This window comes from Mustela nigripes, chromosome 1 (assembly GCF_022355385.1).
Source record: "Mustela nigripes isolate SB6536 chromosome 1, MUSNIG.SB6536, whole genome shotgun sequence".
Taxonomy (NCBI): Eukaryota; Metazoa; Chordata; class Mammalia; order Carnivora; family Mustelidae; genus Mustela; species Mustela nigripes.
Window position 1 is genome coordinate 85,117,537 of NC_081557.1, and position 133,618 is coordinate 85,251,154.

Genomic DNA, 133,618 nt, shown 5'->3' on the forward strand with positions numbered 1-133,618 from the left:
CTTAGTCCCAAAACTTTTCTTCTCTAGAATCAGTATCATCTTTGTGTTCACTGCATGCCAAGGTAGGCGCTCATCATTTCTATTTACTGAGCACTGTTTCTCAACCTTGTTTTCCCCTTCCTAACAATGAACTTGGGACAGGTTCCTTAGTTTATAAATGAAGCAGCTTCAGCCAGAGAGAGGGGGATATTCGCAGGCTTCTTGGAAAAAACAAAAAAACAAAACCCCCCAGAAAATTCACTGGTTTCTTTCAAGTCTTTGTATTGCTTTATCAGGTTCTTCAAGTCTTATCAAGTCCTTGTCTATTTATTGCACCAAATTAAGCTTAAGATACATACTCACAAATCTCAAAATTAAAAAATCTAATCAGGTTGAAAACAGATTAACCAACAGTCCAGTTAATTAACAAGTATTTTATTTATTTATTTAAAAGATTTTATTTACTTGAGAGAGAGCGCATGAGAGAGAGAGAGCACGCACGAAGAGGGGAAGGGGTCAGAGAGAGAAGCAGGCTCCCCACCAGGGAGCCCGCCCGATGTGGGACTTGATCCTAGGACTCCAGGGTCATGACCTGAGCCGCAGGCAGTTGCTTAATTAACTGAGCCATCCAGGCACCCCAATTAACAAATATTTTAAAAGTCAAACTGAGATTCCTCTGAAAAACTTCCAGCAAAGCAAATTTAAGGAGACTGTATGGCAAACTAACACTCTTGCTGCATCTATATAAATAATCAGATCCAATATAACAAGACCAACCCTAGGTTTGTGATCAAGACTAGTCTTTGAGACTAGTAAATAGACCAGTGCCACACAGTAAAGACTGGAGATATTCCTGCTTTGAGACTAGTCTTGATCAAAACAAGGGAAGTGGTAGAAAACATATTATCCACGGTCTAGAAAACTGCCCTCCAGGGTATCTGGTTGTAGCCTCTAGTTGATCTAATTTATAATTCTACAAATCATAAATAACTATGAAAGAGACAAGTTCTGCCTCTATTTGAACTTTCAGTTCAACATTCCTTTATCCATAGGAGTATTTTTTTCTTTTACTTTTTCTTAGAACCAGTTAAAACATCTGCTTATTCCCTCATGGATTAAAGCCTTTAACACATGTTCATTTTAGTATCAACATATGCTCTTTTAATATCTGCCTGACAGTCATGATTAACCTTTTTTGAAAATGACCTTTTAACATATATAAATAATTATCATTTAAGGCAGAAAAAATATGTGCTACCCAGAGTTACAGGCAGTATACTGTGATTGGGCAGGAGGAATAATTGCTTTGGATTGAGAGAAATCAAAATATCTTTTCATAGAGCAGGTGGCACTAGTACTTTGCCTTAAGTGTAAATAGAATTTTAAGACAGAATAGGAAGGGCATTTCAAATGACCAATAAAGGACATAGGGTTAACTACGGTTAATCCTAAGGGACTCTCCTAACCCTAACATTGTTAGCCAGCATCCAGCATCCTGGACTCCCAAGGAGGGGCTAGACTCAACCTATGAGATTCATGTAGGGTCAACACCCAATTTGGAACCAATCCCCCTACGTACCGGATGAATACAGTGAATCTCTCTATGCATCATTCTACCTCACAAGACCTATTATCTCAACTGCTCAGCTGAGAAAGGGCTCCTAGCAAGCACAGGAACATGATGCCTGATGGTAACTAGGATAACTGACTCATTAATTGAAAGCAACGTGTCTTGAAATTAACATTACAGCCTACTTCCTGCATACCATATAGCAGAACTCTACGGTGGCCTAAACAAATTCTCTAACTCCTACCGCCTCAGTAGGTCAGATATGTAGTCATATGGATCTAGTTGCATTTTATTTCCGGAGTCAAACTAAGTTTCATTAATAGTTGTTACTATACATTTCCATATTGCCAATAGACAAGAGGAAAATGTAGGTAAGGAGTTCAGAAAATGTAATCGGTTGAAAGCTGTACATTTAGAGGAGTATTAACTAGGTCTCCAGGTATCATTGTTTACCTGGGTCAGATGACATTCCTTCACGAATGAATTTTCCAGCCTGAGCCACTGTATGGAAGTCCATACTTGCTCTACAGCCTTACTGTTCCTAATGACAGACACCACAGGGTAAGCCACTACATGTCACTCTTCTAGACTAACAAGAAGTACCGCCCCATTCTTCAGAGACCCATGTTGAGCTAACCGACTGATTTCTATCATGTTGCCTCATGCTCCAATCCTGCTCTGCTTCAAACACTTTGCCCTTGATCTTCCATTACTAATCTTAGTCTCAGTTCTGTTCTTTGCCTTATGTCTCTGTGGCACCCTCTCTCTGTCTCAGCTGTGCTTCTGGTTCCCCTTCATCTATGATCCCTGGCCCAAGTTACTGGTAAGGTAGGAACAACAAAGTTATCTTATGGGAAAGAAGACTTCGCGACTCTGAACCCTAAAAAGCTGTATATGACAGTCAGGTTTTACATGTTGAACATTAAGTACTAATGACTGATAGAAAAAAGATGGGTTGGTTGGCTCTATGGCAACTGCTTTAAGCTCCTTAGAAGAAAAACCACAGTGCCCACCTAGGAAAGCAGGTTAAGGCATGTCCCTCCTCCAGCTGAAGCATAACCCAATCTTGATAAGGTGGGTGGATCCTGTTGGATGAGGGTACCTACAGTTCTGAGCAGGAAGGATTTTAATGTAGGCATCATCTCACCTCTGGTTGAGCAATGAAGAAGGTGTGCTAATTTGCAATTTAAATGACACACCCATCCATTTGGCAATAAGGCAAACTCTTTTCTTGATTCTCCAACTTAAAAAAAAAATCTGGTTTTAGTGGTATAAAAGCTCAATGTAAGATGGAACAATGAATAAAATCAAATAATTTGATTTTGATCAAATTTGTATCAAATTTGATGAAAATCAAATATAAATGTCATAATAACCTAGGCATATAGGAACCTTTTTCTCTTAGGCATTAAAAGGTCAAATTGGACGTCCCTATGTTCCTATACCTACCTAGCTCACTCCCAGCTAAAGTATCTGAAGCATCAGGATTCCACAGAAAGCCAACGTGAGCAGAGCAGACCGTGCTTCTTAATGTTCTTCTTCTTCTTTTTTTTTTTTTTTTAAAGATTTTATTTATTTATTTGACAGACAGAGATCACATGTAGGCAGAGAGGAAGGCAGAGATAGAGGAAGAAGCAGGCTCCCGCTGAGCAGAGAGCCCAATACGGGGCTCGATCCCAGGACCCTGGGATCATGACCTGAGCCGAAGGCAGAGGGTTTAACCCACTGAGCCACCCAGGCGCCCCAATTGCCTCTTAATGTTCTTAACATGTGCCAAGCACTATGTTATTTATCTACACGCTACCTCACTGCATTCTCACGACAACTCTAGGAAGCAAGCACTATTATTATTCCCATTTTGTAGATGATGAAACTATGGCACAGAGAGTTTAAGTAAGTTGCTTAAGGCCACACAACTGGTATGTGGAAGAACCAGGATCTAAACTGTGACTTCGATCTCAACCACTGTATGAACAGTCCTATAGCAGCAGGGCCTCTAAAGACAGAGCAAGAAAGAGCTTTGACAACAATAAGCAATTTTTCAACCTCCAGAAGTCTCTATTCAGAGGGAAGATAAGAATTATAAGTGATTTTTCCCATCCATAAATTGAGTTCCGTAAATACTCTCTTACTCCCATCTCTCCCTAAGATTTCAAAGCTTCTTTCACAATTACCATTTCGTGATTCTTGTCATTTGTGCTCTCATGTTCTCCATGATCTTTCATCCTTCATATTCCAAAGTTTTATATGCCTGGGAATTCACCTGATTATAAAGCCAGGTGACTGGGAGCCTATCTGATTAGTTAAGATGTGAGCTATGTTAAGGGGACTACCATACAGACCTGGCTTGTGGGAATGGACTTAATTTCTACTTAATCACTCCTTCCTATAGAAAGGCCACAGAACGCTGCAGCCTCTAGGTTCTAATAGTAATGGATAATAACTACTATGTCACAAGTCCCACAGCTGAGGGGTACTACTTTCATACCTAAACTTTCTATTATTTAGGGGGGAAGGCAGTGAGGAGGACACTTACAATGCTAACAAGGTTATGTCAGGCCCGAGGTTTCTAAAATAAATTGTCGTTAAGAAAATTCAGATGTATTAAAAAATAGACCAAACAGCACAATGAGACCGGGACATGCCCATTATCTGGATTCACTAGTCATGAACTCTTGCTACACTTACTCCATCTCGCTCTCTTGTTGTCTCATTTTGTTGAATTATTTCAAAGTAAATCTCAAATATTTTATTTCATCCCTAGATTCTCCAGTATCTATACCTGTATAGATATTTTCTTATATAACTATAATACCATCATCCTACTTACCAAAATGAGTAACTTAGACTCTTCAAATTCTCTTGATTGGTACAAAGACATTTTTTTTTTTTTTTCACATCAGGATCCAAACAAGGTCCATACATTATATTTGGTGGTTATCTTTAGAAGTCTGTCTTATTTGGAAATCTAGAGCTACCTCTCCATTTTTAAAAATTTATTCCATTAACTCATTAAAGGAATTGTCAGTTTACTTCTGAACGACTCATCCTCCAGATTTCTGCTTCGTGATAGTATAATTTTTTCCCCCTCTATTTCCTATAAAGGAATCCTCACTCCTTTTCTCTTTACATATTGTCTTTACTTAAACCAGAAAACACAGAAAATGATTTGAGTGGCTATCTTCTCAGTTCTCCCCAGTATGGAACACAGTATCCTCCTAAGTGAACGGGATAAGTTTCTTATATACGGTGGGTTCCTTAGGGCAGATGAAAAAGGCTTCAAGTCTTCATTACATTCAGTTTCGAATTTTGGGGGGCAAAAACACTTTACAGAAGGCGATGTATGCTCCATACTACATCACACCAGGAGGCACAATATCTGCTTCTCGCACTTTCAGTGATGTGAGGGTGAATTAGTGGGTTCAGATGATGAAAATGTCTACTAGTTTCATCCATTAATGACTGCTGTAGATTTCTGGTGTGTGGGGATAGGAGGGTGGCAAAGAACCTGAGCCAAGAATTAAATGACAACTTCTACCAAGGGTGATCTCATCTTGGGGCCCCAAAGAGATGCCTCCTCATGTGGTATAGTATCAAACGGCCTTACTCAAAAGGAATCCATTAGACTTCGCCTTGGCATATCCCTCTAGTAGTGATCAGTAATACTGAGAGCAAGACCAGAAATGGACCATTTCTTTCTGCCTTAAGACTGGTTTAAAAATCTAAGTTAAAAAAAAAAATTAATTAAAATAAAAACCTAAGTCAACATATTCAAAGCCTTTTACCTAACAGAATGGGCCTAGCATGCCAGAAGAACATTTGTTTTCTCTTTTCTGTAATATTTCCAATGTCTTAAATCTTTTTTTCTGAGAAACATGGAAAAACGTCCAAGACAGGACACAAAGCACATTGTGCTCACTATGCCTAAAGGGAAATTAAAAGAAATATTTTGCCTCCAAAAACATAATCTAAGTAAGCATAGTAAAGTAATACCAGATACCTCCTTTATCGCACTTTAAAAGGTTACAAGATACAAGCAAGAGCAGCAGTTTCTAGCCTCTGAGCCCAGTGGGTAGTCAATAAAGTTGTGGACAATCTCCTTCCTGTCATCATAAAAGGGCTAAATAGATAGGGCGAGGCCTAGACAATTAAGTAGTATACTAGAGCAATATACCAGAACAATGCAAGGGGGAGGACACAGAGTTTACTAAACCAAAGCAACTGGAGCAAGCTATTTTGGTAAGACACCTAGGAAAATATATTACCCACCCACTTTCTTTTTGCAGGAAAACTAGTACATGAATATCCTCCGCTACTACCGTAATCCTGGAATGGCCTCTTAATCATACACGGGTTCCGGCTCTTGGCGTGGTATGGGTGTGTAACCGAGAAAAGTATCCTTCTGGGGAACAACACGGCTGAGCTTCCCTGGGATTGTGCCCCTCTTGCTGGACACACACCCATACTTTCTTACGTCCTCCTATTCTGCCCTCTCTTCCACTGGGACCTATTGAACCTGCATCTACTTTGACAAGATCAGTGATGCAGTGAGAGCAGAGCTGAGTGAACTCGTCCCACCCTGCCCTCACCATCCACAGGTAAAACCTACTACTAGTGCAAGCTCAGCAAATGAAATGGAAACCTTGAGGGAGGTCAAAAGTATAAAACATAATTAAAAAATTCATACACTGTTAGCGCTACAGGGAGATTAAAGGTTACTTACTATAACCCTCTTATTTTATAAAACAGAATACTGTAGCCCAGAGAAATTGTTTTTGCCAGATTACAGTAGCAATAAGAAAATAAAATACAAAGTAAAATGATGTCTAGAGACCTTTGGAGTAAAGATCAAAAACATTAGGTAAAACTATGAGTCATGTAGAAATACTTGGAATTTTTAAAGGACAAATCTGTTTGTTCATCTAACAAACATTTACTGAGAGCCTTTTATGTACCAGGGATAGTCTTGAGAACTAGGGATGCACCACTGAACAAAAACAGGCAAAAATCCCTGTCCTCATGGAGTCTACAATCCAGCAGGGAGCGAGAGAGAAAATAAACATTAAGTAAAATATACAGTAGGTCATACAGGTAGAAATATCATGAAGGGGCACGGAAAAGGGATATGGAGTACCTGGGAGTGGAGGAGGTCAGGAGGGTCACATTTTAAAATAAGATGATCCAGGAAGGCCCTTCAATAAGACACACTTGAATAAAGACTTAAAGGAGGTTAAGGAAGTTAGCCAAATATTATCTAAGGGAGAAATGTCCCCAGGCAGAGCAAAGAGCAAATTATCCCTAAAGCAAAAGTATCCCTAGATTGTCCCAAAGGGCTGAGCAGAATGAGCAAGAACAAAGAGCAGTAGGAGATAAAGCTTCAGAAGTGATTAGGACCTTATATGGGGCCCTGATTTTATGGGGCCTTCTATGACATTACAAGGACACTGGCTATTTCTGAGTAGCCAAAGGGGACTTTGAGCAGTGGAATGAAATGATCTTACTTTTCTGAAAGGACTGCTCTGGTTGCAGTACTATCAGGGGACAAATATAGAAACAAGAAGAAACTAGGAGATGGCCACAATAATTCAGGCATTATGTTGACTTAGATCAGGGATGCAGTGGGGCAGATACAACACTGAAGCACAACATTTCAAAGTGTTGTGTTTGGAATACATTTTTTAAGGTAGAGCCAACAAGAAATGGATGAGGGTTGCATAAGAAAGAAGAGAGTAAAGGTTGACGCTATCCTTTTTTGGCCTGTACTCCTACGAGGATGGAGTGGTCATTTGCTGAGATGGAGAAGACTGAAGGAACAGATTTTTGTTGTTTGAGAGTGTGTGTATGTGTGTGTAGAGTGGGGGGAGACTGAAGGTTGGTTTTTGGATGTGTTAAGTGTGGTTCATATATGGAGAAAGTTCATGAAACACAAGTAGACAAGCAGACAAGAGCCACCTGGGTGGCTCAGTTAGTTAAGCATCTGCCTTCAGCTCAAGTCATGACCCCAGGGTCCTGGGATCAGAGCCCTGAGTGGGGCTCCCTGCTCAGTGGGCAGTCTGCTTCTCCCTCTGCCTCACCACCCTGCGCCCCCCGCTTGTGCTTACTCTCTCTCAAATAAATAAATAAATTTAAAAATACATAAAAAAATTTTTTTTTAAGATTTTATTTATTTATTTGACAGAGAGAAATTACAAGTACACTGAGAGGCAGGCAGAGAGAGAGAGAGAGAAGGAAGCAGGCTCCCTGCTGAGCAGAAAGCCCGATGCGGGACTTGATCCCAGGACCCTGAGATCATGACCTGAGCCGAAGGCAGCAGCTTAACCCACTGAGCCACCCAGGCGCCCAAAAATACATAAAAATTAAAAAAAAAAATACAAAGACAAAGACAAAAAAAAATACAAAGACAAATTACTTAGGAAACTCTTATAATAACCCACGAGAGAGATGCTGGCATCTAGCAGTATAAGTCACGTGAACTGGAGATACATTTTGAAGGTCGAGTTGACACGACTTGCTGAGGAAGTGAAGAAGGATGAACGAGAGAGGAAGATAGAAGTCAGTGGTATTTCAAGTTTCTTGTCCTCAATAAATAGATAGGACTACAATTCATTGATATGGGAAAGTGTGGAGAAAGAGCAAATTTGACGGGAACCAAAAATGCAGAAATGTCAAGTAGGCAGTCAGGGTTATGATAATTTGGTTTCAGGGAGAGGTCTGGACCAGAGATATACATGTGGGAGTTTGTAGAGAACATTTAAAACCACCAGAAGAAAAGAGATCACCAAAAGAGCAAGTGTAGATGGAAAAAAGTCCAGAGACTGATCCTGGGACACCCTAATATTGCAAAATTGGAGATGAGAAAAACACAGCAAAGAAACCCGAAGCAGCAATGGCCAAGTGAGTTGGAAGAAAAACCGAAAGCTTTGGTGTTGTAGAAGCTAGGTGATAAAGTACTTAAAAAAAAAAAAATGGAGTGATCAATTGTGTTTAACTCTGCTGATAGGTGAAGAGGAAGTTTGAGAATGAATGACCATGGGATTCTGCAACGTGGAAGTCATTAGTGGCTAAAAAAGGTGCTTTCGTTGGAGAGGTAAAGGCAAATAGTCTTACTAGAAGGCACTCAAGAGAGAATGTGAGGGCAGCAGGAGAAGGGACAGACAACTCAAAGACTTTATTTTGCCATAAAGAGAAGCAGAGAAGGTTGGTGGTAGGTGAAGGAGAAGCAGGGTAAAGAGAGGTTGCTTTCTTTTCTTTTCTCTCTCTTTTAAAGTTGGTTGGTTTTAAAGGTGGAAGAAATTACAGCAAATTTATATATTGATAGGAAGACTAGTAGTCAGGAGGAAATTATGTTGCAGAAGACAAGGGGAAGAGATGCTGAGGCAATGTCTTTGAATAGGAGGAAGGGAACTGGATCTTGCCACACAAGTCAGAGCAGACCCAAGACGGAATAAATAGTTTATCCATATTAATAAGAATAAGAGACGCAGGTAGGTAGGTAGATATGATGGTAGGAGCTTGGGGAAGCTCTCTTTAAACTGCTTGTCTTTTCAGTGTGTATTTTGTCACCAACTGATGAGTATGAGGGAAAACCTAGAGGAAGTTTGAGAGGAATAAAGAAATAATGATCTAGGAAAGTATTCATTCTTATTCATTTGTTTTTTACTTGAAATGCCTGCCATCTATCCTATTTGAAATACTTGGTCCAAATTTAATTATATTTTTCCTCCCAGAAATCAAAATCTATTTCTTTTTTTTAAAGATTTTATTTATTTATTTGACAGACAGAGATCACCAGTAGGCAGAGAGGCAGGCAGAGAGAGAGAGAGAGGAGGAAGAAGCAGGCTCCCCGCCAAGCAGAGAGCCCGATGCACGGCTCGATCCCAGGACCCTAAGACCATGACCTGAGCTGAAGGTAGAAGCTTAACCCACTGAGCAACCCAGGCACCCTTCAAAATCTATTTCAATTAGGCTTACTTCTTACATTAAGTCCTCTTCATTTTAACAGGTCACTGCTCGTTTAGAAAACACAGAATTTGTCCTCCCAACTGTGATTTCACAAACCTGTAAATTCAGGCACACTCTTAGATTCCAGGTTTCTTTCCAAAGTGCATCCATCAATTCACACAGGATTCACCACACTCCCAATGAGGGTCATGAAACTCAGGCTTCCTCCTTGGTAGCTGCAAGCCATTCTAGCATTCTCTAACCCCACAAAAATAAATCATTAACACTGTTTAGATAGGACCAAATTACAATGCAAAACCATACTCCTACTCAGGTGAGACTTATATGTTCAGAGACTGAACTTAGAGGAAGAAGACTTGAAAGCTGCTTAAGTCTATGTAAGATTTAATCCCATCATCATTTACTATTAACTTGATATTAGATAAGTCAAATCACCTATCTCAGATAAACCAACTAAAAAAATAGAACAAGGAAAAACTTGTACAACACCAAATAAATAAGAACCAATACAACTTATCCTAGAAGTAAAAGATTGGTCTGATATCTGAAAACCAAGTAATATATCTTATTAAATAGGAAAAAAAGAAATTTAAAAAAATTTCACAAAACTAAACACATTTTCATGATAAAAACACTCAATAAACTAGAAACAGAGGGTAACTTCCCCAAACTAATAAAGGGCATTCAGGAGCCCTTTATTAAAAGCCTTTACTGGGGGGCGCCTGAATGGCTCAGTTGGTTGAGCGGCTGCCTTGGGCTCAGGTCGTGATCCTACAGTCCCAGGATCGAGTCCCACATCAGGCTCCCTGCTCAGGAAGGAGTCTGCTTCTCCCTCTGATCTCTCTCCTCTCATGCTTTCTGTCTCTCACCCAAATAAATAAAATCTTAAAAAAAAAAAAAAAAAAGCTTTATTGGGGGACGCCTCGGTGGTTCAGTCGGTTAAGTGTCTGCCTTCTGCTCAGGTCATGATCCCAGCATCCTGGGATCGAGCTCCACATCAGCTTCCCTGCTCAGGGGGGAGCCTGCTTCTCCCTCTGCCTGATGCTTCCCCAGCTTGCGCACTCTTCTCCCTCTCTCTGACAAATAAATAAATAAAATCTTGAAAAACAACAACAACAACAAAAACCCTTTATTGGAGCTCCTGGGTAGCTTAATGGGGAAAGCATCTGACTCTTGATTTCAGCTCAGGTCATGATCTCAGGGTTGTGAGATCAAGTCCCATGTTAGGCTCTGTGCTGGGTGTAGACCCTCCTTAAGATCCTCTCTCTCTTTCTCTCTCTCTCCCCGCCCCCTGACCCTATGACCCCCCCCCCCCCCCCCTCCCCCCCCCCCCCCCACAGCTCATGCACTTTAAATCTCTTAAAAAAAAATCCTTTATTAAAACCCACAGCTAACATACATAATGATGAAAGACTAAATACTTTTCCCCCAAGATCAGAAACAAGACAAGAGTGTCACTCATCATTCCTATTCAACATGGTACTGGATGTTCTACCCAGGGCAATTAGACAACAAAAAGGCATTCAGAAGGAGAGAAAAAACTATCTCTATTTGTAAATGAGAAGATCTTACATGTAAAAAAAAATCCCAAGAAATCCTCTAAGAAACTATTAAAATAAAAAAGAGTTCAGAAAGGTGGTAGAATATAAGATCCATATACAAAAATCAATTACATTTCTATACACTTGCAATGAACAACTTGAAGATAAAATTAACAAAACAATTCTATTTGAAACAGCACCAAAAAGAATAAAATACTTTGGAATAACTTTAACAAAATAAGTACAAATTTTATGCTCTGAAAATACAGAACATTGAAAGAAATTAAAGAAGACTTGAATATAAAGATATCCCATGTTCATGAATCACAAGGCAATAGCTTTCAAACTGATCTACAGATTCAATGCAATCCCTATGAAAAAAATCTCAGCTAGCTTTTTTGCAGGAGATAATCTTAAAATTCATATGAAAAATGAAAGGTCTCACAATAGCAAAACAATCTTGAAAAAAAAGAACAAAGTTGGAGGACTCATACTTCCCAACTTCATAACTCACTACAGCTATATTAAGATAGATTGGGGAGGCCGGGGTGGCTCAATCAGTTAAACATCTACTTCTGGCTCAGGTCATGATCCCAGGTTCCTGGGATAGAGTCCTACCTCAGACTCCTAGCTCAGGGGAGTCTGCTTCTCACCCTGCTTGTCGCTACCCCTGCTTGTGCACGCTCTTTCATGCAATCTCTTTCTGACAAATGAATATGTAAGATCTTAAAAAAAAAAAAGATTATACCAATATAATGATAAACAGAGATTAATAGAACAGAACTGAACATTCAGAAATAAACCCCTAGATCAATGGTCCACTAATTTTTGACAAGAGTGTCACATCAACTCAATAGGGCAAATAATAGTTTTTTTGAACAAATACTGTTGGGACAACAGGATATCTTCATGCAAAAGAATGAAGTTGGGCCCCTGTCTAACACCATGCACAAAAATTAACTCAAAATAATTCACAGACCTATATGTAAGAGCTAAAAATATAAAACTCTTAGAAGAACACATAGGAGTGTATTAGGGTTAGGTAGTGGATTAGGTAATGATTAAAGAAACAAGAACAAAAAAGTAGATGAACTGGAGTTCATCAAAATGAAAAACTTTAGTGCCGCAAAGGAAATAATTAAAAAAGTGAAAAAACAATCTCCAGAATGGGAGAAAGTCTTTGCAAATCATGTGTCTGATAAGAGGCCTGTTTGTAAATATACTAAGACTCATTAACTCAACAATCAAAAGACAAATAACCCAATTACAGATTAGGCAATGGATCTGAAAAGATAGTTCTCCAAAGAAGATATACAAATGGCTGATAAGCACATGAAAAGATGCTCAACATTATTAGCTATGGGGTGGTGGAATGCAAATTAAAACCACAGTGAGATATCACTTCACACGGGGGGGGGGGGCAGGGCACATAATGGAAGAGACAGATAAGGACACAGGTTGGTAAATGTGAAGAACTCTGAACCCTTATACACCATAGGTGGGAATACAAAATGGTGCAGCTACTTTGGAAAACAGTTTTCTGTTCCTCAGAAGGTTCAACATATAGCTACCATTTGACCTAGCATATTTACTTCTAGGTATATGCCCAAAAGAAATGAGAATATATGTCCACAAAAAAATTTGTCAATAAATGTTCATAGCAGCATTATTCATAAGAGCCAATTAGTAGAAATAGCCCAAATGTTCATCAGCTGATGAATGAGCAAATAAAACGTGGTATCCATAGGGTGAAATATTACTGGGCAACAAAAAGCAATAAAGTATTGATGCATGCTACAACATGGAAAAATCTTAAAATATCATACTAAACAAAAGATTCCAGTTACAAAAAAACTATATATTGTATGATTCCTTTTATACAAAATGTCCAGAATAGACAAATCTATAGTGACAGAAAGTAGGCTGGTGATTGCCTAAGGCTGAGCGAGGAAGGAATGAAAGTGTATGGTATGCAAGAATTATGGAATTTTTCTTCTTAAAAATTTTAATTGTGGGGGCGCCTGGGTGGCTCAGTGGGTTAAAGCCTCTGCTTTCGGCTCAGGTCATGATCCCAGAGTCCTGGGTTTGGGCCCCGCATCGGGCTCTCTGCTCGGTGGAGAGCCTGCTTCCCCTCCTCTCTCTCTGCCTGCCTCTCTGCTTACTTGTGATCTCTGTCAAATAAATGAACAAAAAAATCTTTAAAAAAAATTTTTTTAATTGTGGTTAAAAAAAAAGCCAAATCAACTAAAATTTACCATTGTAATTGTTTATAAGTGTACAGTTTGGTAATATTAAGTAGATTCACATTATTGTAAAATAGATCTCCAGAACTTTTTCATATTGCAAAACTGAAACTCTACCCTTTAAACAACTTCCCATTTCCTCCACCCTGCAGACCCTGGCAAGGACTATTCTACTTTCTGTGTCTGTGAATTTGACTACTCTAGGTTCTCATGTGAGTGGCATCATACTGTATTTGTCTTTTTGTGACTCGACTTCATGCAGCATAATGATCTTAGCACTCATCCATACTTAAGCATGTGATAGCATTTCTTTACTTTTTAAGGCTGAATAATATTCCATTTATATACATACCATGCTTTGTTTACACATTCATCTGTTGACAGACACTGGGTTGCTTCCACTTCTCGGCTATTGTGAATAATGTTGCCATGAACATGGTATACAAATATCCACTCGAGATCCTGCTTCCAATTATTTTAGATATATACCCAAAAGTGGAATTGCTGGATTATGGGGGTATCTCCTTAGAATGACAAAACTATTCTAAAATTTGACAGTGGTGATAGTTGCACAATCCTAGAATAGACTAAAACCCACTAAATTATACACTTCAAATGCGTTAATCATATGGTATATAAATTATATCTCAATAAAACTGTTAAAAAATACAACTCCTAAAGGCTGAATGGTGGATATAATTACTTAAAGCTTTTGACTGAACTAGATTATTAATCTGGTTAACTAACCTGTCAATCTTGTCATACAGGTAATTTTTGGCTCTAATTTTCAATGACCTGGCTAGATGTTTAGTAGGAGTTTTTTTGAGACGTAACCTAAGTGCTTCTTCAACACTGCTCCATTACAGAAACGTAAGAAAAAGAAATTCATAGTATCTTTAATTCAGTAATAAACTTTTCATATTTTGTGTCAGGAAATACTGTGAAGAAATAACACACTCATACTAACTACAGAAATTTTTATTTCATCTGTTTTGTAGCTATGCCATTCACCAGATTCTTAAAAGACAGGGATAAATAAGGCAGGACTTGATTACTCACTTTGACTTCAAGTTTACTTTTTGAAAAGTCACTCACAATGATTTCACCTACAAGATGCTCAAAAGACAGAGGTTTTATTCACCTTATTTTTGCAATACAAAATTATAAAATTATAAAGTCCTAAGTCCAATGTCACTGAATGGGGAAAGAGGTAATAAGTTAAAAAACCAGTAGAGAAAAATCTTGAGAAAAAAATATGCATCAAATTCAGATTCTTCTCACCTCTAATTGTTATACACAACTAGTAATGCTATCGGCAATACAGATGGCCACTGATACTTAGAAACTCATATCATCTTCTTTTCAGCTTTATCTAGACATTTTCAATCTTGTCAAGATTCAAAGATACACTTTAAGAAAGACAATAAATGAGATAATCTCAAAGATTTCTCATGATCTCTTCTGATCAGAGCAGAGCTAAGTAAAAAAAACCTTATTGGTCTGAGTGATCATTTTTAAAACAATAGACTCTCTACAGTTCACAGCAAAAATACCAGTTTGGAGGTCGACTTTCAATTTCAGTCCCAGGCAGAGGCTGAAACAATGTTTATGATCTAACTATAGAGATGGTTGTCTTGTTCAGACAGTCCTTCTTTCCAGATTACACATTTTATACATTTTAACAGCTTTTCCGAAATAATCTCTCAGGGTTGACTTTAAGTGAAGATTGAAATACTAACAATTGGATTCAGATTCTCATTACAGATTTTTCAAAGTCCGTCTGTGTGCAGAAGCCAAATTATGCATGGCGACTCGAACAGTTGAGGTCCCCTCAGGGATATCACAGGAATTGATGACCGAATGTAGTGCCCGGGTATACGCTGCAAATAAAGGTTTGCACTGTGAGGAATGAAGTTAGATTCTAAACTACTCACTCTGCCAATCTCCTTCCCATTACTACTGCTTCTCTACAAGTCTCATAGATATTAACTTCTCCTATTCATTGAATAAACTTACTATTTAGTACATGTCAAGCACTCTGTGAGGACAGAAAAGATAATGACGAGAATGGACACTAAAATAATTAAATTGCAGGGCGCCTGGGTAGCTCAGTGGGTTAAGCCACTGCCTTCGGCTCAGGTCATGATCTCAGGGTCTTGGGATTGAGTTCCGCACTGGGCTTTCTGTCAGCAGGGAGCCTGCTTCTCTCTCTCTCTGCCTGCCTGCTTATTTGTGATAAATAAATAAAATCTTTAAAAAAAAAAAAGAAAAAGAAAAAAATCATTAAATTGCAGTGTTAACACTTTCAAACCTGAGGTATATGTAAAATATCATCACTGAATGAAGTGCAAATGAATGAAAATACATCTAGGAAAAGATGGAAAAGATTTCCAGAAGTAGTAACATGTAAGATGGTCTTAAATAATTAATAAGAGTAAAGGAAAGGAGGTCTTCTAGGCAGAAAAATATGTGGAGCAAAAGGCACAAAAAAGGTGACATGTACTGGAAATAGCAAGTTTGATAAGGTTGGAGTGTCTCCTGGGGCCAGAGAGAAAATATGCCAAATATGGCATGCATTTTGTACTGTAATGTTGAACCCTCAAGGTTTTAGAACAGAAGAATGGCATGATAAGATTTGTGTTTTTAAAATTTAACTCACAGAATTGATGAGAAACTCATATCATGGGGAAGTAGGAATACAAATAGTGGTGGTATTTTGGTATTTTGGTGTGTGCATGAAGCCTACATAATCTCTACACTGTGTACATCAATATGTTTAAGGATGGCCAGGAAACAGAAACATCAGTGACAATAAGAAGGACTGTTTTCTCTAGCTGCGATTCCTGAAGATAGTGTTTATACTGGTCCTCATTTTCCTCTGTGTCACCTGGCAGATCTGGGCAGTCTAATGTGGATAGAGATGGTAATAAATCTGTAAGTAACAGTAAAGTATCTGAGTAACAGGGAATGCAACTGGACAGATGGCCATAAAACACAAGCCCTAATTTCTTCATTTATAGGAGAACCAGGAAGCCAAGTCTCCCTACAGTGGAGTAGAAATATTTCCCCAGCATTAATGGAGACAAGAAGATAGCCAATCTCAAAAGGATTATAACTCACTATAATTATTTTTATTGTCCCAGAGTTGTTTTGTAAAGGCGTTATAACAGTCTCTGATATCAATCTCAATAAATGCTAACTTACTGTGATCACTACATTTCTTGTTTGTTTTTTAATTGCCACCAGACCACAACCATTCCTTTAAGAAGCTCACCTCTATGGTTTTTATAGAAAATACAGTTGTTGGCGCAGGTATCAGGATGAGCATCCCAAAAATCAGGACCACAGCAGCACAGTGGAGGTAGAGTAATATTATACAGCCGCATTTTCTCCTGGATCTGGACTCGCAGAGCTTCCATATATCTATAAAGATACAATATGGTCAGGCAAAGTGGACCTTTGAGCATGAGAATGAGCATGAGTCCTTATCTGACGACCAGCTTTAATCATTAAAACTAGTTCACATCTCTGTGTCTCAACTCTTCCTCTTTGTACTGGGAAACAGCACTGGGGAAAATACAGTGCTATTCCTCTAGAGCCAGGACTTTACGCAGAACTTTTCAAAATACCTTTGGGATTCCTTTTCTCTCTGTTGTTGTTTTTCTCTGACTCCTTTTAGTTCCTCAAGTTTCATCTGGGCTAATATGTCACTCATCTTCTCCCCTGAATACAGCTCTTCGTGAAAGTTCATTCTTAGTATCCTCTGCTCTTCAGCATAACGTTGCTGTTCTTTCTTTTTTTTAATTCTGAGAATAAAATCATAGCAGGGTTAGGAATTTCATAAAATCATTATTTAAATTAGCTTCTAGACCCAAATAATTCAAGGAATTCCCAGAAACAAGAGAGTCAGGAAATCAGTTTAGCACCCTAGGGTAGCCTTAAAAACTCCTGCTGGCTGACTGAAGGTTATTCTACAGCTCATGTAAATATATAGCCTCTCAAATGACAATGACCACTGCTTACGTATAAAAAGGTTTCGCTGTAAGAACACAAGTACAAAAGCTTTCTTACCTTAAACAATCAAATAAATAGATAAATCAACCAACCAACCAACCAGACAAAATACAAAAACAATGGGTTTTATGACTCTGGACATCAGGTGATGAGAGGCAGTGATTCTTGACAGACAGTAAACAAATGAAGTGAGCCCTATTAACTACCAAAACCTACTGCCTTGTAAGTTTCCAGGCAGCAGCATGAGGTAGGAGTATTGAGGTAGAGCCTGGTAGACTTCCTGAGTCAAGAAGACCAAAGGCAACTAGAGTTCATAACAGAGAATACCAGAGAGTGGAGAGCTGTTCAAGAGTGAAAACTTGGAGATCTACTGTGTGTCCTTCTGATACAGACCAGAGTACTCTGTACCTATTTGAAAAAATAACCTGAGGCTAGGAACAGAATCATCAAAATGGGTAACAAGGAACAGTGACTAGGCTCACATAGAGCTGGGAATAGTGCCTTTTCCCACCAATCAAACTTGAAAAACTTGTAACACACAGGGCATTGGGCAGAGTTTTCAGAATGATCTTACCGCCACATTGGGGAATGTTGGTTAGTCCTAAACTGAGCACTGTTCCAGACACAAGGTCATAAATTATAAAAGCAAATCCCCAAAGTAATTTAACTGTACCCCAAAAGCTGAAAAAAATTTATAAGAATACAAAGATACCTAGCAACTAACAAGATAAAATTCACAATGTTTGACATCTAATCAAAGACCACCAAGGATGCAAAGAAGCAGGAAAACTTACTCATAATGAACAGAAAAACCCATCAAAACCAACCTAGAACTGAGTTATTATGATTAGCACAGGAAAACATTAGAATAGTTATGCCTACATTTTATACGTTCAAAAAGTTAAGATATAAAAAAGACAAATCAAACTTCTCAAGATGAAAACTATAACTTCTGAAATGAAAAACACACTGGAGAACAAGCCTATATTTAATGAAATCAATAACTAATAACCTTTCAAAACAGAAAGCACCAGGCCCACACGGGATCACCAAATAATCATGGAAGAAATTATACCAATTCTCTACAATCTTCCCTCAGAGGACAGAAACAGAATGGGTATTTCTTAGCTCATTCTATATAAGGCCAGCACTACCCTAATACCAAAACCAGACAAAGATATTACAGGGAAAGAAAACTAGAGGGGCCCTGGGAGGTTCAGTGAGTTAAGCATCCGCCTTTAGCTCAGGTCATAATCTCAGAGTCCTGGGATCAAGCCCCACATCGGGCTCCCAGCTTGGCAGGGAGTCTGCTTGTCCCTTTCTCTCTGCCCTCTTCCTGCTTGTATTCTCTCTGTCTCTCTCTCTCAAATAACTAAATGATGAATGAATAAATAAATAAATAAATAAGTAAACAAACTAGAGACCAGTATTTCTCATGAACACAGAGAAAGAAATCCTCAAAAATGTTAGCACATCAAAACCAACAATGTAGAAAAAGAATTATATGCCAAGACCAAGTGGGGTTTATCCCAGGAATGCAAGGCTAATTCAACATGGAAAAAAAAAAATCAATGTAATCTATCACATCAACAGGAGAAATAAGAAAAATCACATACCCTATAAATATACATAGAAAAAGCATCTGACAAAATCCAGCACCATTTATGATACTCTTGGTAAACTAGAAATAAAAGGAAATTTCTAAACTTGATAAAGGGTATCTACAAAAAACCTATAGCTAACATCATACTCAAAGGTGAGAAACTAGACACTTGCCCCTAGGATCAGGAATATGGCAAGATTTTCTCCTCACCACTTCTTTTCAACGTGATACTGAAAGTCTTAGTTAGTGCAATAAGACAAGAAAAGGAAATAAAAGATAAACAAATTGGAAAGGAAAATAAAGCTGTGTTTGTTTCCAGATGACATGACAGTCTATGTTCTTCCCAATCTGATCTATAGATTCAATGCAATCTCCCCCCACCCCAAATCCCAATAAGTTATTTTATAGATAGCGACAAAGTGATTCTAAAGTTTTTATGGTGAGGCAAAATTCCCAGAATAGCTAAGATAATACTGAGGGAAAAATACAAAGTTAGAAGATATATACTACTCAACTTTAAGACTTATTACAAAGCTGCAGTGATCAAGACAGTGTGGTATTGGTGAAAGAATAGACAAATAGAATAGTATGGAACAGGAAGCCCAGAAATAGACCCATCTTAATAGAGTCACTGGTTTTTGACAAAGAAGCAAAGGCAATGCAATGGCATGAAGACAGTCTCTTCAACAAATGGTGCAGGAACAACTGAATATCTATGTACAAAAAATGAATCTAGACAAAGACCTTACACTCCTCACAAAACGAAAAGGGTCACAGAATTAACTATAAAATGCAAAACTAAAAAACTCCTAGAAGATGATTTAGGTGAAAATCGACATGATCTTGGGTATGGTGATGACATTTTAGATACATACCAAAGGCATGATCCATAAAAGAAACAATTGATAAGCTAGACTCCATTAAAATTAGAAACTTCTGCTCTGCAAAAGGCACTGTGAGAAGACAAGCCATAGACTGGTAGAAAATATTTGCAAAAGATATTTCATAGAAGACTACTGACCAAATATACAAAGAACTCATAACTCAACAATAAGAAAACAAACCTAACTTTAAAATGAGCCAAAGACCTAACAGACATCTCAGCGAAGAATATATAGAGTTGGCCTTGAACAACACGAACTTGAGCTGCATGGATCCACTTACATGTGGATTTTTTTTTAATAATACAGTACTGTAAATGTATTTTTTTGTTTCTTATGATTTCCTTAATAACATTTTCTTTTTTCTAGCTTATTTTATTGCAAGAATATAGCATATAATACATATACCATATAAAACATGTGTTTATCAACTGTTTATGTTATTGTGAAGGCTTCTAGTCAACAACAGGCTATAAGTTGTTAAGTTTGGGGAGAGTCAAAAGTTACAGGTGGATTTCAACAGTGTGGAATATTACTGCCCCTAACTCCTACATTGTTCAAAGGTCATATGTTTATGGGATCATTCCTTCATGATGAGTGAGTAAGTGAATTATTGACTCACTGACTGAATGGTGAGGTTACCCTCTAGTGAGCATTAATATGGAAGACAAATATCTTCATATCTTTTGCCTAGAGAAGTCTGTACATCTAGCTCTTCCCCAGACTTCTTTGTCACCAACTTCCCAATAATGGTCAAGTCTCTGACCATCCAGCCAAACCATACCACAGCCCAAGGATCAACATGAACTCTCACCTATGGATAAGCATAAGAGTTTAGGTTGAGTGAACAGTAATATACCTTAGATCACAAAACAGAGTCATAATGGCCCTTCAATCAATTCCCAGACTTGAGCCAATTTACAGATCAAGAACCTCTTGGACGAAGTGAAATCCCTGTCCCTTTGAGGAAGGACCTTGCTATACTGTCAAAATTTTATATTGCTAATCTTTCTTCCCCAAAGGGACCATGATCTACTAGCCAGATGCCACAGTTCTGAGTCAGACAACTGTGATTATTGCTTTGGCTCAATTGTCCAATTATGGTAACCACATCCCTCTTGCCCTGCCACTCTGGAATCCCACCACCCCTACTACATCAGGGATCCCCATTTGGTGGTTTCAGTTCCAAAGGAGAAGAGTGACCACAAAACTCTTCAAGGATGTTGAATTTCTCACAGTGGTGATGAAAGGTGTGCCCTCTTGACCCTTCCAGAGTTGGTGAATAGGTCTTTCATGAGAAGTCCACTCTAACATACCAGTATCCCTAAGCTTTTGAATACCTTTCTCTACAACATACCACCTACAACAAAGCAGTTCTGGCATTTAACTTCATTTTGTGTAGGCGACGCTTGGGGCCATGGTTTAGTCAACCAACTTCTAACTCCCCCATTTCAAACACTGAATCTGGAGTCACTGCTGAGTGGGCCCATACCAATAGATTCTGTCTGATCCAACTTTATATTCTACCCACCATGATCCTATACTTCTATGACCCAGTCTATACATACTCCCCAGTCGTCTATTGCATTACAAATCACTCCTACAACTTAATGGCAGAAAACAATAATAAAGACTTATCTCAGTATTTTTGTGGGTCAGGAGGGCACACAAGTCACGGTGGAGACAGCTTATCTCTGTTCTATGATGTCCAAAGCCTCAGCTGAGACTCAAATGCTGAGGAGCAAGAATCATCTGAAGGCTTAACTGAGCCTGGAGGTTTCCGGACAGGGCGCATTCATGTGCCTAGCAAGTGCATGCTGGAAGTTGGTTCCTCCTGACATAATCTCCACAGTGTTGCTTGATCTCCTCACAGCAGGGTGTCTGGCTTCCCAGAGTGAGCAATTCAAGGGCCCAAGGTGGAAACTGCAATTTTTGTTAACGATCTAGCCTGGGAAGCCACACACCATCAGTTTGCAATATCCCTGATCCTGGATCAGCCCTCTTCATTGTGTGTGGGCACAATACAAAGGTGTGGATACCAAGAAATGCCAATCATTAGGGGTTACCTTGGAGGCTGGGTGCCACACCTGGCATGACAGATCAGGTAAAGCCAGATCAGAGCAGTGTGGTTCACTGTCCTGGCTATTCTAGCCATGGGGTCTACAGATGCTATTCTTGGTCTATCCGATTTTTCATCAGCCCAATCCAATAACCTTCCATAGGTGCAGAGATTATCACTTCTGCAAAGGGAAGCATCAGCTGGAATCTTCAGAGCAAAGCCCCACAAAGCTGTTTTGCCAGGCTGGACAAATTCTTTGCCTGACACGCGTCTCTGGGACGCCGTTTCTGGAGGCACATTTTCTGTGGCTGCTAATCAATTTCGAGCTGAGTGGGAAGGGGGAGCGAAACAATAGCAGAGTTTCAGAAATGATTCTCCACTGAGCAAAGCTAAAAGAAATCTACATTCACATAGTAGATTTGCATAAAAATAGTCTTTTCACTCTTTGTAAACTGCCATAAACATGATGTGCGGTGACACGCGACATGTTGCTGGAGCCAGCAGGAGTTTCCACTCCCGCATGCTATGGTTCCTGCTGGAGCACCTCTGCAGCTATTCTGCTGACCTCCAGGACCACGGGAAAGCCTACATGTTTCCTTCTCATCACCTCCTCCATCCTGTGGTGGGAGCCTTCCTGCCATTTTGCCTTTTCAGATGGAATGATGTGGCTCAGGATAGCCTAGACAGCTCATCCTGAACAGAGGGCCAGGGAAAAGCAGTGGACAGGCTGTGAAGGGCTTGGTAAACATGCGAGAGACACTGAGGCACCAAAAGCACGCCTGCCCCACTAGAGAAGCGTTGCCTATAATGCACTCTCTCCTCTTCCAGGGCAGGACAACCTCACACAGGCGTGCCTCTGTTCTCGATGGAGCTCACTACAGCCGAGACCTGCTGCTTCTGAATAGCTAAGTCAAGGTGGAGAGGAAGGGATTTTCCTCCAGGAAAACAAGGACTTTTGTTTCCATTACACAGCTTCTGTTATTATCGTGCTGTGTGACCAGGGAAAGTCTCAATCTTTCCACCTGTAGTTTCTTCATCTGTGGATAAGAATAACCCACTTCTCTGGAGCTTGGACATGAAGTTACTGAGTGTAGAAGGAATAAGTAAATATTCACTAAACTCCAAAACAGGTGAAAGGTGAAAGGTGAAAGGCTTACAAGGGAAACTGGGCAAAAGAGTTATTTTGCGCCCCTAGTAATTCCCCTGGCTTCCTTCAGAGCTGAAGGGAAAACTGGGCAACAGTGTGATTTTGCTCTCTAGTAATTCTCTTTGCTTCCTTCAGAACTGTGTGGCATTAAGACAGGGCCACAGGCTTGGGAGCCAAATGCCTGGACACCTGCTTGCTCTACCTTATTATGTGCCCGGAACACTGCTCCCCACAGAGCCTGCCACTTTAAAATAATGGACTTGGCCAGCGGCCTCTGTTTAGTGCTTTCAGCTCTGGATTTCAAGACCTTGAGTTTAAAGGCATTCTTAGAATGGTCACATGGTGCATTGAGGACTGTGGACCAGATGGACACCTGAGTTCTCCCCAGATCTTCAGGACAGCTCAGAGATTAACCCATCCCATTTCTTCACCTTGACTATACAACTGATCGCCCAGGGGATCCTGTAAAAAGTTATCAATCCCCTGCCTCACCCAGACCATTGAAAAGGATCTGAGGGTGGGACCCCTGCTTAGATGTAGTTTAGAATGCTCCCCAGGTGGATTCAAATAGGCATTCAAGGCTGAAATCATCTGATCCATCATTATTCACAGCTATCAGCAGAGAGGCTCCAGTCCAGGCACAGGCCCAAACACTCTGGTAGTCAGCTTCACAGTTGGAATTGAACTTCAAAGTTCATGAACCCCAATCCCTAGAAATGACTATCTCCCCATCTATGGAAGCTCCTGGATTTCCTCAGTAAAAATCATCCCAGATCCCAAAGTAGCAAGGGAAAGGCACTTCCACAGCAAGAAGGCAATTGGACACATACTGACTTTCTGACAGTCACCTTCCCCTTGGCAATCTCACTAATCACAGGTGCTATTATCAAGCTGTTATCAACTACAAGACCCCTAACTTAAACTTCAGCTTTGCTCAAAAGAACAACTGATGGGACATAGCCACAGAGAGTCACATATAACAGGAAAATCTGCTCCTGCTTCAGCTTACTTGTCTTCCAAGAGGTATGCCTGTTGGTTGCCTCTCTACCTAGGCCCTTGTGGTTGAGGCCATTTCCTTTTGCAGCAGACCAGGAAGTTCTGTGAGGCCCACTGCAGTCTGTGAGTTCAGAGACAAGGAGAATGGCCAGGAATCAGACTAAAGTTCATCTTCCACGTTCAAGTGTCCTCTCCTGCTGATGTGGAAGGGCCATCCTCCCTCCACAGCTGTTTCCCTCGCTGGTCCCCTCCCCCATTTCAGGAAATGAATTGAAAGCAAGTAGCAGCCGGGTGGTTTCGCCATCCTACTTCATCATTTCCTGGCTCAGAGACGCAATTCAATCACAAAAAGAACTGCTCGACCTATAGTTAGCAGATCTGGATTCAGGTCTGCCTCTCAGGGTTGTGACAAAGATCCTTCTCATTAATGTACATGAAGGATCTTTGTAAGCTGTAGAGACTTGGGTGGGGGGCCTTTATTATTAGGGAATTGAGGGAATTGAGGCTCGGATAGGAGTACAAATACTCAGAAGGACTGATTTTTCCGAGAAGTAGAATATTCTGCCCAAACCACTTTGGAGTTGAGAAATGGCTCCAAGGGATCCTTGCCTACATCTACAGAACATTCCTAGTATTTATGGGCTCCCTTAGGGCACACAATGGGGCTTACTGATGGAGGCCTCAGCGTCAACAGAAGCGTGGCAGAAGCTCAGAGCCAATGCCTCCATAAAGAAAGCTATACACTGTGCTGCTGCCGGGCAAATGTGATGATCCTCACTATGGTCATTCATTGTGCCCATGGAAAATGCCCATAAATAGTTGTTGAGTGAACTGATTTCAATACAAGGTAATGCTCATGTTAATCCAGACTCCTTTGAGATCTGCAATTCGTCAGGGCAGAAGTAATAGATATTACTGAGGATTACATTAGTTGGAGGAAAAAAATTACCAAACAAATCTCTCCAATTATATAATACATATATATTGACTGTAGTTAAGAAGTAGGTAGTACAGATATGTATAGTACTACACAACAAAAAGAAATAAGAACACAACTCAGTTTCCTATAACTTTTCTAGTGACAGTTATTGATATGTGCCCCAAACCGTGTTGGGCATTGTTGCAGAAAGAGTATACAAAAAAATCACCCACAGTGTTACAACTGAGGTGAAAGCCTGCATGGGCTTGAGGGGGTGAGGGAGTCAGGAAGGACTTGTGGAGGGGGCGACATGTGATGAGGCAGAGAAGGGGAACTAGGAGAACAAGCCAATCAGGGAATCGGGTGACAAATGGAAACTTAGAGCATATTATGATCAAGCCACAATAGCTACGGCTGATTGAGGAGTGACTATGTGGGCACTGTGCTAAATGCTTTACATAGAGTATGTCATTTGCTTCTCATGGTTAACTCCATGAGGTAGGTCTTTTTATTCCCATTCTGCATATGAAAAAACTAGACTTCAGAGATCACAAAGTAGGAAGTGGCGGGAACAGGATTCAGACACTAGTCTGACTCACACCCTCCCCACAGCCCCTCAATCCTTGCTTTCATGTAGTCCAGCATGAATGAAATTAACTACTCATGGTCTGAAAGGCACACTGGGGGAAAAGACAGGATGAAGACAAATCATGTAAAGGTTTTGTTTATGGATTCCGAGATGACTTTACTGACCACAGAGGCTGGGGAGAGGAGCCACAGGAAGGGAAGGAGGCGAAGAACAAGATTAGAATTGCAACTGAGATCATTCCAGTGGCCATAGGAAGAGTGGTCTAGAGATCACTTAAGAGACTGTGATCGAGATCCAGGCTTGGGGCGAGAAAATCACAGCTTGACCCTTTGAGAGAACAGCAGCCCATCACCTTGAGCTTGTTAGAAATGCAGATTCTTGGGGCACCTGGGTGGCTCAGTGGATTAAGTCTCTGCCTTCGGCTCAGCTCATGATCTCAGGGTCCTGCGATCAAGCCCCACATCGAGCCCCACATCAGGTTCTCTGCTCAGTAGGGAGCCTGCTTCCCCCTTTCTCTCTCTGCCTGCTGCTCTGCCTACTTGTGTTCTCTCTCTCTCTGTCAAATAAACAAATAAAATCTTAAAAAAAAATGCAGACCTACTGAATCAGAATCAATATTTCAAGAGGATGCCCAACTAACTCTACTGCACACTGAAATTTGACCAGCACTGACATTAAGGACAGAAGCTCTGCCTGGTGGGGACAGGAAGTGGGGAGACAGACACTCCTCATAGAGGTGCATAGCTCTGAATGGAGGATGCCTTTGAGGATCAGAGGAGAGCCAAGGACCTTATCCCAGAAAAAAATGCTGATGCATACCAACATCAGCCTACAATCTGAAGGGCTTCACAGAGCCCTGAGGAGCATGAACCATTACTGGGTCTGTAAGAAATCCCTGAAACTTAATTCCTTAATAATTTAGTTCAGGAGGAGTGGTATGGGGTTTGCAGTTAAAAAGAAGAAGAAGAAAGAAGAAGGAGGGAGGAAGAAGAAAGAGGAAGAAGGGAGGAAGAGGAGGAAGAAGGGAGGAAGGGGAGTAGGAGGGGGAAGAGGTGGTCCAGGCTTCAGAGCCTAGACCAGGCTTTGGTCACTGCAGCCAGGGCAAAACTCTGTTCCCTTTTCCCCCACCCCTGCCTCTGCCTGCATTGTTCTGCAAATCCCCTGGTGACTGGAGCAGACCCCCTGGCACTGCAATCCTCGGCCCACCCTGGCCTCCAGAGCTGGACCTGACCTGCCTGCCTGCTTTTCTTTTCTTTGGCCCCAGAAAAGTCAAAATTAGCCTCACTTTTGTTCCTTTTCTTCGATGCCTCTACAGTCTATCTCAGGAAAGGATTATTGTGCTCTGGGGACTGTCTCTTGTGGGATATGGGGAAGGTGATGAGTGAAAAGGAAAATGGTCTTCGACAAAGTGGTTCAACTCAGACAATCACATGGCTTTCCAGTAACTGCCCACCACTGCTTCAGGAAGGCTACTGTTTCAGCTCCCAAATATTAGCCCAATAGGAGGCCAAGGAAGGTTGGGGAGTGGTCAGAGGTTTGAAAGCATGACCACTCGAGCAAAGGACTTCTTTTGGTAGCCTTCTGACATGGTACTACAAATGGCGATACCCTAGAGGCTCTTGTCCCATGACTTGAGTTCAATATCACTGACTGAGTTCTTTGGGGATCAGGAGACACATTAGGGTCACTGCCAGGACAGAGAGAAGTGGGAGCAACTCCCAAGGTGTGGGCTCCGGAGGCAGTAGCATTTGACCTGGTTTGAATCCACAATTAACTACTTCCTGGCTGCACAGGTTTTCCTTGCTGACTGCTCTAGGACCAGATGGAAATATTCTTTCCTCTCACAATGAGCACTACTAGAAAAACAAAACCATGTTCAGTGAGCCAGGGGGGCAAATGTGATGTGAACTGTCAGAGCTAAAGATTTCACAAAAAGAACTCAAGGTGTGTCAGGCATTTGCCTTATACAACTTCTCAAAAATTCCAGAGAGAGCTCCCACTGACCTCATTCAGGCTTGCTTGGCCTGACATCCCCAGATATCTGGGAAATGAAACCAGTGGTGGCAGCAGCATGTGAGAATGCTTTCCTGATGGGGAGGACATTTTTCCTTGTGCTCATGTGGTCTTCTATCTGATATACCTGTGGGTGGAAGGCAGTCCAGTGACAGAAAAGAGCTATGAAGTGATCAGAGCCCCAGCCTTTCCCTGCTGACCACTGGTAGCAGCTGTCTCCCCAGCCTGAATTCCCAGGGGGTTCACTTCCCTCCCATAGAGAGTTCTGATATTGGGATTCCTATTTTGGACGTACATTTTCTCCCATCTGAAAGCATGCCCTGAGAGTCTCAAAGGGAATGTATTATTTGACAGGACACTTGAGATTTCATTTTGAGAGCCGTACTATGTTTCCGCCTTATGATGACAACTACTACCTCAGCTACCTCACCTGCCTCGCACAACTCCCTGCTTACACCGACCATATGGGCAGCCTTCCACCCACTTTGTCCGTGCCCTCCCCATGGGTCCCTTCCCCTGGCATCTCACTAGGATTTGGGATTCCTCCCCACTCCTCCGCTCCTAGACCTACTGAATCAGCGAGACTTGAGAATCTGTATGATAAGCAGACTGCCTGGGCAAGTCTGCTGCAGGCTGGGGAATCCGAGTCAGCTCACAGCCTCCCAACTTGTACAGGTGAGTCTTAATAACCATTACATCTCAGTCTTCTTTATTTCAGTGATTCTCTACCTTGGCCGAATATCAGAATCATGCATGGGGTTTAAAAAAAATAACATATAATATGGATTCCAATGGATGTGTAGGTTTAGCCTTCTTCTCTAAGAGGCAAAAAAGTGCCTTAAAATCCCCAGCAATGGTTCCACCAGAAGAGTAATGTTAGCACCTGATAATCTCTTAGAGAAGAGCCCTAATAAGAATCAGTCACTTGGCACCACTAAGGGCAGGCAGCCTTCTGAACAAAGAAAGTGTGGGGACCCCAGGACTTACCCTAGCAATTTCCTTTAAAAGACTAACCTCACTGGGGACAGGGAGATGCTCAGAACATTTAGGTTCCAAGATGGTCACAAAAAAGCTATGGACCCTAGATGGATCTCTATGGGTAAGACGGTAGGAGAATGGAGATTTTGGCTCCACTGCACTGGCTGGAGGAGCTAGAACTGGGTCTGACTCACCATTGCAGGGCCAGCTGGTATCTTGGCAGGATGCTGCGTAGGTGAACTGCTAAATCGGGAGATCAAGTCAGGGTACCCATGGCTACAGTTAGCAAAGGAGGAGGTGATGTCCCTTCTCAGAGGGCCACAGCTGGGCCTGAAAGGTCACTAGGAGCAGCTGGTAAGCACCAGCCGATGACAGGGAGGACCAGCATCCAACAGTAATACCGTAAGGCAATTGTGGAGATCACAGCAGAAGTATTGATAACTGCTAATATTTCCCTGATGTTATTTGCCCATCAATGATCTCAGTGTCTCATATCACAGTTATTCATTCATTTAGTAACATTTCATAACAGTTCTGTGAGGGAGTCACAATCAACCCTATTGTACAGAGAAGGAAACCGAGCCACGGATGTTACAGGGAGAGCAGCTGCCAGACTGTGTGGCAAGCAGCCCAGCTCTACAACCCACATGGCTAACCACTAGGCAGGCCTTGCTGTCCCTATAATGACAGCCATCATTTACTGAGCCCTTGCTGTGTGCTTTTATGTTCTCTGTGCTCTTTTGGTCTTCACCACTATCTTATGAGGTGGCTACTATTTTAATTCCCATTTCACAGATGAGAAAATTGAGACCCAGGGAAGCTGGGAAGGTAAATGGTGGACTGATCATTATCCATTCTCTTTCCTCTGGGAAAAAAGGCTGGACTAATCCCACCCACAGCAATTCCTTCACTTTTTAGAACTTCTAAGCCTTTAGGCTTCTTAGAAAACTGAAGCTAGGTGAGAATATTTACTAGATGATGCTGAGTTTCCTGCAATAAAACATGTGTAGTCTTTAGTGAGGAACTGGAAAAACAACGATAATGTGACAATATTTCTACTTCCAAATTTGTAAAAACAGATCTTATCAATTTCCATGGTCCTGCTTCAGACTTACTAAATCAGAATACATGAAAGGTGAGGCCAGGAAGCTTGAATTAAACAAAACAAAACAAAACAAAAACCCACAAGAGATGCTGGTACACAGCCAGGGTGGAGAATTACTGCCTTTATTTCCTAGTAATATTTCACAGCCCCCAATGAGTAAGCAGCAGTATTTTCCAAAACTGTCTATAGCTTTCAAACTTTTTGCTTAGAAAGCAGCTGCACGTGGGAGCCACCCAGCGGAGAGGAGCTGGTTAAGGCTGGGGCAGAGAAGCAAAGCCCACAGGGCTCAACACTCACAGCCTCGTGCTCTCTGTCTACGCCTTCCTCTAGCCTTTTCTACTTGGAAAATCATCATCTGTTCTTCAAAGACAGGCCCAAATGTCTTCTTCCTGGTGAACACTTACCCAGTCTAGCCTCCCCTCCTCCAGCCTTGTCCTGCCAAAGGACTGCCACCTTGTGAGCCCACCGCACAAACCTCCCTTAGAGCACGGCCCACCTCATCCCTTCTCTGTGTTCTCCCTGCACTAGGCGAGACACACTCGCAGGACTGGCAGTAATGTACATACTCCCTCTGGCCCAGCAGGTGTCTGGGATGTAGCAACCTATCAGAACATGCTAGTGGAGTGAATAGGAGGGAAAGAAAGAAGAAAAGAGCAAAGATATGGGGATAGGGAAGAAAAAAAGGGCCAAAGTGGTAACCATGGATGGAGGATGGCTAGTGAAATCTGATTTAGTGCTGACCCCTTGAGCACATGTGATCCTTGTTCTGAACTATGGGACAGCCAGTTCAGGGACTCACTTGGTCACCCTGGAACTGTGGGCAGAGTACTGAGAATGAGGTGAGGACATTTATGATTTCACCAGGAATCATTTCTCCTTCCTTCCTTCCTTCCTTTTTTTTTTTTTTAAAGATTTACTTATTTATTTCAGTGAGAGAGGGGGAGAGCACACGAGCAGTGGGGAAGGCAGTGGGAGATGGAGACAGAGACTCCCAAGCAGACTCCCCACTGAGCATGGAGCCCACAGCGGGGCTAGATCTCACGACCCTGAGATCATGACCTGAACTGAAATCAAGAATCAGATGCTTAAATCACTGAGCCACCGAGGCGCCCATCATTTCTAATTTCTGTTGATACTTATAACAGCCTTTTGAGAGACACTGGGGAGGTGGTAATAATCTCATTTTACAGCTGAGGAAACTAGGGCTCAGAAAGCTGATAAACATGTCTGAGGTCACAGGGCTAGGAAGCAGATGACAGGTTAATTCAAATTCATTGCTAGATAAAAGTGGCTCATACTGTTTAGGTCGGAAGAGCCCTAGCATATCATCTGATCCAACCGTCTGGTCACTGGTGCATGTTCTCCAAAACCTCTCCTAAGATGGGTGAGGGAGCTGCGTTAGAATAATTCTAGTACAGGGGAGCTCCTTGCAACCACTGCAGCTTGGATGGGGCCCCCCGAAAACTCTCCTTGCATTGCGGTAAACTGTGGCACATTCCCATTAACTCAATCCTCTCCTCCTGAAGACCAATCAAAGGCATGGCCCTCTTTCCATTCTGTCAGTTCTCCTCTACTGCCCCTGAGATGCCAAGGTGGACCTCCTGGACTGAGTGGAGGTCCCACTTCCCTTCCCTCGCAGCACTCTGGCAGACAGCTGCCAGTATCTGCTCAGCTAGGACAAGGACACTGCGGCCAGTGTGGGTGAGTCACCACTGGTCTATGGGGATTTAGTTCCCTGGGGAAAGGGAGATTCAAAGGGTGTCATCCTCTGCCACTCTGTTCAGGAGAAAAAGCATCTCCAAGCATCTCAATCCTGCTTCCTCAGAGGATCAAAGAGCTTTAGTCCTACAACTTATAATGGAAATATACTCAAGGCCTGAAACAACATCTAGTTGAGTTGGACCTAAAAAGGGGAAAAGACTGCAAAATGAACTGCTTCGTGCCTAGAAAGTAATAGTAAGGAATTAAAAAGACCCTTCATGGTTTGTTTTCAGTTTTTGCAGCCCATCAATAAGGCAGGGAAGGGAAGGGAAGTCAATGTTTTTTGTGTAAACAAGAATAATAGGAAATCAGCCTCACAGCTTGCAAGTGGTAGGATCAGGACTTACCCCAGGACCTCTGGGTGTGAGGTCAATGCCTTTGACCTGCACAGGAGACCAGAGAAAACCCTCCGCAGATCACCCAGATGCTGACAATGTCGGGCACTCGCCTACTTCAGCTCGGGCCTGAGTGCTGGCTGCTCCCACTACAACGGGCGCCAGCACCTCTGAGCCTGGTGCTTTCTTCTGTATTGGCTTATCTCGATAGAAGGCAAGTCAGAGAAGACTCTCCTTGTCACAGTGCTCCTGGTTTTCCAACTGTCCAGCTTTCTTAGCCCTGGTTCACCCCTCTGGGTCTGACCACTACTCATATTCACAGAGGCTATCTATCAGGGCTATCTAACATTTAGTACCTATTTTTTTTCTCAGTATCAGACCAAGGAATCTATCCACACTTCGTGGCCTGACATCCTACAATCCAGCTCAATCCAGCCACACTGTGAAGCTGCTTGAAAAGCAGTCGTGAATAATCCAGCTGCTTCCTTTACAAAACACCAGATTTTAGGGACCTCCTCTGGCAAGTGCGAGGGAGAGCCATCTCATGCTGAAGCTGACTCTGAGGGTCCTTAATCCTATACTTTCTCTCCTGAGTTTTTACTCTGGAAAACTTCAAACCTATAGAAAAGTGGAAAGAATAATACAATGAACATGTTATTCACCTAGATTCACCAGCTGTTGTCATTTCGTCACACTTGCTTTCTCTCTTTCTCTCCATACACGTATACTGTACATACATATATACAGTCAACCCTTGAACAAATGGGTCTGAACAATCCACCTATATATGGGTTTTTTTCGAGAAATACACTACAGTACTGTAAATATATTTTCTCTTCCTTGTGATTTCCTTAATAACATTTTCTTTCCTCTAGCTTACTTTATTGTAAGAATACCATATGTAATATATATAACATACAAAATATGTGCTTATCAATGCAAAATATGTGCTTATTTATGTCATCGGTAAGACTTCCAGTCAACAGTAGGCTATTTGTAGTTAAATTTGGGGAGAGTCAAAAGTTATAGGCAAATTATAACCCCTAACCCACGTGTTATTCAAGGATCAACTGTACACATGGCAACCAAGAAAATGAAAAAATGGCCCACATCATATCATCAAGAAAATGCAAAACAGGGGAGCCTGAGCGGCTCAGAAGGCGCCTTTGCCCTCAGCTTGGGTCATGATCCCAGGGTCTTGGGATCGAGCCCCACATCTGGCTCTCTGCTCAGCAGGGAGCCTGCTTCCCTCTCTCTCTCTCTGCCTGCCTCTGTCTGCCAAATAAATAAATAAAATCTTAAAAAAAAAAAAAAAACGCAAAACAAAACAATGAGATACCACTGCACAGCTATTAGGATGGCCAAAATCTGTAACACTGACAATACCAAATGCTGACAAAGATGTAGGGCAACAAGAACTCTCATTCACTGCTAGCAGGAATGCAAAATTGTACAGCCCATATAGTAAATGTACTCTTACCATATTAACCAGCAGTCCTGCTACTTGGCATTTACCCAAAGGACTTCAAAACTTATATCCAAACAAAGCCTGCACAGGGGTGTTTCTAGCAGCTTTATTCATAACTGCCAAATCTTGGAAGAAACCATGATGTCCTTCAGTAGATGAATGGATAAATAAACTGATCCATCCAGACAATGGAATATTGTTCAGCGCTAAAGAGAAATCAGCTACCAAGCCATGAAAAGGCACAGAGGAACTTAAATGCATATTACTCATTGAAAGAGGCCAGTCTGAAAAGGCTACATACTACATAATTCCAACTACAGATTCCTCAGCTTTTCAGAAGTTTGCATTATACCACTTTGCTTCTATGAACAAAGTGAAAACAGAGTCCAGCATTTGTTTTGCATGAGCCATTAGGGAGAAAGCATGAGTGGCACCACCAAGCTCCTTCCCTGGGAACTACACTCAGGAATCTCAGCATCAAGCCAGCATAGCTTTGAATGGTTAGATCTGTGCTTCATCTCGATTTATTTTGTTCATGCATTAGCAAGATGTCTTCCAGGGTGTCAGAAAAGCATAGGAGAGATGATTTTTTGGGTCTGGGAACACTCAAGATTTTTTCTATATCAATTAACAGTAATTGCTTCATAGCTTTACACCATTTCAGCTTATGAAAGTGTCACAGGCATGCACTGCTTTTGCATAGTGGGGGAAACCTGTAAATGGCATTCTGAAAACAGCTAAATGATGGAGACAGTGAAAAGATCGGCGGTTGCCAGAACTTAGTGGGGTAAGAGGGTGGTTAGAGGGATGAATGGGCAGAGCACACGGGACTTTTACGGCAGTAAAACAACTCTGTACAGTGTTATAAAAATAAATATATATCATTATACATTGGCCCAAACTCGTAAATATACAACACCAAGAGAGAACGCTAATGTAAACTGTGGACGTTAGGTGATAAAGATGTATCAATGTACGTTCATCATTTCTAACAAATGCACCACAGTGGTGGGATATGTTGGTAAATTAAGTAGCTCTGAATATTGGGGGACAGGGAGTATAAGAGAAATTGATGTACCTTCTCCTCTCAATTTTGCTTTGAATCTAAAACTGCTCTATAAAAATAATTAAAAAAAATACACTGGATGGGATTATCAGCAAATTAGCGGCTAAAAGAACCAAATCTAACAATAGAAATTATTTCAAATAAATAACAGGAAAAAATAATCCAAAAAGGATCAAACAATCCAATTAAAAATGGGTAAAGGTATTGAACAGACATTTCTCCAAAATGATCTATAAATGCCATCAGGCATATGAGATGCTCAGGGGAGGAGGGCCGGGTACCTGGGGGCCTCAGTCTATTAAGCTTACAACTCCTGGTTTTGGCTCTGGTCATGATTTCAGGGGTCCTGAGATCAAGTCCTACATCAGGCTCCCTGCTCAGTGGGGAGTTTGCTTTCCCTCTCTCCCTTCCTCTGCCCCTCCCCCTGCTCATTCTCTTTTTGTCTAGTAAATAAATAATTAAAAAAAAAAAAGATGCCTGGGGCACCTTGGTGGTTCAGTTGATTAAATGTTCAACTTTTGATTTCAGCTCAGGTCTTTATCTCAGAGTTGTGAGTTCAAGCCCCATACTGGGCTCCACAGCTAGTGGATCCTACTTAAAAATCAAAACAAAACAACAACAACAAAAAATATGGGGCGCCTGGGTGGCTCAGTGGGTTAAAGCCTCTGCCTTCGGCCCAGGTCATGATCCCAGGGTCCTGGGATCGAGCACCACATCAGGCTCTCTGCCCAGTGGAGAGCCTGCTTCCTCCTCTCTCTCTGCCTCCTTCTCTGCCTACTTGTGATCTCTGTCTGTCAAATGAATAAATAAAATCTTTAAAAAAAAAAAAGATGATCAACATCAGTAACAATTAAGAAAACGCAAACTAAAACCTCAATGAAATATAACCTCTTACCCAAAAAAAGTGTTGTCTAGGATGTGAGAAATTAGAACCCTTGTGCACTGTTGGTGGGTTTGTAAAAGGGTACAACTGCTATGGGAAACAGTACGGAGGTTCCTCAAAAAATTAAAAATAGAACTACCATATGATCTAGGAATCCCACTTCTGGGTATATTATCTAAAAGAACTGAAAGCAAGGTCTTGAAGAAATATTTGTACACCCATATTCACTGCAGCATTAATTCAGAGTAGCCAAGAGGTGGAAGGAACCCAAATCTACAGATAAATGGATAAATAAAATGTGGTATGTATATACAATGGAAGATTAACATTTTTCAGCCTTAAAAAGGGCAGAAATATGGTAACATGTTATAATATGGATGAACCTTAAGAACATTATGCTAAGTCAAATAAACTAGTCACAGAAAGACAAATATCATATGATTACACTAATATAAGGGATCTAAAGTAGTCAAATTCATAGAAAGAGAAATAGAACGGTCATTACCAAAGACTATAGGGTAAAGAGGAGTGGTTGTTTAACAGGTACAGAGTTTCATATTCGCAAGATGAAAAAGTTCTGGATATTTGATTCATGAAAATGTGAATATAACACATATTTATTAACATTACTAAACTGTACACTTTAAAAAGTTCATAAATAAATAAACAAAAGAATGGGAAAATGAAAGAAAGTTGATTTTAGACATACAAAAGCTGAAAGAATTCATCCCCATAAACCAACAACTACAAGAAATGTTAATGGTTGCAAAATAATACTTGAGGTTGTATATTTGACTATTCTTATTGTTTAAGTCTCTTTAAATAATAATAGACTTTTAACAAAAAATAATAATGTATTTCATACCTAAAAAATGCATGACAATAGTATAAATGTTGGGATAGGATAAATGGAAGTATACTATTGCAAGATTCTTACACTATGATTTTTATACTATATGGAAAGCAATATACTGTCATTTGAAAGTAGCCTGTGGAAAAGCTGGAGATGTATACTATAAACCCTAGAACAACCAATAATATAACAGAAAAAAGTTATAGCTAACATGCTCACAAAGGAGATCAAATGGAATTATAAAAATATAAAGGTAATTCAAAAGATGGCAGAAAAAGAAAAAAAGGGGAACAAAAACCAAATGCCACAAATAGAAAACAAACAGCCATATGATATACTGACATCAAACCCTATCAATAATCACATTAAAGGTAAATGGTCTAAAACACCCCAATTAAAAGGCAGAAATTGTCAGATCTGACAAAAGTCAAGACTCAATTATATGCTGTTGGCAAGAAATGTACTTTAAATATAAAGAAACAAAGTAGGTTAGAAATAAGAGGATGGAAAAAGTACACCATGCTAATTAAAAGAAGACTAGGTGACTATATTAATATCAGACAATGTAGATTTCAGGGAAAATAAAATCCTCAGGGATAAAGATCATTTCAAAATTAAGGAGTCAATTAATTAAAGAGACATAACAACTCCAGACATTTATACATCTAATAACAGAACTTCAAAATACATGAAGCAAAGACTGATGAAACTATAAGGAGATATGACATATCCACAGTTACAGAGATTTCAATAGCCCTGTCTTAATTATTGATAGAATAAGTAGGCATAAAAGTGGCGAGGATACACATCTGCCTGGTATCCTCACCCATCTCGACCTAATGGACATTTATAGAACACTCCACAACATTTAAGGAATAGCAGAATACACATTTATAAAGCAACAGAAAACATATTCTTCTATTGTGAGGTTATTGAACTTGAAAAATTTACCAAGATAAGCCATATTCTGTGCCATAAAACAAATAACAATAAATTCTTAAAAGGATTCAAGACATTCATAGCATACTATTCTCTACTACGATAAAATTAAATTAGAAATCAATATCAGAAAGATACTATGAAAACCACCAAATATTTGGAAATTAAATAACACACTTTTAAATATAAAAGAAGAAACAAAGGAAACATTAGCAGGTATTTTGAACTGAATGGAAATGAATTCATTAGGTGCTGCTAGAGTAGTAAATTTACAGTACTAATTGTCTATATGAAAAAGAAAGCCATCAAACCAATGACCTATTCTTCTACAGTAACCAACTAAGAGAGAGAGAGAAAAAGAGAGGAAAGTAAGCCTAAAGTAAGCAGAAGAAAATAAAGATTGAAGCAGAAATAAATGAATTATGAACAGAAAAGTAAGAAGGAAGGAAGGAAGGAAAAGAAAGAAGAAAGAAGAAGGAAGGGAGGGAGGGAGGGAGGGAAGGAAAGGAAAGGAAAGGAAAGAAAAAGCTAGGTATTTGAGAAGTACAATAAAACTGAAACATCTTAAGCATAAGTGGATCACCCCCACACACAGAGTAGACACATTTTTTCTTTCTTTCTTTTTTTTGAGAGAGAGCATGTACATGCACTGGGAGGGTTGGGGTGGGGGAGGGAAAGAGAGGGGATCGCAAGCAGGCTCCACACCCAGCACGGAGCCCAACATGGGGCTCCATTTCATGACCCCAAAATCATGACCTGGAGAGGAAATGAAGAGTCAGATGTTCAAGGACTGAGCCACCCAAGTACCCTGAAGATACAAATTATATTAAGATAAAAAATAAGAGGGGCAACATCACTACAGATCCTACAGATACCAAATAATAGAAGAATACTAAGAACAATGCCTTGCCAAAATATTTGACAACTTAGATGAAATGACAAATTCATTAAAAGACACAAACTACTAAAGCTTACACAAGAAAAAAATAGATAACTTAGATAGCTCTATATCTATTATCAACATTAAAAATGTTGTTAATAACTTTCCACAATGAAATATCTAAAACCAGATGGATTCACTGGCAAATTCAACCAAACATTTAAGATAGAAGTTAATACCAATTCTATATAAACTCTTCCTCAAAAAACGAGAGAGAATACTTCCCAACACATTTTATCAGTCTCTGAAACCAAAATCAAAGATATTATGAGGAAAGTACAAACCACTATCTTTTGGAATGTAGGTGTAAATTCTAAACAAAACTTTAAGCAAATCCACTAAAAAAACTATACATTATTACCAAGTGGGGTGTACCCCAGGAACTAGGATTGGTCTAACATTCAAATATCAATCAATGTTATTCCCATATCGATAAACTAAAAAAGAAACATACGATCATTTTACTAGTGAAAACAATTTTTTGACAAAATCTAGCATCCATTCCTGATAAAAATTCTCAACAAACCAGGAGAAAAGAACTTTCTCAGTCTGATAAATGGTATCCATGAAAATACTACAGCTAATATCATACTTAATGATGAATGATTAAATGCTTTCCTAAGATCCGGAACTGTCCACTCTGAGCACTTCTATTCAACATTGTACTGAAGGTTCCAGCCAGTATAATCACGCAAGAAAGAGAAATAAAACCCATCCTGATTTAAAGAAGAAGTACAACTGTCTTTGAAGATGACATGATCACCATGTTAAAAAATCCAATGAATTAATACATGAGAGCTTAATAAGGCTGCAGGGTAAAAGATCCACACTCAAAAATAAATTATGCCTCTCTCTATATAAGCAACAAGAAAGAAAATTAGAAACTGAAATAAAATAAATACCATTTACTTAACAATAAAACTATGAAATGCTTACAGACAGAAATTACAAAAGACATGAAAGACCTATACACTGAAAACTGTAATTAAGAAAAATTATAAATGGAGCAATGTATCTTGTTCATGGGTTGGAAAACTTAATTAACTCTTTCTTCCCAGTTCTCCCCATATTATCTTTAGATTCAACACAATCCCAATCATAATCCAAGAAGGCTTGGGGCAACTGGGTGGCTCAGTCAGTAAAGCATCTATCTGACTTTTGGTTTCAGCTCAGCTCATGATCTCAGGGTCATGAGATCCAGCCCCAAGTCAGGCTCCATGCTCAGGGGGAGTCTGCTCAGTGGGAAGTCTGCTTGAAATTCGCTCTCTGGTCCTCTCCATAACTCTCACTTTAAAATAAATAAATATATCTTTCTCTCTCTCTCTCTCTCTCTCTCTCTCTTTTTAAATCCAAGAAGGCTTTTTGTATGAATTGACAAATTTATTTTAAAATTTATATGGAAATACAAAGGACCTAGAACAGCCAAGACAGGTCTGGAGGAAAAAAATTGGAAGGCTAACACTAGGAGATTTCAAGCATTATTATAAAATATCCTAACCAGAACAGCATGGTATTAGTATTTAGACAAACAGATCAGTGGAACAGAAGAAAGTCCAGACATAAACCAACACACATATGGACAACTCACTTTTTAAATACCCTAAGACATAACTTGGATATCATAAAGTTTACCATCACCATAATATAATTTGAAAACATCTTCATCACTCCCAAAGGAAATCTCAAAAGAAACTCTGTATTCATTAACAGTCACTCTCCATCCCCTCTTTCCCAGACCCAATAGAGCCTCCATGGATTTGCCTATTCTAGACATTTCATATAAATGGGATCATACACCATGTGGCCTTTGGGACTAGCTTCTTTCGCTAGGCAAAACATTTTCAAAGTCCATCCACGTTGTAGTACATACCAGTGTTTCATTGCTTTTTATTGCTAATATTCTGCTGTATAGATATACCACATTTGATTTATCTATTCATCAGTTCTTAGATACTTGGGATGCTTCCACTTCCTGGCTATTATGAATAATGCTACTAAGAAAATGTGTGTAAGTTTCTGGGTGGATGTGTACTTTTAGTTCTCTTGGCTATATATCCAGTAAAATTCCTGAGTCATATGATAAATCTGTTTAACCTTTTGAAGATTTGCTAAACTATTTTCCAAAAACAACTTTGCCAGTTTACATTACCCACCAACAATGTATGGAAATTCTAATTCCTCCATATTCTCATCAACATCTCTTATTATTTGTTGTTTTTATAATAGCAATGCTTCTGGGTGTGAGACGGTATCTTACTGTGGCTTTCATTTGCATTTCCCAATAACTCTTGATGTTGAGCATATTTTCAAGTATTTATAGCCATTTATGTACCTTCCTGGGAGAAATATCTATTTAAATACTCTGTCCACTTTCTAATTGGGTTGTCTTTTTATTACTGAGTTGTAGGAGTTCTTTATATATTCTGAATACAAGTCTCTTTATTAGATATATGATTTTCAAATATTTTCTCCCATTCTGGAGTTGTTTTACACTTTCTTGACTGTTTTTAATTTTAATGAAGTCTAACCTATCAATTTTCTCTTTTGTTTGTGATTTTTGACATATGCACAATGGCAATGCAGTAGAGAAAGGATAGTCTTAAAAAAAAAAGATTGATTTATTTATTTAGAGATTAGAACTTTGAAGTAGGATTAACCCATAATAAAAATATACATGTAAAAAAAAAAGATTTTATTTACTTATTTGAGAGAGAGAGTGTGGGTGCAAGAGCAGGGGAAGGAGCAGAGGGAGCAGATTCCCAATAAGTGCAGAGCCCAATGTTGGGCTCAATCTCCCAACCCATGAGATCAGGACGTGAGTAGAAACCAAGAATCGGGTGCTTAACCAATCAAGCCACCCAGGCACCCCAAAAAGATAGCTTTCTTCCAGTGTTCCAAGATTCATTGTTTATGCACCACACCCAGTGCTCCATGTAATATGGGCCGTCCTTAATATCCACCACCAAGAGAGCTTTTTGACAAATGGATATTCATATGCAAAAAAATAAACTTCATATCATATATAAAAATTAACCTTTAACTGAATCACAGATCTAAATATACAATCTTAAAGTGATAATCTTTCTAGAAGAAAACAAAAAAGAAATTTTTTTCCTTGGGCTATGCAATGATTTCTTAAATATAACACCAAATGTCGGGAGCCAGTACAGGAGGCCTACTCTAAGAGCTGTAAGGGACTGAATATGATTGGCTGTTCATTTAGGTCCACTCTCGCGGGAGGTGCTTGAGCACTGCATTGTGATTGGGTAACACTGCCTGTATAAAAACGCATGCGCCGAGGGTAAAGGGAGAGAAAGAAAAAAGCGATTAAAGAAGAAGGTTCGCCACTACGTGAGTCTCCGAGTCGTTCTTGCGGGCCGAGAGCGACAACCAAAACCATAATCTATTAAAGAACAAATTGAAAACGGGTTTTCATCAAGATTTAAAACTTCTGCTCTTTAAAAGACAGTATTAAAATAAAAAGACAAACCACCAGGTGGGAGAAAATCTTTGCAAAGCATTTATCTGATAAAAGACTTATATCCAGATTATATTAAAGAAATCTTAAAATTCAATAATAAGACAACTCAAAAAATTGGGGTTTGAATAGAAGTGTCACAAAAAATGATATACTGATGGCAAATAAACACTTGAAAAGATGCTCAACATCTTCAGTCATATAGGAAGTGTAAAATAATGCCACAGTGAGATACCACAACACACCTATTCAAATGGTTAAAATAAAAAAGACTGACCATACCCAATACTGAATACTGGTGAAGCTGTAAGCACTTAATCTCTTACACTGGTAGTAAAATAAAATGGTACAACCACTTTGGAAAACAGTCTGACAGTTTCTATACAAAATTAAAAATATACTTACCATATGATCATACCATTGCACTCCCAGGTATACTCCCAAGAGAAAAGGCATCATACTTCCAAAGGCTTATGCATGAATGCTCACTGCAGCTTTTTTCCTAACAGTCCCAAACTGGAAACAACCCAAATATCCATCAAGCTACGAATGGATAAATTGTGGTATATTCATAAAATGGAATACTGTTCCACAACTAAAAGCAATGAACTCTTGATACTATAACAAGAATGAATCTAAAAATAACTATGCTGAGTAAAAGGAGATGGGCACAAGAGTACATGTTGTATTGGAATAGGGAAAACAAAAGGAAGTTAAATCCTATAAAGCCACTGGTCTACAAGAGTTAAGTTTCCAAACACTTATGGACAAATACCTCCTTCTCAGAAACCTCTAACCTGTTAGAGAGTAATGGTTATTTGAACAAAAACAAAGGGGCGCCTGGGTGGCTCAGTGGGTTAAGCCGCTGCCTTCGGCTCAGGTCATGATCTCAGGGTCCTGGGATCAAGTCCCACATTGGGCTCTCTGCTCAGCAGGGGGCCTGCTTCCCTTCCTCTCTCTCTGTGATCTCTTCCCTTCCTTTCTCCTACTGTGATCTCTGTCAAATAAATAAATAAAATCTTTAAAAAAAAAAAACAACAGTTTACACAGAAGTAACAATCCAAAGTTGGCTTGTACAAGTATTTCTGTTTTTCCTGTAGCCTAAACAATGCTGACCATGGCAAAAGGCAACCTACAACTATCTTACGACCATTAACGAATCATGACCAGAAGATAACGATCCAGCAACTGAAGGACACTTTCCCAGTCCTAGTCCCTCATCCCTTGGAAAAGTGCCTTTAAAAACCATGCACAGTATCCCTTCAGGGGCTACATTCCTCTTTCTTATCAACTATCTTGTATCCAAGCTATCTTCCGTAAGCTCTGCCTGTTTTCTTTTTCTCCAATTCAAAGTTCATTTTATCACATTGAGACTCAAGAACCTGATCAAGAGAGTCTGGCTAACAGCATGATTCCAAAAATGCAAGCTAATCTACAGTGACAGAAAGCAAAGCAGTGGTTGCTTTGAGGTGGAGACAGGGAAGGAGAAAAAGTGGGGCTACCAAGGGCATGAGTAAACTTTTGGAGATGACATATGTTCACTGTCTTGACTATGGTAGTGATTTCATATATGTATATGTATATATATATGTCAAAAGATCAAAGTTTATACTTTAAATATATGCAGTCTATTGAACATTAATTGTATTTATTTATTTTTTAAAATTCACCCATAAGTAGAGAGGAAATAAGTAGTTCCTGGAGAAAAATATCAGAAAACCTAAGTAATGAGCGTTTGTTAAAATATATGACTGATTGAAGACGAAAACTTATAAATACATGCTGATAATGTCAGTTGTTAAAAATTACTTCAAAACAAAAGAGCTATTGTTTTCTGAACAGTAGTATGAGGCCAAGTTACACACATACCTCTTCAACAAAGCATGGACTGCTGAAAATTCTGGGCTTCTATCCATTTATGGCAAGCTATTTACTCCAGGGGAATTATGGCCTTCAAGTTAGATTAATACAGGTATATATTAAAAACCTGGAAACCATCCTACAAAGGCTGAAAGATCAAGCACTGGAAAAGTACAAGAGACTCAGTAGTTGTACTGTATATGGAACTCAAAGCCATCCAGATTCTGACACCTAATATGGCCATCTCTAGCAGAGTGACAAGGCTACTTTAAACAAGGATTTTCGTGTGTTTCCCCACACTTGCCATTCTTTGCTGAGCTCCAACTCAAAGTCTAAACTGAATATTCCTCAAAGGGTATAAAACATAAACACAACTTTTATAGTATGATTCAAACTCAAATGCAAAAAGAAGTCATAATAGGGTTAGAGGTAAGAAAATTCAATATTGCAACATGGGCAGAGAGAGATGGTTTTCCTATCAGTCAAGATGAAGATTTAAAGGCATGCAAGGCAGTGTAGTAGGAATATGAGAAAGGTAATGTGTGGAAGGCCAAAACAGGCAGAAATTAGTCACAACTAACTTTAAAATACACGGCAATCAGCTCTCTTAAAATACAATGCGTGTGAACCATGCAAGAGAATGACAGGACAAGATTAAAAGAATACAAAAGCTAAAAGATGAGTCTGAGATCATGAAGGTGCTCCTGGCTAGGGATAGACATAGAGATCTTATTCCAAAGACAGCCAGGAAAGAAAAGTGGTATTTTGAGGACATTTATATTTGCTTAGTTCAGTAACTCCTTATGTTGTGAAAAAGGCAAGTGGTAAAAGATTTTTCTGAAGGTAATCAATCAAATTGAGGTTTTCAATGGTGAAATTTAAATGAGCCAAGTGAATGACAATGTAAAAGCTTAGTTACTGGTATAATTCTCTGTACCAATCATTCTCTAAATCGGTAAACCAAGAACTAAGGAAACACGTCAGCACTGTTTTGCAAATGTTGACAATGTAGATCTTGGTAATAGAACAGTGACTAGAAATGATGGACTCAGCCCCTCCTCCTCCTCCCTAGCTACTCCTTACGTCAAACATCTTGTGAGAGTTGTCTAGACCTTCTGTCTCTATTTCCTGGTCTCCTCAACTACTCCAGTGTGGCTTTAAGGCCCATCAACCACTCCATCAAAACAACTCTCTCCAAAGTCAATGGTGGCCTACAGGTCATTTCATCCATCTGGCACATACTTTCTCAATGGGACCAATATTGTACCCAAGCAAAAGTTATTAGAGAGCAAAAAAAAAAAAAAATTTAAAAATTTAAAAATTTAAAAAAATAAAATTAGATATTAAAAATAGTCTGTGGCCTTCCAAAAGTCATAGTACATAAGCAGAAATACAACGTATCTAGGCATTCTCCACTTCTTATACTATAACTTCTCCCCAGGTGACTTGAGGTACGCCATCTGCTTCAATTAGAACCACCAACATCTGTATCTCCTAAAGCTACAGCTCCATCAGACAGTTGCTCTGAGATTCAAACCTATTTAACTACCTGCCAATTTGACATTTTTATTTGATTGTCTCAAAGGTATTTTTGACAGGTTTTTGAGATTCTTAACCTCAAAAGGTTAGAAGGTTAAGAACTGCCATATAGTAGTTTCAGAAAGGATCATAAAATCAAAAATACAAAGTTAACTTACAAAATTGGTATAAACAGTTATTCTGTAAACAAGCTCTTATTCTTCTCTGATAACTTTAAGGCATCTTGTGTAATTATAACTTTCATTTGGTACACAACAGAAACTAAAGTAGGCCAAAAATCAACATGTCAATGTACTGTTTTTTTCCAGAGCACTGAAGCGAATGCAGCTATAGCAGTTATGCCAAAAGGTATTCTGAAACTAGTGTCAGACTTTCAGTAAAAGAGAGGAGGGATAGAAAACACTGCAGTTTGGTTGGCAAACTTGCTATGCAGTGTGTTGACACAACTAAACAAGTATAGGTCAACATTTATACTCTGGAAAGAATCCTTAAGATGAATCAATATTACAGGCAAACTGCATTAAAAAATAGCCATACGGGACAGCTGGGTGGCTCAGTTGGTTAAGCAACTGCCTTCAGCTCAGGTCATGATCCTGGAGTCCCAGGATTGAGTCCCGCATCAGGTTCCCTGCTTGGTAGGGAGTCTGCTTCTGCCTCTGACCCTTTCCCCCCTTCGTGCTCTCTCACTCACTCTCTCTCTCTCAAGTAAATAAATAAAGTCTTTAAAAAATTTTTCTTAAATAGTCATACCTGTACCTTTGGGGCAAATAATACATTATATGTTAATAAAAACAATTTTTTAAAAAATAGTCATACAATTGCAACAACTTGAAAACTCTTCTCACTCATGAATCTTCCATACGATAAGGCCACACAACTAATCCTTTAAGAAGTTAAAACTAAAATACCGACCTAAACCTAAAAATGAGGACTATCTTTTTGGCTCTACGGTTTCTGTCTTTCCAAGCCAGATATTTGCCAACACCAATACTTTCAAATAAAAGGAATTCGGCTTGTAAGATTAAAAAACAGGTTTATTTCAGGGGTTAAAGAGGTGCCCTGTTAGATCTCAAAGACATGAAAGAAATATTCTTCTTTGCCACAACAGGATTAAGGTCTAATCTACCAGGTCTAAATCACTGCTTGCTGATCCTGTTTTTCTGTTCAATCTTTCTGTCTACTCACTTCCTGATTCTGCTAAGTATTCTTCCTTAGTGATTTCTGAAATCATTATTAAAAATAACATAATACTTCCTACTGGATTCTCTAGTTGGATTTCCTTTAAGCACCTTAAACCCAGTATGCCCCAAACTAAACTTATCCTCTCTACATCTACCTCCTCCCAGGCAAATCTGTTTTAGATTTTATCTGCTGGCCTAAACCATAAATCTGGGACTTAACCCTGAATTCTCTACTGACAAATCCCACCAACTCTCTGTCTTACATTCTTAAAATTGCCTCCTCATTGCCTCCTTGGCCCTGGCTTATATGAAAGGTGGTGTTACAGGCTTCAAAGAGGTTGGGTGATGGAATCCAATAAATCTGGGATTGAATTCCAGTTCTGCCATTGCTAAGTGTGATCTTAATCTTAGGTAATTACTCAACCTCTCTAGGGCTCATTTTCTGTATAACAATAAAATTTACCTCATAAGGTTACTGAAGTGAGTAAATGAGCTAATGTCTCTAAAATATTCAACATTGTGCCTTGTACATTATAAACACTCAATGAATGGCAGCTACCACTATCCTATAGAATTGTGTATCAATTAAATGAGACTATAATCTATGTAAAGTACTTGACACACAGTAAGGACTTTATATAATAATTTTTTTAAAAAAAATTTCACCTCTCATCTTCTAAGTATAATACTTCAATAATCTCCTAACATCTAGTCTTAGTCACCTCATCTATTTCCCACAATGCCCTAAGTGGCTCCTGTTTTCAGGATAAAAATCCAAATCCCTTCTCATGACATACATAGCTGTTTATGATCTTGTCTTCATTTCTTAAGACTTGCCTTTTTCCACTATTTTACCTCTAATCATATCCAGCTCAGAAGTGTCACTCAAGTCACTGCTTTTCAATGTTATTGCTTTTACCTAAGATTCCCATACACTCTTTTCTCCAGACCAATTACAATTTTGTCTCATAGCACTGCTACTAATCCTTCAAAACTTCAGCCCAAGAAGCCTACTACTACAACCATACCCCCAATTCCGAGTTGAAAACACAGTCTCTGTACCCCCATATATTCTTGCAATTTTTTCTTCTAATAGTATTAAAAGGAATGTTTTATTTTACTTGAGATTTTTATACTTATGTTGATAATAGAAATTAGTCTGTAACATCGCTTTCTTGCAATGTCTTTATCAGGTTGGCAGTAAGGTTATAGTGGTCTCTATAATTACGTGGGGAGTATTCCCTGTTTTCCATTCTCTGGAATAATGAAAAATTTGATGTTATTTTTTTCCTTAAATACTTGGCAACTAACACTTATTGAACATACATTATGCCAGATTACATACATTTATAGGTGACCACATTTAATTCTCACAGCAACTTTATGAAGTATATCTCTGTTTCAGAGAGAAGAAAGCGAGGCTCACTGAGGTAACGTTCCCAAAGTCACACAACTGGTATGTCGCAGAGGTGGGATCTGAACACATTATCTCTGGATGTTCTTAACCACATGCTATGTTGTCCTGTAATACCAAAAATATGGTATTATAATGATCTATTCAGTTATCTGCTTCCCCATTCATAAGTGAAAACTATCTAGTAAAATATTTGAGGAGTAGGATGATGTCTTTCATTTTCCACACCCCCTAAGTCTAGCTATCATATATACCAATTAATAGATACTCAACAAACTGCTGCTAAATGAATGAATGAAAACATATCATTTGACTCCAGTAACAACTGAGGTAAAGCAGTTATTATTAATTCCTGTATAGAAAGCTGATGTATGTTCATTTTAGAACGTTGCTAAAATGGCTTTGTCTTTAAGTTAAATCATAACCATGCAAAAAAAAAATAATAAAGTCATTGTATGATCTAGTTTCTTCAACAAGGAAAAAGCAAAAAAATTATTTTTAATTATTTGCAAATGACTGACAACAGGTTTAATTTTCTGATGCCATCTGTGAGACAAAGACCTTCATACTTTTTCTGGGGTCAAAAGTATAAATCAAAGAAGAAAAAGATTATCCAGTGAGAAAATGGCAATAAAACAAAAGCCTTAAGCAGAAAAGCTTTCAAAGAAGGTCAGCATATAGCTAAAGAAGAATTCCCCACTGTCTATGCCATGTGGTAGGCATGTCATAAGAAGATTTAGGTTAGACATAAAACACCCACAGCAGGGATATCTTGGCTTCGGTTATATGAACTGGACTAAATTTCTGTTCTTTTGCTTGATGAGTTGGTAAAACGCTTATATACAGGCACTATAGAACTGGAAGAATTTCTGATGCAGATCTGTCATAATTATGGCTAAATGACTAGGTTATGGTATGACAAATCTGGCCTAGATAAAAGAATGAACTTCTTGAGAGCCAGTGTCCTTAGATTCTGAAATTGTTATCCAGGGAGGTTATGTAATCATAGTCCTAAGGAACATTAAGAATAGAAAAGATAACTTGAAATATTTAAATAGAATCCTGTCTAGATTTTTCCAAGCCTCTTCTACCCCAATCCAAAACAAATACACACACTATTTCACAGCAGCTGTTTTTATCAAGTTGTTTTTAAGACAAGAGTATTCTATCTCAAGGGGATAAAAAGCACATGAGAATAGAAACATACTAAAGAAACTATTAAACAGCTCAAAGGAAACTATTCTCAGTAGTGGACTGTCACATAAAAATTTCAGAAGTCCTTGTACTCTCTACTACAAAATAAACAGGAAATTCACCAGCAAGGGGCCCCTGCAGATATTGCATAGGCTCTCAAAGTCAAATACACTAATGATAAAAAATCTGAAAAATTAAGAAACACACAAAGAACAGAAAAAAATTATTTCCAGCATCCAAAGATAATTCTTAAATATCTTGGAATATTTTATTTTAGTCTTTTTTTTTTTCATCATCATTAGTGTTGCAAAAAGCTTTGTCACCATTGGGTCCATGGCTTGGGAAAAGTTCAGGGGTGTTTAAGAAGTTGTCTTGGGGGGCACCTGGGTGGCTCAGTGGGTAAAAGCCTCTGCCTTCAGCTCAGGTCATGATCCCAGGGTCCTGGAATGGAGCCCTGCATCGGGCTCTCTGCTCAGCAGGGAGCCTGCGTTCCCCTCTCTCTTTGCCTGCCTCTCTGCCTACTTGTGATCTCTCTCTCTCTCTCTCTCTGTGTGTGTGTCTCTGTCGGATAAATAAATAAATAAATAAAATCTTAAAAAAAAAAAAAAGCTGCCTTGTGGCAAGAGGCAGAGGCTTAGGCAGAAGTTTCAAGGGCAAGGGCATGCAAGAGTGCCCCTCAAAGGTCACTGGGCTACTATTTCACTTAGAATTTTACATTTCTGTTCATGAGAGAAATCAATCTGTAATGGTGCTTTCTTGTGATGTCCTTATCAGATTGGGATTAAGATTATGCTGGCCTCTACAATTATTTGGGAAGAACTGCCTGTTTTCCATTCTCTAGAATAGTTTATGTAAAACTCGCTATTGTTTTTTTTTTCCCTTGACATTTGAGCCTATACTTGACCATAAATTTTTCTTTTTGGAAGGATTTTTAAAAACTGATTTACTTTGGGGGCACTCAATGGCTCAGTCGGTTGAACATTCAACTCATGATTTGGGCCCAGCTCATGATTTCAGGGTCGTTGGACTAAGCCCTGCATTGGGCTCCATGCTCAGCACCGAGTCTGCATGGGATTTTCTGTCCCTCTCCCTCTGTCCATTCTCCAGCATGCATGCTCCCCCCCACACACACACAAATAAATAAAATCTTTTAAAAAAATAACTGATTTACTTTCTTTAAGTGTTATAGGGTGAGTCAGATTTCTATTTCTTCTTGCATCCACATTTTTTTAAAGGAATTTGTCTATTTCATCAAAATGATCAAATTTTTTTTTAGCATGGAATTGTTCATATGTCCTTTTATTGTCATTAATGTCTCTAGGCTTTGCAGTAATGACTCATTTTTCATTCCTAATATTGGCTTTCTCTCTTATCTTTTTCACTGATCAGTTATCCCTGGCAAAACTAAATTTTCAAAGAACCAGTTGTTGGCTTTGTTGATTTTCTCCATTGTACATTTGTTTTCTCTTTCACTGATTTCTGCTCTTTATGACTTCTTGATTTGCTATTTTTTCCTAACTTCTTAAAGATGGAAAGCTACATTTATTTTTAGCCTTTTTACTTTTTCTGATAATTGCTCTAATTCCTTCTAATTCTGACAAATTTTGCTATGTTTTGTCTTATTACTCTCTTCAAAGCATTTTCTAATAATTTCCATTGCAATTTTATCTTTCATTCAGAATTCTCTTAAGATGTACTGCTTACTGATTTTTAGCTTAACATCACTATAATCAGAAAACATACTCTGAAAAATAACCCAGGATATGATCAATCTTGATAAATGTGCTACTGACACATAAAAAGAATATATTCTCTCACTGTTCAGTGTTTTTATAAATGTTTTCATTTTCCTTGAGGAAATATCTAGCAGTAAAAGGTCTATGTCGTGAGCTAGATATATATTTAAGTATTTAAAAAAAAAAAACTAAAGTTTTCCAAAGTGGTCATACTCTTTTCCACTTTCACTACCAATATATCAGTTATAACTCATCAACATCCTGGCCAACATTTGGTACTGTTAAGTTCGTTGTCATCTTCTTTTTTAAGCTATTCTAATGAGTATGAAGAGGTGTATCCTTGTGTATCTACTGAGTTGCTATTTTGAGATTATATTTGTCAACACCTGACTTTCTAGTTTATCCTATTTCACCAGTTCTCTGGTGAAATTCTCCATATCTTCATTATTTTCTTCATCTTTTTCTCTATTTACGTGAGTGTATTACTCAACTGTTTCAAAGTCCTTGTCTGCTAATACCAACATCTGTGTCACCTGTGTGGCTGCTTCTGTTGTCTCTTTCCCTCTTGGCTTTTGGTCATATGGTCCTATCTCCTGACATGCCTAAAAATTCTAACTGAATGCTGAATGTTGTTTTAAAAGAAATTTAGAGGCTCCGAGTGATGTTATCTATGACAGAAAAGTTCACCCTTATCTCTGCTAGGCAGAGAATGCAGGGTTCATCACCTCAATCTAATCAGGCACTCAGCAGAATCAAGGCTGCTTTATAGTTTGGGTAAGGCTTATTCAACAGTTGGTTAGACCATCTTGTTAGTGTCAAACTCTCCATGTTCCCGTAGAACTCTTCGGTGTCTTGTATACCAGACTGAAAGCCTGGTATATTCACTGGGTCTTACCTGATGGGTCCCCAACACCCCCAACCTCATCCTGGTGGGTCCTGAACTCTACATGTACTATAAGATTATAGAAAATTTCTCTCAGCTTTCTAAAAGTTTTCAACTTAGACCCATAGCCTTTTTTTTTTTAAGATTGATTGATCGATTGATTTGAAAGAGCACAAGCAGAGGGAAGGAACAGAGCTGGAGGGAAAAGCAGACTCCCTGCTGAGTGGAGAGCCCAACATGGGACTCAATCCCAGGACCCCAAAATCATGACCTGAGCCAAAGGCAGAGGCTTAATTGACTAAGCCACCCAGGTGCACCACCTTCAGCCTTCTTTATTGCACAAATTTAGATAGTGGCAAATGTCTTGAGACCCCCTCAAAGTGTTTGAAACCCCTCAAAGTCTCCAATTTTATTCGTTCAGTGCCTGAAGACCAACAAAAGTGCCTCTTACTTATTTATGCCCCAGAAGCAGCTCTATGCTTGGTCCCAAATCATGTTGAAACAAATATTGAAAATTCTTAAAGAAATCTTTCGTTCTCACTGCTGCCAGAATTTTAGTTTTTTTTTTCTTTTTTTAAGATTTTATTTATTTATTTGACAGATAGAGATCACAAGTAGGCAGGCAGGCAGAGAGAGGAAGGGAAGCAGGCTCCCCACTGAGCAAGGAGCTTGATGCAGGGCTCGATCCCAGGACCCTGGGATCATGACCCGAGCCAAAGACAGAGGCTTTAACCCACTAAGCCACCCAGGCATCCCAGAATTCTAGTTTCTTATTTCCAAATATGTATAAGTCAGTCCTCACTTAATGTTCCACAGGCTTCTCACACTCAATGTCCTAAATTGAACCTGCTAGCTTTCTATCAAATCTAGTTCTACTTTGGGCATTATCTCCCTATGTTAATGGTACTACCATTCATTTAGCTATCCAAGAATAAAGTTAGAAACTACCTTTGACCATTCTCAACACCAAACCAAACTGGTCACTGAGTCCTATGGATTCTACTTCTTAAATTTTATTAAATACATGACTCTCTGTTCCCATCACGGCCTACCTCAGCTACTATAATAACTTACTAGTTAACTAGACTCTCTGCCTCAGTTTTTCAGAATGATCTTTCTAAAATACAAATCTGACAAGACTTATGCCTTAAAATCTTACAACAGCCTTTTGATAGCCCCTCTGCCACTTCACTTCCACCCATTTAGCCACCCTAAGTTCTCACAGTTTCCCACACATAACTTATACTTTCATGCTATGTCCATGACCATCTAGCAAATTCCAATTCATGCTTCAAGACCCAGCTTGAGTACTAACCCATCTATATATAAAGCCTTTCTTGATCTCCCTAAACTGTCCCCCTGTCTTACTTCTCATATAGCATTAAAATTACTATTTTCATCTCCTTTTCTCCATTTGTCTGGCTTCCCTTGGTGCTCATCCTATTTCCCAACATCTTCATCACCATCATTATCATCATCATCACCACCACCACCAGCACCACCATCATGGTCATAATAGGTACTATTTACCAGGATTTTATTAAATGCCAAACACTATGTTAAGTATTTTACGTATATTTCTCCATTTAATTCTATCAACAACCTAGGAGACAGGGATTATAATCCTCATTTTATAATTAAAAATACTGAATCTCAGAGGTAAAGAAACATGCTAAAGGTTAAACATCTAATAAGTTGCAAATTCAAACCCAAGACTATTTGATTCCAAGCCTGTGCTATGAACCACTACTATCCTGCCACATGTTTACATTTAATATTCTCAGCATATAATGCAGTACTTGGCATGTGCCAGACTCTCCACAAATGTTTGATTGTTGAAAAATACCAAATGAAATAATATATGAAAGCCCTTCAAAATTATAAAACTCTGCATGAATACTATTATTTGCTTCCACTCTCTATTTAATGTTGATTTTTCTACTCACCATCTTATTAGCTTCTCCAGTAAACACATATTTATCGATCTAGACCCAACTGAATGTAATAATTTCTCTAACTTTCCAGAGGCAATCGGTAACCCCACTTCTGTATTCTCTGGGACTCTGTACCTACTTCTTCTATTGTAATAATTATACTACTTACTTGCATGCAATTATGTTCCCATCCATTTTGGTTTATGAATTCCTCAAGAAAAGGAACGACGTTTTATTTATCTTTGTAATGCCTATGTCTAGGACAGTCTCATATGAAAGTGCCAGATTAATGTTTGCTGAATAAATGCAGACTCTCTCTCAAATGTGGATAAGAAGTGAAGTCCTTGCTTTCAAACCCACATATCCCCCCCCCCCCCGCTTTATTGAGAGATAACTGACAAATATATTGTGTAACTTTAAGGTGTACTATATATATCAATGACTTCTTATATATATAGTATGAACTGATTACCATGATATTAGTTAACACTTTTATCACTCCATAGTTACCTTTTGTGTGTGCGATGAGAACAATTAAAATCTACTATCTTAGCAAACTTCAAGTACTGTAGTGACAGTGTCACCACACTGATCTTTATTAGATCCCCAGAGCTCCTTTATCTTATAACTAACGTCTGCAGCTTTTTACCAACATCTCACACCCCCCCCCCCACATATCCCTCCCTGCTTCTGGCAAACACCAATCTATCCCTGTTTTAATGAGTTCATTTTTTTTAGAGTTCCTATATAAGTAAGGTCATAAAGTATTTTTCTCTGATTTATTTTATTTTGCATAATACTTCAATATTAATTCATGTCAGAAATGGCAAGATTTTCCTTTTTCATAGTCGAATAATATTCCATTATATATGTACCACATTTTCCTTATTCATTCATCTGCTGACACTTAAGTTGTTTCCACGTCCTAGCTATTTTGAATGCTGCAATGAACATGGGCATGCAAATACCTCTGTAAGAGAGTGATTTCATCTCCTTCACAAGTGGGATTTTTGGATCATACAGCAGTTCTGTTTTTACTTCTTTGATGAATCTCCACACTGTTTTCCATAGTAACTGCACTAATTTACATTCCCACCAATAGTGTACAAGTTTTCCTTTTTTCTACATCCTTGCCAACACCTATTTCTTGTTTTTCATATAACAGCCATTCAAACAGGCATGAGGTGGTTATCTCATTATGGTTTTGATTTGCATTCCCCTGTTGATTAGTGATGTTGAGCAACTTTTCATGTACCTATTGGTCATTTGTATGTCTTCTTGGAAAAATGTCTATTTAGGTCCTTTGACCATTTTTTAATTGGGCTGTTTGATTTGTTATTTTTTTTCTATTGCACTGTGTAAGTTCCTCATATATGCACCTTATCAGGAATATACTTTTCAAATATTTTCTCCCATCTCACAGGTTACTTTTCATTTTGTTGATTGTCTCCTTTGGTGTGCTGAGTGAAGTCTTCATTTGATATAGTCCCACTTGACTCTTTTTGTTGTAGCTTGTACTTACAATGTGATATTAAAAAATCATTGCCAAGACCAAAGTCAGGGAGCTTACTCCTTTGTTTTCTTCCAATAGTTTTAAAGGTTCAGATCTTATGCTCAAGTCTTTAATCCATTTTGGGTTTATTTTTGATGGAGTAAGTTAGAGGCCACTTTCATTCTTTTACATATGGATATCCAGTTTTCCCAACACCATTTTTTCAAAGAGACTATCCTTTTCCCATTGTATATTCTTGACTGCACTGCTATAAATTAACTGATTTATTTCTGGGCTCTTTATTCTGTCCCACTAATCTATGTATCTGTTTTATGTGACTACCATACTGTTCTGATTACTACAGCTTTGTACCATAGCTTGAAATCAGGAAGCATGATGCTTCCAGTTTTGTTCTACTTTCTCAAGATTTCTTTCACTGGGGCGCCTGGGTGGCTTAGTCACTTGAGCATCTAACCCATGATTTTCTCTCAGGTCATGATCTCAGGGCCATGGGATCCAGCACTGCTTTGGTGGAGGTGTGGGGGGGTGCTGTTTCCACACTCAGTGGGGAATCTACTGGGGATTCTTTCTCTCCCTCAGCCCCTCCCCTATCGTGCGCACGTGTGTACACCTAAGTATGCACTCTCTCTCCATCTCTCAAATAAACCTTTAAAAAGAAAAGATTTCTTTCACTATTCAGGGTCTTTTGTGGTTCCATACAAATTTTAGAATTTAGTATTTTTTTTCTTCTTTTTTTCCCCCTAACGATTTATTTATTTATTTACTTATTTATTTGAGAAAGAGAATGAGAGAAAGCAAGAGCATGAGAAGGGGGAGGGTCAGAGGGAGAAGCAGGCTCCCCGTTGGGCAGGGAGCCCAATGCGGGACTTGATCCTGGGACTCCAGGATCATGACTGAAGCAGAAGGCAGTCGCTTAACCAACTAAGCCACCCAAGCACCATAGCATTGTTTTTTCTATTTCAGCTTTAGAACTTTGATAGGAGCTGCATTAACTCTGTATATTATTTGATATCATGAACATTTTAACAATACTAATTCTTCTAATTTATGAGCTTTCCATTTATTTGTGTCATCTTCACTTTCTTTCATCAATGTTTTAACTTTCAGTATACAGATCTTTCACTTCCTTAGTTAGATTTTTTCCTATGTATTTTATTCTTTTTGATGCTATTGTAAACAGGATTATTTTCGTAATTCATCTTTCACATAGTTCATTGTTAGTATACAGAAACACAACTGATTGTTGTAAATTGATTTTGTATCCTGAAAAGTACAGGAATTACTGAATTCATTTATTAGTTCTAACAAGTTTTTGGTAGAGTCTTTAGGGTTTTCCAAATATAATATCATGTCTTCTGCAAACAGCTACAATTTCATGATTCCTTTCTAATTTGGATACCTTTTATTTCTTTTTCTCTTAAATGCTCTGGCTAGGATGAATATAAGTGAGGAGAATAGGCATCCTTGTTTTGTTCTGATCTTAAAGGAAAAGATCTTTTCTTTTCTTTCTTTCTTTCTTTTTTTTTTTTAAGATTTACTTGAGAGAGAGTGAGAGCACACTTGCGAGTTGGGGGAGGGGAAAAGGAAGAGAATCTTCTAGCAGACTCCCCACTGAGCATGGGTCCCTACAGAAGCTTGATCTCAGGAGCCATAAGTCAGATGAAACCATAAGTCAGACGCTTCACTGACTGAGCCACCCAGGCAACCCATGACTTCCACTTTTCACTGTGCAGTGTGATAGCCGTAGGTTTGTCATGTAGGGATTTACTATGCTGAGAGGTACATTCCCTCTGTATCAGTTTGTTGAAGCGTTTTTATCAAAAATGGATATTGAATTTTCTCAAATGCTTTTTCTGCATCTATTAAGATGATCACATGATCTTTATGCCTCATTTTGTTAATGCAGTTGTATCATATTGATTGATCCATAGTGGCTGAACCTTCCTTGCATCCTTGGAATAAATCCCACTTGACTTTGGTATAGGATCCTTTTAATGTACTGTTGAATTCAGTTTGTTAATATTTTGTTGAGACTTTTTACATCAATGTTCATCAGGGATACTGGCCTGTAATTTTCTTTTCCTGTAGTGACCTTGTCTGGTTTTGGTATCAGGGTAGACCTTGTAATGAGTTGGAAAGTGTTTCCTTCTCTTCAGTTTTTTTGGAAGAATTTGAGGACTGGTGTTAATTCTTCTTTAAATGTTTAGTAGAATTCACCAGTGAAGCCAGGTCCAGGACTTTTGTTTCTTGGGAATTTTTTGATTACTGATTCAAGCTCCTTATTTGCAGTTGGTCTGTTTAGATTTTCTATTTCTTCATATTTCAGTCTGGATAGGTTGTGCATTTCCAGAAATTTATCCTCTTTTTTTTCCTAGGTTGCCCAATCTAGGTGTTTCTATGGTATCAACTGTAATGTCTCCTCTTCTGTTTACAATTTTATTTGCTTTTCTTTTTTTTTCTTTCCCTTGGTTAACCTAGCTAAGCATTTCAATTTTGTTTATCTTTTCAAAAAACCAACTCTTAGTATCATTGATCTTTTCTATTCTCTATTTATTTCTGCTATAATCTTTATTTCCTTCCTTCTGACTAACTTTGGGCTTAGTTTGCTCATCTTTTTCTAGTTCCTGAGTTGTAAGATTAGGTTATTTATTTGAGATCCTTTTTCTTTGAAGGCGTCTTGTACGTATAAACTTTCTTCTTGGAGCTGCTTCTGCTGCATACCATACATTTTGGAATGTTGTGTTTCCATTTATGTTGTCCAAAGATTTTATTTCTCCTTTATTTCTTCTTTGATCCATTGGTTGTTCACAAGTGTGCTACTTGTTTTTCATGTATTTGTGAATTTTCAATTTTTCTTCATTACTGATTTCTACTTCCCAATGTGTTTGGAAGAGATACCTGATATAATTTCAGTCTGCTTGAATTTGTTAAGACTTGGGTTGTGGCCTATGTGGCATATGATCTACCTTGAAGAATGTCCTATGTGTACTTGAGAAGAAAGTGTGTTCTGCTGTTGTTAGATAGATTGTTCTGTATATGTCTGTTATGTATTCATTAAGGTTCATTAATGTTGTTCAAAACCAATATTTCCTTATTAATTTTCTGTCTGGATGATCTATCCATTGTTTAAGGGAGGATACTAAAGTCTCCTACTATTATTGTACTGCTGTTTATTTCTACTTTCAGTTCTGTTAGTATTTGCTTCATGTTTAGATACTCTGTACATGTGCTGCCAAAGCAAGCACTATGTTTAAATACTCTGATGTTGGGTGCATAAATATTTATAATTGTTATATCATCCTCATAAATTTACCCCTTTATCATTATATAATGACTTTCTTTGTCTATTGGGATGCTTTCAACTAAAATCTATTTTGTCTGATATAAGGATAGACACTCCCACAGTACTTTGGTGCTCATTTGCATGGAGTACCTTTTTCTATCCCTTCATTTTCAGCCTATATGTGTCCTGAAAGCAAAAGTGAGTCTCTCATAGGCATCATTTTTCTCTTAAGACAGTGTAGTATTGACAAAAGAATTGACAAATAGGTCAGTGGAACAGAACAGAGAGCCCAGAAATAGACCTGCATAAATATAGTTAACTGAGCTTTGACAAAGGAGCAAAAGCAATACAATGGAGCAGAGATAGTCTTTTCAACAAATGGGATAGAACAGCTGTGCAGAAAAATGAATCCAAACAGAGACCTTACACCCCTTATAAAAATTAACTCAAAATGGATCACTGAACTAAATGTAAAACACAAAATGATAAAATACTTAGAAGATAACACAAAAGAAAATCTAGGTTAGGGCCTGGGTGGTTCAGTCGGTTAAGCACCTGCCTTTGGCTCAGGTCATGATCCCAGGTCCTGAGATCAAGCCGGGCTCCCTGCTCAGTGGGGAATGTGCTTGCCCCTTTCCCTCTGCCCCTCCATCCTCCCCCATTCCCCACTCACGCTCTCTCTATCTCATGCTCTCTCTCAAAAAAATAAATAAAATCTAAAAAAAAAAAAAAAAAAGACGGGCAGCTGGGTGGCTCAGTCATTGAGCATTAGCCTTCGGCTCAGGTCATGATGCCAGGGTGCTAGGATCAAGCCCCACATCAGGATCCCTCCTTAGCAGGGAGCCTGCTTCTCCCTCTCCCACTCCCCCTGCTTGTGTTCCCTCTCTCACTGTGTCTCTCTATGTCAAATAAATAAAAATCTTCAAAAAAAAGAAAGAAAGAAAATGTAGGTGACTTTGAATATGGCAATAATTTTTTAGGTATAATACCTAAGGCATGATACATTAAAAAAAATAATTGCAAGCTGGACTTCATTAAAATTAAAATCTTTTGCTTTTCAGAAGACAGTGTCAAAAGAATGAAAATTAAAGCCACAGATGAGGGAAAGTATTTGTAAAAAAAAAAAAAAAAAATTGATAAAGGACTATTATCCAAAACTACAAAGAACTCTTAAAATTTAAGAATAAGAAAATAAATAACCCAATTAAAAAATAAGCCAAAGACCTAAACAGATACCTCACCAAAGAAAATGTAGAGATGGCTAATAAGCATATGAAAAGATGCTACATATCCTACATTAGGGAATTGCACATTGAAACAAGAAGATACTATTACATAACTGTTAGAATGGCCAAAACCCAAAACAATGACAACACCAAATGCTGGAGAAGATCTGGAGCAACAGGAACTTTTGTTCATTGCTCACAGAAATGCAAAATGGTACAGCCACTTTGGAATAAAATTTGGCAGTTTCTTTCAAACGTAAACGTCTTCTTACCATTTTATCTACCAAACGTACTACTTGGTATTTACCCAAATGAGGTGAAAACCCACATGAATCCTGCACATGGATATTTAAAGCAGCTTTATTTAGAACTGCTGTATCTTTGAAGAAACCAAGATTCCTTCAGAAGGTGAATGGAGAAACAAAACTGTAGTACAACCAGACAACAGAATATTACTCCACACTAAAAAGAAGTGAGGGCACCTGGGTGGCTCGGTTGGTTAAGCGACTGCCTCTGCTCAGGTCATGATCCTGGAGTCCCAGGATGGTGTCCCACATTGGGCTCCCTGCTCGGCAGGGAGTCTGCTTTTCCCTCTGACCCTCCCCTGTCTTGTGCTCTCTCTCTCTCATTCTCTCTCTCTCAATAAATAAATATAAATCTTTAAAAAAAAATGAGCTGTCAAACCATGAAAAGGTATTAGAAGAAATTTAAATGCATTTTACTAAGTGGAAGATTGACAATTTGAGAAGGCTATGTATTTTATACCCACTATATGATATTCTGGAAATGGGAAAACAATGGAGACAATAAAAATATCAGTAGCTGCCTTGGGCTGGGAGGAAAGATGAATAGGTAGAGCACGAAGCATTTTTAGGGCAGTAAAATGATTCTGTATATTATATTATGTGAATACAAGTCATTATCCATTTGTCAAAATCTGGAAGAATGTATAACACCAAGAGTGGATCCCAAAACTGGGAAAGGAGACAAACCTTAAGAGACTCTTAATCTCAGGAAACAAGCTGAGGGCTGCTGGAGGGGAGGGTCGTGGGAGGGATAGGGTGGCTGGGTGATGGACACTGGGGAGGGTATGTGCTATAGTAAGTGTTGTGAATTATGTAAGACTGATGATTCACAGACCTGTCTGTACTCCTGAAACAAATAATACATTATATGTTAATATATTAAGTGCATCCCAAAGTAAAATATGGATTATAGTGTGTTAATGGAGGTTTACCAGTGGTAACAACTGTACCACTTGTGATTCAGGATGTTGACATAGACAGTCCATGTATACCATAAGGGGGTAAATAAACTCTCAGTACTTTCTGCTTAATTTCGCTGCAATCCTACAACTTAAAAAAAAAGTCTATTAAAAAAAACATAGCTCTTAACTACCTTTCATACTTCTATCCAGATAAAAAACAGTTTACACTATGGATCAGACGCCAAACCACCTGATTATTTCTAAAACTTAGCTTTCAAAATCATCTTAACTGGTAAATTAAGGCTCACATTAAGGATCAAAGAACTTACTTTTCAACTTTCTTCTGATGTTCTTTTTGCCTTTGTTGTTCTTTTACTTGTTCCCTTTCAATATCCATGAAAAGTCGTCTGTATCTCAGGTATTGCTTTTGACGCTAAAGGAAAGAAGCTGAAAATGTTAAGATTCTGCTCTGAGGACTTTCCAAGGAAGGAAAATATCCTTGTGCCATATATAAAACTAGATGAAACAAAAGACACATGGAATTAAGTCCTTAATTTCCTTCTATTTTATGGTGACCTAGGATAATATCATATACAGAAAAAGGTTTATATTCTCAAGCACATAGCTATTCGATAGTACAGACAAATCAGAGAAATAAGTACTAATTTAGTTTGCCCTTAGTCCAGTCATCTGTCAACAATACTTGAGGAAATGACTGCACTTGGTATGATAAGATATATTACTATATTTACTCTGTGTTCCCAAGTAATAAGTACCATAGAAGCAGGGCCAAAGGAAGAATGGGAGAGGTGTTTTATAAAAGAACAATAGTCACTTTAAATTTCCAAAATTAAAACCACATCACAAAAGAATACTCTAAGCCTAGTCTCATATGGTAGGAAAGAGGGAAGAAGGACTGAGGAATATCTGAGTGCCAAACTTTCAAAGGGAACAAGTATGGGGCGCCTGAGTGGCTTAGGCATTTAAGCATCCGACTCTTGACTTCAGCTCAGGTCATGATCTCAGGGTTGTAATATCAAGGATCACATTGGGTTCATGTTAGGTATGAGCCTGCTTGGGATTCTCTCTCTGCCCCACGCCCGGTCTCCCAAAGAAAGGGAACAAGTATAATAAAAGCAAGTGCTATACAGCAATGTCCACAATAGCCAAACTATGGAAAGAACCTAGATGTCCATCAACAGATGAATGGATAAAGAAGATGTGGTATATATACACAATGGAATACCACGCAGCCATCAAAAGAAATGAAATCTTGCCATCTGCAACAACGTGGATGGAACTAGAGGGTATTATGCTTAGCGAAATAAATCAATCAGAGAAAGACAACTATCATATGATCTCCTTGATATAAGGAAGTGGAGATGCAATGTGGGGAGTTTGGGGGGTAGGAAAAGAATAAAAGAAACATGATGGGATTGGGAGGGAGACAAATCATAAGAGACTCTTAATGTCACAAAACAAACTGAGGGGGGGCCAGAGGGAGAGGGGTAGGGAGAGGGTGGTGGGGTTATGGACATGTGCTATGGTGAGGGCTGTGAAGTGTGTAAACCTGGTGAGTCACAGACCTGTACTCCTGGGGCTAATAATACATTATATGTTTATTTAAAAATTTAAAAATTTAAAAAAAAAAAAGCAAGTGTTATTGCCCTTTGGGTTTATGCTCTGGGTTTATATATTCTCTTTCAAGGACAAAAGCTACTTAAAGGGCACTAATGTACACATGGACATGTTTTTGCCCTTTGAGTAGCTTATATCCTTTTGGTAAAAATTATTAAAAGCCTAATAGCTTGTTCTTAATATTGAGGCCATCACAAGCATCAGTGGTAATTTTTTTAAAAACACAGATTCCCCAAACCTACCTTTCAATATACTGATCAGTATATCTGTTTGGGTTCAGGTATTTATATTTTGAAAAAAGCTCCACATCTGATTCTGGCACATCATCAGTGTTAAAAACTGTATACAATGGAGTATTATGCCTCCATCTGAAAGGATGAATACCCAACTTTTGTATCAACATGTGTGGGACTGGAGGAGATTATGCTGAGTGAAATAAGTCAAGCAGAGAGAGTCAGTTATGATATGGTTTCACTTACTTGTGAAGCATAAGGAGTAACACCGAGGACATTAGAGGAAGGAAAGGAAAAGTGAATTGGGGGAAATCGGAGGGGGAAATGAATCATGAGAGATTGTGGACTCTGAGAAACAATCTGAGGGTTTTGGAGGGGAGGGGCGTGGGAGTTAGGTGAGCCTGATGGTGGGTATTATGGAGGGCACGTATCACATGGAGCACTGGGTGTGGTGCATAAACAATAAATCTTGGAACACTGAAAAAGTAAAATTAAATAATAATAAAAAAAAACTGTTGACTTAACCCAACTTTAGATTGAGAAGGGAAAAAGAAAAGGAAGTCATGAGTTAAAACCTTTCCTTTAAGTTATTGTGACAAATGCACACTAATGGAAAAAATTCACTAGGATCAGATATCTGATTTCACCTCAAGGTATCCCAAATCCTAGAAGTTTGAAAGAAAAGTTCAACATATTATAATGACTCAAGTAACTTCTTTCCTTTATCCATGGAATTTGTAGTATTGGCTCTTAATGTGTAAGAACACAGTAAATCCTTCACAATTTCACACATACTATTATAGTAGAAATACTGGTGTTCAAAAGCAATTAACATTACATACCTCTCTCTTGTCTTCTTCCTGATCTACTCCAGACTGGAGTGTCAGCGGAATTCGAAATTCAGTGCTCAATCTTGATTGATATTCATCATAAACCTGTTAGAAGTACAGTCACACAAAGTGACAAAATTGGCAAAAGCAAGCCCTATATGTGCTTTTGATATGTTTATCTATTGTTTCTTTTTTCCTGCAACTTGGACCTCAACTGGATAAAGACAAATAAAAAATCAATTAAATAAAATAAATTTTAAAAGAATGAAAGAAGCAGATTCAGAAGGAATAAACCAAATAAAAAATAATAAAGAAAATGAATCAGGTCAAAAACATGGATGAATTAATAACAAATAAAAATGTTCAGAGTGAAAGTTCTTCTAAAGTGGTCACTTAAAATCACTCTGAGTATACTTAGGACTGAATCCAGGATGTAAAGCCTGATCCCTTATTATCTCAAAGCTATAATCATTTTCAATTTATACAACTCTTTTGGTGGGTATGAGTCCAAATAAGAACCTAAAAACATTATAACATCAACTGACATGAAAGTGAGAAAACTGGAGTTAACTTCCCCCATATTACTAGAAAAGATTTATGACATAACAGTATACCTACTTTGTTAGGGTCAAATTATGATCTCTAACTTTTAGAATGAAAACTCAATATTATTTTTTTTAGCTTAAAAGTTATGTATCTTTTAGCAAAGTTGCAGGATATAAGGTAAGTATACAAAAATCTATTATAGTTCTTTATACTTGTAATTAGCAGTTCAAAAATGAAATTAATGGAAAAATCCATTTAACATACCACCAAAAACTTACAATAAAATGAACAAAGTTAGTGTAAATTTTATACTCTGAAACCTAAAAAACATTGTTGGAAGAAATTAAAGAAGGTCTAAATGAATGAAAAGACATGAAAGGACAGATAAGATGGCAGTATTCTTCAAACTGATCTACAGATTTAATGCAATCTCCATCAAAATGTCAGCTGACTTCTTTGTAGAAGTTGACAGGGTGATCCTTAAATTCAAATGCAAGGGATAGCTAAGATGGTTTTGAAACAGAAGAGCATAGTTGGAGGAATCACTCTTCCCAATTTCAAAACTTAATATAAAGCTTAGTAATCAAAATAGTGTGGTACTGGTTAAGAACAGACTTAAAAAAAAAAAAAAAAGAATAGACTTACAGATCCATGGAACAGAACTGACAGTTCAGAAATAAACCATTATATTTATGATCATCTGATTTTTGGCAAGAGTCCTCAATGGGTAAGCATTTCAACAGATGGTGTTGGGACAACTGGATATCCACATGCAAAAGAATGAAGTTCAATTCCTACCTTATATCACATATGAAAATTAACTCAAAATGGATCACAGACCTAAATGCAGGAGATATAAAATTCTTAGAGGAACACATAAGAGTAAACCTTCATGATTCTGTCTTAGGTGGTTTCTTAGATATGACACCAAAAGCACAATCCACAGAAGAAAAAGTAACTAACTTAGATGTCTTCAAAACTAAAAACTTTTGTGCTGCAAAGGAAACCATCAAGAAAACAAAAAGCCTACAAAATGGGAGAAAACATTTGTAAATCATGTAACTAATAAGGGACTTGTATGGAGAATATATTGAGAATTCACAAACTCAATAATCAAAAGACAAATAACTCAATTACAAATTGGGCAGATAACCTAATAAGCAGTTTTCCAAAGAATAAAGATAGCCAATGAGCACATGAAGAGATGCCTGCTATTAATGAGCAGGAAAATATTAATCAAAAGCACAATGAGATACCACTTCGCACCCATTAATATAGCTATAATTATAAAGACATTAAGTGCTGGTGAGGAAATTAGAACCCTCAAACACTGTTGGAAGGAATGAAAAATAGTGCAGCCACTTTGGAAAATAATTTGACAGTTCCTCAAAATGTTAAACATAGGCGCGCCTGGGTGGCTCAGTGGGTTAAAGCCTCTGCCTTCAGCTCAGGTCATGATCCCTGGGTCCTGGGACTCTCTGCTCAGCAGGGAGCCTGCTTCCTCCTCTCTCTGCCTGCTTCTCTGCCTACTTGTGATCTCTGTCTGTCAAATAAATAAAAAATCTTTAAAAACAAAACAAAACAAAACATAGAGTTACCACATTGCTAGCAATTCCATTCCTTGATATACTCAAGAGAAATGAAAACACAGATCCACAGAAAAATTTGTATGCTAATATTCATAGCAACATTATTCATAACAGCCAAGAAGTAGAAACAATCCAAACGTCCATCAATTGATGAGTGGATAAAACGTGCTATATGCATGAAATGGAATGTCATCTAATGATAGGAATAAAGTACTGCTATATGCTACAAGGTCAATGAACTTTGAAAACATTATGTTAAATGAAAAAAGCCAATCACAAAAGGCCATATATTCCATGATGATCCCATTTATATGAAATGTCCAGAATAGGCAACTCTATAAGACAGAAAATTTGGTTAATGGTTGCCTAGGGTTGGGGGGTAGAGGAAAAAGGAATTGGCTGCTAGTGAGTAAGGACTTTTGGGGTATGAAGAAAATGTTCTAATATTCACTGTGGCAAACTTCACACAACACTTTGAATATACTAAAAACTCTGCATCATACACTTTAAATAGATTAATTATATAATATATAAATTATAGTCAATCCTCAATATTCCATACTCCTTACTTGTGAATTTGCCTGTTTACTAATATTTATTTGTAATTCCAAAATTAACACTTGTGATGCTTTTATGGTCATTTGCAGACATAGAGTGGTGACAAATTTGAGTCACCAGATATGCATCTTGCCAGCTGAGGCTGAACAAGGGGATGCTCTGCTCTTTTTGTTTCAGACTTCAAACTGTAAACAGGTATTCTTTTTAAGGTCTTTTTAGTGCCAAAGTTTTTGCATCTTTTGTGCTTTTTTGTTGGAGATTTCACTATTTAAAATGGCTCCCAGGACCCCTGGGTGGCTCAGTCAGTTGAGCATCTAACTCTTGATTTCAGCTCAGGTCATGATCTCAGCGTCCTGGGACAGAGCCCCAGATCCCATCAGGCTCTGAGCTCAGTGGGTAGTCCGCCTGCAGATTTCTCTCCCTCTCCTTCTGCCCTTCTCCTGGCTCCCTCTCTTGTTCTCTCTCTCTAAAATACATAATCTTTTGTATTTTTTAAAAGATTTTATTTATTCATCTGACAGGGAGAGACACAAAGAGAGAAGGAAAACACAGCAGGGAGAGGGAGAAGCAGGCTTCCCGCTGAACAGGGAACCCGATGCAGGACTCATTCCCAGGACCCTGAGATCATGACACAAGCCGAAGGCAGACACTTAATGACTGAGCCACCCAGGTGCCTCCATTTAAAATACATCATCTTTTTTAAAGAAATAAAAATAAAAGACAGAATAAAATAAAATAAAATAAAATGGCTCCCAAGCACAGTGTTGAAGTACTATCTAGTACTCCTAAGCATAAGAAGGCCTTGATACCTTATGGAGAAAATACATGTATGAAATAAGCTCATTCAGGAATAAGTTACAGTGTTATTGGCTCTGAGTCCATGTTAATAAATCAACATTATGTATTAAATAGGTGTCTTTAAACAGAAATTCACATAAAACAAAGTTAGGTATTGATGAGTGACCATAACATGATCAGGGGCTCGCAAAAACTAACTCTGTATCTTCCCTAGGAACAGTGGTTTAGCATTCACTACTGCAATGTGACAACTTTATATAATTACCATGAATAACAAGAACAAACTGAATAAAATCTGAAAATGATACATAGCAGGGACTGATGATAATTATTTCTGGAATTTTGGGTTATTTTTTCTTTTTGTTTGTGTTTACTTTTGCTTCAATAAAAATGAAAACATTTTCTGCTTTCAAAAAAGGAAGAAAAACTAGACTTTCAGCACTGGGCAAGGAGTAAACTTACTATGGACCTCTCCGCCTCACTGATACTAACTAAAGGTTCCAGGAAATGTGGCCTGTGGTATCTGGAGAGTGTAGGGGTTGGGCATCCTGAGAAGGAATGAGCTAGAAAACTGGATTCCTTAAACCTGTGTATGAATTGCTATATGTCCCCAAATCACCCCTGAGTTGTGCCTGCATGGGATGGACCCGAAGGAATATAATGAAGGCTATGAAAACTGACTAACGCTTGAGCCACTCTTCACGGAAGGTGAGAAAGAACTTATAACATAAACTTAACCAGGCTGATTGCCTGTTAGAACAAATAAACAAAAGATGCAACGTTCTTCAGAGGATTTCAACAGAGGTCAGAGTCTCACAATATAATATTCAAAACTGGACCCAGAAAAAAGGATGGCAAGAGAATCCGGAACATGGTCCAAGGACAGATAACTCTTCTTCTGACATAGTAGGAATAGGGGAGAATGCCAAAAAAACAAATGACTGAGGGAGTTAGTGCATGACGGCTTCTATTTTCTTCATGAAAGTCTGAGGGTATGCGGATGTAGCAAGAACTTTACAAAGTATTTAAGGTTTACTATTATTAGTGTGAGCTGCAGGAGAGGGAGCTGACAAAGGGCAAGCAAGAAAAATGCTAAGCAGCTATGACTATAAGCCCCAAGTATGACTGTGATCTAAATCTACACTATTAAAAAATTTTTTTTCCAATAAGGCTGGATTATTTCAGGAGCCTACAAAGAGAAAGGACTGTCCCAGGGGATCGGGCTTGTATGGCAGAGGGACAACCAAGGCAGCGCACCGTCAAGCAAACAGTCACTTAGGTATGCCTCTTCTGTGCTCAGTTAATACCCTATGCCCCCTCTACCATTAATTATGTTGCTTCATAATTATCTGCTTATGTGTCAGTCTCTCTTCTTTAGACTGTCTGAAATTTGAGTTCTGTGTCTGATTCACAACTGTATCTTTGATATTTAGCACCTAAACAATGGCTAACACTTAATGAGGCATTCAGTAAACATTTGATTGATTGACTAATTCAAAACATATTTAGCAAGAGACTATTAGGTATCAGGCACTGTACTATAAAGGCTGCCGATACACTGGTAAACATATCAGGGGTGGTACCTCTCCTCATAAAGCTTACAGACCAGTGGAAAAAATATTAAATCAAAGAATTATTACAAACTGAGTTGTGTACTGAGAAGGAAAGAGAATGCAAGGATAGAGAAAAACAAAACAGAGGAGACCTATTTTTGATAAGGTGGTCGGGACAGTCTTTTCCAAGGAGGTATTTACGCTGAAACCTGAAGGATGAAAAGTGACCAGCTTTGTGAAGAAAAAAGAGAAGAATATCCAGGCAAAGGAAAAAAAACATTGCTACAGATCTGAGGTAGGAAAGAGCTTGGCACACTTCTGGATATATAAGTGACAATGTAGAATAAAACATGACAATGTACCTTTAGGCCAACCTCATAGAGACAAACTAAAAATTACAAAAGAGCTACAGTGTAGTCCTGAAAACCTCAGCCCAAATCCTACTTCGTCTTTACGCTCCTTTTCTTCTGCTCTTATAAAAGAGCCAAGAGGAAATGTCTCTTTTATCTCTTTTATATATCCTAACAACACTGGTTGCCTGAAGGCTCTGTTGTTAAAATAACATAAAATCACAAGACAGAAATTACTTGGACAGTGACAAATTCTAGTGGGAATATACCAGACTTCAGTTAAGCCATGGAGGCCAGACTGCTGTAACGTTTTCTTGAAAAACCACAGATCTTAACTCAGTACATCGAAGCTCAGGCAATATAACCCGAATAAGCTCCAGCTTACACTCTGAACAGCTAATTTCTTGGTGATCCCATCTTGTGCTCTAACAGCTGACTGACAGAGATCTAGGCCTGGCCACTGGGTGGAAGAGCCTCCTGACTCCTCTCCCTCAGAAACCACTCATTTCTTCCCCTCTTCTGCTATAAAAGACAATGGCCATCAGAAATACACCCCTTATAAAAGAACATACATATAAAATAGAGTTTTTCCAATATCCTCAGTTTTAGCGAGAGCACTAAAGTAATCTTGGGTCAGGATAAGTTTCACACACTATGAAATAAAACAAGAATCTGTTTTTTGCTCAGCCTTACCAATCCCAGCTCTGTATGTGCCTACAATCCTATCTAAATTCCATTACTCATACTCTACCTGTCTTTTGCTGCAAGCCTCTCTCTGGTGTTTGGCCAGCAGATGCTCATGGTCATCCAGAAGCAAATCCTCTCGCCATCTTTCAGCTGTCCCAACAGATGGCTGCCTTCTGAAGTATAAGCTCTAAAAAAAACCACAAAAGCAGTCACCAAAGTATATAAGCAGTGACATAATGCTAGTAAAAATACTCTAGACTGTAGTGATAGCCCTGACCTACTACTCTATACAGGTCTATTACAATAGTCTGATACATTATGGCATAAAAGTAGACATTACACTCCTTGCCACTATTATGGTCTCAACTATATCCACAAGGCAGTCATAAGTTTCTTCATCTATAAAACAAGGATAATCACAGTATCTATCTCCCCAGATGATTGTGAGACTGAGAAATGAGACAATGGATACAAAGTTCTAGAACTCTTCTGGTTCTGGAAAGTGCTTACCAAATGCAAGCTGTTACGTCTATTATTAACAGGATTAAGAAGAGAACATTACCACAAGCAGCAGCAGTGGCAGTACTGTTGTTAGAAGTACAGCTCTGGCAAGCCCAGATCACACACTAACTGATTTACTTTCTGCTGCTTACTTTTCACCGCACTCTGCTCTACCTGCTCTCTGGCTGAACCTGGATCCTAGGTATCATGAAAAGCATATTCATGGCGCTCCGAAGTAACTCCTTTCTCCATCTCTCATCTGTCACATTATATAAGGCCTGCCCATAGTTCCTGTGCTAAAAGACAACGTCAACACTGAACATCAACTGTCAAAGCAGAAGCATCATGCCCAGGCAATGGTAAAAGCCTCAGTGAAGAGGCCAGAAGTAGTTTCCACAGGTCAGAATTGTATGAAACATCACAGAATTAGAGGACAGGATAGCTCTGCCCACTATTTACTGACCTTAACACTAAACCCATAAGTAGTTACTATATTTCCCTGTTAAACTTACGCCAAAACCTAAGCAATTTATTCTCTGCTACTTATTCCTCACTATACTCTGCTCTACTTATTCCCCAGAGGCAAGATCTTAAACACTGGGCGAAACATACTGATGGCACTCCAGAAGGAACTCTTCTTTCAATCTCCCATTTCTCATAAGATGAGGGTTGCTTGATATACTTGCTCTAAAGGAATAACAAAATAAAAAGTCTAAGCAGAAATGACTAGTGACAACTAATGACATCAGTGATAACTCCAAAATAATACTAGGCGAGGATAACATAACGGAGCTAGTGTGCAGGTGTGCCTGCATGTGTTAATACAAAATGCCCAAATAGAAATTAAAGTAGCAACGAAAATGTATAATGGATCCCAAGATACCTATCCTCCCAATTTCAATAATTAGTAATTTTTTTTCCACCTGTCTCTTTTCCCACTTTTTTCCCCCCAGACTATTTTAAAGCAAATCCCAGATTATTCTGGTCCTTTGTTTTATTTTTTGTTTTTTGTTTTGTTTTGTTTTGCATGGGGTAACTCTTTATTCAATAATACACTGAGAAGTATTTTTGTAATGTTGCTAGCATTTTCCCAAGGTACAGCCAGGAAACAATCTTGTGTCATTTCTACAAGTACTCCTACTAGATGTCCCCAGTAACTCCATGCACAAACAGTAGCTGGCAGTGGTAAAGTTCAGAGAGCTCTGTGGCGGGAAATGGCTTGTTTTAATCCTTCCTCATTACTGGTGTGCAAACTGGTAGAGCAGAATGTTTGGTTTGATGTACTGCTTCAGCTGGCCAAGAGGAGAAGGTCTTCAGTATTTATAAAGCTAAATGCAGAAAGTCAAATATGCTCCAGGATGTGAGTTTATGCAGAATGATCTACTGTTAACCAATCAATATTATACAAACCCTGTCTTTTGGCCAACCCAAACGACAGATATGCTTTCTTACCTGGACAGACTTTAGGTCTGGCACATTTTGAAATAACTGAAAATGTTAGGCTCTTTGCCTCACTCTAGAAGCTTTAATTCTATGTAGCCTACCTCTGAACTAGCTTGAGAAGCTTCAACCCAAATCTTAAGTCATTTCATCTCTGTTACTCTTTTAGGAAGGAAAGTCTTCCCCCTGTATTCTGCTCTACCTATTCTCTAGGGGAAGCTCGGTCCCGGGTTTTAGATTCAACATACTGAGGATACTCCAGAGGTAATTCATCACTCATTCTCTCTGCTCTCATAAAAGATGGAAGTTGCTTGACAAACATGTTCTAAAGGAATAAAGATATAAAAGCAAACTGTCTGACCAGGGCAACAAGCTAATCATAGTATCGTAGGTTTCAAGGAGAACTCCAGGGAAATGGTATCAGGTGAGGATAATCTGATACATTTTAACTTGAACAAGGACACAATACTTTTATTTTATGCCTTTTTTTTTTTTTTTTTTTTTTTTTTGGGTTGAAATATTTTTTTTTTTTCTTTTTTTTTTTTTTTTTTTTTTTTTGGAGGATGCAACAATTTTAGCTCAACTCTGTAGACCTGAATTTTTAATCTTAAACCATGGACCAAGTAGTCTAACAAACTCCCCATACATTAAGTAATTTAGGATCTGCCACATCTTCCTACACTGTTCATATAGGGACAGCATGTTTGTGGTTATACCATGTGGGCTTTAGCAGAAGTTGTAGTATAATCTTAGTAAACTAAAATAGTTTGGTTCTACAATAAGAATGTGAATGTGATTTATCAACCTTCTAAATGACAGAACTGATTTGACTGAAAGAGTTCATCAGACCAGGGTCGTCTGCACCTGTTTCTATATTTCAATCTCAATTATATATTTATTGAGAATATATAAAATCCAGTTACTTTATCTCCTATTTATCTCCTTTTTATTCTGCTCTACCTGATCTCTGATGAAGGTCTGGTCCTGGAGTTTAGGAGGCAGATACTGATAACCTGCCAGAGAATAGTCTTCTCTTCCTTTTTCACTTGACACATCAGAATATGACTCCTTGAAGCGTACTTTCTAAAAGAAAACAAAAACACTAATTATAACTTGTTCAGTAGGAATAATATGATAGTAGTAATACTACAGGCTTTATTGAGGGCCTTACACTAATTTTTCTAACTCAAGATAATGTGAAATAGGGAATAAAGCAGAAAGCCATACTTTTTGTCATTTGCAAAGTCTAGCTGAGAACAACCTTTGCAAGTTTCAAACTGAAATCCTGAACAATTCAGTTCCTGTTGGTCTCTCTCCTTTTTTCTGTTCTACCTTGTCCCTGGTGGAAGTCTGATCTTGATGCCCGGGTGGAAGATCCTGCTGGACATCCAGAGGAAATGCCTCTCTCCCTCTTGGGCCTATCAAAATTGATGCTGGCTGCTTCAAACTGGTTTCCTAAAGAAAGAACACAAAATACCAATTGTTCAGTTAAGAAAGACAGGTTAACCAATACTTTAGGCTGCAGTGAGAATTCTGGCATTAACTAAGGTCAGAATATAACTGAACATGATATGAAAAAAAAGAAAACACTATATTCTGTTCCACATAAACCCAGTTATAGCCCTATATAATTTGCTTCCTGTTGGTCCCTTTCTTCTTATTTTTGGCCTAACTGATCTCTGCTGGAGGGCTGAACTTGGAACCTGAGTAGTAAAAGATACTGTTGCACACTTGTGGGCCACTCCCTTTTCCATCTTTCAGCTGTCAAAGCAGATAATGGCTGCTAGAAATATTTTTCCTAATAAAGACTTAAAAAAAAAAGTAAATTGTCAATTAAGTGGTAATGTGCTGCTGATAATACTTTAACATTTAATGAGAACCCCAGACTTCTGAGGAATTTATGAGGAAACTATTTTTTCCAAATATGACTCTCCAAATCACCTGCAATTTAGTCCTCACAAATCCCACTCCAAAATTTAAGTAGATATTTCTTCTTCTTATATCTCCTTTCCACTCTGTTTTACCTGCTCTCTGGGTAGAAAATGCTGATGCTGGTCTTTTAGTAGAAAATCCTGGTCCTGAAATTTAGATTGACTATTCTGGTCTTCGGGGAGCACATGATGGTCTTTGGGTGGAAAATGCTGGTCCTGACATTCAGGTAGAATATTCTGGTCTTTCAGTAGAAGATCCTGGTCTTTAAGTAGAAAGTCCTGGTCCTGACATCTGGGTAGATTATTCTGGTCTTTGGGAAGAACACACTGTTCTTTGGGTAGCAAATCCTGGACTTCAGACACAATACTCTCATCTTCTGGTTCAATATTCTGGGCTTCTGGCATAATACCCTGAGTTTTTATCTTAACAGCCTGGGCTTTAGGCTCAATAGGCTGTGCTTTGGGCTCAACAGCTTGGCTTTCCAGCTCAATAGCTGGGATACTGAGCTTTGGCTCAACACTCTTGGCTTCTGGTTCAACACTCTCAGCTTCTAGCTCAACACTCTGGACTCCTGTCAAATCACCCTCAGCTTCCAGCAGATCACCTTGGCCTTCTGGAAGATAATCCTGGGCTTCTGGCAGAATATTCTGAAGGCCCTGAAGATCTAATTGCTTTTGTTCTTCCTCTTTCATTGTGGCAAATAATGGATTTTTGAACTGTACTTTCTAAAAGTGAACATAAACATCAAACATAGAATGCCAGGTAGTAGCAACACTCTAAGTTTTCCATAAGATTCCTAAAATAATCTCAAAAAGATATGGTAGTTAGGGGCTCCTGGGTAGCTCAGTGGGTTAAGCGTCTGCCTGAAGCTCAGGTCATGATCCCAGGGTTCTGAAATTGAGAGCCCCATGTCAGGCCCCCTCCTTAGTGGGGAGCCTGCCTTTCCCTTTCCATCTGCCCCTCCCCCTGCTCAAGCTTTCTCTTTCAGTCTTGTGCTCTCTCTCTTTCTTACTCTCTTCCAAATAAAATAAATAAAATCTTAGGAAAAAGACAAAGGGGCACCTGGGTGGCTCAGTGGGTTAAGTGTCTGCCTTCGGCTCAGGGCATGATCCCAGGGTCCTGGAATTGAGCCCTTGTCAGGCTCACTGCCACTGGGGAGCCTACATCTCCCTCTCCCTCTCCCTCTGCCTGCTGCTCCCCCTGTTTGTGCTTGCTCATGCTCTCTTTCTCTTGCTCTCTTTCAAATAAATAAAATCTTTAAAACAATAAAAATAAATAAAAATTTAAAAAGATACTGTAGTCAAACAAATTACTAGAATAAAACAGGAAATTTTCATCTTTGCTCAACTTAACAGTACCTAAACCTATATTCCCAAACTAGTACAATATGGCAACCCAAATCACACTTAGTTTAACTTCTATTTTACAATCTCCTTTCACTCTGCTTTACCTGAACTCTGCTGAAAGGTTTGTTCCTGTCTTCAGAAAGGAGAGAATGCTGGTCTTCCCAAAACAAATTTTCTGTCTCCTTATCTGTCTTAATAGATGAAGATTCCTCAAAGTCAGGTTCCTACAAAATGACATAATCAACAATGAAAAAAAGTATCTATTACAGGTAGAAACAATGTGATTACAATAAAATCCTGGGATTCAGCACATTATTAATATAATTTGATAGGTCAATATAATCAAATATTATAAAAACAGGACATTACAAAAGAAGCATAAGACTATATAATGAAAACTATAAAACACTGTTGAAAGAAATTTAAAAAGATCTAAATAAACAGAAAGACATCCCATGTTCATGGAACTCAGAAGATAATATTAAGACATTGATAAACTCTCAATCAACCGGTTTTCAACAAGAGTGGCAAGAAAATTCAATGGAAAAAGAATAGTTTTCCACAAATGGTACTGGAACAAGTGGTATCTACATGGAAAAGAATTAAGTTAAAACACTTCCTCACCACATATAAAAATTTACTCAAAATAGGTTATAGGCTTAAATGTAAGAACTAAAATTATAAAATTTTTAGGACACATAGAAGAAATTATTGATGACCTTGGATTAAGCAATGATTTACTAGATACTACATCAAAAGCACAAGCAACACAAGAAAAAATAGATGAATTAAGCAACACCAGAATTAAAAATTTTATATAAATGATAGCATTAAGAAAGTGAAATGACAACCTACAGAATGGGAAAAAATATTTGCAAATCCTGTGTATCTGATGAGGGACATGTATCCAGAATATATAAACACTTATAACTCAATAATAAAAAAAAACCAAATACCCCAATTAAAAAATGGACACATCTGAATAGATATTATCTCCATAAGAGACATATAAATGGGTGAATAAGCACATGAAAAGATACTCAAGATTATAAGTCATCAGGAAAACACAAAACGAAAGTACAGTGAAATATCACCTCACATCAGTAGGATGGTTATAATAAAAAAAGATGGACAATAATAAGTATTGGTGAGGATGTAGGGAATTGGGACCCACATATATTGCTGATGGAAAACAGCTTGGCAGTTCCTTAAAATATTAAACATAGAGTTAGCCTAGGATCCCAAAATTCCATTACTAAAGAAATGAATGTCCACACAACACGTTTGTAAGTGTTTGCGGCAGTCATTTACAAAGGCGTAGAAGTCCATCAGCTGATGAATGCATATACCAAATGTGATATAGCCATAAAAGGAATATTATTTGGGAATAAAAAGGAATGAAGTACTGATACTTTCTACAACATAATGAAAACATGCAAAGTGAAAGAAGCCTGTCACAAAAGACTGTATATCATATGATTCCATTTAGATGAAATGTCCAGAATGAGCAAATCTATACAGACAGCAAGTAGGTTAGTGGTTGCTTAGGACTAGGGGTAGGGAAAGGAGGGAATGGGAAGTGACAGCTAATGGGAATAGGATTTTTTTTTTTAGGGGTGAAGAAAGTGTTCTAAATTAGATTATGTCGACAATTGTACAAACTGGTGAATATACTAAAAACCACTGACAACTATACTTTATCTTTACAGTGTTCCAAGATTCAGTGTTTATGCACCACACCCAGTGCTCCCTGCAATACAAAACGTATACTTTTTTTTTTTAAGATTTTATTTATTTATATGACAGAGAGAGACACAGAAAGAAAGGGAACAGAAGCAGGGGGAGTGGGAGAGGGAGAAGCAGGCTTCCCGCCAAACAGGGAGCCCGATATGGGGCTCAATCCCAGGGATCATGACCCGAGCCGAAGGCAGAGGCTTAACCCACTGAGCCACCCAGGTGCCCCCAAAACGTATACTTTAAATAGGTAAACTGTGTGGTATATAAATTATATCCCAATGGAACTGTTAGGAAAAAAAATACTGGACATTAGAATCTTAACCCTTAAACCCAGACTTAATTAGCTATGGACAGCTCTAATAAGCCATTTTTTTCCTTTTTTTTTTTTTTAAGATTTTATTTATTTATTTGACAGACAGAGATCACAAGTAGGCAGAGAGGCAGGCAGAGAGAGAGGGGGAAGCAGGCTCCCCGCTGAGCAGAGAGCCCGATGTGGGGCTCAGTCCCAAGAACCCGGGACCATGACCTGAGCTGAAGGCAGAGGTTTAACCCACTGAGTCACCCAGGCGCCCCTTCCTTTTTTTAAATTTTTTTTTTCTTCAAGATTCTATTTATTTATTTGACAGAGAGAGACACAGCGAGAGAGAGAACACAAGCAGGGGGAGTGGGAGAGGGAAAAGCAGGCTTCCTGCCAAGCAGGGACCCAGAAGTAGGGATGCAGGGCTCGATCCCAGAACCCTGGGATCATGACCTGAGCCGAAGGCAGATGCTTAACAATGCAGCTACCCAGGCACCCCTCCCTTTATTCTTTACATTGCGCTCCCTGATTTTCTATAAATTTCTGGTAATGCAAAGTAGTTAAAAGACCAAAGACCTCGACGGACCTGAAAGGTCAACTGTCTTCTTGTTCCTATATTTATCTTGAGGGATGATGGTTTCCTACAAAGTGCTTTCTGAAAAAAAATAATACAAATATAGATGGTCTAGAGAAAGCAAGATGTTCATGATACTAAGTTGAGTTTTTGTGAAAGATCTGGAATGATCTTAACAGATGAGGATGGTTTAATATAGAATAAAGAAAAACAAGTGGTTGAATTCTACTTCAGATTTACAAACAAATCACTCACACACAAACATGGAGTGAAATAAGCTGCTAGAATATATTAACTTTATAAATGACAATTTGTTCCTATCCCAGCCAGGATCAATTTTAAGAGGCTTATCATTTTGTCTTGGTGACCTGACAGTGTGCAAGCAAATATATCTTCTATTTGTATCTCTAAATCTGGAATAACAATAACAACCAGACAGATTCTAAGGTCAGTAAAAATAAGTCTAACAAGGAAATGAAACCAGAGTTCAACTGGGTTATAGATTATGTCCTTTCTGACTGGCAGATTTCCACTTCACACAACGCGGGGGGGTGGGGGGTAGAAAACTGTTCAGATTTGAGGGAAAAACCATATACTTGATATAAGAAATACAAAAAATTACACTAATTTCTTTTATCATTCTCATTTCCATGGAATAGGTATTTCCAATGTGTTAGTTGAAAAATACACATGCATTCTTTGGAAGCAGCAGTCAGTCTGAATTCATCATCACCATCATCATAATGAATTAGATTTAAATGGCATCTTTGATGTATAAAACTCGTTTATATAGGATGTTATCTCAGACTTAATCCTTTTCCCTTCTACTGAATGGTTATTTCAGTAAAACCTGTAAACAGTACTTTTTCTGGAAAAACATCAACTGAAAGGTTTGAACATGTTTCACACAATATAAAATATGAGTCTCTAGGATCTGATAACTCTTTTTTTCTGGTTTACTAGAATGTGTCCAATCACTCATTCTAACAGTACTCTGGAGTCAGTCAAATGTCACGAACTGGAGTTGCCAAATCCACAGGTATGAAAATTGTCCAAAATACCAGCCACGAAGAAGAATTTAGGTACAAAAGAATATCTTGAAAGTCATAATATAGCAATGCTAGAAAAAGGTAACCATACTGAATGTATCTGAGACAAAATGCCACCATATATGACACACACACCCATGCCTGCTTGTTTCTTATATTTTACTATGTCTTAATTACCACTGAAGGGGAAGACACTGTAAATTAGTATTCTACAAACTGCAAACAAAAAAGACACAAACGTTTTTGGTGGTTGTGTTGAGATACTTAAGGAAAAGAATACAAAAAATATAATATATATACAATCTAGGAAGCAAAATTAAGAACTAAGTAAGGGACAGAGGTGATCATGGCCAAAAAAAGAGCAAAAAAGATGAAATGGTCCATTTTACTAAGTGCTGCCTATCAAAATTTGAAATTAATGCCAAAATAAGTAAACACAGGAAAATACATGAGTTTGTTTTTAGCATCCAAATTTGTGAACACTGAAATAAACAGGCACAGAACAATGTCATTTTACAAGTATCACCTTAAGTATCCTTTTAAGTCTAGCTCCACATTTAGGTTCCAATTATTCACTCTAACCTGTATTCTGAATTAGAAGAGTTTCTTTTTAAAATAAAATAGTATTTTTTTCTTGATTATAAAGTAAAATATGGGGCGCCTGGGTGGCTCAGTGGGTTAAGCCGCTGCCTTCGGCTCAGGTCATGATCTCAGGGTCCTGGGATCGAGTCCCGCATCGGGCTCTCTGCTCAGCAGGAGCCTGCTTCCTCCTCTCTCTCTCTCTGCCTGCCTCTCTGCCTACTTGTGATCTCTCTCTGTAAAATAAATAAATAAAATCTTTAAAAAAAAAAAAAAAAAATAAAGTAAAATATGTGCACTCTGGAAAGTTTTTAAAATAGAGAAAGCCGAGAGAAAAAAATAAAAATCACCTGTAGTAATGCTAACCAGAAATAGTCAGTTTTAACCTCTTGGTCCATTTCTTTCCAGGCTTTTGTCTCTGCACACAGCATTCCTTCCCAATCTCTTTATTTTGCTTTATTTTTTTATACACTTATCATTTGAAATTATATTCTACATTTATTTGCTTCCCTACAAGCACAGAAGCTCCTTGCGGGATCTTTATCTATCTTTTCTCTATTCCAAGTTCTGCTTCTAGAACAATGCCTGGCAACTATAATCATTCCATAAATGTTGGCTGAATAAAGTTTTTTAATTGAGAATATATTGTATATAATCTTATATCCTACTTTTTTCACTTAACTTTGTATATCACAATTTCCCTTGTCTTCACATCACGAAAGCATGATCATTTTTAGAATAGCTATATGTGGATATACCATAATTTTTTAACCATTCCCTACTATTGGATATTTCAGGTTATTTCCAATTACTTTTACAGCTTTAAATAATGTTGAGATATAAATAAATCTTTATCTGTACTTTTAAAAATAATTTATTAGAAATTAATTTACCTCTTGTGGGGGAGAGGTTTTCCTTCTACTGTCTGCAAACACTGACGCATTTTTTTTATTCACAGTCTTAAAGGATGCCAGCCGGTGACGGGCCTCTTTCATGGTTTGACTAAGCTGCCAGGAAAAGGGAAAAAAGAACAAACAAAAACAGGCTAAAGTTTTAATACCAAATTCACTAAGTGTTCCAACAGGAAAAAAAGGCCCCTATTATTAAAAAATGCCAGACCTAAGACAAGAGGATTACCTGCAAAGGAGACTTTGGTCCGCTGATAGTATTTTAACATGATTTTCATTATTCTAAAATACTACATTTCATAACTTGGTTTAAGTGCTGTTATTCAAATTGTTTTTTACCAACATACGCTTTGTGCTAATAAGAATGTACACAAAAATATCAGAACTTGAGAGTTTGAATTAATAAACTTGGAAATGATTAAGCAGATACATTCCTAACCTTCCATTCACCTTCTCAATAAGAAGTTATTTCTTCAATTAGTCCTTGCATGCCTAATCACTTTTATCACTCCTTACTAGAAGACTCCATTCCTAGTCCCTCTAAAATTCTGTTTTCCTATTTACAAGAATTCCTTCTTCACCCCTAACATTTGAAGACTGTAGCTATTTAGCTTTTTCTCAAATCCCCCTTCTTTCAGGAAGCCTTTCTATTAACTCAGAACACAAACTCAAACACCTCAACCCATTTGTTTCAAGTACTTGAAATAATAGCCGATAATAAGTATTAATATAAAATATGCTGACTTTGTGTTCATTCCTTCTATCTACCTAGTAATTTCATTAAGCATCTGTTTTGATTTTTTTCAGAGAAGCAAATATTTTATTTTTCACAAATCTGCACAGAATGTTCCCTTAAAGAAAATACAGAAATAAACAAAATACATTTTTTAAGCTGAGCCCTACATCATGAGGAAAAAAGTATATCCCTATACTACTCAGTAAAATTATGGCAAAACCAGGACCAGTTCTAACCCATCCAGTAAAAGTTTAATGATATCAATTCTCCCTTGAAGGCAAATCATGAGCACGATTTCCAGATATAAATAACAAACACCTTGATTTTTACTAATAGTGAGGTCGGGATAAAAACATTCTCACTACCAGCACAGTTTCCTTACAGTAAATCACCTCTGTTCTGCCCCTGCTTTCAAAGATCTACACCTCCAGGGTGCCTGGGTGGCACAGTGGGTTAAGCCTCTGCCTGCAGCTCAGGTCATGGTCTCAGGGTCCTGGGATGGAGTCCCACATCAGGCTCTCTGCTCAGCGGGGAGCCTGCATCCCCCTCACCCCTGCCAGCTGCTCTGCTTGCTTGTGATCTCTCTCTGTCAAATAAATAAATAAAACCTTTAAAGGTCTATACCTCCAGCCAGAGAAATCAGCTTGAAACATTATTCTTTATTCTGCTAAGAGGAAGACTTCTAAATTTGGTTAGCAGAGTAGCTAAAGGAGTCAAGATAGAGATAATCATACTGCAAAAAGAGATCCATATGCAGCTGAGGTTATGAAAAATACAGAGCCACACATATGCCTGCTTTTACTCATTACCAAGTATGGTAAATGTTATTGCCCTGCACAATGTGACTGAGGATTCAAAATACCTACTGAAACAGATATGAAATAAGGATATATAATGTTCATCTCCCATCAACTCCAACCCTCTATTAGAGTCACAAATTGATTTTAGTCCCTTAAGCAGGATATTTCCACTGGTCCAGCAGTTGGAATATACATTATAGTCTTTCCATTTCTCTGTTATTACCATAACCCTTCATCAAGCCTCAACCTGAAGGCCCTTTCAAGGACCAGCTATGAGGACAGTAACAGGCTGAATAATGGACACCCAAAGACACCAGGTCCTAATCCCTGAAACCTGTAAATGTTACCCTATAAGGAAAAAGGGTCTTTGCAGGTATCATTAAGTTAAGGCTCTTGAGATAAGGAAATAATCTTGGGCTATCCACAGGGGCCCTAAGTGCCATGCCAACTGTCATTATGAGAAAGAGGTAGAAGAAGATCTGGCCTACAGAAGAAAAAAAGGTGATGTAAAGATAGAAGCAGGGATTGGTACGATGTAGCCACAAGAAAAGGAATGCAGCAGACACCAAAAACTGGAAGAGTCAAGGAAAAAATTTTATTCTAGAATCTGTGGCAGAGGCCCTGCTGACACCTTGATTCTGGCTCAGTGAAACTAATTTTGGACTTCTGGCCTCCAGAACTTTGAGAAAAGAAATTTGTCATTCCAACCCAATAAGTTTGAGGTAATCTGTTACAGCAGCCACAGGAAACTTTTACAAGCACCCAAGTGAATGTTAATAAGCATTAAACAAAAACATAGAAAAGAGGGAGATATTACAAATCAAATTATTATTAAGTGGGCATCCCAAGCTATAGGCTTGCCAGTAACATAGATCTTCCTCAAAAAGGCAGGCTGGGCCAGTGAAGATTCCTTATCTTAGATAAATGAACTAGGAAGTATGAAAAGTTGAGACAGAAATGAACCTAAAGGTCCAAAGCTGGAGAAAAGAGGCTAAAGGAGCCTATGTATGCCAAAGTTTCAGAGCTGTGATGATAAGAATACGAGTTAGTAGAAAATTAAGCAAATAAGGGAGAAGCATATGTATAAAGACAGGGCAACCAACTCTGCCACTTTGCCTGGAACTGTCCAGGTTTAACACTGAAGGTCTCAAGTCCTCAGACAATGAGGAAAGGTGGGTCACCCTATGAGGATGACCGAATCGATCAAATTAATGATTAAATATTAGTGGGAAGATCAAAGATCCCATGCTGTGTGATCAATGGAACTACCTGAGATTTAAAAAAACTGTCTGGCCACATACTCCTTAAGGGAGTTTAGATTTGTGTGAGTTTCTGATTTGTCTTTATTATCTCGTGCATATTCCTAAAATAAAACAAATTTTTGTAGCCAAAGAGCCAAACTTAAACATTAGTTTTTCAATGATAGATTACAGAAAACTTATCAGGTGATTTTACATTCTTTAACTGTTTCTTAATCACAAAATGAACTATTATTTCCAGGTTGAAAAAGCTGGAAAACCTGCACTATAAAGAGAGAATAAAAGTGAAAAATAAGGTAAGAGATTTGGTGAGAAATAAAAAGCTGAGGTATACCATGCTAAAAAATAGTGATAAACTTAATTGTGCATAAATAAAAAGTTATTTCATGGTGAGAAAGAAACAATCATCAGTTGTTCTTCAATTCCCCACCAAAATGAAGCTACCAAGGGACAAAACAGAAACTCAATCCCTAGAAATAAATACCAGTCTTAACAAAAAGCACGGGGTTTGGCTAGCTCTATTTTATGGGAACACTTGGAATTTCTTCTGGTTTTATGATTATAGTTCCTATCTTTGGGTACCTAATCTTGTTTTTTTAAGACTTTATTTATTTATTTGAGAGAGTGAGAGAGTGAGCATGAGACGGGAGAAGGTCAGAGGGAGAAGAAGACTCCCCATGGAGCTGAGAGCCGGATGTGGGACTCGATCCCAGCACTCGAGGATCATGACCTGAGCTGAAGGCAGTCACTCAACCAACTGAGCCACCCAGGTACCCTAGGTACCTAATCTTAATCTGTCTTAGAACAAGTAGGTAATACCAAGTATTACAAAAGTGGAGGATGGGGCATGGGTGCAGAATAAGAGAGGTCCTACCAAAATCACATTTGGGGTATAGTGATATGTTCAGTTTTGATAGTCGTATTTGAAAAGAACACTGAAAAACTAAATAATATTCAGAAGAAATCAACCAAGATTATGATGACAGAAAACATTTGGAATTTAAGAATCAAAAAAGAAAAATGATAATTATAATCAAATACTTTAAGTTTCTTAGAGATGACCATGGTATTTTATTTTCTATTACTTAAGAATACAAAACTAGACCCAATGGGTAAAAATTATAGGGAGAAGAATTTGCCTCAATACATTGAAAAAATACTTATAATTTCAAGACTTCTAAAAATGAAATAGTCTAAAAAGTAGTCAGTTGCTAAGCAGTGACAGTGTTCTAGCAGAAACTAGGCATTTATATATGAGACATTATAAAAAGAATTCCTTATAAAAAGAAAGGTTAGACTAGATAATGTCATTTCCAACATTTAATTAAAAATATACATAAATTCAAACATATTAGAAACTTCAAACATACAGAGAAGTAGACGGAAGCTATACTACAAAAAAGTTTTAACATTATCAGTTCCTGGCTAATGTTTTATCTATAATGCCCTGCTTCATCTCACCCTTATGTTTTTTTTTTAAAGACTTTATTTATTTGACAGATAGAGATCACAAGTAGGTAGAGAGGCAGGCAGAGAGAGAGAGAGAGAGAGAGAGAGAGGAGGAAGCAGGCTCCCTGCTGAGCAGAGAGCCCGATGTGGGGCTCGATCCCAGGACCCTGGGATCATGACCCGAGCCAAAGGCAGAGGCTTTAACACACTGAGCCAGCCAAGCACCCCACCCTTACGTTATTCTTGAAGTGTACCCCAGATATCAAGTCACGTCATCCTTAAGTATTTCAATATGTCAGATGAACAGGTAAAACCCTCCAACTCCAGGATTCTATGCTTCTATCACTCCAAGACACAAGAAAATTGAAAAGTCCACTGACACTCAGAAAGTGAATCACATTCACCATTTACTCAACCACTCTAGATAAACCAAGGGAGTTAGTGCTTGAACAATGTCTCACTGTCTAGTTCTTAGTGACACCTAGTGGATAAAAACTGCAACAGAAACAGTAAAATTAAAAAGCATCTATTGTCATGATGTTGAAGGGGCAAAAGTTTGTAGGCTTAAAGTAGTTTAGGTCACCGAACATTCTTCAGTAGTTCAACTTCTAAGAAAAAACAACAGGGTATAAAAACTTTTTCTAAGTTTTGAACATTTCAGGCTTTTCATAACCTGATTTCCTCCTACCTATCTAGCCTCATTTTCTGTTATTCTCCTCTGTAAATTATCAATTAGAATGGTTCCATTACTTATTCCCAAATATACCAAGCTTATTACATATTCTAGACTTTTCATTGTTCCACCTATCTCAAAATTCTCTTGAATTTACCAATTCAATTCACCTTATCAATTCAAAATACACATATAGCTCAATTCCACCTCTACCAGGAATTCTCCAACAAATATCTCTTTGAATTTTAAAATTTTGAATTCCCATAGCACAATTTTTCATTAAATACAGCAAATGTCTATATTATTATCTAATAGATTGGGGTCTGTTAGCTTTATATCTCTGCTTGGAAATACAACCCATGAAGAGTCCTATTTCACATTTCATTGGTATCTCTACAATGTTTAACAAACACAGTATATTCGAGTATCTGTGAACTGATGTGTGCTACTTATGTATTATACAGATGAAGTAAAATCTCACTAAGTGAGTATAGCTATGAGCACCATGAAGGCAACAATTGTGTCTTCATCGATGTTCTAGCCTTATACTTCATGCAGTGCCTGGCTCAATAAATATTTGCTCAACAAATTGTTCATAATCTTAAAATGGGAAACAAATGATTTATAAAATGATTACTACAAATCAAGCAATGTCATAGTTTGGGGCAAAGAGAAAAAAAATTTTTTTAAGTATTTCAATATAACATGTGCTTTTTAATAAGCTTTTCCCTATTGACACTAACAACACCATCAGATTTGCTTCATACTTACGACTGAGCACACAAGCAGTTACAAATCCTTTATTTTCACATTATCATAATTTTCTTTTTTCTTTAAAGATTTATCTATTTTAAAGAGAAAGAGAGCAAGCCTGAGTGGGGGAAGGGTTAGAGAGAGAGAATTTTCAAGCAGACTCTCCCCTGGGCCCAGAGTCCCACACAAAGCTTGATTCCACAAACAATGAGATCATGACCTGAGCCGAAACCAACAGATGAGCACTCAACCAACTGAGACACCCAAGCACCCCAAATAATCATCATCCACATTTTTGCTCTCCTCTCACTATCCCTAGAGATACGTTTTATTTTTTTTTTTTAAGATTTTATTTATTTATTTGACAGCAAGAGACACAGCAAGAGAGAGAACAGAAGCAGGGGGAGTAGGAGAGGGAGAAGCAGGGGGAGTAGGGGAGGGAGAAGCAGGCTTCCTGCTCAGGGCTCTATCCCAGGACCCTGGGATCATGACCTGAGCCAAATGCAGATGCTTAATGACTGCGCCACCCAGGCGCCCCTCTAGAGATACATTTCAAATAAGATAAGTATAGTTCCCACAGCAGAGTTGAAGACTATGGTATTAAATGGACTAAAAGCTCATGAACACAAGGAGAGTCGAGTGCCTGGTGTCAAGTGATTTGAGTGGATGAACCTACTTATGGTAGTTAATTTTTAAATAACAGATATGTAAGGGGTGCCCGGGTGGCTCAGTCAGTTAAGTGTCTAACTCCTAGTTTCGGCTCAAGCTCCAGATCAGGCTCTGTGCTCAGCACAGTCTGGTTGAGATTCTCTTTCTCCCTCTTCCTCTGCCTTCCGTCCACACTCTTTCTCTCTAAAATAAATAAATCTTTAACAAATAAATAAATAACAGATATGTAAAATCAATTACTAGATATGTTACATTTTAAAATTCTAATTATGTTCAGAGTTTACTATACTATTATTTGATCTATAGATCTACTTATTATGATAATCAGATTAAAGGACAGAAAAGAGTAAAAAGAGACAAAAATAATGAATGAAATTCCCCCATATACTTACCGTACCTATTTGCGACAGAGGTTAGGAATCAATTCTGTCCATATGCTACAAACAGAATAATTTACCCATAATACAATTCTAGTATAATTGGTGGGGGCAGGGGGAATCTCTGTTCTTTGACCTAAAGCTTTATCATAAGGTTGGACCCATACTTTGGCACCTTCCTTTAGATGATTCTAAACTGTCTTACCAAAAATAAAGAAATATAAAATATGTATAAAAAATAAACATTATTTCATTATTCACCACTTTACAATGGTAAGAAAAAAAAGGTAATTAAAAGTGAAGTTGAATTTGATACCTCCTAATCTCTACTTCATATCCTAGATAGATCCTGTATCTAAGAAAAATCATAGACATAAAATGAATATGTACTTACAGCCTGGGCTTGTTGTTGGAATAATTCATTCTGATTCTCTCTATCATCCATTCCATCCCCAAGCATCTGGGAAGGAGGTAACCCAGCACTTCCAATAGCAACATTCAAGTTGTCTGGGAAAACACTTGTTCTTTTAGGAATTAAACGTGCTGGATCTGAAGACTGCATGGCTATAGAGCCTTCTTTTTCTGCCTACACAAAGGAAGAAAGTGAGATTCTTCTAGTGAGGTTCCACTCGAGCCATTACAATTAAATAATGTCTATAAGATTTTAAATTAGGGTGGGCGTAGAAAGGAAATAACTGACAAAATAATTCAGGCAAAGAAATTAATATTTATCAGGCACCTACTACATGCTAACAATTTACTTATCTAATTCTCATAACAACACTGTGAGACAAATACCATAACATGAAGAAACTACAGTCCACAGAGGATAAGTATAAGTGTAAGTATAAGCCCAAGGTCACATAGCCAGCAAGCAGCAAAGCCAAAATTCAAACCCAAATCCAAAATTCCGACATTGATTTTATCTATTGGTAAAAGCAAAAAAAATTGTGAGTCAGAACACAAGAATAAAATACAGTTTCTCTACATACAAATCTACTGTCCTCCCTAGCAATTATACAAAATATGGGATCCAAAGAAAGTGATTCTCTTACTGTCTAACAGCTTATCTTGTAACACACACTTTCCATTCAATCTTTACTCAGGTTCACTTTTGAACTTACTGCTTCATAAGATCTCTGAAACTGCTGCTTTTTTCTCAGCCTGATTTGCTGATTTACTCGGCGTTTGACTTGTCTCTGAAAATGCTTCAGAGCTTCTTGTTTTTTTCTTAGCTTTTCCTTTAGTTCTTCTTCAATCATATATGCTGAAGTCTTGAAAGATGAAAGATAGAAAATACACTTAAGTGTCAGCAGTTTTTGCCCACTAAAGCTCTGTTGTAAGCACAAATCAGTCAAGATAAAATCCTGACAAAATAATTCAGTTCTGTAATCCAGAATTCCCAGTAGAGTGAGGAAATCACAGGAGTTCAGAGCTGATAATCTAGACATAGCTGGTTGAGTACCAAGAACTCAAACCAAATCACAAACTAAAAACTGGAATTTGTGAGCACTCAAATCAAATCTTAATTTTTCATTGAGCTGACAACTAAAGTTGTCTTCATTAATTCTTATTGAACCAGTTATGTCACACATTTTCTAAAACTGCTCACTGCTCACTAAATATGTCCTATTGCTCACCACTCACTAAATATATCTTATTATAAAATGCCTTCATACTCAGATTTATGCTCCATTTTTAACCTAGCATGCTCTTCCTGTCATCTCTATCTAGTAAAGTAAAGTAAAGGTCTACTCATTCTTTAAGATCACCTAATACCCACCCACCTAGGACCTTCCACAATCCCTCCTCCTCCTGAGCTCTCCTGTGCTATAGAACCTCTCATTGACATTAATTGAGAGCAACATTTCTCAAATCCCCCATTAGATTAGGTACACTTTGAGGACAGGAAATGTATTTAATTCTCCCTTGTTTCCCCTACAGCATATAACACAGAGCCTTGAATATAAAGGCACTCAATATTTATGTAATGTGCAATTCCAAAACATAGTCTAAACAATCTATAATATTTCATCCCATTTGAGTCCCTGATCAGTATTCACTTCCTTGAGTGCTCTGAATAACCATAGCCATCATAATTAAAAGCAATTAATCTGCTACAAGACAAGCGCTTTAACTAAGAAGGTATTCTTATCTCTTATATTAAAGATGAGGAAACTGGGGCTCAGAAAGATTAATCTTTAGTAGTAGCCCAAGATACTACCTATTGCTGTCAAGTAGCAGAGCTAGAAGTATAGCCCTATACTGCACTGTTTTTCTCTTGACTGTTTCTCTTTCAAAAGGAATCTTCAAATTAAGTAAAATCATACTTCTCTTGAGCCCTTCTTCTAACACAGTGATTCCAAATTTTAGTTCAGAAGGTGCCCAAATATTTCATAGGCGGTCATTAACTCTCAAAATCAAATGAATCTAAGTTCTAATTAAAATTAAATGTTCCAAGAAATCTATCCCATATTCTATACAACTATATACCCATACCATAGAAGTACAGTGTACAAGTATCAAAGAACAATTAGGTAAAACAATTCCAAAGGAGAGCTATAGGTAGTAAAGCCTGAACAACTGAGCGAAATTAACTCAAGTCCCAGAAGTCATCCTTCCTCTTTAACTTCCATTATCTGTCTGCTTCCTCTTTTAACCCCATACTGAGATTATCAAACATCTTATTGAAGTATATGACTGACTCCAAACTGTGAATCTCAACTGTAAACCAAAGATTAAAGTGTACCATATTTTAGAAACATATTTTTCTTAGGAAACACCATTATGTAAGTCCACCAAACCCAAGAACATTGTCCCATGTTCTGGAATGTTAGGAGACACCCAGAGACAAATCAATTTGAGAAATACAGGGTTAAGCAAAAATGAATACTGTTTCAATTGTACTAACTAACTCCTCATAGACTTTTTGAACCCTAAGGCTTATCCAAGGGGGCAATATATACAATGAAGTGTTTCTCTCAACAACCAAAGAACATTTTCTGGATAATTCACATACGATGGAACTGATATTTAGATTATACAGTAGTCTCCAAAGATGATCCCTTCTCCCCACAGTGAATCAAGCCTCCCAGTATTTATGCTCTTGTGTAGTGATCTCCCATACTGAACGTTGTCTGGCTCTATATATCCAACAGAATGAGGAGGAAGCACTGGCTCCATGACTTCTCCAGCAAGGTCATAAAGCAACTTCCACCTACAGCTCTTGTAGTGATCACCCTAGCAGAAACCAGCCACCATGTAAGAATTCTACCTTAAGACTACCAGGCTGAGAAGAAGCCCAAACTAGCCAAGTAGAGAGGCCACGTGGAAAGAGAAAGCGTCCAGCAAGCCCTAGCCATTCTAGTCATCCTCAACCAAGTGCCAGATATGTGAGTGAGAAAGCCATCGCAGACTTTACAGCCCAGTAGATGCCAGATGAAGAACCAAGAAATCCAACAACAGCCAGAACCAAGTAAACTTGTCCCAGACATCTCCAGCTATTTTGGCTGTCCCAAATGAAGCTTCAGACACCATGTTGCAAACAAGCCATCCCCACTGTGCCCTGGCTGAAATCCTGACACACGGTATCTTTTGGTTTATGCCACTAAGATCCAGGTTTGTTACATAATAGATAACCAGATAAATTATAAAATAATGCAATAGCCATAAGTGCTGATAAAACAGCAATGTATTTTGATGCTAATTTAATTAATGGAAGGGGAGGGAGGTCTGAAGCTATGGAATTTTTAGGAATCTTGACAGCTCCTTGAAACTTTGGGGACAAAAATGACGAGGGTTTTCCCTTTAGCATAAGCATGATATTAGGTCTACCATGCTTTAGAAGTAAGTATCTGGCATTTATTCTGAACTGACAAGAGCTGTATCTGTTAATAAGAGTGGATTCCCCAGGGGCGCCTGGGTGGCTCACTGTGTTGAGCCGCTGCCTTCGGCTCAGGTCATTATCTCAGGGTCCTGGGATCGAGTTCCGCTCTCTGCTCAGCAGGGAGCCTGCTTCCCTTCCTCTCTCTGCCTGCCTCTCTGCCTACTTGTGATCTCTCTCTGTCAAATAAATAAATAAAATCTTTAAAAAAAAAAAAAGAGTGGATTCCCCAGATAATGTATGCTAAACCGGTGAAGAGTTCTATGAGATGCTTGATCAAACAGCCCTTGGCTGGTACTGATCAGAACTTTTTTTTTTTAAAGATTCTATTTAATTAATTAATTACTTCTGAAAGAGAAAGAAAGAGAGAGAGCACAAGCAGGCAGAGTCAGAGAGAGAAGCAGGCTCCCTGCTGGGCAAGGAGCCCGATGCGTAACTCGATCCTAGGACTCTGAGATCATGACCTGAGCTGAAGGCAGCAACTTAACCGACTGAGCCACCCAGGCTTCCCCGATCAGAATTTTTTAAGTGAGGGAAAGGAGATACGTTTATACTTTTCCAAGACCTGCATTTTGATTTAATGTTTGGGAACATGAGATTCAATTCTCCTTAACATAGTAAAAGAAATTTGGGTGGTTTTTAGGCATTTTGATGCTATATTACAAAGATGTCATAATTTGAGCAATGAAAAAGAGGTGTCACTAATTTAAATACCAAAATATCTTTGTATCAAATCTTACTGTTTCTTCTGGGATACATGTTAAGACATTTATCCCTCTTCATTCCTACTTCAACCATCCTTTTTCGAGACTTTCCCTCTTTATTCCTTACCACTAAACAAGTCTTGATGCCATACTTCCTGGCTAAATTGTAACAATTACATCCTAATTTTGTCCCCCAGGAGCCAATCTATCCCTCACCTCAAAAATATTTTGAAGCAATTAACCTAATCAAACACTCTTTTATTAAGAAATTCATCTCTAAATATTAAACCATGAATGAAGTCATGGGCACAGTATTGTGAAAGACTATCAAAAATACTCTTACAAAACTGTCCTCCTGTGTCAATTAGCACATATGAGTTATTATGTAAACAGGCACACAAGTAAACTTTGCAAAAGTTTCTTTCCTTAAGAAATACTTGGCTAGTTTGGGCTTCTTCTCAGCCTGGTAGTCTTAAGGTAGAATTCTTACATGGTGGCTGGTTTCTGCTAGGGTGATCACTACAAGAGCTGTAGGTGGAAGTTGCTTTATGACCTTGCTGGAGAAGTCATGGAGCCAGTGCTTCCTCCTTATCCAAAATTTCATGCGGTTCCTTACAGCTCCTATTTTCTACAATTCTATTGAACCACCATCCCCTCTACTAAGCTTCCCATTCCAATCAAACTAATCTACCCTTAGAATCCTGATACACCTTGCTCACTTCCCACTCTCCCCATTCTTGAGAGAATCATCCTCCTTCTGTAGCTAAACACATTAAACTTGCCTGAATCACATCAACCCAAAGTCCTACCTTTCTTCTTTAAGTATCAAAGTCAGAGCACTTAATCATATACTACTTAGATACTTAAAATCCTTTCTAGAATTAGGCAAAAGAGGAATAAATGAATTGTGTACATACATACAAAAAATAAAATTAGTGAATATATGACATTGCTTTGCTATTTAACATTTATTTTAAACAAGTCTCATTTCTTCTCTGAGATCAAGGACAACTCATATTTTTCATCATATGTTCAGCATTTTGTTGATACAGTCAGAAGAACCTTCACACAATTTATGCATTCCACTAATTAGGCATCAAGATAAAGTTGGGGGAATGATAATAAATGACATTTTTCCTGTGCTCTGGAAGTTCACACTCCATCAGGGAAAGCAGATATGTAAATGACTTACTATAAATATAATGTGGGAAATGCCACAATAAAATTTCAAAAAGTAGCTAAGGGGCACAGTATTGTGAAAGACTATCAAAAATACTCTTACAAAACTGTCCTCCTGTGTCAATTAGCACATATGAGTTATTATGTAAACAGGCACACAAGTAAACTTTGCAAAAGTTTCTTTTCATCTGAAATGCTGTTCCCTACGATCTGTACTTATAGCATTTCCATTTTTTAAGGACTAACATGGACTATATTTCCACATCCATTCATTGCATAAATTGTGTGAAGGTTCTTCTGACTGTATCAACAATGAGTATTTCCTTAAGACTTACTATAGGATAGGAAAGGAAGGAACCAAGAAATAGAAGTTCCCTGTCCTCATGAAATTTATACTTAAACTTTCTCAGAATCCCAGTCAGAATTAATGTATTCTTTCCTTATTCTCTGTGTCTTTGAATCTTCCTGAATCTCTACTACACATTACTGACTTCAAGCAATCAACGTATTCTTAAGTGTGGCAACGGTCATCCCTACTACGTTGCAGGGTGTCTGCAAGATACAGACAGTACCCATGTCTTGTGTACAGCAAGCAATCAAGAGCTTGTGAAATTTTTTAAAAAAGGGGGCAGGGGGTTGTGAAATAAACAATTTTGGCAAATAGGTGTTTGTTCTACAATCCTAATTCAAGAACATACCTATTTCCAGTAGGAGAGAAAGGACATCCCCAGATAGGACTCTTCATCCTTACCTAAGCATCAAGGGTTAGAGAAGGCTAACATGGGGGGAAAAAAAGAAAGAAGAAAAATGGGGGAGGAACCCCACTACGTTTGCATCAAACTGACACTCACATATGCTGGGACTTCCGAGCTATCTGGCAAGGCAGGTTCCACCCATGCCCCAACTGGCATTATAGCCTGGTTCCTCTCAGCCAGCACGGCCAACACGTCCTTGCTCTTCAGGGGGTTTAAGGCCAGAGGCACCCTGGCGGTATTTCGAGGCTTCTTGAGGGGGGCCACACTTCCTGGCATCTGTGACTCCTGGGTAGGAGAAAGGAGAAGCTTAAAATCTTCAAACGACTGCGCTAAAAGCTCAACCTCCTAAGCCATGAGCACAGGCTCCAGAAAGGGAGAGAAGCCTGACGGGCAGTCGAAGAACGAGAATTCTGGAGAAGGAAGGAAGGAAGGAAAGAAGCGGAGAGAAGTGGGAAGAAACAGTAAGGAAAAGTATAAAGACTGCCTTCTGGAAAGAACGGGGATGAGGCGGGAGAGAAGGGATCTACTGAGAGAACGAAGACGGTGCCCCCCGGAGACACCGCCAGGAAAGGGAGGAACCACCGCGGCCGCCAGAAGGAAAGGGGCTGGTAGGGCTGGGTGGGAACCTGAGCCAGAGGCAGAGTCCAAATAACCGGTATCCGGTTACGGGGGGAACCGCTGAACGCCGAGAAGTCCCGGGCCAGAGAAAGCCTGTTCCTGAGGCCTCAGGGGTCCCACTCCTGCTAAAATAGTAGCACCGACCCAGTGCGGGCGGGCCGCTCGCCACAGAATCAAGCTATTCCGGACACTAAGGCAACCGCATCCAGTAAACCGCCACTTTCTGGAGGGCCGCCCCGCTCCGCCCTTCGGGGGCCTTGTAGCCGCCCCTTCCGGTCTTGCGTCTCCTCCCCCAGGAGGGGAAAGCGTGAGGGGCGGGACTTCGGGCTCTGCCAGAACGTCTCTTCCGCTTCGTGTCTGACGGACGGGGCGGAGTATGTGAAGGCTGGAGGGGCTGGGCGAGAACGGGTGGGTTCGCGGGGATGCCTGGTTGCCGGCGGCCGAGGTGTTGGTGCTATTGTACTTCTAGCACGGAGACCAGCCCAAATCTTTCAGGAAGGGGTTATATTGAACTGAAAAACGCTGACTGGGAGGGGCAGGGGTCCCCGCAGAGGAAAGCAGGAGAAAAGGATGGAAAGAGGTGGGCCTGGCAGGGCTTCCTCGAGGAACAAACTAAGCTAACAGTAAATCATACCGATCCTGTGCACCCCTTGTTACACTTATAAGCCTATTTAATGCATATTCTTATATTTGAACATCGCAGCCTCGCCAGCGGACACCCTCTCTACTCCAAGCTCTGATATAATTCTGGGACACTTCGTTATCCCTGTGAAATACCCGTTCGTTCATTCATTTCACATATAATTGAGAACTTTTTATATACCAGTCCTGTTCTGGGCACTGGAAATATATAGCAGAAGGAAAGGGGCTGGTAGGGCCCTTGTTCGTGGAATTTATAATACAATGAGTAAGTAAAGATGTCTGATGCTGATGAGTATTGTAGCGTAAGCAGAGAAAGAAGACGGGGTGTTGCAGGGATAGGAAATGAATTTTTAGATAGGATGACTACAGAAGGTTTCACTGAAGTATTTTTTTTTCTTTTTTAAGGTTCATTTATTTATTTGAGAGTGAGAACATAAGCAGTGGGGGAAGGGCAGAGAGAGAGGGAGCCCAGTACTCCATCCCAGGACCTTAGATCATAACCTGAGCCAAAGTCAGACACTTAACCAACAGAGGCTCCCCCACTGAGGTACTCTTGAGCAAAGGCTCCAAAGCTAACTCCCATGATCTGCTGGAATAAGCTACTATAATCTTCCAAGGAGAGTCAAGTGTTCAGGTAGAGGGAGCAGCAAGTACAATCATTCCAAAGTAGGGTAGTAGTAGTGGTGGGAGCTTATGGAGGTTCTCCTCTGACTGCTCCATTTTCTCTGTAAAATAGCATTATAGCCAGCCTATAAGATGGCCTCTTATGGTCTCCACCTCCTGGTATTCACACCCTGTGTAGTTCCCTTTTACACTGTACAGTGTTGGTGTGCGTAACCAGTAGAATATGGCAGAAGTAATGGTATATCACATCAGAGATTAGGTTTTAAAGGATGCTGTGTTATTTCTCTCACTTCTTTCTTGCTCTTGCTTTCACTCTCAGATCACTTAATCTGAGGCCATTTGTGTCGCAAGCAGCCCTATAAAAAGGCTCACATGACAAAGTACTGAAAGCCAAGAGCCCTGTGAATAATCTTGAAATATTGTTATATTGTTGTAACAATCTTGTTATGTTGGCCAACAGCTTGACTGTGACCTCATATAAGACTCCGAACCAGACTCTGCACCCAGAAACTATGTGAGATAATATTTGTTGTTTTAACATGCTAAATTCAGGGGTAATTCGTTACACAGAAAGTGAGAACTAATATAAGTAAGAATCAATTAATATATAGGAAGGATCATTGGAGGTCCAAGGAAGAAAGATAAGGTACGAAATAGTTGTCCAGAAGAGTAGAACCAAAGACCTGTACAATTGCCTGATGGTCTTAAGGACCCATGATTATGAATTTCAAGTAAGACTAGTCAGGGTGGTTGAGCATTTTTCTTCAGGCATATGAACGGTTACAGGCATAAAGCAGGTGGAAAATTAATTTTAATCAGGGTTAAGGCTTTACTAAAATATTACTATCAAGCAAGAAATGAAGATTTAAGGAGTTGAAGAGAGATTACTGTGAGGGAGTAATTAAATGACTGACCATGAAACTTAAAATAGATAATAAGGAAAAGGGAGGACAAGTGGGATGTAAGGAACATTGTAAAGTTAGTACAATCCAGAGATTGAAGGTTCCAGGAGGTCTAAGGCTTTTTTAAAGCAAGATTCTGGAAAGGATGTCCTGAAAAAGTAAGAGGTGGGAATCCAAGAGTGGGATGCTTGAAACTGAGGGTGTGGAAGGGTTGCAGATATTTGTACTGTCAAAGTCCATGGTATGACTAAGGGAGGGAATGCCAAGATAGGTTAAGGTCACTGGATAAAAAGAGGTCATAGAAATGAGGGGGTCAAAGCCTTGGATGTACTATTCCCAAGGTTATCAAAATCACCAAAATATATAACCAGAATAGTGTTGGTGACCAGGAACAATCGTCTTCAAGGAATTTTGAGAAAAGACCTGGAGGTTTGTAGAGGAGAATAATTGGAAAGCAGTGAGTGGTAAGGTCTAACAACATTAGATTCAAAGTGAGGGGTGAAGCTAAGAAAAAGGGGAGAGAATAGTTTATAAATAGCAGTGAGCAGGAAGTTAACCCATCCCATCTCCACCCAGAGGAGTAGGGAACAGAAAACAGCGCCCTTTGAAAGGAGGGAGGGAGGGAGATTGATTGGCATATCTCCAAAATGCTCTCTCTCTCTCTCTCACACACACACACAGACACACACACACACACACACACACACACACACACACACACACACATAGAGCTCTCAGCACTGGGAAGAAATGATTAGGTGGCTCCTTGCTTTCTCTACACTTCTGGCCCCAGGTCTCTGCATCCCACTGGGTTTCATATGAATCCATACTCTTGTTACATCCAGGAAGCTCACGTCTGGGGCTCTGTTCCCATTTTCTGACCTTTTCACCCAGTTTATCTTCTATATGGCCAGAGTTAGTTTCATAGCAGGGAATTATTTGTTCAGGAATGTCTGTTTTCTTTAGAAACTTAAAGGAACCTGTGTTTCTGGCGCCGGAGTCTTGAGGTCCTGTAGCACAGAACTCCTCATCAGAGCTGGATTATCTCTGATGTGTTTGGCTGGGGGATCCCTGGCCATCTCTGCACAAAGCCCTGAGTCACTGGGTCCTTGGCAGCTGTCCACTCTACACAGAATTGATTGTATGATGAGCAGTGGGGGCAGTTTGCTGTTTGGTTGCCATTATCCTATTTGTGGCTGACAGATTCACAATGGTTACAGATCAGATAACTTGGTCACCAGTTATCCCATGAGGGCTGACCCCAAGGAAAATTTCTATACAGGTAGGAAACCTCCCAATTCCGGTCTCATGGGATCTGGATATTGGGAACTCAACCCTAGGCAGCTGAGTTATACCTACTTTCACTCTCTTCCCCAAACTTGAATTGGATTTCCCAGGACTAACCAATGTTCTGGGCTATTTCCTGAAAGTAGACCATAGCACTGTCCTTCTTTGATCTTCTTCCTTAGCCACCTCTCCAAATAACCTGTCTAACTGGAATCATTGGTGAGGGTCCTTCCGCCTGCCTCTGCAGACCAGGTTTTTGCAACAGCATTTCATCATAAATGTCACCAGTAGCAGATCACTCAGATGTCTCATTAGCATGTGCTATCCTGATCTTTGCAAAAGATGCTCTAATTTTGGATTAGAGCATGCAGAAGTCTTTCTCCTTTCTCTTGATGAATGATAAAATAAAATCAATATAGGAATCACAGCATCCTGTGCCAGGATGGACCCAGAGATGCACTTCCCAGATGCCCCTTCAAGGAAGGACTTGTTGGCCCAGCTTTTGGGAGCATTGTTGTTTTTCCAGCTGTCAGTTCCTTCAGGGACTGCCTCGGCTTTCAGATTGCTGCTTTCCCTTCACTTTAAGGAGCAGCCACGTCCAGTGACTGATAGATACAGAGATGTAAAGGCCCAGTGGTTTCTGCCTGACTTGGGACAACTGATGGGTCATCATTTCAGCCTCAGAGCTGCCTGTGGGGTCAGCTGAAGCTATCTGGCCTGCACCACAGCTCAGCTCCTCCCTCTGCCCACTCCTGCTTCCTTTTCCTTTCCGCAGGTGTCAGTTTCAAACACGCTCCTTGATCAAGGAGTTCTGTTTCTGAGATTCTGTTGCAGAACCCACTTCCTGGAGAACACAACTACCATACTCTTGGAGGGTTGTGAGATCTCAGGGACCAAAACACTGGTAGCCCTTAGGCCATATAAGCCCTAAAGTGAAAAAGCACAGAGTCTTGATCATTATTCTCTTCCTTTCCATCAAAGACACCTGCAATATTTCAAGGAGATGGTCCAACCACAGGTTAAAGTTTTTCTTGTTCCCTGTTCACACTTAAGAGCCTCTGGATTAAGCTAACTCTCAAGGCTACCCTGCCTTCAGATTTTGTAAATAGGGGAAAGAATGATACTCTTTATCGTTGATGTCAATTTGCATCAGGCTTTATACTGTTTTTAACGTAAAGAGCCCTGAGATGTACAAAGAGAGAGTCAGTTGATCGAGAGGAGAATGGCGCAGAGACTTAGGAAGATTCAGAGTTACCTACAAAAATTGATTCTAGGAGCTGCCTCAGTATTTGGGCCTCTCCTTTGATGGTAACTTCACTGGGTTATCTGTTCTGCGAAGCCAAAGAAACTTGCCTTTGTCTTAATATAAAGTAAGTTTGGTCAAAATGATTTTATCTATCTACAGTTGTTATCTATATGATTCACCATGCTTTTGACTGTTTTTGAAAATGTACTCCTAGGGTGCCTGGGTGGCTCAGTGAGTTAAAGCTTCTCCCTTCAGCTCAGGTCATGATCCCAGGGTCCTGGATCGAGCCCCACATTAGGCTCTCTGCTAAGCAGGGAGCCTGCTTTCCTCCCCCTCTCTCTGCCTGCCTCTCTGCCTACTTGTGATCTCTGTCTGTCAAATAAAGAAATAAAATCTTAAAAAAAAAAAAGAACTTCTAAAATGCAGAATTTGCAATCATTAAAGATAATTTAAAATTATTGTTAAAATCTTTAAATTTAAAAATTTAAATATATCTTTAAAATATAGTGCAGGTTTTTTTTTAATTTTTTATTTTTTATAAACATATATTTTTATCCCCAGGGGTACAGGTCTGTGAATCACCAGGTTTACACACTTCACAGCACTCACCCAAGCACATACCCTCCCCAATGTCCATAATCCCACCCCCTTCTCCCAAACCCCCTCCCCCCAGCAACCCTCAGTTTGTTTTGTGAAATTAAGAGTCACTTATGGTTTGTCACCCTCCCAATCCCATCTTGTTTCATTGATTCTTCTCCTACCCACTTAAGCCCCCAAGTTGTATCACCACTTCCTCATATCAGGGAGATCATATGATAGTTGTCTTTCTCTGCTTGACTTATTTCGCCAAGCATGATACGCTCTAGTTCCATCCATGTTGTCGCAAAAGGCAAGATTTCATTTCTTTTGATGGCTGCATAGTATTCCATTGTGTATATATACCACATCTTCTTGATCCATTCATCTGTTGATGGACATCTAGGTTCTTTCCATAGTTTGGCTATTGTGGACATTGCTGCTATAAACATTCGGGTGCACGCGCCCCTTTGGATCTATAGTGCAGGTTTTTAAAGCAATGTCAGAAGAGGAATTTAAAAAAATGTTTTATAGAATAAGTAGCAAGGCACTCAAGGTAACTATTTGGGGAAAACCAAGCCATTAATTTGTGGGTGTTCTGCTTTGATTGTTTTGATAATCTGCTATTAGTAGACATATTTTCTACATCCCGAAGCTCTAGGGACAGCACATGAACAGTGCAGAGAACAGAGCTTTGGAAACAAACTTGGGTTTATATTCTAGCTCTGTAATTTACTTTCTGTGGTCAAGTCATACAATCTGAGTCTTTATTTCTTCATCTGTAAAATGGGAGCAAAAGCTGACCATTCAGGACTTTTCTGTGAGAATTAGGGTAATATATATACAAAATGCATGATATGTAATAGGTTTTTGATATATGCTTGTTAATTTTTTATTTTTAAGGTATCAGGATAGAAGTCATCTCTTGTACCTTTAGAAGATTTTGATTTGTCTACCAGAGTCCCTTCTCCAATTTTGTTTTCGGGTAATGGACTGATCCACCCATGACTGTGGGGGTAGGCACGTAGGCCAGCCTGGGACGGTATCCTAACCAGAACAGAATATGATTGATCCAGAGCATGTCACACGTGTAGGCAACCACAGTCCTTCACCAAGATATTTTTTAACTATCTTCGTCAAAAGTCTTCTCTCTGGATGACAAGAAGCACTGTCCTGTATGTTAGCCAGTAGCTACATGTGGCTGTTTAATTTTAAATGATTTAAAATTAGATAAAATTTACAATTCATATTCTCAGTCCCACTCGCCACATTGAAAGTGCTCAATAGCCACATGTGACTAATAGCTACTGCACTTGGCAATGCAGATACAGAACATTTCCGTCATCTCAGGAAGTTTTATTGGACAGCATTGAAAATCTATAGCATCTGGCAACCATAACCCCACCAAAAAGTATAAGAAAGTTTGAGAAAATGAAGCTGACACCAAAAGCTAAGCAAGAGATGAGTAATAACCAATATAGCTTTTAAGTATCTTCATTCCAATGATCCGAGCTCCCTCCAAAATTTCATTACACAGGGGTGCTTGGGTGGCTCAGTGGGTTAAGCCTCTGCCTTGGGCTCAGGTCAGGATCTCAGGGCTCTGGGATAGAGCCCTGCATCTGGCTCTCTGCTCAGCAGGGAGCCTGCTTTCTCCACCTGCCTCTCTGCCTACTTGTGATCTCTGTCTGTCAAATAAATAAATAAAATCTTTAAAAAATTTTTTCATTACACAATACAAGAATTTTCTCCTTTTTTGCTTCAAATCGTTCACAAGGAACTTATATCACAACAAAAAGTCTTAACGGGGGCGCCTGGGTGTCTCAGTCGGTTAAGTGTCTGCCTTCAGCTCAGGTCATGATCTCAGGGGTCTGGAATAGAGCCTGGTGTCGGGCTCCCTGCTCAGTAGGGAGTCTGCTTCCCCCCCCACCTCTGTCCCCTGCACCTCTGCCCGTCTGCCCCTTGTGCTCTCTCTTTCTGTCTCTCTCAAATAAATAAAATCTTTAAAAAAAAAAAAAAAAGAAAGAAACTTTGTTTCTCCCCCTGTTGAGCTCCCACATCACACATCCATCTTCTTAGTGTTCCTGGACTCATTACTGGGGACCCAATCGTTCCCTTGCTGATGCGGCTTTGTATTTTAGGTCCTCTTGTCTGCCTTATCCTTCTTTGTTTTACATCTTGCTTCAGAGGCTTGCTGTATTCTATTGACTTTTTACATCTGGGCCCGACTTAAGGCAACCTCTTTGTGGAGTGTGGTGTATATAAACACTAGAGCAAGAAGCACAAGCTGAGTCTGGACCGGACCAGCTTACAAAATACAGGACGTTGAACAGGCTACTTAGCCTCTCTGAGCTTCACGATCTCTTTGGGGAGAAAAAGAAGTCCTGCACATAGAATTGATAGAAGATTAATGAAATTATAATTTAAAAGGCAATGTGTAAGCGGCAATGCGAATGTATTGGCAATTACACTTGCTTACAGATTGAAATGTAACTCTCCCAACTATATGTAAGTGCCTGCACAGGAACCATGACTTCCATTCCTTTGGAATGTGCCACTTTTCCCCTTTCCCCCATCCCACTCCTCTTATTAACCTCTGGAATGTGGAGCCCTCTTCACACTGTAGGGAATTATTAGATGCTGGCCAGCTGATTTCCATTTCTGGGCCTCCCTCACTGGGAGGAGAGGGGGACGAGGGGCGGGATGGAGAGGCAGTGTGGCAGCAAATCCTTCCGCAGGACATGGTTGGTGGGAGGACACCATCTGAGGATCTAGAAGAAGGGAAACAATGAAGGCTTTCATGAGTTGGGGGTAACTGTGGCTTCCCCAGGATTTTTTCAACCTGTTTTTATTCGAGTACTGAACTTTTACAAGAACAGAACTCCAGAGACGTTCTCTAGAATGTCCTCACTGCATCTTAAATGGGTCAGCAAAAGCAAGATCTTTCCAACATTTCAATGCCCATTAATTTCCCCTCTTTGTTCTTTTGGAGAGTGCTGAATAGGGCGCGATCAGCAACCATGGACACAAGCCTGAGTTTCTCCCTGTTTCTGAGGGGGTGGGAATTCTATTCAGAAGTCAAATAGTTACCCTCAGCATAAAAGGCTTTGATGTTTTTCAGTTGGCCAGCTCTGAAATAGGGGGAGCACCTCCCCTCCACCTCACTGAAATTCACCCGGGACCTCTTACCAACCGGATATCACATACTTCTCCCAATACACCTCACACTTTTTTGAGATACCATCTGTCTGCAGAAGGCTTTTCCTCTGAGTAACTCCTCACATTTACAGATATCCGCAGGCAGAAAAACTAAGGGTTCAGGACAAAGGCCCTGGCAAGAGCAGGAGGAAACTTTTGACCCAATCTCCACTTTCTATTTGATATTTCTCAGAAGTGACCTGGAGTAAGGCTACCTAGGAGAACTTTAAAAAGGAGAAGGAAAGACAAAATGTCCTTTGGGAGGACCATTCCTTGCTGTCCAGGTCCAAAAAAAAAAAAGCTTGTTTTGTTCCAAAGAGAGCTAGCTAATCTGTCTCTTGTTCAGTGCTTGCCGGAGCAGCTGGGTCGTGCCTCCTCTCAACACAAAGCCTCACACAAATTCCTTGTTTCCCAGGCAATGCACTGCAGCTCTGCAAATTCTCTGGCTGATGTTGGCATCCTGATTCCGCCCTCTCTCTCCCTTCTGGCAAATTGAACTTATGACAGGAACAACTCCACCACCATTCACGTACAAGTTTATGGAACCAAGAACCAAAAGCAGCTTCAGCAATAATCAGGGACACCAGGGGTGTGCAGAGAGGGCCACCTCACATTCTGGAGCTCATTCAGAGAGCTGGTGCTGGGGGCAAAAGACTAGACCAGGACCAAGACTTATACGTGGGAAGTGGATTCCTACTGCTGAGCTAGGGGGTTGGTGAGAAGCCCAAGCTTTGTGGGTGATCAGCCTGCATTTCTAATCCAGGTTCTGCCACTGAATAACTGTAGGATCCTGGTGCATTGTTAACTTCTTGGAATTTGAAATTTTCTTGTTTGTAAAGTGGGGTTATAATGTCTACCTAAAAGGGCCACTGGGAGAATTAAATGAACAAATAGATATAAAGTGCCTGACGGAGTGAGGAGTAGCTTACACAAACACACACACACACACACACACACACACACTCCTATATTAGTTTTCTATGCTGCATAGCAAGTTGCCACAAATTTAGCAGCTTAAAACAGTATACACCTGTTATCCTATAGTTTCTGCAGGTCAGGAGTGTGGTCATAGCTTCACTGGCTCTGTTCAAGGTCTCACCAGACCTCAGTTAAGGTGTCCGCTGGTTGGCATTTCTCTCTGAAGCTTCAGGGTCCTCTCCCAAGCTCCCTGGTTGTTGGGAGAATTCAGTTCCTTGAGATTGCAAATCTGAGGTCCCTAGTTTCTTGCCAGCTGATGGCGAAGGGTCGCCCTTGGCTCTGAGCCTTTGCTCATCCCATGGTTTCCATCTTCAAAGCCATTAGGACGACAGTCTCTCTCTGGTCTGCTGAGATGAGTCTTCCATGGAAAAAACTAATCAACGGAGTGGCTATCCTACCACCTTTGTCATGTTCCATCAGATAGAGGCACACACATTCTTCATTTTGTGCTTTAAACTTTTCCAGAACTTTTGAAGAAGACAGAGGAGGAAGGGTTTCACAGCACAACTCTGCAAGCTGTTCTTTGATTTTCTTCAGCTCCCCCACCATATGGCTCTTTCATTCTCTCTTTCCTTCCTGACTTCTCTCCCCTCTGCTTGTTACCCACCCCCCAATTCCTGTCTCTTTCAAAAGCATAGCAGTTTATCTTTTTGTTCCTCAACCTTTGATGCTTAACCTTACATCCCACTCCCTGTGATGTATTTAAATCTTTTTCTGGCTAAAGACAATTCCTTAAGAGGAATTTTGGTGCCATTTGTTGGAAGACTTCTTTTCACTCCGCTACCAAAGACGATTTACAGTCTAATGCAAGAAAAGATATGATTCAATACCAGGAAGTGAATGGAGAGAAAGAAAGGAGAGTGTTAAATATAAAAATTACCACTGATCACTATGGTCAATATGGCCAGAAGCTCTCCAGTAAGATCATCAATGCCAGTGCGTTCTTCCTATAGCCTGGAGACAAAGAAACAAGCCAGCTGGGTGGAGATGTTCTTAAATCTAATGGTCGAATTATTAAAATTGGTACTTACCTACCAATGTGTGTGTGTGTGTGTGTGTTACTTCTTCTTGCCTCTACAATAAAGTAACTTCAGGAGTCCTCGGTTGGACTTACATAAGAGTTTCACTCTGGGCATGTTACTTAACTTCTTTGTCCCTCCACTCCCTCATCTCAGAAATGGAGAGGTGGGAAAAGGTAATCCCGAATGTCTCTTGCTGTGGAGTGAATCTACTGTTCTGCCCTTCCTGCAAGACCTTCAGTTCTCTGAAGTCAGAGCTCATTTTTATAATCCCCCAGCCAGCTTCCCCCGCCCACCAGCATTTCCCATAAAGGTCTATGTAGAGTGGTAACTTATTCAAAATAAGGCATTGCCTCCTGTCCTGGGGGTGGAACACTTGTGAGTTTACGTTGACAGGTGTGTGTGTGTGTGTGTGTGCATGTGTGTTTTGGGGGCTCCATTCTGAGCCTCAAGGGCACCATCTGGGTGCTCAGCACAGACGTCTGAGTGCAGCAGGCTAGGGCTGCCATGGGTGCAAGGGTGAGGAGTCCAGTCTCAGCGCCCCAGTGGGACCAACGAAGAGTGGCCGGAAGCAACTGTGCACAGCAGAGCCAAGAGGACGGGGCCACACTGCTCAGGAGGGGTCAGTGTCTTTGGAAATGCATCTGTGAAGTGCTCAGAGGAGAAACGGGCCCGGGTCTTGGCTAAGGAAGGGCATTACCATTGGCAGTCAAGCAGTCCGTCTACATCATCTACTTCAACCGCTGCATTAAGCCTCGCTCAAAAGTGGGCCCAGTGAGGAGGCTCATAAGAATGAAGAGTTACGGTCCCTGCACCGGAGAATCTCCCAGGTTAATGAGGAAATGGCCTCGGTAATATTTTCTGATCCCAAAGTGGGACACACAGACCTGATGTGGGAAACAGAGGCAAAAGAAAAATGATTAAATTTCCTTACCCACTGACAAGCCCTTAAAATAGGCAGAGTGACATTCCTCTAGGGACTCAACGGCCTGGCTTTGCTAAGGGCAAAGGGCAATCCTAGCCTGTATACCCCCATCCAGGATCCTGTAAGTCTACTTTAACAATTCCTTTGGAAACTCTATCTCTAAACCCTCCAAGATAGCGTCAACAATCATTCCCAAGCATATGGCCCACTGATATACATCTAAAGGGTCTCACAAAATGGTTTTATTACCATGAATAAACTCCCCCCCCCCCATAATAGCTGGCCCCTCAAGGTCCTGGAAACCTTGCTTCAAAGATTTCTTAGAGACTTAAGCCATCCCTCACCCCCTCCCAACTTGCAAATATATAATGGAACACTCCTCACAAACCCTGGGGGCAGCAGCTCTTTCTGCCCATGGGTCCTGTCCCCGTGCTTTAATAAACCACCATTTTGCACCAAAGACATCTCAAGAATTCTTTCCTGTCCCTCAGCTCCGAACTCATCAGACCGACACGTATAAATAGACATTTGACGTTGAAGAAATGTAATACTTAGAATCTGGATATCCCCATAAAATCAAAGACTAGTCTACCCTCAACAATTAGATGAGACAGACACACCCAAGGAGCATATGCAAGGTAATGGAGGACAGCTGAGATAAACGTTATGTTATGTGTGGAATCAAGTTGGCTTGACCTTATGTGTATGTAACCCAGTTGCTTATCTGATGAGGAAGGCCCTCCCCACCCCCACAAAGTGAATCCCAGTTATTTCTGGGAATTCACAAAGATGTGCCTCATATGTACTCCCAAACTGGTCTGTCAACGGTAGTCGATATTTGGTGCCCTCCCTGCCCTCACGCCCCTGTCCCAGCTCCCTGACCTTGTATCCAGTCGCTTAAGAAGTGCCCCGGCCCCCCCATCAAGTTCTCATCCCTGTCATATTCAGCAACTGTTTGCTGAGAACCTACTATGTGCCCAGTCCTATATTAGGCCGTAGGACTACAGAGACCAGTAAGACATAGTCCTTCAATCAGAGCCCTCACTGGTTGACGAGAGAAAGATGTGTAAGCTCCTTTAGGTCTACTCATCTTAGAAGGACGTGGAGAAAAATTGCAGGATTGCTCCTTGGATACCCAGACACGCAAAGCAACCACAGTCCCTTTATGCCTTTGTGGCTGGCTGCTGTGACCCGCCACCTGTGCCCCCTCACGGCCCCCAGGCAGCAGAGAAAAGTTACATATGAATCCATCCTGGTAAACTCATTCTGACCCATCTATTTTGACATTATCTTGAGGAGGCTTGGTCACTGCTGGAACAACTTATGTAACTACTATTCAATGTGTTTAGTTCCCTCCCCCAACCCAGCTCCTGTCTAAGGAGAGTTGGGGTGAGTGTATGCGGTATGGCTTAGGAGACCTCGTGACAAGGACGGAGCTGGGGTCTGTGGACGCGCGTTTGGCATTTTCCCTACTCCCTGCTGAGCCACATGCCGACCCTTCCCAAGGCCTGGCAGGTCCCAGGTGTTGCCAGTTCTTTGTCCTCTGGGCACTTCTCAGTCCCCTTAAGGGAGCTTGTGAATACTTTGGGTCTCTTGCGTATTCTGTATGGATATAAGGAGCTTAAGGTCCACCCCTAGGGAAGGGGAGGGGAGGATGCTGAGAAGTTTGATTCCGCCTAGGTCTCCAGCTCTCACATTTTTCTTGCCATCGTCCTTCAAGCTAAAAAAAGGTGGCCTCCAGACTTTCTATTTCCTGAACATCATATCCTCCTTTACCCTCAGACAATAAGCCTCAAGGCCTAGCCCTCACAGACACAAGAGGCCTTTTATCTAGACTATACAGCAGAAGAACTCTGTGAGTCTGTCCGCATCCGCAGGTTGCTCGTGATAGCTGGAAGTGATAGTTAAAGGAAATTAAAATATCCTTTGTTCTTTACAAAGACTGGCTCATAAGCCTTTTGTCTTGCTGCTGCCTCTCAAACACTGTTTTAGATGTCAGAAGCTTAATCTTGACTTTTTCCTTTTCATTGTAGGTCTACTGAAACCATGCTAACTTTTACCAGAGGCAAAAGTCTAGGGAAAAGTCATAGACACAGAAATGCAAAATGGGGGAAAAAAAAAAAAAAGGAATCTTTATGTATTTCAGAATATTTTTTTGGAGTTCCTTCATGAAGTTCAAAACCAGTGCTTCTCTCCTTGACTCTCCAACCTTTGGCTCAGATGAGCTATGCAATGAGTCTTCCGTTCTCAAAAACTGGCCTACTCAGGCTTTCTCCAATACGGAACAAGACTCCTTTGAGAGGGAGCTACCATATTTACAAGACTAAGACCAGGCTCGGAGACAACCAAGAGGGGAGCTGTAAACTTTGATCTCATCAAAATATAAAGATTGCTACAGGAATGAAAGAAAAGAAGAGGCAGTGGGGTTGCTTTTTTTTTTTTTTTTTAAGTTTAAAATGTTACCTAACAAAGAGTTTCCAGGGCCCTCCACTGTACTGAGTTATTGTTGATTCTCTCAACAAATCCCACAACGAAGTTACATACCCTACAAAGAATATGTGGAATTGGAGGCTTAAGGAGATTGTAAGCCCATCACAAGACATCACAGTTCATAAGCACACATTCCATTGACAGCCCTCCCGAAGAGGTGTGGACACAGTAGTCAGGGGTCAGGGGTCAGGGGGAGCGAGGATACTTCTCATCACATCCTCGAGACAAGAGGAGATAAGTAGGCAGCAAAGCTGCTAACAGAACCAGGATCCTGGCTGTTAGAGTAGTACCTTCATCTGTGTTCTGACATGTTCCAGAAAATTGGCTGGAGGCAGGGGAGTGAACAAAGTGGTTCCTGGAAAGAGGTCCCCAGCATCTATGTGGTTCTGTGATAGGAGAGAGAGTGCCAGGCAGGAAGTGGACAGGTAGGAAAATAATAGAATTCGAGCCATTTTCCAATCTTCTTCCTAGGGGAGGAGCAGGGATTTTCCATTTCTTCAGCGGTTCTCTGGAGTCTATCTTTCCCCGGGCTTTTTAAAAGCTCCTCTCCCTCCCTTTTTGGAGCTTATTGGAGGTCTGTCCCCGGCACGCGCCCTCCTTTGCAGGAACACGGAGCGTGAGGTGGAGACAGGGGAGGTTGGGACACAAGATCCAGTTCAGTGTGTGTCCCAGGCCAGTCCCCTCACTGAGCCCCAATCCTCATCACCCCCTGGTAGGTAGTGGGGCTCAGCACAGGCAGGCAAAGAATGGATGGGACCCATCCGATGAGAACCCGCACTGAGGATCATATCCTAAGCAGATACCCCCTTCCGACCCGGGGATGTAGTGCTTTGAAACTAGAAAATGCCTGGTCTGAAAGAGAGGAAAGAACAAGTCCAGCAATACACAGGGCTCTGTGTATTCAGAGGGAAGTTGGCAGGGTTGTGCTCGGGCAGAGAAACTCCGAGTGGTACAAAGGGACGTGCCCAGAGTGGAGAAATCATGCTAATTGTGTGCGCCGGAGCTGGAGAACGCCACCCAAAATGAAGAGAGAAAGGGGAGCCCCATCCAGAGCCTTCAGTGCCTTGAGCCTCACTCCTTTTGTCTACCTTCTTCTGATCCAGACAGGTAGGAGACCAGAAGAGTAAGAGAGGGTCTGGAGAGGGGGCCCGCAATCTGCAAAAGGGAGGGAGGGAGAGCTGAAGGTCAGAATGCCTTTAAGGTGGGAGGAGGGGAGAGAGCTAAGCGGCCGGCCGTGGGAAGCATCTCAGTCAATTCAGGCATTAGTGTTGAATGTATTTCTTCATTCTCTGTGCCTCCCGCCCGGCCCCTGCGCCCCTCCCCCAAAAGGCTGCATGACTTTGGAGCTCCCACGGCATTCAGTACATTAGATAGAGGGCAGTGGGCCATTTCTTATGGGATGTCTTGTTGGCGTGGGCCAGTCCGGCGTTTTTTCCAAGGGATCATGATAGGGCTTGGAGAGGTGGGGGAGATCTGGGTTTTGTGCCTCCCCAACCCCCACCCCGGCTGCCCTGAGTGTAAAACAGCAAGGGAGATGAAATAAGCTTGGGAGATAATGAGCCATTTGGTTTTTGGTTTTTGGTTTTTGGAAATCACACTAGTCTATCCATAACTCACCCCATGCCATAGACCCCTGCCTTCTGTACTGCCCCCTACCAACTCCTTAGAGAACCGATCTTACTTTAAATAGATGTGTGTCTGTGTATGTGTGTGTGCGGGCATGGGTGTGTACACACACACACATACTCACACTACTCCAGAGAGCCTGGCAAATTCACAGTTTACTGGGGCAAACCAATGCAAAGATCATTCTAATAAAATGCAGAAACTCCTATGTGTCTGATACACAGAAGAGGCCCGGGATCAGAGAGATGTCACCTACCCCATCCACAAAGCTGGTGCTCGTGGTGGAGGGTGGGGTGGGGAGGCATATTTGGACAGGCGTCCTGGGAATGTCCGCACTACATTTTAAAAGATGAGAATACTAAATAGGTGTGGGAACGGGCATTATAGTTGGGGAAATGGGCAAAGGTCAATATTTTGAAATGGCACCATGCATTTGGGGGCAGCCCAGCCACTCAACTTAGCTGGAGAGGAAAATGTGAATTTGGCAAGAGCCTTGTAAACCATACTAAGGAACCTGGGACATAATCTGTAAACAGTGAAGGGGGAGAGTGGGTATTGGATGGCTTGTGTTTCGGAGAGCTCGTTCCGCGGCGAGGCATTGGGGAAGAAGCTGGAGGCAAACGAGATAGGCAGGGAAGCCTGTACCCATTTGCTAGGACTGCTGGGACAAAGAACCACACACTGGGTGGCTTAAACAGCAGAAATGTCTAGTCTCACAGTTCTGCAGGCTAAAACATTGAGATCAAGGTCAGATTCTCTTTGGGGTGCTAAGGAAGGATCTGTTCCAGGCCTCTCTGCTGGCTTTAGGTAGTTCCTGGGCTGGGGCAGCAGAACTTCTCTCTTTACAGGACATTCTCTTATGCTTGTGTCTGTGTCCAATTTCCATTTTTTATCAGAACATGAGTCATACTAGATTAGGGGCCCATTCTCCTCCAGTATGACCTCATCTCAGCTTATTACATCTGCAATAACCCCATTGCCAAATAAGATCCCATTTGAGGTACTGGGGGTCAGGACTTCAACATACCAATTTGGGGCTGCGGGGGGGCACAAGGTAACTGATAACAAGACTATTGTGATAGTTCAAAAGAGAAATAACATGAGCTGGAATTAGGATAAAAATAGGGGGAACAGGGCATGTGGAGACAGTATTTTGGAGGGAAGGTCGGGACCTAGTGATTGACAGGAAGTGGGAGGATCCAGAGAGGGCAGTAGGATTTCTGTGTGAAACCTGAAGTGACACCTGGGACAGGGTTGGGGGTATGATCATGAGTACTCTCTGTACTTAGGTTGACATGCCCATGAGACATCTATGGGAAATTGTGAAATAGCCTAAAGCAGGGGTGAGGGTGGGGGGCAGAGAGGTCAGCTTATAGGTGAAATCCAGAACAATGAGAATGGATAATATCACCTAGGAGGAGAAAATGGGCTGAACATGGAAAAACAAGTAACCCCAAGTAACCCCAAGATTTGTAGCGGAAGGTAGAGGGGGAAAAAGGCCCTCTGGGAAGGCCAAGAAGGAACAGTGAGAGAGACAGAGGGAGAACTAAAAGACTGTGGTGTCCAAAAAGTTAGGGGAGTTGGGAGTTTTTTGGAGAATGAGCATCAAATGTGTCAAAAACTTCCAGTATATCAAGAACCAATTATAGTTCAACCGTTATTATTATATTACAACTAAAAGGGTTTGTTGGAGATGGCAATTCAGAGGTAACTATTCACCTTAGTGAGAGTGGTCTCGGTAGAAATTACAGTGAGTGGAAGAAACCACCAGAGCTGAAAATAAGGAGGCAGTGAATTGAGAATACAAAGTGCACAGGGAAATACACAAGTCAGAGCTGTCCTTAAATTCTTTCAGGTCATCAAATGGTAAGGAAAAAAGTTATAGAAAGACCTTGAGTGTCAGTGTGACCAGGTAAAAACAAAAGGTGACCACGGATCTTCTGTGTGGGAAAATGTGAGCCAGTAAATAGAGCACAACATAAAAACTAGGCTGATGGGATATTAGTTATGACCTACAATGGGTAAGAGGTAAGTGCAGGCTTGGGCCATGGTATTGCTGAGAGAACAACAAAGAGCTAAGATCCCACAAGGAATTTCTGCCGTGCTCACTATGTTAGGAAAATGCCATCTTCTGTAACAAATATGTTCTAAAATTTAAGTTCCATGTAATAGTACATATTACTATGTAATAGGACAATACAGTTCTAGTCCAGGCCTGGGATGAGGAAGAGCTCTGTTCCGTGAAGTTCTCAGGGACCAAGTTGATAAAGCTCTCTATCAATTCTGACATGTGTTTTCAGTAGTCACCCTGTTACCCTGAGGTTTTTCTCCATTTCTTTCAGGTAAATAATTAAAAAACAAACAAACAAAAACAAAGCAAAACAAAACAAAACAACCAGAAAATGAACAACAGGAGAGAGGTTTTTCTAAACTATAAGTGGTACCTATAAATTCCACTGCTTCTATTGGCTGGAAGTCAATCACATAGCCATATCTAAGTGCAAAAAAGTCTGGGAAATGTAGTTTTCTATGATCAGCACTTAAAGGGGGTAAGAAACACTTGGTCTTCTTTTTTTTTTTTTTTTTTAAAGATTTTATTTATTTATTTGACAGAGAGAGACTCAGCGAGAGAGGGAACACAAGCAGGGGGAGCAGAGAGGGAGAAGCAGGCTTCCTGCAGAGCAGGGAGCCTGATGTAGGCCTCGATCCCAGGACCTGAGCCAAAGACAGACGCTTCAAGACTAGCCACCCAGGTGCCCAACACTCAGTCTTTAATGCTTTGTCCCTAACATTGACAAATGAGGCTTTCCTAAACTGATCACAGCCCAATTCATGAAACATTCAAACAAGGTTTTTTTCTAGAGGCTAGAACACCGACATACAGACATGAACATGGCATGCCATAGATCTAAATAATCCGACTGGCAACATTTTACTTTCTGAGATCCTAGAACTATTCCATCCTCTAGGAGCCCAAGAGGAAGAAGTCCCTCACCTGGCTTCTATCCATTTAGCCCTAAGATTACCTCCATATTGTAGGTCTTATCTTTTTCTTCTAACAGAGAGTTATGTATGGAAATGCATTTAACCTAAGGATACAGTTTAAAGAACCTTTAAAATGTGAATGAACCCATGGAACCAGACTCCAAGATCAAGAAATAGAACACTTCGGCACCTCAGAATCATGTGCATTCTATTTCAGTTACCGTTGCCCTCCAGGGTTACAGTGGTATCCTAACTTCTAATACAGATGAATTTTGCATATCTTTGAACTTTGTATAAATGGAATTGTACGCATGCATTCTTTTGTATCTGCTTTCGCTGAACACCAAATCTGTAAGATCCATTTGCGTTGCTGTTGAAATTGTTATGTGTTTGGTTTCAGTGCCTTATAGTATTCCATCGTAGGAATATACCACAGTTTATATTTCTATTCAACTTTGATAGACACTTTGGTTGTTTCTAGTTTGGGGCTCTATTGAGACAGTTGTTAAGATACTCTAGTACCTGTCTTTTGGTGAACAGGTGTACGCATTTCTTTGGGGATATGCCTAGGAGTCAAACTGCTGAGTTATATGTGTGTATTTAACTTTAGTAGATATGGTCAAACAATTTTCAAAAGTGATTGGATCAATCCACTTTCCCACCAGCAGCTCCAGACATGCCACATCTTCACCAGCAACTATATGTGTCTCTTTTTCATTGTAGTCACCCTAGTGAGTATGAGGTGGTATCAAATTATGGTTTAAAATTCCTTTTCCATTATTATTATTAAGGAAGTTCTATCTTTTTCATATCATTAGTAATTATTTGGATAGTTAGAAGTACCTCTTAGAAGTACCTCTTCTAAGTCTTCTGCCCATTTTCTACTAAGTTTTCTGGATTTTTTAAAAAAGTATTGATTTGTAGTTTAAGAAATATGCTTTGGATACAAGTCGTTTGTAGGATATATGCCTTGTAAATATCTCTCATCCTGCAGCTTGCCTTTCTCTCTCTCTCTCTCTTTTTTGCCTTTTACTCTCTTATTGGTATCTTCTGATGACAGAAACTCTTAATTTTATTGTGTTCATGTATCACTTCCTTCTTTTATGGGTTTCACTCTTGTGTCCTAAGAAATCTGTCTGCCTTCAAGGCACAGAGATATTCTCCTATGTTTTCCTTTTTTTTTTTTTTAATGTTGTTTTACCTTTCCCATTTAGATCCATAATTGACGTAGAATTGACGTTTGTGTAAGGTGTGAGGTAAGGATCAAGATTCATTTCTTTCCTAGATGGCCTGGCACTATTTATTGCAGAAAGAATCCTTTCCCCCCCAGAGCACTGAAGCATCACCTTTTCATAAGTCAAGTGGTCATATAAAGTTTATTTTTAGACTCTCTGTTCTATTCCACTAATCTGTTTGTCTAGTCTTGTGCACTATCACAAGGTTAACCTCCTACAATTTTGGTTGGTATTGTATTACATTTATAAGTCAGTTTTGGAGAGTTGACAGCTTAACAGCAGTGCTTGTTCTGATCTAAAACAGGGTAAATCTCTGTGTGCCATCTTAATACCTATTAGCTATATACACATCACTGAACATCTATACACTTTAAAGTACAGATAGAAAGCTACAAAGACCTCTCTCTTCCTGGATCCCAAGGGCCTTCTTCACACTTTCTGTTTCCTGGCTTTCTCCTGTGTTCCTGAATGACTGACACTTAAAATGAGTTCACACTCTTATTGGCCCTTGGAGGTCTCAACAGGATACCAACAGGAGAACCCAACACAGTAACCTCAACAAGTATGTAATCAGTAGGGCACCTATAGGACAGGACAAAAAAGGGGCTTATTCTCAGAGCATTGATCACTAGGAAGAACATTAAAAACCAAAAGCAGAAAGCAAAATGTTTTCCCTTTAGAAAACCACACTATGTGCTACCCGTGGATTCTTTTTCTCTTTTCTCTCTTTTTTCCATCCTTTTTAAAATTAACATATAATGTATTTGTTTCTTCAGAGGTACAGGACTGTGAATCATCAGTCTTATCATAGCACTCATCCACCCCAGTGTCCATAGCCCAGACACCCTATCTCCTCCATCTCCCCGCACCCCTCAGTTTGTCTCCTGAGATTGAGTCTCTTATGGTTTGTCTCCCTCCCTGGTCCCATCTTGTTTCATTTTCCAACCCCTTCCCCCCATGACCTCCCTGCCCTGCCTCTTAAATTCCTTATATCAGAAAGATCATATGATAATTGTCTTTCTCTGATTGACTTATTTTGCTTAGCATAATACTCTCTAGTTCCATCCACATTGTTGCAAATGGCAAGATTTTGGGGGTTTTGATGGCTGCATAGAATTCCATTGTGTATATATGAACCATATCTTCTTTATCCATTCATCTGATGGACATCTGGGTTCTTTCCATAGTTTGGCTATTGTGGACATTGCTGCTATAAACATTCACCATCCTTGGATTTTTGTATGCAGTTCTGCTCACTTCACCTCAATAATAATAATAATAATAATAATAATAGAATTGGAGAAAGGTCAGAGAAGGGTATCTGTGATGGCCAGAGGGACTTCTTTGTGATGATAGACCCAAACAAGACAAAAACCCATAAAAAAGGATATAACTTCAGCCCATGGTGCTCATGAGTATGGATTAGGTGTAAAAGACCAAATCCTAGAATACCTGTTTGGCATCATCTCAGTGACACTTTTAAAAGGAAAATTTCAGGCAAATACTGGTAAAAGGAAAACTATGCCAAGCATAAAGGAACATAGAAAAATGAAGAGATGATGATTCCTTTAAAGGAAGAGGCTTTAAGGGAATCCAAGGCCACTGGCATATACATTCTCATATTTTAAAGCTTAACATTCTTTGGTTGTCACTGCTGGGCAAAACCCTCCTTGAGAGAGGCCACCTATCAGTATGGCACAGTTTAAGTTGACAGGTAAATCTTGCTGTGATGTCAATTTCCTTTTGTTCAGCCTCTAGTGGGAACAGAGACTTTCTATATAATGATGCCTCAGAGACTCAAGGACCATGATTAAGTTAATCACTTCTCAAGGTTGAATAGCCCTAGCCCCTTTTATTTCCACTGTGGATCATAGTTGTTACAGCCATTTCCTCATTTCTGTGTCCTGCTTTGGCCCCTGTCCCAGTTCTCTGTGTCCCTTGAAAGTTGTAGAACCCTGAACTTAATACCAACTCTAATTTTGGCTAGAGTTTTTGGAAACAGGGTTTGCTCAGCAAAATACTTTCTTTGTTAACTTCTCGGAAAGACTGCTCCATTCATTTCTGAACATGTGTACATACATCCCTGCGACTCATGGTCATACCCATGTTCCTGCACACAAGAAAGGTGCCCACCTAAAGGAAGGTGAAGCCTAAGGCAATCCATAATGCGGTAGCTTTTCCAATGTTTTTATGCAGAAGAATCAAATTTAAACTGACAAAAAGAACTGATCTGAGCTGGGAAGACATCACAAAAGGACCATAGGACCTTGTACAGGACACAGGGGAATCTCAAGGGAGGGCCAGAGAAGATGAAAGGGAGGGGGAATCCCTTCCACTTTTCCTTGGAGCTGGGACTGTCACTTCCCAACCTCCTGGATGGAGAACCTCAAAGTTTGATGCAGGACGTTTCTGCATATACAACCCTCACGCATACACACCCCACTGCTTCCAACTGTGTCCTGAACAGAGGTTCCCCAACCATTTACTCATCACCACCATGGCCTTTAAAGAAACTCAATGACTTTTCTCAGGGCCATCTGAAGTCCCACATACCAAAGTCTATTTGCCTATTAAGGGAACTCTGAAAACTTGTTTTTCTAAATCAAGCCAAACCTGAGACCTCGCAGTGGCTAGGGAAGAAATCCCACCTAAACAATCACAAAGAGTGCCTGGGTGGCTCAGTGGATTAGGCCGCTGCCTTCGGCTCAGGTCATGATCTCAGGGTCCTGGGATCGAGCCCTGCATCGGGCTCTCTGCTCAGCAGGGAGCCTGCTTCCTCCTCTCTCTCTCTCTGCCTGCCTCTCCGACTACTTGTGATTTCTCTCTGTCAAATAAATAAATAAAATCTTTAAAAAAAAAAAAAACAATCACAGAAACTGAGAGCTGGAAGAAATTTGAAGTATTATGTGATCAAATGGATTTCAGTCTGAGCCAGCGGGATTCCTAGTAGTGCCCCAAATTATTGGGGAGGACAGGAGTCTGGTCCCCACCATCTCTTCTACCAAATCTTTGAGCCAGAACTAGACTTTGTTTTCATTCTTATACATGCTTTTACGGGGAAAAAATATCTTCAATAAAAAATATTTGAAAATGGGGCGCCTGGGTGGCTCAGTGGGTTAAGCCGCTGCCTTCGGCTCAGGTCATGATCCCAGGGTCCTGGGATCGAGTCCCGCATCGGGCTCTCTGCTCAACAGGGAGCCTGCTTCCTCTCCTCTCTCTCTGCCTACTTGTGATCTCTCTCTGTCAAATAAATAAATAAAATCTTTAAAAAAAAAAAAAAAAAAATATTTGAAAATATTTGATTTTGTCCATCTACCTCCCCCAAATCAAAAATCCTCTTGATAACAAGCCTAGGGGGTCTCTGGGTGACTCTGTTGGTTAAGCAACTGACTCTTGGTTTCAGCTCGGGTCATGAGATCCAGCCCTGCATTGGGTTCCATGCTCAGGGAGGAGTCTGCTTGAGATTCTCTACCTCTGCCCCTCCCTTGCTCTCTTGTGTGCTCTCTCTCTTTCAAATAAATAAATGAGTCTTTTTTTTTTTTAAAGAATATATCATAGTCCTACATATGGCAGCTTTAATCATTCAAATAGTCTCTTCCACTTTTAAGGTTTTATGGTTCTAACATACCTGGCAGGTAAGGGATCATAGAATGCCAGAGTTGAGAAGACCCCTTGTGATCATCAGGGCTCACAACCTCCCTATGCATAGGAGGAAACTGAAAAAGCACAAAGAAGTGAAAGAACAGCAATGGGCCTTTCCTCGACCCCTTTCAAAGGTGATGAGCTCACTCCTTAACAAAGAGCTTGTTCCAAAAATGGACTGAATAGGCTTATTACATTTGCTTTGATCTCCATAACTCACCTTTTAGTTTAATGCCCTCTTGGTTTGGGCTGGGTCCTTTGAGCTCAAGGAGGAGAATAAAGAAGGGAAAGGTACAACTTAACTTCCCCCAATTTAAAAAATAGTAGCAGAGTGGGAGAGTGGGAGAAAGATACAGGGAACTTCAGAGGCAGTGACCATCAGAGAGAGCAGCTGGGGGTACAGAGGGACTGAGAACCTGACCTGTAAGTGTCTGTTTAGCTAACCTCAGCCCTGCTTGCAACTGACGTCCTCTCCAGAAGACCTTCCTTTGGGTAGTCGTAATGTTCTACAAGGACATGTTACACCAATGAATGGCATCGGTTCAGGTCCCAAAGCCCCCTAAGAGATCTCTGAAATATGAGATCCAACTCTAGATGGGATAACCACTGGACACGATGGCAAAATCCCAGAATGGCAGGGCTGGAACAAGTGGTTGTAACATCAGGTTTGCCACTTATTTTACCTACCTGAGTCCCAAACAGAGAAGTGACTTCTCCTAGGTCCTAAGTCAATAATAAGGTCCCAAGTCTCTGATGTTCACTCGTGTGTTCTCTCCACTACATGACAGTAGGTGATGTATGTGTTGTGCTTTTCCTTTGTGAACCTGATGAGGAAGTTCTTGTTGTTACTTGTATCCTGATTTTCTAAATGAGAAGAATGTGGCCTAGAATGATGGCTTGCCCAGGTCCACATAACCTGAAATGGTAGAGCCCAATCTTACAAGGTCTTCTGATTCCAAACTCTTTGTTCTGCCCATCCCAAATCCCTCTTGTATAGGGGTTGCCTGTTGGGCTGGGGCCTGGGTGTATTTCCAAAACCAACTACTCAGCTGAAGAACTGTTCAGCCCTGGGCAGGCCTAGTAAAGTGTTCCTTGCCACCAGGGCAAGGAAAGAGGAGACTCTCAGTATGAATGAAGAAGGGCCCCTAAACTTCCCCTTTATTGGCACTGTCTTGTGGCACATTCCCTTCTCTATGAATCTCTGTTTCCACGCTTCTCCATTCCCTACTTTCCCAATCCCCAATCAAGAAGCAAATCTGACAAACTCATCCTGAGGTCTATGTTTTGCTCGTTGATACATCCCCAGGGCACAGAGCAGTACTTGGCACATGGGAAGTTCTCAATAAATGTTTCTGTGAATGGAGCACATAGTGTGTGGGTTAGTTGGAGGTCTTCCTCAAGAGAAAGGTACTGGAGAAAACCACCAGAGGCAGAGAGAGGGCCAGTGAAAAGAAGGACTGAGGGCAATGGGATGGGTGTGAGGGTGATGGAGGATCAGAGAGGCCCAGAGCTATCGTGGGTATGGAGATGGCATCAGGGCTAAGAAGGAAGGACTGACAGGGCATGAGGAGCCCAGAGGGTGAGGCATGAAGACAACTGGGGACATAAAGGATGGAGAGGGTTAGGGAGCCAAGGGTCTGATACTGCCTTCTCCCCATGGGTGTCCGTCCACAGAGCCGCTGGAGGGGGTGAACATCACCAGCCCGGTGCGCCTGATCCATGGCACGGTGGGGAAGTCAGCCCTGCTCTCCGTGCAGTACAGCAGCACGAGCAGTGACAAGCCCGTGGTGAAGTGGCAGCTGAAGAGGGACAAGCCAGTGACCGTGGTACAGTCCATTGGCACAGAGGTCATTGGCACCTTACGGCCTGACTACCGAGACCGCATCCGCCTCTTCGAAAATGGCTCCCTGCTTCTCAGTGACCTGCAGCTGGCCGACGAAGGCACCTATGAGGTTGAGATCTCCATCACGGATGACACGTTCACCGGGGAGAAGACCATCAACCTCACTGTGGATGGTAAAGTGCTCTGACAGGGACGGAGACGGGACTGGTCCTGAGATTTGGGCAGGGACTGCCCAGTACACTAGCCAGATCCTGGGCATACCATCACAGAAACCACTTGGAAGCTGAGAGTGAGACAGTCGGGCATCAGAGTTTTTTGGCAGACAGGACACAGCTAATGCACACGGAGTGCTTACTGTGGGCCAGAAACTAGTCTAAGTGTTTTGCATATCTTGACTCATTTAATGCTGATAATAATGTAGGCATAGTTAATATAACTTACCCCATTTTGTAGATACAGAGCCTGAGCCACGAAGAGGTTGACTAACTTGCCCAAGGTCATACAGCTGGTATGTGATAGAGCCAATACTGGAACCCAGACATTTGGAACCTAGGTTTAGCCCAACTGAAATAAGTTCCAGGCTGGGCCAGTTTCAAGACATCTTGAAAAGGCATTTGAGAAGAAGGAAGGGAAGGTTTGTGAGGGCAGGGACCATGGCTGTCTTATTCAGCATTGTACCCTCTGTGCTTAGTATGTGCTCCACAAATAATAGGTAAAGAAATGAATGAATGAATGAATGAATGGGTGGATTATGGGGAAAGATTGGACTGATGATCCCTAAAGGGCCTCTCAGACCACAAATCGAGTTGCAACATGTTGGAAGGCGGGGAGTTACGAAGTGGAGGGGAGACACTGTTTGGCTCCGGCTCACAGGCTCTCCCACCTCTGGGACTCAGTGCCCATTTCCAGGCCACAGGTGTTAGTGGCTTCCACCACTGTGCTGGAGCTCAGCGAGGCCTTCACCCTGAACTGCTCGCACGAGAACGGCACCAAGCCCAGCTACACCTGGCTGAAGGATGGCAAACCCCTCCTCAATGACTCGAGAATGCTCCTGTCCCCTGACCACAAGGTGCTCACCATCACCCGCGTGCTCATGGAAGACGATGACCTGTACAGCTGTGTCGTGGAGAACCCCATCAGTGAGGGCCGCAGCCTGCCTATCAAGATCACCGTTTACAGTGAGTGCCCTGTCTTCTTGCCCTTGGAACTCCAAATCCTGAGAGGTCGGCACTGTGAGGGACTGAGGACAGCCCAGACAGAGGTCCCCTAGATGGGGAGAGAGAGGCAGGGATGGGCCAGCTCTCCACGGAGGCCAGCAACCGGTGGGAAGTGGGCTTAGCCAGCTCCGCCTGCCATAGGCCAGCCAAGCCTCTTGGGGCTCCTTTTCTCTTCCTTCTGCCACAGGAGCTCTCCTCACCAGACTTGTTCCCCTCTGAACCCTTTCCTACCTCTCGACCTCTCTCTCTCTTCCCAGGAAGAAGCTCCCTCTACATCATCTTGTCCACAGGAGGCATCTTCCTCCTTGTGACCTTAGTGACAGTCTGTGCCTGCTGGAAACCCTCCAAAAAGTCTGGGTAATTCTTCAAGTTCCACACCCTGAGCGCCCTAATCCTTCCATCCATCCCCACCCCATGCTCTAGTCTTCTTAGTCTCTTAAATGCCCATCCCCCCAGGGCCCTGCACCTCTTTCCCCGGAGATCCCTCCTTAGCCTTGCACATAATGCATATGGAACTATACATTCTGGGCTCACAACCCCCAACAGCCCCTCCCCTCAAACAATGGTTTCCCTTAGGGCACCTTTTTTGGGCGGGGCATGGGGGTTGTGGTTAATGAAGTGCGTTATGATTATCCGCAGTTTACAGATAATAACACTGAGACTCAGTGTTCGGGGACTTGCCGGCGATGCCAGCCACAGAGGCGACTCATTCTAAAGCTCACGGGCTATTGCCACTCCCGCTGCCCCCAGCCCATCCTCCTGTTACAAGGCCTCTCTGTGGCCACCAGATTCCTCTCGAGACCCTGCCCCTCAGACCCTCCCCTGCTCACACTCGACAATTCTGTTCAGAGGCTGCTGGGTTGCTTTGCAGGAAGAAGAGGAAGTTGGAGAAGCAGAGCTCCCTGGAATATATGGACCAGAACGACGACCGTCTGAAACCAGAAGGTGAGCTCCCAGCCACCCACTCACCCATCCCATCGGCACTCAGATCAGTGGGCTGCTGGGAAAAGGCAGAAGTGGGCCGCAAGGAAGCCAGCTGTGCAGGGCCCCTTCCTCCACCAAGTGCACGAAGACTGCAGAGCAGGGAGACGTGCAGCCAAGGTAGGACCCCAGGTATTCTGGATCCTTTGGTGGAGGTTGTGGCGGGGCCTTGACCGGCTCCTCGGGGAGCGAAGAGTGTAGGTGCTGGCTGGTGGAAAGGGTCCTGTACGGCGCCAGCCACCCCCACTCTTCGCTCTGCGCAGCGGATACCCTCCCACGGGGCGGCGAGCAGGAGCGGAAGAACCCCATGGCTCTGTATATCCTGAAAGACAAGGTGAGTACACTTGGGTCAGTGCCCCACAAACACACAGTGAGCCCTACTGCGTTCCGGGGTGCCATAGCCACATGGAACTGATCTCTCTTTATAGCACTCCGAGGAACCGGGAAATAATTGTGTCACCCGCCCTTTAGGGCTCAGAAAAATAAGGCTGACAGAGGTGAAATGACTTGCCCAGGATCAAACAAGTAAATACACATTAAGTGGCAGATCTAGGCTTCTAGGTCTCTGGATTCTAACTCTGATGATTCCCCCACTGATCTACAACGGAGTCTGTCTCAGGCTGGGCCAGACAAGTGGGAAGAGGAGACTAAGGGCACAGAGCGCTCAAGTTAATGCATGTCAGCATTTACCGAGCACCTGTTACCTACCAGGCACCACGAAGGGTCTGTATGGCCAGACCTCTGTCTGCCGTCTTGCACCGGGTGGGAGAGTAGAGGGAACCCTGCTCCTTCAGCTCCGTATGCCCAGCGCCCCCGACGGGGCGCTCACCCTGGCGGCGCGTGTCCTTGCAGGACTCCCCGGAGCCCGAGGAGAACCCCGCCCCGGAGCCTCGGAGCACTACTGAGCCTGGCCCGCCGGGCTACTCTGTGTCGCCGGGAGTACCCGGCCGCTCGCCGGGGCTGCCCATCCGCTCGGCCCGCCGCTACCCGCGCTCCCCCGCGCGCTCCCCAGCCACCGGCCGGACGCACACGTCGCCACCCCGGGCCCCGAGCTCGCCCGGCCGCTCGCGCAGCGCCTCGCGCACACTGCGGACTGCGGGCGTGCACCTGATCCGCGAGCAAGACGAGGCCAGCCCGGTGGAGATCAGCGCCTGAGCCTCCTCGGGACCCCCGGGGTGGGGGCGCGCCCTGCAAAGAGGCGGGTGCCCAGGGAAGGCTGGGGTGGGGGGCGCGACCGCTGCCGCCAGGGGAGGTCCCCGCGAGGGCGCGGGGGTCTCGCGTGGGGGCCAGCCTAGGCATGGGGACGCAGTGGGGCAGCCAGGAGTGTCTCAAGTGGTGAAACCGGGTCGCGTTTGCTCCTGGTTTCACCGGCTGTGTTCTCAGTGGGTATAGGCTGTGCCCTTTTAGGACCATATAGATTATTAAATTTCTGGCCCAATCCCCCAAGAGTCTTATGGAAACTAACATCAGTAGCCTAACCCCCATGACTCTCCTGTGCCCTTCCTACCGAGCTCTGTGCTCCTACCCACCTTCCTCCCCTCCGAGCCAACGCCTGTTCCCGGGACACTTTCTTGGCAAGCTCGGATTAGAGAGGCCACTTACCCAAAAGGAACAGCTGTCCTAAACTTGCCAGTTAGTGGGTGCACAGAGGACAGTTCTGAGCATCCGGGAAATTATTGTGAAGACAGTGCCTTACAGTGCCTTATAGCGCCCTGCTCTGGGCATCTGGTACCTGGGTACGTACCAGTTGGTGAGGCAGGAGTCAAATTCATTCCTTTGACCCCCGACCTGCGCCCTAGCAAGGGCAAAGGATTCAACCCTCCAGAGCTTGATGTCCTCCCAAAGCCTCGGTCAGGGGCTACCAAGCATTCTTTCCTTCTCTATTCCTATAGAGAAGGAGGTTCTCACTCCCGTGACCCAGAAAGCTAGATTAAGTGAAGAAAAAAAATTGTTTTAAACCCTCACACCTATGCCTTCTCCCTAGCTTCCTTACAAAACAAGCCTTTCAAACAATCAGGATCCCTGGGAAAGGTCCTTGGGCTTCCTTCAGCTCTAAGAGTGTAAGGTTCCAGTTTGCAGAATGATGGTGGGGAAGGGGAGGAGGAGGAGGCTTACTGCTGCCCACAATGGTAAGGAGACAAACTCCAACGCTTGGCCTCCAGCCTCCCACCTGCCTTGTTCCAGGATACTTAGATCCCAGGAGATAGGACAAGGGCAGACTTGCATAGAAGCATAGAATTATAGAGAGGTTGGGCCCCTGCATCACCAGGTTATGCCCATGTCACTGCCTCTTGAACAGTTTGCAGGAGACACAGTAATCTACTGTGTGAGCAGTGAGGACAATTAAAAATCTGTAAGAGAAGGAGGGCATCTGTGTTCTAACCTCCCGTCCCTGATGCCTGTAGGGGTCCTTGCATCCCTGGCCACACCCCAAATTCCTGAGCTCCAGCCCCGACTCTCCACCATCCTACAGAGAAACACCCCTGTCCCCAACCACTCCACACTGGGGCAAGTTTTGTTCCAGCCGCAAGGGCAACAACATTTCTAATTGGCCCCCTTCACCCTTACCTCGACAGCATGCCCCTCCCAGCTCCCTGTCCCCGTGCACTTCTCCAAGGCTCACTGAGCAGGTGCCTTTGCGGCTTTCCCTTCTTGGCCAGAACTGCTCCCCTAACTTTGGGTTCTTCATCCAGAATGAGCTCCTGCCTGCAGGGGAAAGTTGCTCAGGCAGGTGGAAGATGCAGGGCTTGGAGAAGGGATACAGGCTGTTCTGTTTTGGGAGGCAGGGTTGAAGTAAGGGGGGGAGGAGAGCATGCTATACCCCATGGCTTGGGGCTAAATCCCTGAGGGGCCAGCTTCCCAGGCTCAAGCCAAATCTGCCTTAAATCTGGGGTTGGGGGGATAAGTAAGGAAGTGGTTTTGTTTTTGTTTTGTTTTGTTTTGATCTTCATCTTTGTATTACCAGCATCTAGCAGAGTGCCTAGCACATACTGGATGTTCAATAAACTTTTGATGAAATGAAAGGACAACTTTATTGCACTTAAGCAAAGAGAACAAAACAAGGAGCTTAAAAAAGCTAGTCATTTCCCTTTTCCTTTTGCTTCTCGTCTTTCTTTATCATCCTTCACCGTCTCTGCAAATCCCGAGTTGTCCACTCCAAATCACCACTCACTCACTCACCCATTCACTCATTCATTCATTCCAGTGCTCCCTCATTTATTCAACCAATGTGTTGATCTACCTTGGACTAGGCCCTGTGTGAGACACTGGGGAAACAGTGTAACTATGCCATGACCCTTAGCCAGAAGACAGTCCCATGGAGGAAGACAGGTGAGCAAGCAGGTTATTACAATACAGTGTGAAAAATGCCATGACTGAAGTCATTAGAGCAGATCCTGAGAGCTCGTAAGAGAATCATCTAACCTAGATTAGGGGTTGCCAGCCAAAGTGTCTTGGAGAACAGGCTTGAACTTAGTCTTAGAGAGATTAGTTATTCAGGTGAGGAAACAGGATAAAAGGACACATATTCCAGGGGAAAGGAGCAGCCTGTATAAAAGCTTGCAAGTATAAGGTGAGTCTAGACTACTTGGCACTCATAAAATGTCGATTATCCAGGAGCAAATGTTTATTTTAGCACAGTAATGGAAGACTAGACTTCAGTTAGTGGCAGGGTGGGGGAGCTGAGCCCAAGACTCCTGGATTAAGTTGGTATCCCAGAAGGGAGTCCCAAGCTCCCAAAATAAAAATGCAAATCCTCCCTGGAGAAAGGCATCTCCTAAAATTTTCAAAGATTAAGGTCAAGCTGGTATGACCATGAAAGGCTGCTAAACATAGAAGGAAACAAATCACCATGAGTGAGAGTCAGCTGATAGAAGAAGCAGTAAATTTAGAACCCCAAGGCCCTCAGATATTGAAATTATCACATTAGAATATAAAATAACTATGAAATGTTTGAAGAGATGAAAGACAAAATTGTAGAAATGAACCAGCAACAGGGGACTGTCGAAAGTGACCCAAGTGGAACAGGAACGAAATAGAACTATTACAAGTAAAAACGGAACTTACACAAATAAAAATGCAAATGAGAAAATTAAACAGCACACTAAGTAGAGTTGAAGAGAGTTAGTTCAATTGGAAGATGGGTCCGAAGAAATGTCTCAGAGTAAGGCACAGACCAAGAAGAAGATGAAAAATAGGAAAAAGAGAGTAAAGGACATGGCACACAGAATGAAAAAACCAAGCATGTATTTTGCCAAGAGCTCAAAGAGGAGAATAGATACATGGAAGAGAGACGATATTTTAAGAGTAATGACTGAAGTTTTTGTAGAACTCATGATAAATGTAAATATACAGGTAAAGGAAGGGTATTAACACACACTACATAAATTTTTAAATTTCCACTTTTACGCAAAATATAGTAAAAGCAGAGTATACCAAAGACAAAGAGAAAATGTTAAAAAGCATCCAGAGAGAGAAAGATGGGTCTTGCATGTTCACATAATAATAAAAATCACTAGTTAGTGGAGTGTATCTTCAAAATAATAGACACAAATAACTATTAACCTAGATTATTGTACCTAGCCAAGCAATCTTCTAAATATGAGGACAAAATAAAAGTATTATCAGATGAACAAAAACTACAGTTTACCACCAACACTATAAGAATTCCTAAAGGGTATATTTTGGGAAGAAGGAAAAGCAAGATTTGAGATTCAAAAAAGAATGGTGGGTAAAAACGTAGGCAAATCTATAATAGTGCCTCATAAAATCATGGTAATAGTATCTAATTTGTACTTTCCAAAACCTGACAAATAAAATACAGGAAAATGATAGCATGTAAATTGGGAAGGATATTAATCGAATGAAACTATGGCAAGATTCTTGAATTCTTTGCGGAGGGGATGTTGTTTAAGATAGTAACTTCAGATTTTACCAAATAATCAAGGGAACCTTATCAGGGTAACCACTAAAAGAATAGAATGAGAGAATTGGTTTAAATTCCAAAACAATAAAAAGGGAAAAAAGAAGAGAGAAGCAAACATAAACTCAATTTTTTTTTAAGTCAAGAAAAAAAGAAAAAAACCTAACACAGGAAAAGTGAAACTATAGAAAGTCAAAAATAAGATGGTAGAAACAAGGCAAAATTAAAAATAAATTGTAAATTGCCTAAATTCATCAGTTAAAATATTATCTGTTGGGTTATATTTTTGATAATCCAGCCATATGTTATTTAAATGAAATACACCCAATATAAACATTTGCAAAAGTTGAGAATAAAGTAACAGAAAAAGGTATACCAGGCAAACAGCAAGCAAGAGGAAGCTGGGATAACTATTAACCATAACCACAAGACACATGGACTTCGGGACAAAAAGCCTAATTAGTGAGATGATCTTACATCCTGTTTGCCTGAGACAGTCCTGGCTTACTCCTGTTATCCTAGCAACAACCAGTATGGCCTTTGACTTCCAATTAAATAGATTGCCTCTTTAATATTAGGACTAAATGAGGTGCCTTGAATTTGAGTGCAAATAATTTATTTCAGGAAACACCAGTAGAGTGTAAGGAAGTAGATCAGGAAAGCAATCAAAGTCAGTAAAGGGTATGTTATGAAACCAGTTAAAACTGTGGGAAACTGGAGCTCAGTACTATGGGGGACTATGGGAGAGCAGTGTTGAAATCAGATTTTAGATCAACAGATCTCAGGGTAATCCCAACTGAGAGACAAGGCAACTGGGGTATTGATCAGCCAGATCTCCATACATCGTGAGCCTTAGCGCCTACTGCTTCTGGCTTGTCCTGCATGTGTCCAGATTTGGTCCCCAAACAGAAAGCAGCCTTCAGCTAGAGGTAACTTCTGAAGAATTGTACATGGAACCTCAGTGGTGTCTGCTACAGAGGGTAACTACATTTATTGAAAGATTTATTTTACCCAAACAATTAAAATTGAATTGTGTGTGTCTAAGTAACTTCAAAATATACGAGATACATATGTATACATATATCACACTTCTCTTATCCATCCAGGTTGTTTCCATATCTTGGCTATTGTGAATAATGCTACAATGAACATAGGACTGAAGGTTTCTTTTTCTTTTTTTAAGATTTTATTTATTTTTTTTTTTGACAGACAGAGATCCCAAGTAGGCAGAGAAGCAGGCAGAGGGAGAGGCTCCCTGCTGAGCAGAGAGCCCTATGTGGGGCTCGATCCCAGGACCCTGAGATCATGACCTGAGCCGAAGGCAGAGGCTTTAACCCACTGAGCCACCCAGGTGCTCAGGACCAGAGGTATCTTAATGAGATCTAGATTTCAATTCCTTCAGATATATATCCAGAAGAGAGATTGCTGAGTCATATAACAGTTCTATTTTTAATTTTTCTAAGAACCTTCATAGCTGTTTTCCACAGTGGCTCTACAATTCACATTCCCAACAGTACCCTGGGAGGTTACCTTTTCTCCATACCCTCGTCATCCTTGGTCTTCTGGATACAGCCATTCTAACTGATGTGAGGTGGTATCTTATCGTGGTTTTGATTTGCACTTGCCTGATAAACCATGGTTTATCCATTCACTTACTGAAGGACATCTGGGTTACTTCCAAGTTTTGACAATTAGGAATAAAGCTGCTGCAAACATCTGTGTGCAGATTTTTGTGTGGATGGAAGTTTTCAACTCCTTTGGGTAAATACCAAGAATGCAAGAAAAATTTAAAAATAGAAAATTCACGGAATGCCTGGGTGGCTCAGGCAGTTAAGCCAACTATTAAGTCAACTATTGGTTTTGGCTCTCGTCGTGATCTCAGGGTCGTGAGATCGAGGCCTATGAAGAGCCCTTCATCGACCAGAGAGGCCCATGAAGAGACTCTCCGGTCAACAGGGAGTCTGCTCCCCCTCTCACTCTCTTTCTGCCCCTCCCTCTGCTCCTGCTCTTTCCCCCTCTCAAATAAATAAATAAATAAATAAATAAATACATCTTTAAAAAAATAGAAAATTCATAGATGTTTTCCCCCACATTAACAGACTAAAGGAGACAAACTATCTCAATAGATGCCAGGGAAAACCTTGTAGAGTTTAATGCTTAATCATGATCAAAAGCTCTTAACAAACTAGAAATAAAAGGACACTTTATTTTTTTTTTAATTTATTTCTTTGACAGGCGGAGACCACAAGTAGGCAGAGAAGCAGGCAGAGAGAGAGGAGGAAGCAGGCTCCCTGCTGAGCAGAGAGCCTGATGTGGGGCTTGATCCCAGGATCCCAGGCTCCCCAAAAAAAGGACACTTAAAAAAAAAAGGACAATTTTGTAATCCGATTAATAGTATCTACAAAACACCAACAGCAACCCTCATTCTTTTTTTTTTCTTTAAAGATTTTATTTATTTATTTGACACAGAGAGAGATCACAAGTAGGCAGAGAGGTGGGCAGAGAAAGAGAGAGAGGAGGAAGCAGGCTCCCCACTGAGTAGAGAGCCCGATGCAGGACTCCATCCCAGGACCCTGGGATCATGACCTGAGCCGAAGGCAGAGGCTTTAACCCACTGAGCCACCCAGGTGCCCCAACCCTCATTCTTAATGGAGAAACATTAGAAGAATTCATTCTAAGTGAAGAAGGAAACAAAGACCCATGGTCACTCTCTCTGGTCAACACGATCCTGGCAATGCAGGGAAAAAAAAAAAAAAGTATGAAGAAGGGAAATAAAAAAACAAAAACTTCATATTTGGATTATATGTTTTCCTACATAGACAACTCAAAAGAACTGACAAACTACGAGACAAAATGTCAGAGTATCTCAGTTCTTTCTGCTTTGTAAGGAACCACCCCAAAACTGAGTGACTTAAAAGAACAGTTGGGGCACCTGGGTGGCTCAGTGGGTTAAAGCCACTGCCTTCAGCTCAAGTCATGATCCCAGGGTCCTGGGATCGAGCCCCACATCGGGTTCTCTGCTCCAGGGAGAGCCTGCTTCCTCCTCTCTCTCCCTGCCTGCCTCTCTGCCTACTTGTGATCTCTGTCTGTCAAATAAATAAATAAATAATTAAAAAAAAAAAAAAAAGGCAGCTACTTGGCTATTTGGGGCACCTGGGTGGCTCAGTCGTTTAGTGTCTGCCTTCAGCTCAGGTCATCATCCCAGCCAGGGTACTGGGATGGAGCCCTTCTTCAGGCTCCCTGCTCAGGGGGGAAGCCTGCTTTTCCCTCTCCCACTCCCCCTGCTTGTATTCCCTCCCTCTCTCTCTCTCTCTCTCTCTCTCTGTCAAATAAATAAATAAAATCTTTAAAAAAAAAAAAAGAGTGGCTATTTTATTCAGTCGCAATTCTTTGTGTCAGTAGTCTGCGTTGGACTTGCTGAGTGATTCACTTGCTGGTGCCATGGGTTACTTGTGTGACCACATCATCTGCTATCCTGAGCTGGATCTGGGTGCCTAAGATGGCCTCACCCACCTGTCTGCTGATTGATACGGGTGGTTGGCTAGTAAGTCTAAGAATCCTCAGCTAGCATAGCTCATCTCTACCGAGCTTCTTCGTGTAGCAGCCTCAGAGAGGTGTTTCAAAAGGTCAAGAGCATGTACGCGACTAATGAATCGTTGAACACTACATCAAAAACTGATGCTGGCTAACTGAACATTAAAAAAAAAAAAAAAAAAAAAAGTCAAGAGTAGAAGCTGCAAGCCCTCTAGAGGCTTAGATCTGAACGTTCCACACATCCCATCACTTCCACTGTATTCCGTTGGTCAAAGCAATTCACGAGGCCAGTTGAGCTTTTGGGGAAAAGATTCTACTTCTTTGGGGGAGGGGTGACAAGCATTGCACAGGAACAAGTGTACAGGATAGTAGGGAGTACTGCAACTGTCTTTGCTTAAGGAGTGAGCTAAAAACACATTTAACAAAATGTGGGCAGCAAAATCTAAAACATTATTGAAAGACGTGAAGAGGGGTGTCTGTGTGGCTCAGTGGGTTAAGCCTCTGCCTTAGGCTCAGGTCATGATCTCAGGTTCGTGGCATCAGGCCCCACATTGGGCTCTCTGCTCAGCTGGGAGCCTGCTTCCCATCCCCCATGCTCTCTGCCTGCCTCTCTGCCTACTTGTGATCTCTGTCTGTAATAAATAAATAAAATCTTGAAAGAAAGGAAGGAAGGAAAGAAAGAAAAGAAAGAAGGAAAACTAAAGAAAGAAAGAAAGAAAGAAAGTGTGAAAGGTGTGAAGGAAGAGCGAAATAAAGGGAAAGGTATACGTGTTCATGAATAGGAAGACTTAATGTTACAAGATGTCAGTTCTTCCTATACATTCAATCAGGTCCACAAGGTTTGCAAGGAACTTGACAAGCTGAAGCCCTGAGTAGAGCCAATACACTTCTGAAAAAGAAGGGGAGAATAACTCACCCTTCCAGGTCTCAAGATTTATTAGGTAGCTCTAGTAATTAAGACAATGTGATGTTCACACAGGGATAGATGAATAGGCCAATGAAACAAGCTACATATGTATGGACATTTGGTGGGTAACAAGGAATCATGGCAAGTCACTAAATAAGTAGTATTGGGAGTATTGTTGACTATCTGAAAATATATATGTGCACACACACACACACACACATATATATATATACATAAGCCATATAAAATAATCAATTAGTGATAGGTCAAAGACTTAAGTGTGAGATTTTCATACTTTCAGAAGAAAATATGGAAGATTATCTTTTTGGTTTTAGTGTAAAAAGAGATTTTCTTCAAAAATGGAAAGAATACACTAAGCATAAAAATAAATATATCTAAAGTTAAAAACATCTGTTACACCATAAAGAAAGAGAAAATAGAAGGCCAAGCTTGTTTTTGCCACATTTCTAATCCACAGAGAATTATTATCCAGCTTATATAAAACTCCTGAAAGTTACTGAGAAAAAGACAAATAAGCAGTAAAAAAAATGAGCCAAAGATAGAAACAAATACTTCCCAGAAGAGAAAATGCAAATGGTGAGAAAACACTTGAAAAAGTGGTAAGCTTTATTATTTAATCAGGCAAATGCAAATTGGGACAATAATAAAATATTATTTTACATGCTAGACGGTCAAAAATTAAGAGGTCTACCAACTGTTCTGGGGATGTGGTTCAAGGACATTGGTACAACCAACTGATTTGGAAAACAATGGTGACCATCTACACTTGAATAGTTGTAGGACCCATGGCCCAGAAATCCTACTACTAGATTACTAGTTACACTAGGAGACATAGAAAATGAAGGCTAGGGGCAGCACTGTTCATAACAGAAAAAGAAGAATGACTTGATCTACTGCATAGCAAGGAAATGATCAAAGACGCTCTTCTGCAAAGAATCATAGATTTGTCCCTGATTCGTGACAGCACCCAATTTAGAGCAAAGTTCCACTTCACAGGACCCTCCCCAATATCAGCCAGTCAAAGCCCAAATTCCACAATTGGTTCTTTCTAACACCCTATTAAGTGTCTTATTGAGCAACTAAGTGTCTCTCACTGAGACCCTGCACAGTTCCCCATAATGTGCGCATTCCTTAACTGCAAGGAGTAATAAACCCCATATATTCCGAAACTAGTATGCTCCTGGTGATCTTTGAAGTCCTGGAAGGCATTGACCAGTTGAACACAAAGTACAGTAACTGAACTCCTTTTCTTCTTGGACGTGAAAATTGAAAGCCTTGGGAATCTCCATTTGATCTAGTCTCCAGTGTTTGGTCTAGGGTGACACATAGTCATTGGTGTTGCAAAGGTCAAGAAATTGTAGTGTTGAAATCATTAGATATGAGTCCCCCCAAGGATGTTGAACTTTCCCGTGACACCCATGGGCCCAGGAACCAGAGAACAGATGCTATGGCAGTGAGGTAGCATCAGGGCAACCTTCCCATTCAGCTTAGAGAAATTCATTACAGTCTCCTCTCCTGACTGAGTTTCCCTCCAGCCATGGGTATCCTGCAACAAAAATGAGAACTTGAAGATTGGGACCAAACCAACTTAAGCAAAGAGGGAAAAAATAAAGCAAAACCAGAAGACCAAAAGGGTAGGATCTCAAGACCTAAAAGAGTGCCTCCAGGTAGCTGGGGCTAGCTGTGGCTGTGTGGGTCAGAGAAGAGATATGGTATTCCCAGGGCACACAAGAGGTAATTAACACACATCTAGTATTTTCTAAGCACTTCCATATCCACTCCCCATAAACCTGATGCAAACATTTTACAGCTAAGGGAAGTGGGGCTCAGAGAGGTTATGTGACTTATTCAAGGTCTCTCTACCAATAAGTGGTCAAACCAGGATCTATGCCTAAGTGTGGCTAATTGCAAATCCCACCTAAATTCATGTATTTTGCCCTCCCAGCTTGCCCAGCAGGAGTCCTGGCTGCATCTTCAGAGAACATAGGAGCCAGGAGCCAGAGGTGGAAAACCATGTGCCCTGGAGGGTCCCTCAGGAGGACACTTAACTCCTCTCCTCTCTTCCCTTTTACAAGCAACTAAAGAATTACTCACAAAAACACAAAACTCTAAAACCGGGAGGTGAAGGAAGATTCTGTGTAAACTGGTCACTGGCCCCAGAGCAGCGCGTCCTTGAAATAACTGGAGACAGTCCCCATGGGCTAACCTCATCCACATGACTCATGCCGTTGGCTCTTCCTTAATGTGTGGAAATGAGACAACACAGATGTTGCGAGGTGCGGTTGCTGGAAATGAGCGCTATGATCCCTGGGAGCCATCCAGACACACCTTACTGTTGGGAAGTCCCCTTGGCCATCATTCCACAATCTCTGAGGACTCTGCATGCTTGGACTGAGTGAGGAGAGTCGCAGTGTCTCCCAGGAAAGCCCAATTCTTAGCACTTGGCTCTTCAGAGTCTGGGAATGGAGGCGAACGCTGCACACGATCTCCAAGGATAAGGAATGTGACTGTGGAGTTGGGGCAGCTCCTCGGGCTGCTGTAGCCTCCTTCTGGAGCTCCATTCCTGCTGTTCAGCACAGGCACCCCTCCCTACTGTGTACCTGAGGATAGAGCTAGCCATGAGTCTGAATTCCTGTGAGACTTGCCGGCCTATTATACCATCTTTATCAGTTGTAGAGATTTGAGTACGATCCAGTTGGTTCAAATCATGAGCAGAGAACTTGGCTGGGCTCCCCAAGTCCAATGGATAAGCAGAAGAGACTACAGAAAGATGACCGACAGCAGGTAGTCTGGGGTCGGATGGACATGGGGGCTCTGGACCCAAGAAAAATCCCAAGTTGGCAGTAAGTACAGTAAATCCATCTGTCCCACAACATCCTTCCTTGTCTTGTCCTTGGATGACCTCAATGTTCACATGAATACCTCCTTCATCACTCTGGCCTCCTAGATCCTGGACTCGGTAAAACGTACTCCACTCTGCTGGGCACACAGACGCCTATGCTCCTGCCACGGACTTTGTCACTGCCCTTCTGAAATAGCACTTCCGAAATACCAGATGCTGCTCTCTAACCCCAGTTCCTACCTTCCAGCTCTCTCACTATGCTGCTTTCACTCTGTCTGCTCTTTACCTGCTAGAAATGCCCAGTTTCTAGAGACTAGGGTGATCTCTTGCTCTGACTGTCTTTCTCAGTGTTGGTCTGCATTTGAGGGGAGAGAGGAGGGGTGAAGGAGGCCTGGGGCTGTGGCTACAGCTGGGGCTGGTGCTGAGGCCAGGCAGGGAAGGGAGAGGAAGGGAGGGAGTCAGCTGTGTTAGGGGCCCCACAGAGGAGCTGGCCAGAAACAATGGGGAACAAAGACTGGACACTCTTCCGCTGAGGCCCAGCGCCTGGCCTTGGCCTTCCGGGAACAGCTCCAGGAAATGGCTGAGATTCCAGATTTGGGAGGAAGAGACCTGTAAACAGTAGCTGGTCTCTGAGAGGGGAGAGCAGCGTCTCTCTAGGGGAGGGGGCAGGGAGGAGCGGCAGGGTGA

At 40.5% G+C, this 133,618-nt stretch overlaps 2 protein-coding genes across 6 annotated transcripts; one reads left to right on the top strand and one right to left on the bottom strand.

The window, feature by feature from the left end:
• Positions 1 to 14,255: 14,255 nt before the first annotated feature.
• Positions 14,256 to 93,546, bottom strand: CCDC15 (coiled-coil domain containing 15). 4 transcript variants are annotated; one of them, XM_059414454.1, is made up of 16 exons: positions 93,438 to 93,546; positions 92,772 to 92,960; positions 87,279 to 87,428; positions 86,549 to 86,740; positions 79,424 to 79,537; positions 74,398 to 74,517; positions 73,040 to 73,672; positions 72,348 to 72,470; positions 71,976 to 72,098; positions 70,188 to 70,262; positions 69,139 to 69,261; positions 63,006 to 63,098; positions 60,622 to 60,725; positions 16,925 to 17,101; positions 16,570 to 16,718; positions 14,256 to 15,175 (listed from the first exon to the last, which is right to left on the bottom strand). In XM_059414454.1, exons 2-16 carry the CDS (start codon positions 92,949 to 92,951, stop codon positions 15,054 to 15,056), a joined length of 2,478 nt encoding a protein of 825 aa, XP_059270437.1. In that variant the 5' UTR covers positions 92,952 to 92,960; positions 93,438 to 93,546; the 3' UTR covers positions 14,256 to 15,053. The 4 variants fall into 4 exon arrangements, with proteins under 4 accessions (XP_059270437.1, XP_059270428.1, XP_059270458.1 ...); XM_059414445.1 differs by having other exon boundaries at positions 93,302 to 93,546; XM_059414475.1 differs by lacking the exon at positions 73,040 to 73,672 and having other exon boundaries at positions 93,302 to 93,546.
• Positions 93,547 to 107,913: 14,367 nt separating this feature from the next.
• Positions 107,914 to 123,729, top strand: HEPACAM (hepatic and glial cell adhesion molecule). Of its 2 annotated transcripts, none has more exons than XM_059414487.1 (7): positions 107,914 to 108,284; positions 118,340 to 118,681; positions 119,405 to 119,686; positions 119,983 to 120,082; positions 120,597 to 120,826; positions 120,970 to 121,040; positions 121,559 to 123,729. In XM_059414487.1, the coding sequence occupies exons 1-7, from the start codon at positions 107,924 to 107,926 to the stop codon at positions 121,859 to 121,861; spliced, it is 1,689 nt and encodes a 562-aa protein (XP_059270470.1). In that variant the 5' UTR covers positions 107,914 to 107,923; the 3' UTR covers positions 121,862 to 123,729. The 2 variants fall into 2 exon arrangements, with proteins under 2 accessions (XP_059270470.1, XP_059270481.1); XM_059414498.1 differs by having other exon boundaries at positions 107,919 to 108,284; positions 120,597 to 120,670.
• The last annotated feature ends 9,889 nt before the right edge of the window (positions 123,730 to 133,618 follow it).

What these genes read in the sequence shown, in the direction of transcription:
- CCDC15 (XM_059414454.1), bottom strand. Translation starts at nt 92,951, where the DNA reads ATGCCAGGAAGTGTGGCCCCCCTCAAGAAGCCTCGAAATACCGCCAGG. An exon ending in GCTCGGAAGTCCCAGCATAT is followed by an intron (nt 87,429 to 92,771) that starts GTGAGTGTCAGT and finishes TCATCTTTCAAG; the next exon opens with ACTTCAGCATATATGATTGA. An exon ending in CATCAGAAGAAAGTTGAAAA is followed by an intron (nt 17,102 to 60,621) that starts GTAAGTTCTTTG and finishes TTTTATTCTCAG; the next exon opens with AATTAAAAAAAAGAAAGAAC.
- HEPACAM (XM_059414487.1), top strand. Translation starts at nt 107,924, where the DNA reads ATGGATGGGACCCATCCGATGAGAACCCGCACTGAGGATCATATCCTA. An exon ending in TATCAAGATCACCGTTTACA is followed by an intron (nt 119,687 to 119,982) that starts GTGAGTGCCCTG and finishes CTCTCTTCCCAG; the next exon opens with GAAGAAGCTCCCTCTACATC. An exon ending in TGTATATCCTGAAAGACAAG is followed by an intron (nt 121,041 to 121,558) that starts GTGAGTACACTT and finishes GTGTCCTTGCAG; the next exon opens with GACTCCCCGGAGCCCGAGGA.